This window comes from Scyliorhinus canicula, unplaced genomic scaffold, assembly GCF_902713615.1.
Source record: "Scyliorhinus canicula unplaced genomic scaffold, sScyCan1.1, whole genome shotgun sequence".
Taxonomy (NCBI): Eukaryota; Metazoa; Chordata; class Chondrichthyes; order Carcharhiniformes; family Scyliorhinidae; genus Scyliorhinus; species Scyliorhinus canicula.
The window spans coordinates 196,689-340,867 of record NW_024055733.1 but is presented as its reverse complement, the minus strand read 5'-3'; positions in this window follow the sequence as shown (position 1 = coordinate 340,867).

Sequence of the window (144,179 nt, the reverse complement as noted above, 5' to 3'; positions counted from 1 at the left end):
GCATCAGTGACCCGAGGAGTTCGACGGAAGGTGAGCATCCAGCAGAGGGCAGCAGAGCAGAGCTTCTGATTGGCTGTTCCGGGGAGATTTGCATACGTGCAGTGCGGTCAGCGTAAGTTGAAGGTGCACCTGCATCAGTGACCCGAGGAGTTCGACGGAAGGTGAGCATCCAGCAGAGGGCAGCAGAGCAGAGCTTCTGATTGGCTGTTCCGGGGAGATTTGCATACGTGCAGTGCGGTCAGCGTAAGTTGAAGGTGCACCTGCATCAGTGACCCGAGGAGTTCGACGGAAGGTGAGCATCCAGCAGAGGGCAGCAGAGCAGAGCTTCTGATTGGCTGTTCCGGGGAGATTTGCATACGTGCAGTGCGGTCAGCGTAAGTTGAAGGTGCACCTGCATCAGTGACCCGAGGAGTTCGACGGAAGGTGAGCATCCAGCAGAGGGCAGCAGAGCAGAGCTTCTGATTGGCTGTTCCGGGGAGATTTGCATACGTGCAGTGCGGTCAGCGTAAGTTGAAGGTGCACCTGCATCAGTGACCCGAGGAGTTCGACGGAAGGTGAGCATCCAGCAGAGGGCAGCAGAGCAGAGCTTCTGATTGGCTGTTCCGGGGAGATTTGCATACGTGCAGTGCGGTCAGCGTAAGTTGAAGGTGCACCTGCATCAGTGACCCGAGGAGTTCGACGGAAGGTGAGCATCCAGCAGAGGGCAGCAGAGCAGAGCTTCTGATTGGCTGTTCCGGGGAGATTTGCATACGTGCAGTGCGGTCAGCGTAAGTTGAAGGTGCACCTGCATCAGTGACCCGAGGAGTTCGACGGAAGGTGAGCATCCAGCAGAGGGCAGCAGAGCAGAGCTTCTGATTGGCTGTTCCGGGGAGATTTGCATACGTGCAGTGCGGTCAGCGTAAGTTGAAGGTGCACCTGCATCAGTGACCCGAGGAGTTCGACGGAAGGTGAGCATCCAGCAGAGGGCAGCAGAGCAGAGCTTCTGATTGGCTGTTCCGGGGAGATTTGCATACGTGCAGTGCGGTCAGCGTAAGTTGAAGGTGCACCTGCATCAGTGACCCGAGGAGTTCGACGGAAGGTGAGCATCCAGCAGAGGGCAGCAGAGCAGAGCTTCTGATTGGCTGTTCCGGGGAGATTTGCATACGTGCAGTGCGGTCAGCGTAAGTTGAAGGTGCACCTGCATCAGTGACCCGAGGAGTTCGACGGAAGGTGAGCATCCAGCAGAGGGCAGCAGAGCAGAGCTTCTGATTGGCTGTTCCGGGGAGATTTGCATACGTGCAGTGCGGTCAGCGTAAGTTGAAGGTGCACCTGCATCAGTGACCCGAGGAGTTCGACGGAAGGTGAGCATCCAGCAGAGGGCAGCAGAGCAGAGCTTCTGATTGGCTGTTCCGGGGAGATTTGCATACGTGCAGTGCGGTCAGCGTAAGTTGAAGGTGCACCTGCATCAGTGACCCGAGGAGTTCGACGGAAGGTGAGCATCCAGCAGAGGGCAGCAGAGCAGAGCTTCTGATTGGCTGTTCCGGGGAGATTTGCATACGTGCAGTGCGGTCAGCGTAAGTTGAAGGTGCACCTGCATCAGTGACCCGAGGAGTTCGACGGAAGGTGAGCATCCAGCAGAGGGCAGCAGAGCAGAGCTTCTGATTGGCTGTTCCGGGGAGATTTGCATACGTGCAGTGCGGTCAGCGTAAGTTGAAGGTGCACCTGCATCAGTGACCCGAGGAGTTCGACGGAAGGTGAGCATCCAGCAGAGGGCAGCAGAGCAGAGCTTCTGATTGGCTGTTCCGGGGAGATTTGCATACGTGCAGTGCGGTCAGCGTAAGTTGAAGGTGCACCTGCATCAGTGACCCGAGGAGTTCGACGGAAGGTGAGCATCCAGCAGAGGGCAGCAGAGCAGAGCTTCTGATTGGCTGTTCCGGGGAGATTTGCATACGTGCAGTGCGGTCAGCGTAAGTTGAAGGTGCACCTGCATCAGTGACCCGAGGAGTTCGACGGAAGGTGAGCATCCAGCAGAGGGCAGCAGAGCAGAGCTTCTGATTGGCTGTTCCGGGGAGATTTGCATACGTGCAGTGCGGTCAGCGTAAGTTGAAGGTGCACCTGCATCAGTGACCCGAGGAGTTCGACGGAAGGTGAGCATCCAGCAGAGGGCAGCAGAGCAGAGCTTCTGATTGGCTGTTCCGGGGAGATTTGCATACGTGCAGTGCGGTCAGCGTAAGTTGAAGGTGCACCTGCATCAGTGACCCGAGGAGTTCGACGGAAGGTGAGCATCCAGCAGAGGGCAGCAGAGCAGAGCTTCTGATTGGCTGTTCCGGGGAGATTTGCATACGTGCAGTGCGGTCAGCGTAAGTTGAAGGTGCACCTGCATCAGTGACCCGAGGAGTTCGACGGAAGGTGAGCATCCAGCAGAGGGCAGCAGAGCAGAGCTTCTGATTGGCTGTTCCGGGGAGATTTGCATACGTGCAGTGCGGTCAGCGTAAGTTGAAGGTGCACCTGCATCAGTGACCCGAGGAGTTCGACGGAAGGTGAGCATCCAGCAGAGGGCAGCAGAGCAGAGCTTCTGATTGGCTGTTCCGGGGAGATTTGCATACGTGCAGTGCGGTCAGCGTAAGTTGAAGGTGCACCTGCATCAGTGACCCGAGGAGTTCGACGGAAGGTGAGCATCCAGCAGAGGGCAGCAGAGCAGAGCTTCTGATTGGCTGTTCCGGGGAGATTTGCATACGTGCAGTGCGGTCAGCGTAAGTTGAAGGTGCACCTGCATCAGTGACCCGAGGAGTTCGACGGAAGGTGAGCATCCAGCAGAGGGCAGCAGAGCAGAGCTTCTGATTGGCTGTTCCGGGGAGATTTGCATACGTGCAGTGCGGTCAGCGTAAGTTGAAGGTGCACCTGCATCAGTGACCCGAGGAGTTCGACGGAAGGTGAGCATCCAGCAGAGGGCAGCAGAGCAGAGCTTCTGATTGGCTGTTCCGGGGAGATTTGCATACGTGCAGTGCGGTCAGCGTAAGTTGAAGGTGCACCTGCATCAGTGACCCGAGGAGTTCGACGGAAGGTGAGCATCCAGCAGAGGGCAGCAGAGCAGAGCTTCTGATTGGCTGTTCCGGGGAGATTTGCATACGTGCAGTGCGGTCAGCGTAAGTTGAAGGTGCACCTGCATCAGTGACCCGAGGAGTTCGACGGAAGGTGAGCATCCAGCAGAGGGCAGCAGAGCAGAGCTTCTGATTGGCTGTTCCGGGGAGATTTGCATACGTGCAGTGCGGTCAGCGTAAGTTGAAGGTGCACCTGCATCAGTGACCCGAGGAGTTCGACGGAAGGTGAGCATCCAGCAGAGGGCAGCAGAGCAGAGCTTCTGATTGGCTGTTCCGGGGAGATTTGCATACGTGCAGTGCGGTCAGCGTAAGTTGAAGGTGCACCTGCATCAGTGACCCGAGGAGTTCGACGGAAGGTGAGCATCCAGCAGAGGGCAGCAGAGCAGAGCTTCTGATTGGCTGTTCCGGGGAGATTTGCATACGTGCAGTGCGGTCAGCGTAAGTTGAAGGTGCACCTGCATCAGTGACCCGAGGAGTTCGACGGAAGGTGAGCATCCAGCAGAGGGCAGCAGAGCAGAGCTTCTGATTGGCTGTTCCGGGGAGATTTGCATACGTGCAGTGCGGTCAGCGTAAGTTGAAGGTGCACCTGCATCAGTGACCCGAGGAGTTCGACGGAAGGTGAGCATCCAGCAGAGGGCAGCAGAGCAGAGCTTCTGATTGGCTGTTCCGGGGAGATTTGCATACGTGCAGTGCGGTCAGCGTAAGTTGAAGGTGCACCTGCATCAGTGACCCGAGGAGTTCGACGGAAGGTGAGCATCCAGCAGAGGGCAGCAGAGCAGAGCTTCTGATTGGCTGTTCCGGGGAGATTTGCATACGTGCAGTGCGGTCAGCGTAAGTTGAAGGTGCACCTGCATCAGTGACCCGAGGAGTTCGACGGAAGGTGAGCATCCAGCAGAGGGCAGCAGAGCAGAGCTTCTGATTGGCTGTTCCGGGGAGATTTGCATACGTGCAGTGCGGTCAGCGTAAGTTGAAGGTGCACCTGCATCAGTGACCCGAGGAGTTCGACGGAAGGTGAGCATCCAGCAGAGGGCAGCAGAGCAGAGCTTCTGATTGGCTGTTCCGGGGAGATTTGCATACGTGCAGTGCGGTCAGCGTAAGTTGAAGGTGCACCTGCATCAGTGACCCGAGGAGTTCGACGGAAGGTGAGCATCCAGCAGAGGGCAGCAGAGCAGAGCTTCTGATTGGCTGTTCCGGGGAGATTTGCATACGTGCAGTGCGGTCAGCGTAAGTTGAAGGTGCACCTGCATCAGTGACCCGAGGAGTTCGACGGAAGGTGAGCATCCAGCAGAGGGCAGCAGAGCAGAGCTTCTGATTGGCTGTTCCGGGGAGATTTGCATACGTGCAGTGCGGTCAGCGTAAGTTGAAGGTGCACCTGCATCAGTGACCCGAGGAGTTCGACGGAAGGTGAGCATCCAGCAGAGGGCAGCAGAGCAGAGCTTCTGATTGGCTGTTCCGGGGAGATTTGCATACGTGCAGTGCGGTCAGCGTAAGTTGAAGGTGCACCTGCATCAGTGACCCGAGGAGTTCGACGGAAGGTGAGCATCCAGCAGAGGGCAGCAGAGCAGAGCTTCTGATTGGCTGTTCCGGGGAGATTTGCATACGTGCAGTGCGGTCAGCGTAAGTTGAAGGTGCACCTGCATCAGTGACCCGAGGAGTTCGACGGAAGGTGAGCATCCAGCAGAGGGCAGCAGAGCAGAGCTTCTGATTGGCTGTTCCGGGGAGATTTGCATACGTGCAGTGCGGTCAGCGTAAGTTGAAGGTGCACCTGCATCAGTGACCCGAGGAGTTCGACGGAAGGTGAGCATCCAGCAGAGGGCAGCAGAGCAGAGCTTCTGATTGGCTGTTCCGGGGAGATTTGCATACGTGCAGTGCGGTCAGCGTAAGTTGAAGGTGCACCTGCATCAGTGACCCGAGGAGTTCGACGGAAGGTGAGCATCCAGCAGAGGGCAGCAGAGCAGAGCTTCTGATTGGCTGTTCCGGGGAGATTTGCATACGTGCAGTGCGGTCAGCGTAAGTTGAAGGTGCACCTGCATCAGTGACCCGAGGAGTTCGACGGAAGGTGAGCATCCAGCAGAGGGCAGCAGAGCAGAGCTTCTGATTGGCTGTTCCGGGGAGATTTGCATACGTGCAGTGCGGTCAGCGTAAGTTGAAGGTGCACCTGCATCAGTGACCCGAGGAGTTCGACGGAAGGTGAGCATCCAGCAGAGGGCAGCAGAGCAGAGCTTCTGATTGGCTGTTCCGGGGAGATTTGCATACGTGCAGTGCGGTCAGCGTAAGTTGAAGGTGCACCTGCATCAGTGACCCGAGGAGTTCGACGGAAGGTGAGCATCCAGCAGAGGGCAGCAGAGCAGAGCTTCTGATTGGCTGTTCCGGGGAGATTTGCATACGTGCAGTGCGGTCAGCGTAAGTTGAAGGTGCACCTGCATCAGTGACCCGAGGAGTTCGACGGAAGGTGAGCATCCAGCAGAGGGCAGCGGAGCAGAGCTTCTGATTGGCTGTTCCGGGGAGATTTGCATACGTGCAGTGCGGTCAGCGTAAGTTGAAGGTGCACCTGCATCAGTGACCCGAGGAGTTCGACGGAAGGTGAGCATCCAGCAGAGGGCAGCAGAGCAGAGCTTCTGATTGGCTGTTCCGGGGAGATTTGCATACGTGCAGTGCGGTCAGCGTAAGTTGAAGGTGCACCTGCATCAGTGACCCGAGGAGTTCGACGGAAGGTGAGCATCCAGCAGAGGGCAGCAGAGCAGAGCTTCTGATTGGCTGTTCCGGGGAGATTTGCATACGTGCAGTGCGGTCAGCGTAAGTTGAAGGTGCACCTGCATCAGTGACCCGAGGAGTTCGACGGAAGGTGAGCATCCAGCAGAGGGCAGCGGAGCAGAGCTTCTGATTGGCTGTTCCGGGGAGATTTGCATACGTGCAGTGCGGTCAGCGTAAGTTGAAGGTGCACCTGCATCAGTGACCCGAGGAGTTCGACGGAAGGTGAGCATCCAGCAGAGGGCAGCGGAGCAGAGATTCTGATTGGCTGTTCCGGTGAGAATTGCATACGTGCAGTGCGGTCAGCGTAAGTTGGCGGTGCACCTGCATCAGTGACCCGAGGAGTTCGACGGAAGGTGAGCATCCAGCAGAGGGCAGCAGAGCAGAGCTTCTGATTGGCTGTTCCGGGGAGATTTGCATACGTGCAGTGCGGTCAGCGTAAGTTGAAGGTGCACCTGCATCAGTGACCCGAGGAGTTCGACGGAAGGTGAGCATCCAGCAGAGGGCAGCAGAGCAGAGCTTCTGATTGGCTGTTCCGGGGAGATTTGCATACGTGCAGTGCGGTCAGCGTAAGTTGAAGGTGCACCTGCATCAGTGACCCGAGGAGTTCGACGGAAGGTGAGCATCCAGCAGAGGGCAGCAGAGCAGAGCTTCTGATTGGCTGTTCCGGGGAGATTTGCATACGTGCAGTGCGGTCAGCGTAAGTTGAAGGTGCACCTGCATCAGTGACCCGAGGAGTTCGACGGAAGGTGAGCATCCAGCAGTGGGCAGCAGAGCAGAGCTTCTGATTGGCTGTTCCGGGGAGATTTGCATACGTGCAGTGCGGTCAGCGTAAGTTGAAGGTGCACCTGCATCAGTGACCCGAGGAGTTCGACGGAAGGTGAGCATCCAGCAGAGGGCAGCAGAGCAGAGCTTCTGATTGGCTGTTCCGGGGAGATTTGCATACGTGCAGTGCGGTCAGCGTAAGTTGAAGGGGCACCTGCATCAGTGACCCGAGGAGTTCGACGGAAGGTGAGCATCCAGCAGAGGGCAGCAGAGCAGAGCTTCTGATTGGCTGTTCCGGGGAGATTTGCATACGTGCAGTGCGGTCAGCGTAAGTTGAAGGTGGTTTGTGAAGGGGCTGTTCTCGAGTGACAGCTTTACCCGAAACACTACTTACGTAGTGTCTCCCACCCATCCTCCTCCTCTAACCAAAAAAAAAAGCTTTGTCCGTTGGATTGCTAAACTAACAAGTTTTTTATTTTTTTATTTTTCAGTAGTTGGGAAGTTAGTTCAGTGGGTATGGAGGCTAGGGCAGTTGAATGTTCCTCCTGCAGAATGTGGGAGGAAAGGGTCACCTCTAGTGTCCCTTCTGACTACATCTGCGGGAAGTGCACCCAACTCCAGCTCCTCGAGAGCCGCATTAGGGACCTGGAGCTGGAGCTGGATGAACTTCGGATCATTCGGGAGGCGGAGGAGGTTATTGAGAGGAGTTATAGGGAGGTAGTCACACCTCAGGTAAAAGAAGAAAGTAGATGGGTTACCGTCAGGGGAGGGGAGGGAGAGGGAACCGGCAGGCAGTGCAGGGATCCCCTGTGGTCGTTCCCCTCTATAACAAGTATACCGTTTTGGATACTGTTGCGGGGGACGACTTACCAGGGGTAAGCAATAGGGCGCAGGTCTCTGGCACAGAGTCTGTCCCTATTGCTCAGAAGGGAAGTTAGAAGAGGAACAGAGCACTTGTCATTGGGGACTCCATAGTTAGAGGAACAGACAGGAGGTTCTGTGGGAACGAAAGAGACTCACGGTTGGTGTGTTGCCTCCCAGGTGCCAGGGTTCGTGATGTCTCTGATCGTGTTTTTGGGATCCTTAAGGGGGAGGGGGAGCAGCCCCAAGTCGTGGTCCACATAGGTACCAACGACATAGGTAGGAAGAGAGATGGGGATTTGAGACAGAAATTCAGGGAGCTAGGGAGGAAGCTGAGAGCTAGAACAAACAGAGTTGTTATCTCTGGGTTGTTACCCGTGCCACGTGCTAGCAAAGTGAGAAATAAGGAGAGAGAGGAGTTGAACACGTGGCTACAGGGATGGTGCAGGAGGGAGGGTTTTGGTTTCCTGGATAATTGGGGCTCATTCTGGGGTAGGTGGGACCTCTATAAACAGGATGGTCTTCACCTGAACCAGAGGGGTACCAATATCCTGGGAGGGAGATTTGCTAGTGCTCTTCGGGGGGGTTTAAACTAATTCAGCAGGGGGATGGGAACCTAAATGGTAGTCCCAGTGTACAGGATGTTGAGAGTAGTGAGGTCAGGGATAGGGTTAAAAGTTCGAAAGAGGGCACCGGCAAGCAGGACGCTGGTTTGAAGTGTGTCTACTTCAACAGCCAGGAGCATCCGGAATAAGGTGGGTGAGCTTGCAGCATGGGTTGGTACCTGGGATCTCGATGTTGTGGCGATTTCGGAGACATGGGTAGAGCAGGGACAGGAATTGTTGTTGCAGGTTCCAGGATTTAGATGTTTCTGTAAGAACAGAGAAGATGGTAAAAGAGGGGGGGGGGGTGTGGCACTGTTAATCAAGGAAAGTATTACGGCGGTAGAAAGGACGCTTGAGGACTCGTCTACTGAGGCAGTATGGGCCGAGGTTAGGAACAGTAGAGGAGAGGTCACCCTGTTGGGAGTTGTCTATAGACCTCCGAATAGTCCCAGAGATGCAGAGGAAAGGATTGCAAAGATGATTCTTGACAGGAGCGAGAGTAACAGGGTAGTTGTTATGGGGGACTTTAACTTTCCAAATATTGACTGGAAATACTATAGTTCGAGTACTATAGATGAGTCAGTTTTTGTGCAGTGTGTGCAGGAGGGTTTTCTGACACAGTATGTAGACAGGCCAACAAGGGGCGAGGCCACATTGGATTTGGTACTGGGTAATGAACCCGGCCACGTGTTAGATTTAGATGTAGGTGAGCACTTTGGTGATAGTGATCACAGCTCGGTTATGTTTACTTTAGCAATGGGCAGGGATAGGTATATACCGCTAGGCAAGAATTATAGCTGGGGGAAAGGCAATTATGATGCTATTCCGCAAGATTTAGGAGGTATAGGATGGGGAAGGAAACTGCAGGGGATGGGTACAATCGAAATGTGGAGCTTTTTCAAGGAACAGCTACTGTGTGTTCTTGATAAGTATGTACCTGTCAGGCAGGGAGGAAGTTGTCTTGCAAGGGAGCCGTGGTTTACTAAGGAAGTTGAAGCACTTGTCAAGAGGAAGAAGAAGGCTTATGTTAGGATGAGACATGAAGGCTCAGTTAGGGCACTTGAGAGTTACAAGTTAGCCAGGAAGGACCTAAAGGGAGAGTTAAGAAGAGCGAGGAGAGGACACGAAAAGTCGTTGGCGGATAGGATCAAGGAAAACACTAAGGCTTTCTATAGGTATATCAGGAACAAAAGAATGACTCGAGTAAGATTAGGGCCAATCAAGAATAGTAGTGGAAAGTTGTGTGTGGAATCAGAGGAGATAGGGGAAGCATTAAATGGATATTTTTCGTCAGTGTTTACACTGGAGAAAGACAATGTTGTCGAGGAGAACACTCAGGTTCAGTCGACCAGGCTAGATGGAATTGAGGTTCAAAAGGAGGAGGTGTTAGCAATTTTAGAAAATGTCAAAATAGATAAGTCCCCTGGGCCAGATGGGATTTATCCTAGGATTCTCTGGGAAGCCAGGGAGGAGATTGCAGAGCCTTTGTCCTTGATCTTTATGTCGTCTTTGTCGACAGGAATAGTGCCGGAAGACTGGAGGATAGCAAATGTTGTCCCCTTGTTCAAGAAGGGGAGTAGAGACAGCCCTGGTAATTATAGACCTGTGAGCCTTACTTCGGTTGTGGGTAAAATGTTGGAAAAGGTTATAAGAGATAGGGTTTATAATCATCTTGAAAAGAACAAGTTGATTAGCGATACTCAACACGGTTTTGTGAAGGGTCGGTCATGTCTCACAAACCTTATTGAGTTTTTTGAGAAGGTGACCAAACAGGTGGATCAGGGTAAAGCTGTTGATGTGTTGCATATGGATTTTAGTAAGGCGTTTGATAAGGTTCCCCACGGTAGGCTATTGCAGAAAATAAGGAAGTATGGAATTGAAGGTGATTTAGCGGTTTGGATCAGTAATTGGCTAGCTGAAAGAAGACAGAGGGTGGTGGTTGATGGCAAATGTTCATCCTGGAGTTCAGTTACTAGTGGTGTACCGCAAGGATCTGTGTTGGTGCCACTGCTGTTTGTCATTTTTATAAATGACCTGGAAGAGGGTGTAGAAGGATGGGTTAGTAAATTTGCAGATGTAACGAAGGTCGGTGGAGTTGTGGATAGTGCTGAAGGATGTTATAGGATACAGAGGGACATAGATAAGCTGCAGAGCTGGGCTGAGAGGTGGCAGATGGAGTTTAATGCGGAAAAGTGTGAGGTGGTTCACTTTGGAGGGAGTAACAGGAATGCAGAGTACTGGGCTAATGGCAAGATTCTTGGTAGTGTAGATGAACAGAGAGATCTCGGCATCCAGGTACATAAATCCCTGAAAGTTGCCACCCAGGTTAATAGGGCTGTTAAGAAGGCATATGGTGTGCTAGCCTTTATAAGCAGGGGGATTGAGTTTCGGAACCACAAGGTCATGCTGCAGCTGTACATAACTCTGGTGCGGCCACACCTGGAGTACTGCGTGCAGTTCTGGTCACCACATTATAGGAAGGATGTGGAAGCTTTGGAAAGGGTTCAGAGGAGATTTACTAGGATGTTGCCTGGTATGGAGGGAAGGTCTTACGAGGAAAGGCTCAGGGAATTGAGGTTGTTTTCGTTAGAGAGGAGAAGGCTGAGAGGTGACTTAATAGAGACATATAAGATAGTCAGAGGGTTAGATAGGGTGGACAGTGAGAGTCTTTTTCCTCGGATGGTGATGACCAACACGAGGGGACATAGCTTTAAATTGAGGGTGAGAGATATAGGACAGATGTCAGAGGCAGTTTCTTTACTCAGAGAGTAGTAGGGGTGTGGAACGCCCTGCCTGCAATAGTAGTAGACTCGCCAACTTTAAGGGCATTTAAGTGGTCACTGGATAGACATATGGATGAAAATGGAATAGTGTAGATCAGATAGGCTTCAGATGGTTTCACAGGTCGGCGCAACATCGAGGGCCGAAGGGCCCGTACTGCGCTGTAGTGTTCTATGTTCTATGTTCTATGTTCTATTGTCAAAGTAATCACCGACTAAAACTTCAACTACCTGGCCGGGATCATTCCCAATACAAGCTCCAGTATGGCCCCTTCCTGAGTTGGACTGTTTACATAATGCTCTAAAAAAACTCTCCTGAATGCTTATTACAAATTCTGCTACACCTACACCTCCAACACTGCATGAGTCCCATTCAATGTTGGGGAAGTTAAAATCTCCCATCACGACCACCTTATTGCTCCTACATTATTTCTATAATCTGTCTACATAGTTGTACCTCTACTTCACGCTCGATTTTGGGAGGCATTTAATAATGTCCCAGCAATGTTACTGCACCGTTTCTATTTTAGCTCTACGAATATTGCCTCAGTCCTCGAATCCTCCATCGTGCCCTCCTCAATCACAGCTGTGATATCATTTGTGTCCAGTAATTCAACTTCTCTCATTTTACGTCCCTCTCTATCCCTCCTAAAGTATCTATACCCTGGGATATTTAGTTGCCAGTCCTGCCCTTCCCTCAAACAAGTCTGAGTAATACCAATAACATCACATTCCAAGGTACTAATCTAAGCCCTTACGTGCTACACCTCGCATTAAAGCAATGCACCTCAGAACATCCGTCCCTTTGCGCTCATCATCTCTCCCCTTCTACTCTTTCCCTTAGTCACATTGCGTTTACCATCTAGTATCTTACTGGATTTAGTCTCTGCCTTTTTCCTGACCTCTAACTTCCTAATCTGGTTCCCATCCGCCTGCCACATTAGTTTCAAACCTCCCCTACAGTGTTAACAAAAGCACCGCCGAGGACATTGGTTCGAGTCCAGCCCAGGTGTAGACAGGCTGATTAGTAATGGTGCCACCATCCCGAGAACCGTTTCCAATGCCCCAAAAATCTGAACCTCTACCTCCTGCAACCTCTCTCATGCCACGTATTAATTCTGACTATTCTTGAATTTCTACTGTTCCTGTATCGTGGCTCTGGTAGGAATTCTGAGATTACTATCTTTGATGTCCTACTTTTTAACTTATCTCCTAACTCGCAAAATTCTGATTGTAGGACCTCATTGCATTTTTTTTACCTACATCGCTGGTGCCGAAATGCACCACGTTAACTGGCTGTTCAGCCTCCCCCTTCAGTATGACCTGCAGCCGATCTGAGACATCCCTGACCCGTGCACACAGGAGACAACATACCAATCGGTTTTCAACCACAGGAACGCCTGTCTCCTCCGCTTACGATTGAATCCCCTATGAATATAGCACTACCACTTTTTTGCCGCCCTTCTGTGCAGCAGAGAATGGTGAACTATTACACCTGATTTCTTCCTAATTTGTCCACATTTTCGTCACCCTGACACACAGCACTCAAGAAGAACCAGAGGAGGTCTTGTAAATAGAATCAGAAAGATGGTTTTGAACAGGTAAAATGGTCAGGGCAGTGATCCAAGTCTCTTTTTTAATTTGACCAATCAAAACAGATAATATTTACTTGCGAACCCTCTCTTTCATGGAATAGGCGCTGTTTTGGCCCAGTAGGTGGAAGATGTTGCAGAAAGCCATATTATCGATTCCGCGAGGACATTGACCAGTGCTGAACAAACCTACTCCAAGGAGCTGGTCGTGCTATTCGGAGTGGAGAAGTTCGAACAATACTTCCCTGGACGACACTACATAGCTGTTACGGACCACAAACACCTGTTTGGAATTATTTAGGCAGGAAAACGTAATTCCCCCATTAATTCAGACAAGGTCCCACGCTAGGCTCCAATCAAAGGAGCATACGGATGTACATTCCAATATACGTCTGACACCGTCATTTCTAGTCTCAAATAACGGGAATATTTTTACACGTGAAAATTTCCAAAGTCATGAGTACCAACGGCATCCAACATGTCTTGACAGCTCTCATAACAGTCTGCAACAAATGGACCTGCTAATAGAGACGTCCTTACGTTCAAGTCCAATAAGTAACAACAATCATCAGCCACTTTGCAGCTCAGATTGCCCTGACCCTTAATAACCTATGCAGGGCCGTGTTCCGGCCACAACTTGAGTATTGTGTGTCGTTTTGGTCTCCTAGTTTGAGAAGGACATTCTTGCTTTGAGGTTGACGAGACAAATTCCCGCAGTGGCAGGACTGCCATATGAAGAAGGATGGGATTAACTCGGCTTGTACTCACTGTATTTTGAAAGAACCAGAGATGATCTCATCGAAACATATAAAATCCTGATGGCACCAGACAGGCTAGATGCGGAAAGAATGTTCCTGCTATTGGGGACGTCCAGAACTTCGGATGGCATACTAAGAATAAGGGATAAGCCATTCAGGACTGAAATTAGCACGAACTGCTGCTCCAAGAGAGTTATGAACGTGCAGGCTTGTAACTCGGTAGATTTAATCTAATTTACTGTCTATACTGTTTACTTAAAATACAACTTAATTCAATAATCCATCTGGTGATCGCCCGTCTATCAAGACACCGTAATAGACCAAGAAAGACCATTCTCCTTAACAATCCTCGAGATATTTGAAAACATAACTACATTATGAACACGATATGTGAATTTGCAAAAAGATAGCCCAGTTTCAGACCACTGATTACACGACTTCCTCTCTAAGAAACAATATTGCCACTGACCTCCACAAACGTCCGCACAACTAAACTTATACTGACTGTTCTGTAACTCCAGAGTGTTTCCCTGTCTCATTGTATAAGCAGGACGTGCCATTCATAATCCTCCAGTCACCTGGATATTACGGTCAGTGTTTGCACCATTCCCAACAATCCATCCCTCAGTCACTCTCATCCAGCTAATCTCCGACCAGTTAATCTTTTCCTTCATTGTTATATAAAAAGTGTCGGTTTGAAAAGTGGTTAACTGAACCTGTTTGTTCAGTGACTGTAATTAATGTCAGTCTCCGTGGAACCTTATTGTGTCACTGCAGTTTTCCGCTAATTTACTGATAAAGGATTCCTGTCAATGTGTTATCGCATACTGACAGTGGGAGCATCGATTCCAATACTAACCGAGATCAGCGGTTCCCATAAAGACCGAGAGAAAGGGATCATAATCCGCGGAACACATATTGGAACGTTACAACAGTGGAACAGAATCCGAGACAAGTCGACTGGAACGTTTCAACAATGGACAGGAGTTTATTACGCGGTCTTTACCATCTTCCTGTCAATCATTTACCACTTCGGATCCTCCGCGCACTGAAGGTTATTCAACTGGGTTACTTTCCCACCCTGGCTATAATTGGTGTCCCAGGTAAGCCTCCCTGTCCATTTATTTGTCGCATAATGTACGCTATGTGTATTATTGCTTTAAATGTTTAAATATTGGAAAGATTGTATCTATTTTCTTCAGTTTCAGTCACTGCAACCTATATCTATCTAATGGCTGCACTCCGCCTTCTGGTTGATATCAGTTGTTCACAAATTCCATACTACACTGGACACTGCAATGATTTATACCCCGACGTTTTCTCCATTTCGCAATCGTGCCCACTTGCCATTTCCACTTCTGCCTCATGACAGCTGCAGAATACACCGTCATATGTGTCTTTGTCAAATCCAGACTCGAATATGCCAGTGATAATTTAGACAAGAGTTCAAATAGGAAATTTACATTCAATTAAATACACGTAGAATTTTAAAAACAACAATGAATGTACTGTCATGATAGTGTCATGAGAGATAAAAGGATGAGACCTAGGATTGCGGAAGGTCAGTCATCTCCTGATCAGATGCCCAGAGAACAACATCACTAAACGGCGTGGTGCCTATTTTGAGACAGACAACAGTGAATGATACCCTGGGTGACTGCACGGTCAATTCTAGCCCCACACGTCCTGGGGTATCAGCATAATTGAATTATCCAATAATGCCTGTGTTTCACAGATATCTTCGACGCGCGACTGCTCCAAAGTTTTACAGGCACATTTGTCAGTCCAAAATAAAAAAAATATCTGTTTATTAGAAGAGATGAGAAGAGAAGAGTAGAGAGAAACATGCAATGTAAACAGCAGAATGATAGTCTACTGATCAAACGATTGGGAAACCCCGAAACTCCACACAGACGCACAGAAGACAGACAAACGGTGGGGAGGGGCTGGTGTAGGTAACGTTCAAAATAACAGGGATGAAAAATTTGGGAGTGAGAGTTCGATCGTTGCTGCTGAAGTTGTAGTCTTTGCTCGTGGCGATCTGCCATGAACGCAAAGATTTTCATTCATAGTTTGGTTTGGATACTCTAATGTTTGTCCTTAGTTTCAACTTATATACTGCAGACTTCTCCCTGGGGAGTCAGTTTCAATTAAATGACCTCCAAAAGACTCCCTCTAAGACTCAATTACATAATGTTAGATTCCTACACCTAATTATTTCAAACAGAGCCATATTTCTAGAGATGATGCAGGACTGGACCCCCTGAAATTTAACTGGCTGAAGAGACAAAGGCCTTTGAACATCGGCTGTCTGTTGAGAAAATCAGATTCAGCCCCCAGCCTTTTACTTAGAAGTAATCTTAACATGCTTGTCTGGACAGAGAGATAAGCTTGCAGTGGAACATTTCCATCAGTTCACCCATCGTACTCCGTCATTCTAATGAAAAGAGTCCGAATCTATTCAGCATCTCCGCATAGATAGCACCCTGCAGCCCAAGGAACATCCGGGTAAACCTCGTCTGCACCCTCTCCAAAGCCTCCACATGCTTCTGGTAGTTTGGTGACCAGAATTGTGCGCAATACTCCTAATGCGCTCTTACCAAGCTTCTATTCATCTGAAACATGAGTTGCCAGCTTTTATACTCCATGCTCCGTCCAATAAAGGCATGCATCCGTATGCTTTCGTGACTACCTTGACCATTGCTGTTGCAATTTCAAAGATCTGTGACCTGCACGCCCATATCTCTCTGACTTTCTATATACCTAAGTGTTTTGCAATTTACGTTATATTTCCCATCTATGTTAGACCTAGGAAAATGCATTACCTCGCATTTGTCTGCACTAAGCTCCATTTCCCGTGTCTCTGCCCACGTTAGCTTGAAGCACATATGTGCTCATATGGACTTGGGGGAATATTAAGTTGAATTTTCTTCCTTTCGCTGCAGTGATTAAATAATTTATCCCACAATCGCAAGCACAGCCTAATCTACTTCATCTGAAGGGACGCAGGGCATCACTGACCAATGCTTGCGAATGATGCGAATTTTACATAAAGCAATTCCAACTAATCCATGAGTTATGGATGGAGACCTTTGAGTAATTTTAGTCCTCCACTAATGGTGGCGCAGAGGACATATACCGTGATTAATCTTCTCAGATAATCTCGACTGAAACTTCTGAGAGTGACAAAAGCATAGATGAGTGGAATTTCAAAGATCCACATGTCAGGATGTTGAATAATCCATTTAACAATCTTTTCAGACGTTCGTAAAACGACTAAGCTCCAGAGTATTATGCTATGACATGTGGGGATGAGAAACCATACCTGATACCACAGCCTTTGGCAACAATAGTTACAGCTGTACTTTCTATTGTGGCTCAGGGCTCATCTAATGCAAGCCCAGATTAGCATCATGTATATAATGTGGATGATGTGGTGGACCAGAGAGATCTTGGGGTTCATGTCTACAGATCTGTGAAGGTTTCCACTCAATTGCATAGAGCCGTGAAGAAAACCTATAGATTGTTAGCGTTTTTTAACGGGGGGAGGGGAGAGGGGGGGGGGGGGGGCTTGAGTTTGAGCAGCAGTGTTATTCTGAAACTGTATATGACCCTGGTGGAACCACATTTGGAGTATTGTGTGCAGTTCTGGTCACCTCACTGTAGGAAGGATGTGGAAGCATTGGAAAGCATGTAAAGGAGATTTACAAGGATGCTGCCTCGTTTGCAGGATAGGTCTTAAGAGGGAAGGTTGAGGGAGCGAGGGCTTTCCGCTTTGGAGCGGAGGAGGATGAGGGACGACTCAATTGAGGTTTATAAGTAATGAGGGGATACATATAATGGATGTTCAGAGACTATTTCATGCGGTGGATGTAGCTGTTAGAAGGGGTCATCACTGTAAGGTTCAGGCTGGGAGATATAAAAGGTATGTCCGAGGTAGATTATTTTCTCAGAGAGTGATTAGGGTGTGGAATGGACTGCCTGCTGTGATAGTAGAGTCGGACACTTTAGGAACTTTCACGCGGTTTTTGGACAGGCACATGGAACACACCAGAATGACAGGGAATGGGATAGCTTGATCTTGGTTTTGGACAATGCTCGACACAACATTGAGGGACGAAGGGCCTTCTCTGTACTGTACTGTTCTATGTTCAATAACCAAATAACCTTCAGTCCTGTTCCAGTACCTGATAGAGTGCGCAGTTTTCACGTGAGATGACCCTACATGACGATCTGCCAACCTAAAAATCCTGTTCCTCCGATTAAAACCAGGATCCCCAGTTTCTGAATCATTACCAACAGTCTCACGTGCGGGGCAGCACGGTGGCACAGTGGTTAGCATTGCTGCCTACGGCGCTGAGGACGCGGGTTCGAATCCCGGCTCTGGGACACAGTCTGTGTCGAGTTTGCACATTCTCCCCGTGTCTGCGTGGGTTTCGCCCCCACAACCCAAAGATGTGCAGGTTAGGTGAATTGGCCATGCTAAAGAGGATTAATGGCCATGCTAAGGGGCTTAATTGGAAAAAATAATTGGGTACTCTAAATTTATTTTTTAAAAAATACATTGTCACGTGCACCTTCCAGAATATAATCTTTAGAACCTTAATTCGAACAAACTTGAAGTATAGTGTCCAATTCTGGTTGCCACACTGCCAGAAGAATGCAGAGGATTTAGAGAGGGTACAGAAGAGATTCACCAGGACGTTGCATCGTATGGAGGGCATTGGCTATGAGGAGCTATTTAATAAACTCGGTTTGTTCTCACTGGAAAGACGGAGGTTAAGGGGCGACCTGATAGAGGTCTACAAAATTATGAGGGTAATAGACAGAGTGGACAGTCAGAGGCTTTTCCCAAGGGTACAGGGGTCAATTCTTAGGGGGGGGCATAGGTTTAAAGTGAGAGGGGCACTGTTTAGAAGAGATGTACGAGGTAAGTTTATTTACACAGAGGATAGTTGGTGCCTGGAACTCGCGGCCGGAGGAGGTGGTTGACGCAGGGACGATGGTGACATTTAAACGGCATCTTGACAAATGCATAAATATGATGGAAATGGACGGATACGGACCACGGAAGTGCAGAAGAGTTTAGTTTAAACTGGAAGCATGTTCGGCACAGTCTTGGAGGGCCGAAGGGCATGTTCCTGTGCTGGACTTTTCTTTTTTCTTTGTTGTTGTTTACACTATTCGAATGGGTTGCCGCCGTTATGAGAAGCATTTCCGTATAAGTTATGTAAATGTAAATGTAAAATCTATTATGATTTTGCCAGTGGTCAGCAAATGCGAACATAATGTGATTTGAAATAATGAAGCTATTTAAGGAGAGCACGGTGGCGCAGTGGATTAGCACTGCTACATCACGGTGCCGAAGACCCAGGTTCGATCCCGGCTCTGGGCTACTGTCCATGTGGAGTTTGCACATTCTCCATGTGTTTGCGTGGTTTCGCCCCCATAACCCAAAGATGTGCAGGGTAGGTGGCGACATTAATATTCCCCATGATAGGCAAGCAAAAATGAATTGGGTTCTCTAAAAAATAAGCTATTTAAAAAATAGGGGTGACACGGTTAACACTGCTGCCTCAATCTGCAAGGACCCGGGTTCGATTCACACCTCGGTTAACTGGCAATGTAGTGTTCGTTCTTTCTCGCCTTGTCTGTGCAGGTTTCCTTCCCGTGTTACGCATTACTCCCACAGTCCGATGACTTGCTGGTTCAGTTGAAGCTATTCTAAATTGCAAGACTAGGACAGAGAAGTGGTCTTTTGAAGGATCGGTGCATACTCGATTGACCGAATGGTCTCCTTCGGCGCGGTGGGGATTCCATAATTCTATGAGCAGGCACGCAAAAAGCCGCACACACTTATTCAGAGAGGCCCATACACATATCCAGACGGAAACACACAGAGACCCAGGTACACATACACATACACAGGCGCACAAATAGGTCACCCATACACCCGTACACCAACTACACATGGGCATATGAAAGCACAAACACGGATACATCAACAAGGGTGTCCTTGCGTTTGCGTGCGCGTTTGTATACGCGTGTGGGGGCGTGTATATGAGCGTGCGTCTGTGGTTGTGTGTACGTTTCAGTGAGTGAGCGAGTGCATGTATGTCTGTAGTTGAAGGCCTGTGTTTGAGTATGATTGTGAATGTGTGTGTATGCGGAAGCGAGTCTGTGGTTCAGTCAAAGTGGGCGTGTGGGTATGTGTGTGTGAGAGTGTTTGTGTTAGTGTTTCGATGTCTTTCTGTGTGAGTGTGCGTGGAGCTCGGTGTTTGGGTCTGACTAGGTGTTTGGGTGTGTGTGGGTGTGAGCAAGTGTATGTGTGGGAGTGTGTGGCTGTGTGTGAGGGGGCATAAGACCATCAGACGCAGGAGCAGAATTTGGCGACTCTGCCCATCGATTCTGCTCCGACATACAATCATGGCTGATATCTTCCAATCCCCATGCACCTACCTTCTCACCATAACCCCTATCCCCTTATTAATCAAGAATCTGTCTGTTTGAGCTGAGTCCACGAAAGATCAGCCATGATCTCATAGAATGGTGGAGCAGGCTCGAAGGGCCAGATGGCCTACTCCTGCTCCAAGTTCTCATGTTCTTATCTCTGGATTAAAGACGCTCAGTGATTTTTCCCTCCACGGCCTTGTGCGGTGATGCATTCCACAGATTCACCACCCTCTGGCTGAATAAATTATTCTTCATCTCAGATTTGGAGGATCGTCCCTTCAGTCTGAGGCTGCTCCCTCAGGTTTTACTTTGTCCTGGTGGAAACATCCTCTCCATGTCCACCCAATTTCTGCCTGTCAGTATTCGATAATTTTCGATGAGTTTTCGTCCTTCTAATCTGCAACGGGTACAGACCCAGATGCTTCAACTGCTCCCCATACGACAAGCTGGTCACAACAGACATTATCCTTGTGAACCTCCTCTGGACCCTTCCCAAGATCAGCACATCATTCCTTAATTACGAGTCCCAAACCTGCTGGCTATATTCCAATTGGAAATGACCAGAAACTGATACAACCTCTGACAACACCCCTGCTCTTACATTCTCTCCGTCTATACATGAATAGTAGCGTTGTATTTGCGTGCCTCACTGCCTTATGTACGTGCACGTTAGCCTTCGGAGCATCTTAAACTCGCATTCCTAGTCAATTTGTGATTCTGATTCCCAAAGTCTTCTTCGATTTAGCCAATAGTCTATGCCTCCATTCTTCCTCCAAATGTAAACAACCTCACACTTATCGACATTGTATTCCATCTGCCACTTCTTTTCCCACTCTCCTAGCCTGTCCAAGTCCATCTCCAGCCTCCCTGCTCCCTTAATATTACTTATCCGTCATCGTATATTTGTGTCATCTGCAATCCTCGCAATCGTGTACTGAGTTGTTACTTCCAGATCGTTAATGTTCATTCTGAAAAGTTGCGGTCACGGCACCGAACACTAAGGCAGATCACTAGTCACCGGCTCCCATCCTAAGGATGACTCCTTTTATCCCAACTCTTTGCCTTCTGCCAGTCAGCCAATCCTGTACCATGCCAGGATCATACCCTTAACACCATGGCTCTTAAAGTATTTAACAATCCCATGTGCAACACCTTGATAAAGGCCTTTTGGAAATCTAAATAAAGCACGTCTACTGGTTCTCCTTGGTCTGTCTTCCTTGTTACCGCCTCAAAGAACTCTAACAGATTAGCCAGACATGATTTCTGTTTCAGCCGTCCTGACTCAGTCCTATTTTACCATGCACTTCGAAGTTTACCACAATCTAATTTTTAATAAAGGACTCTAAAATCTTACCAATGACCACAGTCAGGCTAACCAGCATTCAATTTCCCTCTTCTGACTTCGTAAACATTTGTGTTGCATTAGCCACGCCCCAGGGAACCTTCCTGTCTCCAGGGATTCCTGAAAGGTTACCAGCAATGGCGCCACAATCTCCTCAGCAATCCCTTTCCGAACCATGAGGCGTAGTCCATCCGGACAAGGTTATTTTCTTGACATTAAAACCGTTCAGTTTGTCCAGAACCTCCTCATTGAAGACGACGGCACGCACTACTGTGCGTTCATTCTGCTGAAGGTCTGTTTCCCCACTGGTGTCTTCCACCGTGAACACTCATGCAAACTAATGATTCAGTTCCCTGCCATTTCTTCGTTTTCCATGATTAGATCTTCAGCCTCGTTTTTCAGTGTTCAAATGAAATCATTGCCTCTAACTTACCTTTATAGTAATGAAACAAAATGCTTTGCTATGTTATTTTCTATTACTAGCTAGCCTACACTCCTATTTCATCTCCGCCTTATTGCTGTCTTCTGCTCCCATTTAAAGGCTTCCTAATCCTTTGGCTTTCCACTTATATCGCCACCTTATTGATTTCTAAGTTGTCTTCTGCTCGCATTTCAAGGCTTCCCAATCCTTTGGCTTGCCACTAATTATCGTGCCCTTGCATGCTTTTACTTTTGTATTTATGCAGGCCTTGACGCCCCTCGCAGCCATAGATGCCTTGCCTTCCCTTCGCATGTGCCCTCCTCCTTGGGGTGAATTTATGTCCTATGTCTGCCTGTGCCCATAAAAGTCCAAACCCCTGCCATTACTGCGCCGCAGTCTTCCGTGCTAGGTTCCCCCTCCAAACAACGCTGCCTCCTCCCTCTGACTGTCTGTAGTCAGTTTCGATCGATTGTATTACCGTTACATCAGATTCCAACTTCTCCGTTTGAAACTGCAGGGTCAATTCTATCATCTAGAGCTCACTCCCCCCCCCCCTTAGTGTTCATTCAACTTAAGTTCCCTGATTAAGTCTGCCTCATTACACATCAAATGCATTTGTGTGTCTGTGTGTAGCTGTGTGGGTGTGTGTGTGTTCGAGCGAGCGTTCGTGTGTAGTGCGTGACGGTGAGTATATCTCTGTATGTCTCGTCGGTGTGCTTGTATATGCTGGAGAGCGCCTGTGTGGGAGATTTGGCTGCGTTTTTGGGGATGTCATTGCATGGGTTTGTGCCTGAGTGCGTGTGCCGGTGTGCATGTAGGTGTGTGGGGATTTTGGTGGGTATGTGTTTGTATGTGTGCCTGTGCACGTTTGAGTGAATGTGATTGGGTGATGCTGCGTCTGTGTGTGGGTGAGTCAGCGTATCTGTGTGTGGATGTGATTGAGTGTGGCTGTGTGTGGTTCAGCGTGTTTGTTGGGGCTTGTGGGAATGTATATTTGGGTGAGTCTGTCAGTGTATGTTTGTATGTGTGTGGGCGGTGTAGGTGAGTGCGTGTGTGGGAGTGCATGTTTGGATGAGCGTGTGAGTGAGTATGTGTGTTGCAAGTGTGTGTGAGTATGTGTGCGCTGTGTGCGCTGTGTGACTGTGTTTACGAGTGCTTTGGCAGGTGTGTATGTGTGTGTATTTGGGTGTAAGTGTGGTCGTGTATCAGTTTGCATGTGCGGTCTGCGTGTGTATGCTGAGGGCAGCGGTGTGTGGGAGTATGTGCTTCTGCGACCGTGAATTTGTGTTTGCATGAGTCTGTGCGTGGGTGGGTGTGTGGGAATGTGTAGTCCGTGTTTGTGTGTGTGTTAAAGGGACTGTGTGTGGGGGTGTGTGTAAACACGCACACCCCACACACACATACAAAAACAAACTGAAAGACGCGCCCATGTATACGCTCCCACCAAACCAGACAAACACTGTCAAACACACACATCTACAGACAATCACCTCGAAACACTGATAAGCACACTCACCCAGACACACATAAGCAGCAAATTTCAATGACATGCAGTAAACATGTACGTGTGAGAGTGCATATTTGTCAATTTTGCGTGTGTCTTTGGGCATGTCTGACTGGGTTTGTCAGGGCTTTCAAGTGTGTGTGCATGTATGGGTGCATGTGAGTGTTCCTTTCTGTTTTTACTGTGTATGTCTGTGTTTGTATGTGTGTCTGTATGCGGTTGAGTGTATGTGTGCGTGGGCGGGCGGTTGGTGCGTGGGTGTTTGGATCATTATGTCTGTGTGTTTGTGTGTTGTTGTGAGTTTGTGTTTGAGCATGTGTATGTGAGAGTATTTGTCAGTGCGTGTGTGACTGTGTTTGAGTGGGTGTGGGTGAAGTACTTCTGGGGTGTGTGTTTGGATATGAGTACATGCGCATATGTGGGGCTGCATGTGTGTGAGTATGTAAGTGTGCGTGCGGCTGTGTAAGAGATCGCGTCTCACAGGGTGTGCATGTGTGTGGTGTTCGTTTCGCTGCATGCGAGTGTCTGTGTGTGTGTCTATTTTTGTGAATATGCTTTTGTGTGAGTGTGTATGAATGGTGGTCGTGTGTCTGTTTGCGTTCGGGTGCGCCTTTGATGTATTGGTGAGTATGTGGGGATGGGCCTGTGCGTGGATGTGCGTGTAGGCGTGTGTGGAGTGTGTGGGAAGTTTGAGCGTGTGAATGTACATGTGCGTGGTTTAAGTTTGTGTCTGTTTTGTGTGCGTCTGTGAGTGGGATTTAGTTTACATGTGAGTGAGTTTGTGACGGGTATGTGTGTGGAGAATGCCTGTGCGTGTGCGTGTGTGTGTGTGTGTGTGGGGGGGGGTGTATCTGCTGGTGTGAGTGCGTGTTTGTACCAGACTGTAAGTGTTTTTGTGTTGATGTGTGTGTGGTTGTGTGCGATTATTTGGCTGTGTATTTATTATTGTTTGTTGGTGTGTGTGTGTCTCTGTGTGTTTGATTTGAGTGTGTGTGTGGTTGTGTATGTGCGTGTGTGGGAGAGAGCCAGCGTGTGTGTGCATGTTTTGTGTGGTGTCTGTATATGTGTGGTGCTGCGTGTGAGTCTGAGAGAGGGAGTGCACGCGTGTGTGAAAAGGTGTATGCCTGTGTGGCTGTTTATGTGAAAAAGCGTGGATGTGTGTGGTACTTTGAATGTCTGGTAGTGTGAGAGTTTTCCTGGAATTCTGTGAGTGCGTGAGTCTGGTTTGAGATTTTGTGTGTGGAAGGGAGAGTGTGTGCATATGTGCGTCTGTGTGTAATATTTTGTTTTATGAACAATTCGACAGTTGCAGATCAAAAGCTGCCACAAGGCAAAGCCTCAACACAATTCAACAATTACACAGCAAAAACAGACGCAAGGCACAAGGCCTCAACCCACTGCAACGGTTAGGAAAAACATTCGAAAGGCAGCAGGCCTCGACACACTTCAACATTTACATATCAAAAATGTTCACAAGTTACAAAATCTTCAGTATGTGTGCGTGTCAGAGTGGATGTGTCTGTAGATGTGTCTGGGTATGACTCTGACTGATGTGCGTGTTTTTGGTGTGAGTGCCAGTTTGTGTGTGCGTATGACTATGTGTGTGCCGATATGTGTGTGTATCCATGCATGTGTGGAATGTGAATATGAGTATAAGTTTGTGTGTGCGTGTGCGTGTCCGCATATGTGTGGGTGAGTGGTTGTGAGAGAGATTGTGTGCATGTGTGTGAATTTATGTGAGTGTATTTGTGTGACTGCACGTATAAAAGATCGTGTGTGCGTTTTTGCACCTGGGCTTGCGTTGGTCTGTGTGACTGTGTGGATGTGGGTGAGTGTGTGTGCGTTCGAGAGATAGAGTTTATGGAAGAATATGAACATAGAACATAGAACATAGAACACTACAGCGCAGTACGGGCCCTTCGGCCCTCGATGTTGCGCCGACCTGTGAAACCATCTGAAGCCTATCTGACCTACACTATTCCATTTTCATCCATATGTCTATCCAGTGACCACTTAAATGCCCTTAAAGTTGGCGAGTCTACTACTGTTGCAGGCAGGGCGTTCCACACCCCTACTACTCTCTGAGTAAAGAAACTGCCTCTGACATCTGTCCTATATCTCTCACCCCTCAATTTAAAGCTATGTCCGCTCGTGTTGGTCATCACCATCCGAGGAAAAAGACTCTCACTGTCCACCCTATCTAACCCTCTGACTATCTTATATGTCTCTATTAAGTCACCTCTCAGCCTTCTCCTCTCTAACGAAAACAACCTCAATTCCCTGAGCCTTTCCTCGTAAGACCTTCCCTCCATACCAGGCAACATCCTAGTAAATCTCCTCTGAACCCTTTCCAAAGCTTCCACATCCTTCCTATAATGTGGTGACCAGAACTGCACACAGTACTCCAGGTGTGGCCGCACCAGAGTTATGTACAGCTGCAGCATGACCTTGTGGTTCCGAAACTCAATCCCCCTGCTTATAAAGGCTAGCACACCATATGCCTTCTTAACAGCCCTATTAACCTGGGTGGCAACTTTCAGGGATTTATGTGCCTGGATGCCGAGATCTCTCTGTTCATCTACACTACCAAGAATCTTGCCATTAGCCCAGTACTCTGCATTCCTGTTACTCCTTCCAAAGTGAACCACCTCACACTTTTCCGCATTAAACTCCATCTGCCACCTCTCAGCCCAGCTCTGCAGCTTATCTATGTCCCTCTGTATCCTATAACATCCTTCAGCACTATCCACAACTCCACCGACCTTCGTGTCATCTGCAAATTTACTAACCCATCCTTCTACACCCTCTTCCAGGTCATTTATAAAAATTACAAACAGCAGTGGCCCCAAAACAGATCCTTGCGGTACACCACTAGTAACTGAACTCCAGGATGAACATTTGCCATCAACCACCACCCTCTGTCTTCTTTCAGCTAGCCAATTACTGATCCAAACCGCTAAATCACCTTCAATTCCATACTTCCTTATTTTCTGCAATAGCCTACCGTGGGGAACCTTATCAAACGCCTTACTGAAATCCATATACACCACATCAACAGCTTTACCCTGATCCACCTGTTTGGTCACCTTCTCAAAAAACTCAATAAGGTTTGTGAGACATGACCTACCCTTCACAAAACCGTGTTGAGTATCGCTAATCAACTTGTTCTTTTCAAGATGATTATAAACCCTATCTCTTATAACCTTTTCCAACATTTTACCCACAACCGAAGTAAGGCTCACAGGTCTATAATTACCAGGGTTGTCTCTACTCCCCTTCTTGAACAAGGGGACAACATTTGCTATCCTCCAGTCTTCCGGCACTATTCCTGTCGACAAAGACGACATAAAGATCAAGGACAAAGGCTCAGCAATCTCCTCCCTGGCTTCCCAGAGAATCCTAGGATAAATCCCATCTGGCCCAGGGGACTTGTCTATTTTGACATTTTCTAAAATTGCTAACACCTCCTCCTTTTGAACCTCAATTCCATCTAGCCTGGTCGACTGAACCTGAGTGTTCTCCTCGACAACATTGTCTTTCTCCAGTGTAAACACTGACGAAAAATATCCATTTAACGCTTCCCCTATCTCCTCTGATTCCACACACAACTTTCCACTACTATCCTTGATTGGCCCTAATCTTACTCGAGTCATTCTTTTGTTCCTGATATACCTATAGAAAGCCTTAGGGTTTCCCTTGATCCTATCCGCCAACGACTTTTCGTGTCCCCTCCTCGCTCTTCTTAACTCTCCCTTTAGGTCCTTCCTGGCTGACTTGTAACTCTCAAGTGCCCTAACTGAGCCTTCATGTCTCATCCTAACATAAGCCTTCTTCTTCCTCTTGACAAGTGCTTCAACTTCCTTAGTAAACCACGGCTCCCTTGCTCGACAACTTCCTCCCTGCCTGACAGGTACATACTTATCAAGGACACGCAGTAGCTGTTCCTTGAAAAAGCTCCACATTTCGATTGTACCCATCCCCTGCAGTTTCCTTCCCCATCCTATACCTCCTAAATCTTGCCGAATAGCATCATAATTGCCTTTCCCCCAGCTATAATTCTTGCCTTGCGGTATATACCTATCCCTGCCCATTGCTAAAGTAAACATAACCGAGTTGTGATCACTATCACCAAAGTGCTCACCTACATCTAAATCGAACACCTGGCCGGGTTCATTACCCAGTACCAAATCCAATGTGGCCTCGCCCCTTGTTGGCCTGTCTACATACTGTGTCAGAAAACCCTCCTGCACACACTGCACAAAAACTGACTCATCTATAGTACTCGAACTATAGTATTTCCAGTCAATATTTGGAAAGTTAAAGTCCCCCATAACAACTACCCTGTTACTCTCGCTCCTGTCAAGAATCATCTTTGCAATCCTTTCCTCTACATCTCTGGGACTATTCGGAGGTCTATAGACAACTCCCAACAGGGTGACCTCTCCTCTACTGTTCCTAACCTCGGCCCATACTGCCTCAGTAGACGAGTCCTCAAGCGTCCTTTCTACCGCCGTAATACTTTCCTTGATTAACAATGCCACACCCCCCCCCTCTTTTACCATCTTCTCTGTTCTTACAGAAACATCTAAATCCTGGAACCTGCAACAACCATTCCTGTCCCTGCTCTACCCATGTCTCCGAAATCGCCACAACATCGAGATCCCAGGTACCAACCCATGCTGCAAGCTCACCCACCTTATTCCGGATGCTCCTGGCGTTGAAGTAGACACACTTCAAACCAGCGTCCTGCTTGCCGGTGCCCTCTTTCGAACTTTTAACCCTATCCCTGACCTCACTAATCTCAACATCCTGTACACTGGGTCTACAATTTAGGTTCCCATCCCCCTGCTGAATTAGTTTAAACCCCCCCGAAGAGCACTAGCAAATCTCCCTCCCAGGATATTGGTACCCCTCTGGTTCAGGTGAAGACCATCCTGTTTGTAGAGGTCCCACCTACCCTCCCTATAACTCCTCTCAATAACCTCCTCCGCCTCCCGAATGATCCGAAGTTCATCCAGCTCCAGCTCCAGGTCCCTAATGCGGCTCTCGAGGAGCTGGAGTTGGGTGCACTTCCCGCAGATGTAGTCAGAAGGGACACGAGAGGTGACCCTTTCCTCCCACATTCTGCAGGAGGAACATTCAACTGCCCTAGCCTCCATTCCCACTGAACTAACTTCCCAACTACTGAAAAAGAAAAAAAGAAAAAACTTGTTAGTTTAGCAATCCAACGGACAGAGCTTTTTTTTGGTTAGAGGAGGAGGATGGGTGGGAGACACTACGTAAGTAGTGTTTAGGGTAAAGCTGTCACTCGAGAACAGCCCCTTCACAAACCACCTTCAACTTACGCTGACCGCACTGCACGTATGCAAATCTCCCCGGAACAGCCAATCAGAAGCTCTGCTCTGCTGCCCTCTGCTGGATGCTCACCTCCCGTCGAACTCCTCGGGTCACTGATGCAGGTGCACCTTCAAATTACGCTGACCGCACTGCACGTATGCAAATCTCCCCGGAACAGCCAATCAGAAGCTCTGCTCTGCTGCCCTCTGCTGGATGGTAAGTGTGGGTGCGTTTCAGTGTGTGTCTGGGATTCTGTGCGTGCACATGTGTGTGAGTTGGTTTGTGTGATGTGTAATTGTGTGTGACTATGTGCGTGTGTGAGTGTGTGCGTGTTTGTGTGAGTGCCTGTGGTAGTTAGTGTGTGTTGAGAAAGAGTGTGAGTGGGGTGTGAGTGGGGGAGTGTTATTGGTATTGGGGCAGGATGTATCTGTACCATTGAGACGGTCTCCAACTGAACTTATCTGGGACTTGTGTTCCCGTGGATGGGACACATAGTGTGATTACAATGAGTTTAAACTAAAAAGGCGTGTGTGTGCTGTGAGGATATCTGAAGCTGCACGGTGTAATCTGGTTCATAGGAGCCAACACAACAGGCGAGCAGGTGCCGGGAACAGAGAGGTTAATAGGATGAACTGGCAGGGTCAGTCTAAAGATTATGGAGAGAAGAAATAAAATCCAAGGTGAATGTGGAATTGATAGTTGTGGATGAGGCTGAATGTCATCAGAGATTAACAGAGGAGAGCAGGATGTATGAAAAACTAAGTGCACAAGAAACTCCTGAAAGTGAAACACAAATCAGTAGGACATTTTTTTGAAAAACTTGCACCAAAATACATGCATTATTCAGAATAAGGTCAATGAGCTGACAGTAATAACAGAGGCAAGTCGGTATGAATTAGTGGAAATCGCTGAAACAAGGCCGCAGGAGGTCCAGAATGGGAGTTGAATATCCGAGAGTACACAGTATTCCGAAAGGACAGACCGCATGTGGTTGAATTGCTTTATTGGTTACAGATTACATGAAGTCAGTGAGAAGAAATTATACTGGCACTAAGGGCCAAAATGAGGTGTCGAACTGGGTGGAAATACATAAAAAGAGGCACAGAATCCTTGGTAGTAGTAATTTAAATGCTCCTAGTAATGCGCCCAATGTGGGGTACAGTATAAACCTAGAATTAATAACGGCTTGTGAGAAGGACAGTATGGTGATGACCGGTGATTTTAATCTGCATATAGACGGGATTAATAACATTGACAAGGGTAGTTTACAGGCAGATTTCATAGAGTATATAATTGGTTGTCACTTAGAGCAGTGCGTCACGGGGCCTATCAGCGACCAGGCAACTTTGTTTTTAGTATAATGTCGCGAAGAAGGGTTGATAAATAGTCTTGTCGTTATGGTCTTGGATGGAGAGATCATAACATGCTAGAAATTCAAATTCATGTTGCGTACCAAAAAAAAGGAAGGACGGTAGAAATTGGGAAAATCGACCGTGGATATCGAAGGAAAAAAGGGAGAGTATCAAATTGAAGGAAAAAGCATACAAAGTGGCAAAGATTGGTGGGAGACTAGACGACTGGGAAATCTTTAGGGGGCAACAGAAAGCTACTAAAAAGCTATAACGAAGACTAAAATAGAGTATGCGAGTAAACTTGCGCAGACAATAAACAATTTTACAAATATATAAAAGAAAAAAGATTGGCTCGGGTAAATATTGGTCCTTTAGAGGGTGAGAAGGGAGTTTTAATAATGGGAGATGAGGAAATAGCTGAGGAACTGAACAGGTTTTTTAGGTCAGTCTTCCCAGTGAGAAGACACAAATAACATGCCAGTGACTGATAGAAATGAGGCTATGACAGGTGAGGACCTTGAGAAGATTGTTATCACTAAGGAGGTAGTGATGGCCAGCTAATGGGGCTAATGGTAGACAAGTCTCCTGGCCCTCATGGAATGCATCCAAGAGTGCGAAAAGAGATGGGTAGGGAAATTGCAGATGCACTGGTGATGATTTACCAAATTTCAATAGACTCTGGGTGGTCTCGGTGGATTGGAAATTAGCAAACGTGACACCACTGTTTAAAAGAGGAGGTAGGCAGAGAGCACGAAATTATAGACAAGTGAACCTTGTTCTGTAGTAGGGACGGTGCTGGAATCTATCATCAAGGAAGAAATAGCGAGGCATCCGGATATAAATTGTCCCATTGGGCAGACACAGCATGAGTTCATAAAGGGCAGGTCGTGCGTAACTAATTTAGTGGAATTTTATGAGGACATTGCCAGTGCAGTAGATAATGGGGAGGAAATGGATGTGGTATATCTGGATTTCCAGAAACCCTTTGACACGGTTCCACACAAATGGTTGCTGCATGAGATAAAGATGCATGGCATTAAGGGTAAAGTAGTAGCATGGATAGAGGATTGGTTAATTAATAGAAAGCAAATATGGGAATTAATGGGTGTTTCTCTGCTTCGCAATCAGTAGCTAGAGGTGTCCCCCAGGGATCCGTGTTGGGCCCATAATTGTTCAGAATTTACATAGATGATTTGGAGTTGGGGACCAGGAGCAATGTGTCCAAGTTTGCAGATGACACTAAGAAGAGTGGTAAAGCGAAAAGTGCAGAGGATACTAGAAGTCTGCAGAGGGATTTGGATAAGTTAATTGAATCGGCTAGGGTCTGGCAGATGGAATACAATGTTGACAAATGTGAGGTTATCCATTTTGGTAGGAATAACAGCAAACGGGATTATTATTTAAACTATAAAATATTAAAGCATTCTGCTGTGCAGAGATACCTGGGTGTGCTAGTGCATGAGTCACAGAAAGTTGGTTTACAGGTGCAACAGGTGATTAAGAAGGCAAATGGAATTCTGTCCTTCATTGCTAGAGGGATGGAGTTTAAGACTAGGGAGGTTATGCTGCAATTGAATAAGGTGTTTGTGAGGCCACACCTGGAGTATTGTGTTCAGTTTTGATCTCTTTAGAGGACGAAACTGGTAAGTGAATAATGGGGAAAACAGAGATGCTGGTCGCACTGAACCAATATTGTGCAGCTGCCTTCATGGTCGAAGAAAATTTGAAACATTAAATATAACTGCAGTTTAAGCAGCGGGGTTTGGTGCAATGACCATCACTAGGGAGACCGTTTTTAATACACTGATGGGATTAAAGTCAGACAAGTCTCTGGGACCAGATGGCCGGAACACTGGGGATTTAAGGGATTTGGCAGAGGCGATAGTGGACTCATTGTTTACATTAGAACATTGCGAACAAGGAACAGAAGGAGACCGTCCGGCCCTTCGAGCCATCTCCGTCATTTTATAAGATCATGGCTGATCTTTTCGTGGTCTCAGAACAACTTACACGCATTCTCGCCATATCCCGTAATTCCTCTATTTTTCAAAACAAAATCTACTCTATCTTTAGATATATTCAATGAAGTAGCGTCTACTACTCCTTTCGGTAGGGAATTCCATACTTTAACCACCCTCTGTGAAGAAGGTCCTCCTTGATTCAGTCCAGAATCTTCTCCCACTAATCTTGAGGCTATGCCATCTTGTTCTACTTTCACCTACCAGTGGAAACATCCTTTCTACTTCGATCTTATCCATTCCCTTCAAAATGTTATGTGTTTCTATCAGATCCCCCTCAACCTTCTGAATTCCAGTGAATATAATCCCAATCTAATCAGCCTCTCCTCATACGATAACCCCCTCAGCTCCAGAATCAGCCTAGTGAACCTCCTCTGCACCCCCTCTAGTGCCAACACATCCTTTCTCAAGTGTGGAGACCAAAACTGCACACAGTACTCAGGTACTCACAGTACCAGCACCTGTACAAATGCAACATTAACTCTCTAGTTTTATGCATAACTTCTCGGATATTTCACCATTCCCTGCGTTCTGGACGGATCTAGGGTGATTGGAACACGCTAAGGTGATGCGCCGATTCAAAAGGGAGAGGCAAAAAGTTGGAAACTATAGGCCGGTTAGATTGACCTGTGTGCTGGCTAAGTTGTTGGAATCAATGGTTAAGGAGGGCATGAGAGAAAATTTCGAAAGTCAAAGTTCAATCCCATCATTGCCAGCATGGTTTTTTGGTGGGTAAGTCATGTTTGACAAACTTTCTTGAGTTCTTGGAGGACGTCACACTGAACATAGACATAGAACAGTACAGCACAGAACAGGCCCTTCGGCCCTCAATGTTGTGCCGAGCCATGATCACCCTACTCAAACACACGTATCCACCCTATACCCATAACCCAACAACCCCCACCCTTAACCTTACTTTTTTATTAGGACACTACGGGCAATTTAGCATGGCCAATCCACCTAACCCTCACATCTTTGGACTGTGGGAGGAAACCGGAGCACCCGGAGGAAACCCACGAACACAGGGGGAGGACGTGCAGACACAGACAGTGACCCAGCCGGGAATCGAACCTGGGACCCTGGAGCTGTGAAGCATTTATGCTAACCACCATGCTACCCTGCTGCCTCAAAGGCAGGTAAATAATGCAAGGTAAATAATGGAGAACTTGCTGACTTTGTTTTTCAAACTTCCAGAAGGTGTTTGACAAGGTTCTGTATGAACGATTGATCAATAATGTGGGATCGCTAGTGATTGTGGGTACAGTATTAGGTTGCATTTACGATTCACTGACTGACAGAATGTGGAGGGTCAGGATACATGGGTCCTTCTCTCGGTGGCCGTGGCGTGCCGTTGGGTTCAGACAAGGGATTTCACCAGTTTACAATCGATATAAGCGATCCGCTAGCAGAGACATGTTACAAAGCAAAATGTGCGAATGATACTGAAAGAAATTTGAAAGCGGGTGAAGTTGAGATAAAGAATTGACGGACAGTTATGCATAAGCCAGGATACTGTGCTAAAATTCGGCGAATTGAGTATACTCCAGATAAATGTGAGGTTATCTATTTTGGCCAAAAAAGTAGAAAGGAAAATTACTATCAAAATGGAAAGTAGATTCAAAATGCTTCTGGGCAGATGGTTCTCGGTGTCTCTGTTCATGAATCGCAGGAAGTCGGTTTGCAGGTACATCATGTAATTAAAAAGACAAATGGAATTCGAGCGGTCATTGAAAAGGAACTAGAGCAGCACGGTGGCTCAGTGGTTAGTACTGCTGCCTCACGGCGCCGAGGTCCGAGGTTCAATCCCTGACCTGGGTCACTGTCCATGTGGTGTTCGCATATTCTCCTTTGTTTGGGTGGGTTTCGCCCCGACAACACAGCGATGTGGAGAGTCCGTGGATTGGACCCACTAAACTGACTTCATTTGAAAAAAAAGGAATTGGGTACTACAGATGTATAAAGAAAGTGGATTAGAATATAAAAGTAGAGACATGTCCTGCAATTGTACAAGCTGTTGATGAGACCACATCTGGAGTTTTGAATTTAGTTTGGTCTCCTTCGTTGAGAAAGGATGTGATCCCATTGGAGGCAGTTCACTGGAGACACTTCCCTCAGAGGACGGTGAATTAGTGGAAATAGCAGTCCTGTAGAATCATAGTTATCAAACGGTTTCAAGAAGGAGATTTGTATATTTCTGATTTTAAGATCGAGTAAAATTGATCTGGGTAACTAATGGTGTGATGATTTCGAGACCAGATACAGATCTGATTGGATGGAAGAGCAGGTTTGAAGGGATGAATTGCCTCCATCTGTTCAGCCATCATCTGGCTGAATTGAAGAGTCTGCTCAAAGGGCTCAATCGTCTTCTTCTGCTCCAAATACTGTTATTCCTATGTGCGTGCGTGTTGTGTATGTCTGTGTGCATGTCGGTGTGTGTGACTGAGTGCGAATGTGTGCGCTTGCTTGTGGGTGACAAGGCATGTGCTTTTTGTCTCTGCGTGTGTCAGAGTGCATGTTTGTGTGTGTATGTATGCGTGTGTGAGGGAGTGTGTGTGATAGTGTATTGTCTTTGAGCGTCTGTATGAGTTTGTGTATTTACCGGTTTGTGTGAGTGTGAGTAGGAGTGTGTGTGGAGAGCCTAATGTATGTGAGTGTATTTGTGGGAGAGTATGTTTGTGGGTTGATATTTTTGCGTGCATGAATCTATGTGTGCAAGGTTGCTTGTCTGGTTTAGCGTTTGGGTGAGACTGCGTCGGTGTTGCTGAGTCTGTGCCAATGCCTCTGGAAGTGTTTTGGTATGTCTGTGCGTGTGGCTTCGAATGAGTGTGATGTTTTATAAGCTTGAGCATTGTATCTGTGGTTGTGTGTGTCTGTGTTCAAGTGTGTATGGATTCATGTGTAGTGTTGCTTTGTATGTCGTGTGTGTGAAGATATTTGGTTACGTGTGTAGGTGCGAGTGTGTTTGTCTGGGTATGTGTGATATGTGTGTGACTGTTTGTGTAGGTGTGCAGGTGGAGGTCTGTGGGTGGGTGTATGTGAGGGCAAGTGTGCGTTTGTATTAATGCCAATGCGTTTGTGTGAGTAGGTGTGGGTGACTGTGTGCGACTGTGGGAGTGTGTGTTTGTGAGTGTATGTGAGGGCCTCCCTGTGTGTTAGTACGTGCGAATATGTGTGTGCATGTGAGTGCATGTGGAGGTGTGTGAGTGCCAGAGCACATGTGGGGATGAGTATGTATGGGTTGTCTGTGTGTCCATGCGTGAGTGTCTGGGCATGGGTGTTGGAAATAGTGTGTGTGGTGATGAGTGCGTGAGTTAGTGTACATGTGCGAGTATGGCTGCGTGTGTCTTGGAGCGCGTGGGACTATTTATGGTGCTTATGTATGCGTCTGCTGTGTTTGGGTGTGTGATTATGTGTGCGTCTGCATGTCTGTGTGTGGGTGCATGTGTGGGTGCATATGTGGGTGCATGGTTGTGCGTTAGTTTGCTTGTGTGTGTATTTTTGAGTGTGGGTGAGTGTGTGGGAATATGTGTATAGACGTTTGTTTTTGTGCTTCTATGGTGAGGGGTTAGGTACGTTTTGGCACAGCCATTTGGGCGCGGCCGTTTTGGCGCGGCCGTTTTCGCGCCAACCGTTTTGGCGCCGGCTATTTTGGCGCCGGACGTTTTGGCGTCAACATGAGGGATGGGGGAGGTGTGTTCATCAAATTTAGTAGTTTGTTACTTTGTTACATTTTGTTTAAAAACCAGTGTTCTTACTCATACATGATATGTATTTAAGGGCTTGCTGGTTTTGACTGGATCATCAAGAATTGTAAACGCTATCTTTGATACCTTGCTAGTTAATAGTTACAAGTTATCATGTATTCTAATGTATGAAAATCAAATGTATTTCTAAATTTGCTTGCAAACGGTTTAAGTGAATGCTGGACATGGTAAAGTGAAAGTGTTGGGCTGAGGAAGCTAGTGGTCTACCTATTTCATTCTTGATGTGCTCAGGGCAATGCTGAGGCATTAGTAATCTCGTCAGCATTCACCAGTAAGGATTCATCAGGAATGCTGCAGAATGCCAATGAACTCCCACATCTGTTCTCATTCTGACAACTGAATATTACAATTTCAATTAGAGCTGAAACAAAGATCAGCAGAGTTCATTTTTTGCAGTCAGACATCGCCATCTTAACAGGAAAAAATTAAACGATGTGGAACAGTTTGTCGAAAGGTTCTTTGATGCTGCTCTGCCATTCCAGACCTCTTGTGATTAAGAGGAGGGGAAATAGTAGTTCCTGCTGATCTGACGTCTTGTGTTGCTCTGCTTCTCTCACATTCCTTGCTGCTCCTTTGACCATTCCTCTTCATTTGAAAGCGTGATGCCCTGCAGCTTCTGGGGAAGCAGGAAACCTTTGCCCTTGTAATTATAGAGAAATGCATCACAGATGCTTTGTCGGCAGCTTGAAACTGAAGAGATTTTATTGAGCTTAGAAAAGTAAAACTGCAACAGCCCAAATTACACATTATGAATCATTTTACTTAGGTCTTAATATAGATTTGTGGTAAAGATAGCATAAAGAAAATGAGTGCGAATAAATGTTCTGTGAATCGTAGCCACAATGATTACTCCTCCATCTTGTGCCTTTTCTGCCTTGCTTCAAAATAGTAAATTGAATGTTTCAACAACAAATACAATAGTTTTCTGAATACAAGAATTTCTGTCGTCTGCGCCCAAACGGCCGCGCCAAATTGGCTGCACCCAATTGTCCCATGGCGCCCAAACGGCTGCGTCCAAACGGCCGCGCCAAAACGGCCGCGCCCAATTGTTCCATACCGATGGTGAGTGTGTGCGTACCTGGGCTTGTGTATGTGTATAAGAATGACGGCGTAATTGTGTGTTTGTGCATTTCTCGGTGTGTGCGTGTTGTTGGTTTGTGTTCCTGTGTCTTTGTGTATTTTAGCGTTTGTATATGTGTTCCTATGCCTCTGTCTATATGTGTGTATGTGAGAGAGAGAGGTTTATGTCTCAGTGTCTCTGTGAGAGCACTTCTTTGGGTCCCTCTGTGTCTTTGAGTTTGTGAGCATGCGTGCATGCGAGTTCGTGTCCCGGTGGCTGTGAGTGTGCGCAATCATGTTTTTGTGTCTGTGTGAGCATGTGCATTATGTCTCTATCTCTGTCAGTGTGTGTATTTATATGTATGTGTTTGTCATTGCAACACCACCACACTCAACGTGGTAATGTCTTCAGCATCGTGATTTCATTATTTATTTCCTTCCTTTTAGTGAACATCGTCACAATTGTGATTTTGAAAAGAAACAACTGTGGATTGTCCAAATGTGTGACTTGCTACCTGGTGGCCATGGCAGTGGGGGATCTACTGGTCGTTATTCTCGACCTGATATTGAGACACATTCCCATTGTTTTCAAGGAACAGTTTAATTTCCTGCTGTTCATCTCCGTATGTAATATGCACGCAGTCCTGCTTTGTGCAGCCACTGACTGTTCTGTCTGGTTCACCGTCACTTTCACTTTTGACCGATTTGTGGCCATTTGTTGCCCGAAGCTGAAAAGTAAATATTGCAGCGAGAAACGGGCGGTTGTGGTTCTGGGAACAGTGACTGTGCTGAGTTGTTTGAAGAATATTTTCTGGGGTTTTATGTTCACAGGTAGGTATCTGCTCGGGAACGTCCCCTGGTTTTGTGAGGTCACAGCGGGTGTTCAGATCTCTCTGGTCTGGATAACAATCGAGTTCCTCCACCACATTCTAACTCCGTGTGTTCCATTTGCCCTGATTCTGCTGTTCAATATTTTCACCGTCAGACACATTGTCGTGAGCAGCAGGGCCCGCAGGAGGCTCCGGCCTCACTGCAATGGAGACAGTTCCAGAGATCCAGAGTGGGAGAGTCGAAGGAAATCCATAATTTTGCTGTTCATTATCTCTGCTAATTTCATTCTGCTATGGTCAATGTTAACAGTATATTCTGTTTGGTGGCGTATGTTTGTTCTGGGGAATAATGCAGGATTTCTAGATGATTATGTCGTGGAATTAGGATTCATGCAGCAGCTCTTGAGCTGTTGCACAAATACTGCGATTTACGCCTTGACACAGACACAGTTCAGACAGCAATTGAAGAATGTTCTGATATTTCCCTTTAGTCCAATTGTTAAATACATTAAGTCCTGAGTTAAACCAATCCACGTATCATCTATTTCCTCCCATTAGCCGTTCAAACTCCATAAACAGCAAGCCTCACCCTGACTGGCTATCTTTCGTTACCAGTGGAGAAGGTCGGTGGCCAACTTGTGTTGTTGGGGAGACGTAGTGAGTGATGCGTCGGCCCACAGGCTGCTCTCTGAGAGGACCCCCCCCCCACACACACACACACACATTCGCACAGGGAGCTTTTAATCTTTATTTTTTTAAATAATTATTATTTCTACTCACATCCTCTCACGTCAGATTTTAGGTCCCTTTCGGTTCTGCAGCTTGGATCCTCCTGTTATTTTGTTGATTTTTGTTTAAATAAAATGGACTTCTGTCTCAGACAAACGGTGGTGCATTCGCGATTCCGCCACCTTTTTATGAAAGAACATTCATCATTGTTGCTTTTATTTTTCAAATTCTCCTCCTGGCCGGAATTGCCTCCATTCAGAATATCAATCACTTTTGTTCCATTTCAGAAGATCCGCTTCTTCCCCTTCATTTAAAATTAGTGGTTGGTGGGAGGGGGAGTGGCTGTCAGTGACGTCACTGAAACATGTCGATCGGGCTCATTCGCAATATTTTACTCTGTGGCCTGTATATTCCTGCTAAAGAGCAGTGGCTGGGGAAATGTTGCGGGTCGAAATTGTGACACCCTGAGAATGATCTCCAGCAGTAACTGGCAGAAGGGAGGAGCATAACCAGGAACAGCATGAGCGACAATGGAATAAAGCCTGGGAAAGACCGAAAAATATATAAATCTGCTGACACAAAAATCATTTCAATGTTTTCAGGATGCGAAATTGATGAAATGGACTAATTTACCTTTCAGGCAAGGAGAAAAAAATAAAACAAAAACAGCACCAACTTTTGGAATGTGTGAAATGAATGAGAAGCAGGCCCCGGATTACTAAAAAAAATAATTAACTAATAATTCACATAACTTTTTTGAGATTTTGGTATTCTATGGCAACATTGACTTCTCGGCACCCGATTTGTAAGTAAACAATAGCGCATTGGTCTGCACTCCCTGTTTTATCTCCAACTCACTTTTTGATTTGCAGGGCTATATTAGTTTTGTGCAATTCCGGAGCAACCATTTCGAGTACAAGTAATTCTGGGTAATGAACAGCAATAAATAGGTTACATCCTGGTTGGATGATTGACACACACTCATCTTCATACAGACTCATACCAGACAAACTCACACAGCTATCACACTCATCTGCACAGGCAATAACGCACACACGCAATTCACACACAGTGCCACGTACATACGCACCCACACACACACCCAAACAATCCTCAACAGTGAAACCCACACGTATATCAACATACGCCCAGTCACACATTCTCAGTTGCACACACTGGAACACACATAAACACGATCGCTCACACACAATCAGCCAGGCACACACAGACGCCCATGTTCACAAACACGCCAACCCCTGAAAAACACAGATACTCACTGGCATCCACACACAGTTACACACCACCATATACATGCACAATCACACCCACGAACACCCAGAAACACTACCGCGTGCACATATCCACACGCACACACCCGCACAGCCACGCACAGTCAACCATAAACACATACAAAACCACTCCCAAACACACACAAGGACGGACACAATCGCAGCCAAACACTCACGCACACGCACACCAACACCGACACACACAGAAACTCGCAACCCCACACATGCAAACTCAGAGACAAGCAAGCTCACCCACAAACACAAAGCTAGACAGCCGCACACTCACCCACGCTCGAACCGATACACAACGCAACACAAACAATCACACACAACCACATACTTAACGACACACACTGGTACACATATAGCCACACACACATACACACACATCCTGATCCACACTCAGACACACCCAAGCACTTACAAACACTCACAAGCACTCACGGACAAAATCCCGCACACAAACGAATACATATCCCATACACACCCACGCACACCTTCGCACTCACACACATACATGCACACTCGCGCTCTGACTCACACACTCTCAAACACAGACGCATTCACAAACACATCACACACAAAATCACACACAGAAAGGCACATGTTCACACCCAGAAACGCACGCATTCATACTCTCACATACAACCTCAGAGCCACGCAGCACCCCCCCCCCCACCACACACACACCCACACACCAACACATACCCACCTCATACTCATACACAGTCACGCACACGCAGAAGCATTCGCGAACACACTCAAGTACACACTCTCACATGTACACATGCACTAATAGTATTGATTAGTGCCACATACAGACTTACCTTAATACTGCAATGAAGTTACTGTGAAAAGACCCCAGTCGCCACATTCCACCGCTTGGTCGGGAACAAAGAGGGAGAATTGAGAGTGTCCAAATTGTCTAATAGCACATCTTTCGGGACATGTGGGAATAAACCGAAGCGCCAGAAGGAATCCCACGCAGACACGGTGAGAATGTGCAGACTGCGCACAAACAGTTATCCAAGCTAGGAATCGAACCTGGGGACCAGGAGCTGTGAAGCAACAGTGCTACCCATCTATGCTACCGTACTGCCCACAGAAAGTACACTTTGACTTTTAAATGGACGCTACATGTTTGCAAACTCTGTGTCCCTTGCAGACAATATAGATACAGTCTTTACAATCAACGATTGCAAATATCATTCTGACGGGAATCTCTTGCGTTCCGGGTTATAAATGTCACTGTAAATCGGAGCAGTTCGCAGTTCAGAAACCACCGGCTGCCAGCATGGGTATGTCTCCGGAAAGGCTGGCTACTTCCCAGACTCTAAACGGCGCGTCCAGGGACAGCATTATGGTTGTGTTTTTCGGCAACATGTCGAGTGTTCGTTGCTCCTTAGGTTTCATCTTTGCCAGACTCTGTGGTGGTAGCCGGGAGGGAGGTGGCTTCGGCCGTTCATAATATTCGAGATCCCTGCAACCTCGTCTATACTTTTTTGGCATCTATGCGAGGCGTGTCTGTTCCTCCCAATCATGTAAGACCAGCGAGCTTTCCTGAGTGTCTGGTCAACGTTTACACAACGGTTTAGGGCTTTCTTCAACTACACTGCGAATAGGGTTGTCAACGCTGAATAAATTAATAGGTTCACTGTTAACCAATCGACTCTTCTCTACCCCCACCAGCATACAAGTCTCTCTTGGCCCTCACAGGACCACTCTTGCACCAAGAGCTGCTGAGGGGTCGGTCCTGGAAAACATGATTTACTCGACAGTGACTGGACTTAGGGCGGCAACGTTACCCCGCTGTAAGAATCACAGCATAGGCCATCGCTGACTCCGGTAACAGTTTCGGTCATCCTTTTCTCGGTGGTTGCAGAACTACCAGAGTATTCCCGAACCATTTTTCTCATTATTCCCAAAATATTTTAATGTTCACCGACCTCACGTCCTGGCTATCACCCTCCAATACTCCAAAAGACGCTAGACCCTTCAAAAGGATGTTGGTCGACTAGCCACTTGCTTGGTATCGCTTCCCAGTCTTTACTATACGTGTCCTTAGGAGGAACGTCTTCAAACAAAGGGTCGTTAATCTATGGAATTCCATGCCCAGTGAAGCAGTTGAGAGTCCTTCATTAAATGTTTTTAAGATAAAGATAGATAGCTTTTTGAAGAATAAAGGGATTAAGGGTTATGGTGTTCGGGCCGGAAAGTGGAGCTGAGTCCACAAAAGATCAGCCATGATCTCATTGAATGGCGGAGCATGCTCGAGGAGCCAGATGGCCTACTCCTGCTCCTCGTTCTTTTTTTCTTATGTTCTTATTGTCCTGACTATCTAAGGCGGTGTAGTTAGATATATGTTCCCTCAGAGCAAGCCTTCTCAGGGAACGTCCTTCATCTGGAGGTAAGGGCAAATGGTTTGTTGAAAGATGCAGTAACCTTTTGGCAAATCCAATTCACCTACTTCTTCCAGCTATCTAGCTCCCTCACGAGTATTGTACTCCAGTGGTCAAAGCTCAATTAGCGACGTCGATTGTGGTTCCAAAGTCTTTCATAGCATCATAGTCAGAAAGGAGAATACAGTCAAGAATGTAATCTGATTCTTCCTCTCTACTATCATTCTTGCAACAACTATTCACCATCACCTCGGAACAGCACATCGTTCGAACTCAAATATTTCGCCTCACTCATCCTGACCAACAGTCCTCATCCTTATGGTCGTCCTTGGTCTGAAAATGCTCTGATTCTTTATCATTACCATGGTTACTTCATATATTTTTTAAAAATAAATGTTAGAGTACCCAATTATTTTTTCCAATTAAGAGGCGATTTAGCGTGGCAAATCCACCTACCCTGCACATCTGTTGGGTTGTGGGGGTGAAACCCACGCAGACACGGGGAGAATGTGGCAAACTTCACACGAGCAGTGACCCAGGGCCGGGCCACCCAGCGCCGTAGGCGACAATGCTAACCACTGTGCCACCATGCTGCCCGTTACTTCATACATGCCCAACATCTATGAACACCTCTTCATAGAAGTCCGCTTGTGCCTCAAGGGGTTTCCTGTCTCCTGCATGTCATTTGATCCGCATTTCAGGTGCACACCAGTACTTCCGTCAGTTACTCAGTGATCGAAGTTGAAGCTACAATCTTCACTCCCGCTAAATTGCTTCCAACACTAAGTCTATCCCATGCTCTTTGAATTCCCTAACCATTCCAGGTTTGATAGAATCATACAATTTACAGTGCCGAAGAAGCCATTCGTCCCATCCAATCTAAACCGGCCCTTGAAAAAGACACCCAACCCACTCCCACGCCTCCATCCTATCCCTGTAACACAGCAATGGCATCTAACCTTTTGGACATTCTGGTAAATGTAGCATGGCTAATTCACTTATCCAGCACACCTTTGGACTGTGGAAGGAAACCAGAGCACATGGTAAAACACGCGCAGACACGAGGAGAACGTACAGACTCCTGAGAGACAGTGACTCAAATCAAGAGTCGAGCCTCGGACCATGGAGCTGTGATGTAACAGTGGTAACCACTGTACTACCGTACCGGAAGCACTGTACCTGCCACTGTCACACACCAACTGCACTTTCTACAATGGAACTGCTGTTCAGCTTCCACCCATCCCAATCACAAATGCCTCAGCTTTTACTCAGCTTACTGGAGCAAATACCAGATTTTTCTACAGCACAAGAGTTTGAGTAGCCGCTGTTTCTCTTAAAACCAATAGGGAAATTGAAATGACTTGCCCTTTAGACACGAAACCGGTATTTCTCTCATCTACTTTACTGTCCACACCTGCTTGCACAGCGATGTTTACCTTAGTTTCCCTAACCCATTAGCGCTACAGTTTGCAGCAAAACATTCTCCCCTTTTGATCCTTCTCAGAACCCCACAACTCCCATGGGCATCCCTTGCAACCTCCAACAGGATGTACGAACAAGCCCATATTGTTCAAACGGTAACAGCTAGGCTTCCTAGTATCACTTCCACCCCTTTTGTGCTCAGATTCAGAGAACTCGGTGCCCTCCGAGATATTCATTATTTACCTTGGATATCTCTCAGCCACTTACTCTACCACATCCTATCCATTTTAAATCAATGGGGTGATGGAGTTTAGCATTCGATTTCAGCATTCGCTCTTAATAATCTGCTAGAATTGTTTCTTGTCATTTTAACCTCACGCCTTCTACATGGGTCGGTATCATTGAAGGTAAGAATTTCTTAAACTCCTCGAAGAGAATGAGATCTCTCAGTGGTCATAGAACATAGAACATAGAACGATACAGCGCAATACAGGCCCTTCGGCCCTCGATGTTGCACCGACATGGAAAAAAAAAAACTAAAGGCCATCTAACCTACACTATGCCCTTATCATCCATATGCTTATCCAATAAACTTTTAAAGGCCCTCAATGTTGGCGAGTTCACTACTGTTGCAGGTAGGGCATTCCACGGCCTCACCACTCTTTGCGTAAAAAACCCACCTCTGACCTCTGTCCTATATCTATTACCCCTCAGTTTAAGGCTATGTCCCCTCGTGCTAGCCACCTCCATCCGCGGGAGAAGGCTCTCGCTGTCCACCCTATCTAACCCTCTGATCATTTTGTATGCCTCTATTAAGTCACCTCTTAACCTTCTTCTCTCTAACGAAAACAACCTCAAGTCCATCAGCCTTTCCTCATAAGATTTTCCCTCCATACCAGGCAACATCCTGGTAAATCTCCTCTGCACCCGTTCCAAAGCTTCCACGTCCTTCCTATAATGAGGCGACCAGAACTGTACGCAATGCTCCAAATGCGGCCGTGCTAGAGTTTTGTACAACTGCAACATGACCTCATGGCTCCGAACTCAATCCCTCTACCAATAAAGGCCAACACACCATAGGCCTTCTTCAGAACCCTATCAACCTGGGTGGCAACTTTCAGGGATCTATGTACATGGACACCGAGATCCCTCTGCTCATCCACACTACCAAGAATTTTACCATTAGCCAAATATTCCGCATTCCTGTTATTCTTTCCAAAGTGAATCACCTCACACTTCTCCACATTAAACTCCATTTGCCACCTCTCAGCCCAGCTCTGCAGCTTATCTATGTCCCTCTGTAACCTGCAACATCCTTCCGCACTGTCTACAACTCCACCGACTTTAGCGTCGTCTGCAAATTTACTCACCCATCCTTCTGCGCCCTCCTCTAGGTCATTTATAAAAATGACAAACAGCAACGGCCCCAGAACAGATCCTTGTGGTACGCCACTCGTAACTGAACTCCATTCTGAACATTTCCCATCAACTACCACTCTTTGTCTTCTTTCAACTAGCCAATTTCTGATCCACATCTCTAAATCACCTTCAATCACCAGCCTCCGTATTTTCTGCAATAGCCGACCGTGGGGAACCTTATCAAACGCTTTACTGAAATCCATATACACCACATCAACTGCTCTACCCTCGTCTACCTGTTCAGTCACCTTCTCAAAGAACTCGATAAGGTTTCTGAGGCATGACCTACCCTTCACAAAACCATGCTGACTATCCCTAATCATATTATTCCTATCTAGATGATTTTAAATCGTATCTTTTATAATCCTCTCCAAGACCTTACCCACCACAGACGTTAGGCTCACCGGCCTATAGTTACCGGGGTTATCTCTAGGTAGTTGGAATTCCTACTTCTCGTACCCACCTCTTAAGAGTCTTCTGCTTAACCCTTTCTATCTCTGCAAAGTCTGTCTATGCAGTCTTTTCAAATTGCGGAATTTTACCAATCTGCATCTGGAACCAATGCCTATGCATCTGGAATAGCCATTTGACGGGTCATAGTCTCGCGAGTCCTGCACGGAGAACTCTGTGTAAACGCACTATCCGTTTACTCTGCAGGGTTAATGCTCCCTTCTCTTTGTAGCCACTCCCTTTCTGAGGTGGTTTTCTCGAAAACTCTAAAGAATGTTTCTATCACTTTATCTTCAAATATATGGAGAGCCTACATAAACCTCCACAAATGTTCTTTTTAAGGGCGTGGATCTACACCACCTTGCAGCAGCGTTCTACTCTTTATGCCAAGCTGGAACTCTCACACCGTTTATCCCTCCTCTCGCTACCTTTCCTTTTGTCTTCTCTTCTTCTTGTTTTCTCTTTCTGCTCTCTACGTTTCCATTTACATTGCGTTCTGATTCATCTCGATTTCGATATGTTTCATTTCCATTTGTTTTAACTCCATTTCATGCTCAAACTGCAAACGTGTTCTCTCCAGATCCTCTCCCACCTGACAAAGTCGCTGATTGTGCACAATCATGTTGGCTTTCCTGCGCTCTGGGCAGATTCGTAAAATTTTAATGCCCAGCAATCGCATGAAGTACATCCGCTTTTTGGCTTTAGCTGGTACAACCAGATTAAATTCCCTTGTTAATCCGAAGAGCTGGTATTTGCGAAGCTCCCCAAAGAAAACAGAGATATGTCGTATACTTGGAGGAACTTTTTAGCAGCTTCCATAGCTATCTTGTCATATTACTTCAACCCTGGCGTCTCTTTTATAGCTTACACTGTACTGCAAATTCGGCTGCTAATATTTCCAATCCGGCCGCGTCCTCAATTTATGTCAGTACACCCAATTCCAGCCCCACGCAACCTGGCGCCCAATTTAACAGATTTGAGCAAACATTTGAGTTTTCCGAGGATCTTTAACCCGCACTGTACCACTGAGGAAACGCTACAGGCGCTGAATTTATAAATAAAACATTAGCGACCTGTTTATTATTAATAAGAAGAAATTATGAAAATATAAGGACAGAAGTAACAGGAAAATGGTCTCCCAGTCCACCAAACTCCAGAACGGCTCCCACTCTGCGTCCGGATGCACTCAAGACGGACACAGGGTAAGTGTTGGACGACAAATAAAACGGAGCTTAAAGGGACATTCTTGTGGTGAGGCTTCCACTTAATATTTGTGGCCTCTAGGAATTTATTTGCTTGTGCATTTTCAGGTCGGCGCACATCCGTGTTTGCGCCAACGGATGGAGCGACATCCAGGATGTGCAGGTCAGTGCAATCCAATCAGGGACCACCATCTAGTGCTTCACGTTCGGATACGCGCAATTCCGTTTTTCTGCCTCCAGCCGGAGCTTCCGTCTCCCCGGGAATTCTGCAGCACTTTCATCCATGTTTGTCCTTTAAATAAGAAAGTTTACACATATTCAGCTGGATTGCCTTTTTGATCGTCTGGCAAAGAAAGTTAAAGAGGGAGAGTCTTCAATGTCATTACTAGCTGGACAATTGCCTGGAGTCGGTTCACATTAACTGTAATGAAGTTACTGTGAAAATTCACGAGTCGCCATACTGGTGCGCCTGTTCATGTGTACTGAGGGAGAGTTCAGAATGCCCAGTTCTCATAACAGTACGTCTTTCAGGCCTCCGGGGAGAAAACTGGAGCAGCCCGATGAAACGGGTGCAGAAACCGGCATAACATGCAGACGCCGTGGAGACAGTGTCCCAAGGTGGGAATTGAACCTCCGATCCTGGCGCTGTGAAGCAACAGTGCTTGCTGGCTTCCTCCATAGTATTGAAAACAAAATTGAACGTTTCACAAGACGGGCTTCCTTTCCCGAAGATTCGGCCTTGCTCCGCCAGTCACAGAAAACGGGATACTGAAGCAGCCAAGTATCCCGATATGCTGACTGCCAAGTCTATCGATTTGACAACACGTTCCGCCATATAATCCAAAGGGACGCTGCCGATTAGTCCATCAGGATCGGGGTATTCAAAGGTCCAAAGTCTGTAATGAAAACAGGAATCGCAAAAGGCGCAGGAATGTTGTAGCAGCTAATGAAATGATTTTAGATCAAAACAGACAGAAGACCAGAGATAAAAAAGGAAACACAAAACAGACAAAAGGTTTATAATAATGTCCCAACACAGATATAATTTTACAATTATAATTGTTTTCATGACTCCTGAGGGGGGGGGGGGGGGGGGGAGTGGCGGCTCCATGACCTCAGGGTCTGTGGGTGGCGGTGGCATGGAGAGCACCCCTCCTTGCCGAAACTTCCGTCGACGGACGCCTCAATTACATCCCGGAGCTATTGTGTGAATAATACCTGTATTTCATTATACCGTGTGTCCGTGCCGTCGCCTTCCTTCAGCACATAAACCCCGACAGCAGTCCGCGAAGAACGCTTTTGTAGATTATTCGGGGATTGGGATCGAGGCAGACGGAGGGTTGACTTGTCGGTCCGTGCTATTCGCTACACTCAATGTGTTGGGGGATTCGGTTCGAGACTGCAAATGCAAATGGTGGAGGACGTCTGCACATTTGGAGGCAGGGAGGATAATTTTCAGTCCATCCGTTGTGAAATGGTGTACTCTCTCGTGCACGACAACGAGTTGCCCTGACACACCACAAGCTCACAAAGGTCTTCCTGTTCGGTTTGTGGCAGTACAGTCTTCACCACCTTAACGTCGTCCATTGTCCGGACTCACCGTGGTGGGCCTAATTCTCATCGGCGGCTGAGGTCCACATTGGAGGTGTCTCTGTAGCGCAGTCCTCCTCTCAATCTTGCGGACCTGGTGTGGAGGGTGGTGAATGCGGAAGTGCCGTGCAACCACCGACTGCACTAGTCCACTTACCCTCAAGAAACCGGCAACGTTTGAGACCTTGTGGAGTCCGTGGACCACGCCTGTTTACCTTTAATAGGCAACACTTCCTTTTTAGATTTTTGACAAATATTTTTTGACGTTTTGTTTGCATTCAGCCCTACGCATCTGATCTGCGGGCACCCGGTGCTGAAAGGGGAGTGGAAGGCGGAGAGCCCCCTTGTGAACCTGGTCCTGGGCTGGTGAAGCTCATTTCGGTACAGCCAGTGGTCGACCGAGTGAGTCATCTGACCAGACTGTCTACCCCTCTTCCACGGCTATATTTGCTGTCGGGTGTCCCGAATGAGGGTGCATTCGCTTACAAGGGACATCATCCAGACTTCGCCTGTCTAATGGCATCGCAGACATTGAAATGAATTATTAACTCATATTAATTATACTTTGGATTGATGCTTATAATTTGATGACATATGTTTTACGTTTTGGACGATGCGTTCATCAATATCCACCTGTTTTTATTTATCCCTAATTTTGTTTATTTTCTTACATTTGTTTAATATTTGTTTTACCTAACCTGCGCATACTTGAAGAATAAGTAACTGTGTAAGATGGCCAATTAACTTCCCCTGAACATCTTTGAACACAAAAGGTCAGTTTTATATCCCCATTCCATTTAACCTGCGTTCCACACCAAGGGACATTTTATCACAGCCAGCCAAACTAATCAGCACATTTTTTGATACTGAGGGACAATTGGAGAAGACCAATCCACCAAACTTGCACATCCTTGGGCACGAAGAGACATTGTAACATGGTTAATCCAGCTAATACGCATATCTTTCGACACATTATCAAATCAACATCCCGTAATGCTCACAGCAGAATAGGTAAATTGGTAGTGCCAAATTGTCTAACAGTCCGGCAACCTAAACCGCCAATTGGCCGCCAGCCAAGTTAATCAATAGGTTCAATCACTGATGTCTGACGAAACAGGACATACTGTTGGGATTTGCTGGTTATAGATTAAAGGGAATTCCATCGTAAAGCTAGAGGACGCATTAACTGTCGCATTAACTATAAAAGTACAAATATTATAAAAACCAACACGAAATAAATTAAATGGAATTTTCAAGACGCAAAGAGGTATTCAGAGGTTCAACTTAAAAATTAAACCAATACAACAAGTGACAGCAACATTTTGTATTGGTAGTCATTGAGAAATGTATTGCTTCAAAAAGAAATGGAGGCTCTTTACGTTCAGACACAGGGGAATTCATAACGTGGGGCAAATATATGGATACGTGACTAAATTGTTTCCGTTTTCCTATCTGCACAAAAGAAGACATCAAAAATGCACCACAAGGTCTCAATATCAGAAGCTTTAGTGAAGAGGTTAAGGAAACTAGTAATAGTAGATAAATTGTTTTGGGAAAGCAATGGGATGGAAGGCGGATACGTGTACAAGACATTAGAACGTCATCCCAGAGTACGGAAAGAAGAGGCAGTAGGAATAATAAATCAATTGGTGGTCATATTGACAAAATTTATTGGACTCAAATAGTGCTAGCACAACGGAGGATAGCTAATATAACCCCGCTATTCAGAATAGAAGGTTGAGGGATAACTGGGGATTGCACACCTGTCAGGCTAACGTCGGGAGCAGGGAGGGAGGGGGCGGTTCTCGAGTCAATTTTCGAGAGGGGAACCATGTAATCATGAAAACAAATACTAGTAGGAGGAGGGCGTTCGGCCCAACAACCCCACTCTGTCATTATTTGTGGTCATGGATGATCATGATGCTTACAAATGCAGCTCGATTTCTTTGAAGAAGTAACTCGAAGAGTAGAACGGCTGGATGCGGTTTAATTAAACTTGCAAATCGCTTTCAACAAAGTCTCACACAGCACATCACTCGGAAAAGGTAAGGCACGTGATAGGACGTGTAATGGCTGTACATGTCTCAACATGGGTCGAAAGGCGTTCGCAGACAGGAGGCAACATGTTGCAATAAATGGGTATTATTCGAATTGACAGGCAATGACTTGTGTTGTACCGCAGATATATCTGCCATTACCCAAATGTTCCTATAATATACTAATGATTTGACAGCGAGAACTAATTGTATCACCTCCAAATGTGCAGACAATGAAACGTCGGGGGAAGGGGCGTGAGCTATGAGGAGGATGCAGAGGTGCGTCAGTGGGATCCAGACAGGCTGAGTAAGTGGGCATCCGCATTAAGCATGTCGTACCCAAACATGGAATCAAAATCAAATATTTAAATCAAATCTCACAAAGAAATCCGTGACCCAATGCGTCAGGACCGATAGGGAGCCGAATATCTGACGAAACTGAAAATGTTGGAAAAATCTCAACAGGTCTTGCAGCATCACAGGATTGACAAAGGGCCATCTGGATTCGGAACGTGAGCTCTTTTCTACAGATGCTGCCAGACCTGCTGAGATTTTTCTGTATTTTCTCCTTCAGTTCAGGTTCCAGCATCCGCACTAAGTTTCTTTTAATTACGAATGTCTGACGAAGAGGATAAAAAAATAGACATAAAAAAAATAAAGATTGAAACACAATTGCCTGTGTGAATGTGCATGAGTCTCTCTCAGAATGTAGAGCCCGAGCCGTCGCCTCACTGGCTGCATCTCCCTGTCAACGGAAGCCGTCCGTCGACCGTCTCCCCTGAAAATGCAAGGTGGCCACCAACTATCTTCCCTGACACCGCATGAAGGCCACCCACCAGTGCCTTTGCAAGATATCATAGAATTTACAGTGCAGAAGCAGGACATTCAGCCCATTGAGTCTGCAGCGGCTCTTGGAAAGAGCACCCTACCCAAGGTCAACAACTCCACCCTATCACCATAAGCCAGTAACCCCACCGAACACTAAGAGCAGTTTTGGACACTAGGGGCAATTTATCATGGCCAATCCACCTAACCTGCACATCTTTGGACTGTGGGAGGAAATCGGAGCACCCAGAGGAAACACACGCACACACGGGGAGGATGTGCAGACTCCGCACAGACAGTGACCCAATACGGAATCGGACCTGTGACCCTGGAGCTGTGAAGCGGTTGTGCTATCCACAATGCTACCGTGCTGCCCAAAATGATAGCCGCCAATCTACCCTCCCCTGTTAATGTACTCTGGCCGTCAACCATCCATATGGTTATGCAAGACAGCCGCCGACTGTCTAACCTTGTAATACAGAATTGCCACAAAACATTAGGCTGGCTCGTAATGGTTGGCCACTGGGAAGCGAGGGCTGCAGACTGAGTGATGGTACCTTTCAGTATCTAGTGATTCGAAACATTGGAGTAAAGTTAAATTTCAACACATTCTTCAACTGCTGTCTGAATTGAGTCTGTGTCATTGCAAAAATTGCAGTGTTTGTGCAGACTCTCAGGAGCTGGAACATGGATGGTGAAGACTTCCAATTTATAGAGGCTGTTATTCTGTCGATGTGATATTCCAAAACACCTGACTGGCTTGTGATGCTTGGCCCAATGTCACAGCCAAATTTTGCACAGCAAGATCCCAAATTAGAACAGTCCACCTTTAATGTATCTCTCCGCTTCATGGACATTTATACGTTCATAAGATATAGGAGCAGAATGAGGTAATTTGGCCCATTGAGTCTGCTCTGCCATTAAATCATGGCTGATCCCATTCTGGCCTTAACTCCACGGTTATGCATGTTCTCTGTAACCTTTCAACCCATTACCAATTAAAAATCTGTTTAACTCTTCCAAATTGAATTAATTATTTTGAAGTGTATCTTGTTGTGTTGACAAATGTGACAGCCATTTTGGGCACAGCAATGTGTCTCTTTATGGAGGAATGTTGCCCAGGACTTGGGAGAACTTGGTGAATCCTCTTGAAAGGTTACAATTGGTTTAATGTCACATCCAAAGATAGAACAGCCTCAACTTTCAGCCAAGCTTGAACCAACCATCGTCTGAGGCAAGATTTCTAATAAGTCCACCCTGTGAAGATAGCTGTACAAACTGGATCAGATTGAATTTCCCTGCCCTCCTTGGTTCAATAAAAGACTAGATAGAAGGAAACCTCACCGGTAACCATTCTCTCTCCCGGTTAGGTGAAATGTATTTTTCTTTAACTGTGGTCTTTGTTCAAAAGACTTGTGGGTTGGCTGGGATTTTTTAGTTTAACTGTGTTGTGATACATTCCGAGTAACTATGGGCTTCGCAGCATGGGGCCTGAATAGGGTGAAGGCTATTTCTTCCCTTTCAGTAACAATAGCTTGCACAGTAAAACAACCCAAGGTACTTCATAGGAGTGTTATTGGACATAATTTGACACAACCACTTAAAGTGCAGTTAGGATTGATGACCAATAACTTGGATAAAGAGAAATGTTTTATAGTGTGTCATTAAGGAGGAGAGAGTTTTGCCGAGGGAATGCCAGAGTTTAGGATTTAGGCCAGGGGTGGGCAAACTACGGCCCGCGGCCCGCCAAAGGTCTTTATGCGGCCCACTAAGATCAAGTCATTAAAAAAAATTTTTTTAAGGTTAATTGGGGGGGGGGGGCTGTTGGGTTACTGGTATAGGGTGGATACGTTGACTTGAGTAGGGTGCTCATTGCTCGGCACAACATCGAGGGCCGAAGGGCCTGTTCTGTGCTGTACTCTTCTATGTTCCATGATGTTAATTCATTTGCAAATAGATCTAACCATACAGACGCAGACCACAATAAATAACATGCGGTTCCACATAGAATAAACCATTGATTTGGACCATAGCAGGATGAAAATGACCGAGATAATAAACAGTAAATTGATGGATTTCCTTCAACAATCTAACTTTGGGCATCTGCGACCTCCCACATCTGTGACCCCGGCGTTTCCTTCTGGCTCTGCTGCTCACGACAATGTGACTAACGGTTAAAACATTCAGCAGCAGAATCAGAACAAATGGAAGACACGGTGTTAGAATAATATGGAGGAGCTCGATTTATTGCCCAGAGAGGAGAGAACTGAACATCCATTGCAACATCACAAAACCAGGGCTCGTTTCCCAGCCGATACCGACCTGTGAACATAAATAGCAGTAAATGTTCTTCAAACAGCCCAGCACAATCACTGTTCCCAGATCCAAAACCGCCGATTCCTCGCTGCAATATTTACTTTTCAGCTTCACGCAACAAATAGCCGCAAATAGATCAAAGGTGAAAGTGACGGTGAACGAGACAGAACGGACAGTGGCTGCACAAAGCAGGACGGCGTGGATATTACAGACGAAGATGGACTGCTGCAAATAAACTTGTTCTCCAAAAATAATGCGAATGTGTCTCGATAATAGATCGAGAAAAACGACCAGTAGATCCCCCATTGCCATGGACACCAGTCATGGAAAGTCCACAGTATTTTACTCTTCACGATCACAATTGTGATTACGTTCACTGTGCTGAACGGAAATTAACAATGAAATTATACATCAGGCTGGGGAAGTCATTATTAGTTTCATTGAGTTAGTGTTGACAAAGGCAAATAAACATATAAAGTAATACTCACAGAAACAGAGACACAGAACACGCACACTCAAATGCACACCGAGAGGTATATATTCAGACTAAAGACGCACCAAGGAACATACACAGATACATAGAGGCGAATACACAAACATACGGAAACAGAGACACAGATTGACACACACATTCTTCAAATATTTCCACATCCGAACACATGAACCAAGCCACGGACACACAGACACACTGACATAAACAGACACACTTATGTAAACACACCAATACAGACACAGGGGTACACACAAACACTCACCCAGTCATGCACGCCCACGCACACACAGATACTCACCTGCACACCCCCTCGAACAAACACACCGACAAACTCAACTATAGACACGTAGATGCAGCCAAACCCATATGCAGTCCACGCATTATTACTTTCACACCTACACACTACAAGCACACATATACGCTAACTTTCTCACGCTGCCACACACCCACCTGCACATATACACCCACCCTCACACATATATTCCGCTTTCTGCCCCCCCCCCCTACACACACAATCAATGTCAAACACACACCTACACACAGGCACAGCCATACGCTCGCCCACACACCTAGATCCACACAGATACAACCAGATGCACACCCAAACTTGCACATAAGCAGCGAACAAAAAGCACAGCAACACACAACTCCAAACGTATCCACATTTACACACATCTAGAAGCATCTTCCCACAAATAAAACACCCAGGCAGAGAAACACACACACAACTTCACACACACTCACTTACCAACATCAGGACGCAGCTATCCATCCAGGCACACATACACAAACACCCATAACATAAACACACACACAGCCACACACACATGCACAACTACACATAGAGTCACACACTACACACACCCACTCGCAGACAACCCACATGCACAACTAAAGCGGCTCACACACACTGCCAACTGTTCAGCCACAAATACAGACACGCACACAAACTGAGTCACACACATATATACATGCCTCGAATCACACCACTCCCCACACCCACACATCCAGTCACCCACAGAAGCACACATATAGGCCCCGCCCACTTTCCAAACCATGCAGCATGCTCCCATACGCACACTCATACCAAAACGAGCAGAACAAGAGAAACATACGCACATAACCCCACATATGTACTCACGCACACACGAGCACATCCACTGCCACTTACCCACCCACGCAAACATATACTCACCCACTGATGCACGCTCCCGTCCACGCACAATCACACAAAACGGTGTGTGGGGAGGGTCTGGTCCGGGGTCAGTCGCAGGGCGGCCGGTTGCTCCTCGGTGGGAGGGGGCGGCACCGGTTCGGGGTCGGTCGCAGGGCGGGGCGTTACTGCTCTGTGGTGGGGCGGGTCTCTGGTCCGGGGTCGTTCGCAGGGCGGTGAGTTGCTGCTCTGTGGGGAGTGGAGGGGGGGGGGGGGTCGGCTCCGGTCCCGGCGTGGCTGGTAAGGCGGCCGGTTGCTGCTTGAGATGGTTCAGGTCGCAGGCCTATCGCCAGGTGGACGCTGGGGTCGGGCGGAGGCAACGCGTGTGGGATGCGGGCGGAGTCGTGTCAGATTATCGGTCCAAATTCTTCATCTTCGAATGATCCTGAAATCTGTAAGAATACCTAGAAGTACATTATCCGTATTCATATAAGAAGTGGAAAATAGTTTAAGTAGGAAAGAAAGGTGATAGGAGGTAAAATAGAAGGGATTGGGGGAGAGAGCTCGCTGTGAGATGACGTGCTCCGGCACCGTCTTGGTATTCTCTACCACAGAAAGGATTGACGCTGAAACATTGGAGATTTTCAAGGAGCAGTTAGGTATAGCATTTGGTGATAAAGGAACACAAGGATAGGGTTGAGAGTAGGAACGTAGGGCAGCACGGTGGCCTAGTGGTTAGCACAACCGCCTCACGGCGCTGAGGTCCCAGGTTCGATCCCGGCTCTGGGTCACTGTCTGTGTGGAGTTTTCACATTCTCGCCGTGTCTGCGTGGGTTTCGCCCCCACAACCCAAAAAATGTGCAGAGTAGGTGGATTGGCCATGCTAAATTGCCCCTTAATTGGAAAAAATAATTGGGTAATCTAAATTTATAAAAAAAAAAGAAAAAAAAAAAAAAAAGAGTAGGAACGTTACTGAATTGGATAATCATACATGTACCCAATTCATGGAATGAGGCTCAAAGGGCCTAATTCGCCGATTTTTCCTATTTCTTTTTTTTTTTTTTTTAAATTTAGTGTACCCAATCATTTTTCCAATTAAGGGGCAATTTAGAGTGGCCAATCCACCTAGCTTGCACATTTTTGGGTTGTGGGGGCGAAACATACGCAAACACGGGGAGAATGTGCAAACTCCACACAGACAGTGACCCAGAGCCGGGATCGAACCTGGGACCTCGGCGCCGTGAGGCAGCATTGCTACTCACTGCGCCACCGTGCTGCCCTAATTTTTCCTATTTCTGTGTTCCAGAATATAACAATCCTCTGTCAGAAATGTCATACCCCCAGAAGACACAGCGGTGGGGATGATTTTCTGTGCCATGTTCCTTGCTCCCTCTTAAAATTGGCGGGAGAACTCAGTCTATGTTGTCTATAAGGCCAGCATTGTTGGTCTGAGGAATCGGATGATGTCCTCTGGAAATTCTTAGAGTCAGTGGAGTGGTCAGCATTTAAAAACACTGCGACCAGTCTGAACGAGTACGCTGCTGACTTAGAACATAGAACATAGAACATAGAACGATACAGCGCAGTACAGGCCCTTCGGCCCACGATGTTGCACCGACATGGGAAGTCAAAAACTAAAGGCCATCTAACCTACACTATGCCATTATCATCCATATGCTTACCCAATAAACTTTTAAATGCCCTCAATGTTGGCGAGTTCACTACTGTTGCACGTAGGGCATTCCACGGCCTCACAACTCTTTGCGTAAAAAAACTACCTCTGACGTCTTTCCTATATCTATTCCCCCACAATTTAAGTCTATGTCCCCTCCGGCTAGCCACCTCCATCTGCGGGAGAAGGCTCTCGCTGTCCACCCGATCTAACCCTCTGATCATGTTGTATGCCTCTATTAAGTCACCTCTTAACCTTCTCTGTAACGAAAAGAACCTCAAGTCCATCAGCCTTTCCTCATAAGATTTTCCCCCATACCAGGCAACATCCTGGTAAATCCCCTCTGCGCCCGTTCCAAAGCTTCCACGTCGTTTCTATGATGAGGCGACCAGAACAGTACGCAATACTCCAAATGCGGCCGTACCAGAGTTTTGTACAGCTGCAACATGCCCTCATGGCTCCGGAACTCAATCCCTCTACCTATAAAGGCCAACACACCATAGGCCCTCTTCACAACCCTATCAACCTGGGTGGCAACTTTCAGGGATCTATGTACATGGACATCGAGATCCCTCTGCTCATCCGCACTGCCAAGAATTTTAACATTAGCCAAATATTCCGCATTCCTGTTTTTCTTTCCAAAGTGAATCACCTCACACTTCTCTACATTAAACTCCATTTGCCACCTCTCAGCCCAGCTCTGCAGCTTATCTATGTCCCTCTGTAACCTGCAGCATCCTTCCACACTGTCTACAACTCCACCGACTTTAGTGTCGTCTGCAAATTTACTCACCCAACCTTCTGTGTCCTCCTCTAGGTCATTTATAAAAATGACAAACAGCAACGGCCCCAGAACAGATCCTTGTGGTACGCCACTCGTAACTGAACTCCATTCTGAACATTTGCCATCAACCACCACCCTCTGTCTTCATTCAACTAGCCAATTTCTGATCCACATCTCTAAATCACCCTCAGTCCCCAGCCTCCGTATTTTCTGCAATAGCCGGCCGTGGGGAACATTATCAAACGCTTTACTGATATCCATATACACCACATCAACTGCTCTACCCTCGTCTACCTGTTCAGTCACCTTCTCAAAGAACTCGATAAGGTTTGTGAGGCATGACCTACCCTTCACAAAACCATGCTGACTATCCCTAATCATATTATTTCTATCTAGATGATTATAAATCGTATCTCTTATAATCCTCTCCAAGACTTTACCCACAACAGGCGTGAGGCTCACCGGCCTATAGTTACCGGGGTTATCTCTACTCCCCTTCTTGAAAAAAGGACCACATTTGCTACCCTCCAGTCCTATGGCACTATTCCTGTAGCCAATGATTACATAAAAATCAAAGCCAAAGGCTCGGCAATCTCTTCCCTGGCTTCCCAGAGAATCCTAAAATAAATCCCATCAGGCCCCGGGAACTTATCTCTTTTCAACTTGTCCAAAATTGCCAACACTTCTTCCCTACGCACCTCAATGCCATCTATTCTAATAGCCTGGGTCTCAGCATTCTCCTCCACAACATTATCTTTTTCCTGAGTGAATACTGACGAAAAGTATTCATTTAGTATCTCGCTTATCTCCTCAGTCTCCACACACAACTTCCTACCACTGTCCTTGACTGGCCCTACTCTTACCATAGTCATCCTTTTATTCCTGACATACCTGTAGAAAGCTTTTGGGTTTCCCTTGATCCTACCTGCCAAAGACTTCTCATGTCCCCTCCTTGCTCGTCTCAGCTCTCTCTTTAGATCCTTCCTCGCTTCCTTGTAACTATCAAGCGCCCCAACTGAAACTTCACGCCTCATCTTCACATAGGCCTCCTTCATCCTCTTAACAAGAGATTCCACATCTTTGGTAAACCACGGTTCCCTCGCTCTACCCCTTCCTCCCTACCTGACTGGTACGTACTTATCCAGAACACGCAATAGCTGTTCCTTGAACAAGCTCCACATATCCAGTGTGCCCAACCCCTGCAGCCTACTTTTCCAACGTACACATCCTAAGTCATTTGTAATGGCATCATAATTGCCATTCCCCCAGCTATAACTCTTACCCTGCGGGGTACACTTATCCCTTTCCATCACTAACGTAAAGGTCACCGAATTGTGGTCACTGTTTCCAAAGTGCTCACCTACCTCCAAATCTAACACCTGGCCTGGTTTATTACCCAAAACCAAATCCAATGTGGCCTCGCCTCTTGTTGGCCTGTCAACATATTGTGTCAGGAAACCCTCCTGCACACATTGTACAAAGAACGACCCATCTAATGTACTCGAACTATATCTTTTCCAGTCAATATTTGGAAAGTTAAAGTCTCCCATAACAACTACCCTGTTACTTTCGCTCTTATCCAGAATCATCTTCGCCATCCTTTCCTCTACATCCCTAGAACTATTAGGTGGCCTACAGAAAACTCCCAACAGGGTGACCTCTCCTTTCCTGTTTCTAACCTCAGCCCATACTACCTCGGAAGAAGAGTCCCCATCTAGCATCCTTCCCGCCACCATAATACTGTCCTTGACTAGCAGCGCCACACCTCCCCCTCTTTGGCCCCCATCTCTGAGCTTTCTAAAACACCTAAACCCCGGAACCTGCAACAACCATTCCTGTCCCTGCTCTATCCATGTCTCTGAAATGGCCACAACATCGAAGTCCCAGCTACCAACCCATGCTGCCAGTTCCGCTACCTTATTTCGTATACTTCATTAGTTAGCGTGTAGAAGACTGTGTGCCAAAGAAGCAAATCTACGTGTTCCCCAACCGAAAACCTTGGGTAATCAGGGATATCCACTGCTTGCGGAAGTCAGACTCATTGTAATATAATGAATACTTTTGAGCCCCATATTTGAGGAAGGATGAGTTAGCCTTGCTGATTATTCAGAGGAGTTTCACAATAATGGTCCCGGGAATGAAGGGTTTGCCCTATGAGGAGTTGTTGAGGACTCGAGGTCTTTACTCAAAGGAGTTTGCATTGATGAAGTGGATGTCTGAGCACTGTGAGGTCGACATAAAGTGGACGCGGGGCAGACGTTGCCCCGAGATGGCGAACTTAAATCCCAAGTTGCACAGCCTGAGACTGAAGGGTCCATCCGTTAGAACTGAGATGGGGAGGGAACTCTTCAGCCATAGGATGGTGAATCTGTGGCTCACTTTTCCGCAGAAGGATGCGGAGGCCAAATCACTGTCTTTAAGACAGCTATAGGTAGGTTCTTGTTTAATAAGGGGATTAGCGGTCATGTGAATAAGCCAGCAGTATCGGGATAAGAAAAAAATGCCCCTGAGATCGAATGGCAGAGCAGACCCAATGGGCTGAATAGCCTGATTATGCTACGTTATCTTTTGCTGTTATGAACTATTGAAGAGTGGAGGAAGGCTAAATTCATGAAACGAGAGGCCGTCATCTTGATGTCTGCCTTGTGGAGTTGATAGAATCGGTTACTCAGGCGGATAAAGCCTGAAATTGGCCAGGAACCAAGACAATTGGGACAAGTCAGCATGTTGTTTTGAAACGTGATCATGTTTCACCAATTGGCTGGAGGTATTTCCTCCAGTGGGTAAAATAGTGGGGAAAGGCTGCAATTTAAATTCCAGATGGCATTTAATAAGATGCTGCAGCAAACTTTATTGAAGGAAATAAAAGCTGACGGTTTAATGTGTAATATAATAACATGGATTAATGAATGGCTGGCTGATAGCAGGCACAATACAGAAATGTGTCTTTTCTGTCTGGATGGCGGAATATGACGAGTGTATCTGCAGGTACCATGCTGTAGCCTTAATATTTTACAATTAATATGGATCTGGATTTGGATTTTTGTTTATTGTCACGTGTACCAATTTACAGTGAAAACTATTTTCATGGGGGGAGCTCAGCAGATCATTAAGTTGATAAACAGTGAAGGAAATTAAAAAAACACATCATAAAAGAAAATACATAAGAGAGCAATACAAGGTACACAATATACCTACATAACACCCCATCAGGTGAAGCATACAGATGTGTCGTTTTAATGACATCAGTCTGTAAGAGGGCCGTTAATGACTCTGGTAACAATGGAGAACAAGTTGTTTTTGAGTCTGTTCGTGCGTGTTCTCAGACTATTGTATCTCCTGCCCGATGGAAGACTTTGGAAGAGTGAGTAAGCCTGTTGGGAGTGGTCTATGATTATGTTGCCCGCTTTCCCCGGGCAGCGGGGAATTAATATCCATGATCATAATGAAGTGATTGAAGGTATGGTACCTGCATTTACAGAATACACAAACTAAAGTAGGAATGTATGCTCAGAGGACCTTGACGTAGCACAGTGGTTAGCAAGGTTGCTTCAGGGTCCAGATTCGATTTCTGGCTTGGGCCAATGTCTGTGCGGAGTCTGCACTTTCTCCCTGTGTGTGTCTGCGTGTGTATCCGTCGTGTGCTCCGCTTTCCTCCCACTGTCCAAAGATGTGCAGGTTGGGTAGATTGGCAATGATAAATTGATCTTAGTGTCCAAAACCTTTGCGTGGGACTGGTTTGCGGGACAGGGTGGAGGTGTGGGCATATGTATGTTCTCTTGCCAAGAGCCGGCGCAGACTCTATGGGCCGAAAGGCCTCCTTCTGCACTGTAAATTATATGATTCTACGATGCTATGATTCTATGATTGTCCGATGAGCAGAGTTTGCCGATGAACATGGATCTGTTGAGTGACTGATCACAAATCCGCAAGATGATGCATTAAATTGGAAAATCTTAAGTGGATCCCTTTGTTGGGTGAGTCAAAAAGCAGAGTCGTCCTAAAATGGAGAATAACTACCATATTTTAATGAGGCAGGGATCTTGCTCACCTCGTCCATTCATCATAAATTGTTCATATGCAGGTGATACAAATAATTAAGTGGAGTGCCGGTTTGCTATTCTTTACTGGTAGATAAATTGAACAATGTTATAAGGATATAGAGAGATATGGTGAGAACACGTCCAGAATAATGTAGAAAGACTCGGTCTCATTCAAGTAAAGTTACAAATTAATCGGTGTGGTTCAGATGACGTTCACTTTACTGATACCTGCAATGAGCCTTATGAGGAAATGTGAGACTAAATTGGTTTGCTTTCACTGGAGCTCAGGTGTGAATTGACTGATGTATAAAACATCCGTATCAGACTGATTACTGGGATGGCAGCATGGACGTATGAGGAGAGATTGAAACAGATAGGATTATATTTGATGGAGTTTAGTACAATGAGCGGTGATCTCTGATAAACCTAGAAAATTCGACTAGGTCTGGATAGGGTAAATGCCGGAAAGATGTATCCGATGGTGGGTGTGTCCAGAACCAGGGGTCACAGTCTGAGGATACTGTGTGGACCATTGAAAACAGATATACGTCGAGATGTATTGCCACAGAGAGTGGCCGGTCTGTGGAATCCATTAGAAGAGGAATTGGTTCAGGTTGAAAGGAATTGTCTGTTTTTATGAAGCAGTAAGGTAAAGCATTTCATGCAAAGGTGAATCAACGGAAAGGGGGAGATAGCGGGATGAGTTTATTGAGTTGCATGATCAGCTATGCCATAATGAATTGCGAATCAGGCTCGAAGGGCCAAACTGCCTCGTCCAGCTCGCATGTTTTTATTCTCCATGTTTCAGATAATAACAAACCTCTGTGAGTATGTATTAAGTTTCCTTGCGAAAATCACTTTTTTATGCCATAAAAGACTGTTTGACAAAAAATAGTGAATTTTGATGCAAGCAGGTTGTCAAAATATTTTATTCGCCGAGATAATCACTCTTATGCCATAAAAGACTGTACGGCAAAAAATATTGAATTTTGATGCAAGCAGTTTATCAAAATGCTTAATTCGACGAGAAAATCCCTTTTCTACCATAAAAGTCTGTACAGCAAAAAATATTGAATTTTGATGCAAGCTGTTTGTCAAAATGCTAATTCGCCGAGAAAATCACTTTTCTGCCAAAAAGAAATGTTTGGCAAAACATCGTAAATTTTGAAGCAAGCAGTTTGTCAAAATGCTCAATTCGACGAGAAAATAACTTTTATGCCATTAAAGACTCTTTGGTTAAGAATAGTTAATTTTGAGGCAAGCAGTTTGTCAAAATGCTTAATTCGCCGAGAAAATCATTTTTATGCCATGAACGCCTTTTGCCAAAAAATAGATCATTTTGAGGCAAGCAGTTTGTCAAAATACTTTATTAGCCGAGAAAATCACTTTTATGTCACAAAAGACTGTTTAGCAAACGATAGGGAATTTTGATGCAAACAGTTTGTCAAAATGCTTAATTCGACGAGAAAATGACTTCGATGCCAGAAAACACTGTTTGGCAAAAATAGTGAATTTTTAGGCAAGAAGGTTGTCATAAGGCTTAATTCGCAGATAAAATCACTTTTATGCCACAAACGACAGTTTGCCAAAAAATAGTTAAATTTGAGGCAAGCAGTTTGTCAAAATGCTTAATTCGCAGATAAAATCACGTTGGTGCAATAAAAGAGTGTTTAGCGAAACATAGTGAATTTTGAGGCAAGCAGTTTGTCAAAATGCTTAATTCGCAGAGAAAATCACTTTTATGCCAGAAACGACTGTTTGCCAAAAAATAGTTAATTTTGAAGCAAGCAGTTTGTCAAAATGCTTAATTCGCACAGAAAATCACGTTGGTGCAATAAAAGACTGTTTAGCGAAACATAGTGTTTTGAGGCAAGCAGTTTGTCAAAATGCTTATTTCGCAGAGAAAATCACTTTTATGCCATAAAAGACATTTTGAAAAAAATAGTGAATTTTGATGCAAGCATTTTGTCAAAATGTTTAATGCGACGAGAAAATGACTTCTGCGCCACAAGAGACTGTTTGGAAAAAAAATAGTGAATTTTGAAGCAAGCAGTTTGTCACAATGCTTAATAAGTAGAGAAAATACATTTGATACAATAAATGACTGTTTAGCAAAATATAGTGAATTTTGATGCAAGCAGGTTGTCAAAATATAGATTGGCCGAGATAAGCACTCTTATGACATAAAAGACTGTACGGCAAAAAAAATTGAATTTTGATGCAAGCTGTTTGTCAAAATGCTTAACTCGCCGAGAAACTCACTTTTCTACCAAAAAGAAATGTTTGGCAAAACATAGTGAATTTTAATGCAAGCAGTTTGTCAAAATGTCTCATTTACTGAGAAAAACACTTTTCTCAAAATGCTTCATACGACGAGAAAATGACTTCTATGCCATAAAAGAATGTTTGCCGAAAAATAATTAATTTTGAGGCAAGCCGTTTGTCAAAATTCTGAATTCGCATAGAAAATGACTTCTACGCCATAAAAGACTGTCTAGCGAAACATCGTGAATTTTGAAGCAAGCATTTTGTCAAAATGCTTAATTCGCAGAGAAAATCACTTTTCTACCAAAAAAGAATGTTTGGCAAAACATTGTGAATTTTGAAGCAAGCAGTTTGTCAAAATGCTCAATTAGACAAGAAAATAATTTTATGCCATTAAAGACTGTTTGGTTCAGAATAGTTAATTTTGAGGCAAGCACTTTGTCAAAATACTTTATTCGCCGTGAAAATCACTTTTATGCCACAAAAGACTGTTTAGCAAACGATAGGGAATTTTGATGGAAACAATTTGTCAAAATATTTTATTCGCCGAGATAAGCACTCTTATGCCATAAAAGACTGTACGGCAAACAATATTGAATTTTGATGCAAGCAGTCTGTCAAAATGCTTAATTTACCGAGAAAATCACTTTTCTACCAAAAAGGAATGTTTGGCAAAACATAGTGAATAGTGAAGCAAGCAGTTTGTCAAAATGCTCAATTCGACGAGAAAATAACTTTTATGCCATTCAAGACTAGACGGAAAAAAATATTGAATTTTGATGCAGGCTGTTAGTCAAAATGCTTAACTCGCCGAGAAAATCACTTTTCTACCAAAAAGAAATGTTTGGCAAAACATAGTAAATTTTGAAGCAAGCAGTTTGTCAAAATGCTCAATTCGACGAGAAAATCATTTTTATGCCATAAACGACTTTTGCCAAAAAATAGTTAATTTTGAGGCAATAAAGTTTGTAAAAACGCTAAATTCGCAGAGAAAATCACTTTGATACATAAAAGACTGTACGGCAAAAAATATTGAATTTTGATGAAAGCAGTTTGTCAAAATGCTCCATTTACTGAGAAAATCACTTTTCTACCAAAAAAGAATGTTTGTCAAAAAATAGTTCATTTTGAGGCAAGCAGTTTGTCAAAATGCTTTATTCGCCGAGAAAATCACTTTTATGCCATTAAAGACTGTTTGGCTAAGAATAGTTAATTTTGAGGCAAGCAGTTTGTCAAAATACTTTAATCGCCGAGAAAATCACTTTTATGCCATAAAAGACTGTTTAGCAAAACACAGCAGGGTAGCATGGTTGTTATCATAAATGCTTCACCGCTCCAGGGTCCCAGGTTCGATTGCCGGCTGGGTCACTGTCTGTGTGGAGTCTACACGTCCTCCCCCTGTGTGCGTGGGTTTACACCGGGTGCTCCAGTTTCCTCCCACAGTCCAAAGATGTGCGGGTTAGGTGGATTGGCCATGCTAAATTGCCCGTAGTGTCCTAAAAAAAGTAAGGTTAAGGGGTGGGGGTTGTTAGGTTATGGGAATAGGGTGGATACGTGGGTTTGAGTAGGGTGATCATGGCTCGGCACAACATTGAGGGCCGAAGGGCCTGTTTTGTGCTGTACTGTTCTATGTTCTATGTTCTATAGGGAATTTTGATGCAAGCAGTTTGTCAAAATGCTTAATTCGACCAGAAAATGACTTCTATGCCATAAAAGACTGTTTGGCAAAAAATAGTGAATTTTGAAGCAAGCAGTTTGTCACAATGCTTAATAAGTAGAGAAAATAAATTTGATACAATAAAAGACTGTTGCGCAAAATATAGTGAATTTTGATGCAAGCAGGTTGTCAAAATATTTATTGGCCGAGATAAGCACTCTTATGACATAAAAGACTGTACGGCAAAAAATATTGAATTTTGATGCAAGCTGTGGGCCTCTGGGGCCTCACGGTAGCATGGTGGTTAGCATCAATGCTTCACAGCTCCAGGGTCCCAGGTTCGATTCCCGGCTGGGTCACTGTCTGTGTGGAGTCTGCACGTCCTCCCCGTGTGTGCGTGGGTTTCCCCCGGGTGCTCCGGTTTCCTCCCACAGTCCAAAGATGTGCGGGTTAGGTGGATTGGCCATGATAAATTGCCCATAGTGTAAGGTTAATGGGGGGAGGTTGTTGGGTTACGGGTATACGGGTTACGTGGGTTTAATTAGGGAGATCATTGCTCGGCACAACATCGAGGGCCGAAGGGCCTGTTCTGTGCTGTACTGTTCTATGTTCTATGTTCTGTTTGTCAAAAATGCTATACTCGCCGATAAACTCACTTTTCTACCAAAAAGAAATGTTTGGCAAAACATAGTGATTTTTAATGCAAGCAGTTTGTCAAAATGCCTCATTTACTGAGAAAATCACTTTTCTACCAAAAAAGAATGTTTGGCAAAACATTGTGAATTTTCAAGCAAGCAGTTTGTCAAAATGCTCAATTAGACAAGAAAATAATTTTATGCCATTAAGGACTGTTTGGTTAAGAATAGTTAATTTTGAGGCAAGCAGTTTGTCAAAATACTTTATTCGCAGAGAAAATCACTTTTATGCCACAAAAGACTGTTTAGCAAACGATAGGGAATTTTGATGGAAACAATTTGTCAAAATATTTTATTCGCCGAGATAAGCACTCTTATGCCATAAAAGACTGTACGGCAAACAATATTGAATTTTGATGCAAGCAATCTGTCAAAATGCTTAATTTACCGAGAAAATCACTTTTCTACCAAAAAGGGATGTTTGGCAAAACATAGTGAATTGTGAAGCAAGCAGTTTGTCAAAATGCTCAATTCGACGAGAAAATGACTTTTATGCCATTAAAGACTAGACGGAAAAAAATATTGAATTTTGATTCAGGCTGTTAGCCAAAATGCTTAACTCGCCGAGAAAATCACTTTTCTACCAAAAAGAAATGTTTGGCAAAACATAGAAAATTTTGAAGCAAGCAGTTTGTCAAAATGCTCAATTTGACGAGAAAATCATTTTTATGCCATAAACGACTTTTGCCAAAAAATAGTTAATTTTGAGGCAAGCAGTTTGTAAAAACGCTAAATTCGCAGAGAAAATCACTTTGATACATAAAAGACTGTACGGCAAAAAATATTGAATTTTGATTCAGGCTGTTAGCCAAAATGCTTAACTCGCCGAGAAAATCACTTTTCTACCAAAAAGAAATGTTTGGCAAAACATAGAAAATTTTGATGAAAGCAGTTTGTCAAAATGCTTCATTTACTGAGAAAATCACTTTTCTACCAAAAAAGAATGTTTGTCAAAAAATAGTTCATTTTGAGGCAAGCAGTTTGTCAAAATGTTTTATTCGCCGAGAAAATCACTTTTATGCCATAAAAGACTGTTTGGCTAAGAATAGTCAATTTTGAGGCAAGCAGTTTGTCAAAATACTTTAATCGCCGAGAAAATCACTTTTATGCCATAAAAGACTGTTTAGCAAAACACAGCAGGGTAGCATGGTGGTTAGCATAAATGCTTCACCGCTCCAGGGTCCCAGGTTCGATTGCCGGCTGGGTCACTGTCTGTGTGGAGTCTACACGTCCTCCCCCTGTGTGCGTGGGTTTCCACCGGGTGCTCCAGTTTCCTCCCACAGTCCAAAGATGTGCGGGTTAGGTGGATTGGCCATGCTAAATTGCCCGTAGTGTCCTAAAATGTAAGGTTAAGGGGTGGGGCTTGTTGGGTTCCGGGAATAGGGTGGATACGTGGGTTTGAGTAGGGTGATCATGGCTCGGCACAACATTGAGGGCCGAAGGGCCTGTTTTGTGCTGTTCTGTTCTATGTTCTATAGGGAATTTTGATGCAAGCAGTTTGTCAAAATGCTTAATTCGACCAGAAAATGACTTCTATGCCATAAAAGACTGTTTGGCAAAAAATAGTGAATTGTGAAGCAAGCAGTTTGTCAAAATGCTCAATTCGACGAGAAAATATATTTTATGCCATGAAGGACTCTTTGGTTAAGAATAGTTAATTTTGAGGCAAGCAGTTTGTCCAAATGCTGAATTCGCAGAGAAAAGCACTTTTTTATGCCATAAAAGACTGTTTGACAAAAAATAGTGAATTTTGAGGCAAGCAGTTAGTCAAAATGCTTAATTCGCCGAGAAAATCATTTTTATGCCATAAACGACTGTTTGCCAAAAAATAGTTAATTTTGAGGCAAGCAGTTTGTCAAAATGCTTAATTCGCAGAGAAAATCATTTTGATGCAATAAAAGACTGTTTAGCAAACGATAGAGAATTTTGATGCAAACAGTTTGTCAAAATGCTTAATTCGACGAGAAAATCACTTTTATGCCATAAAAGACTGTTTGGCAAAAATTGTGAATATTGAGGCAAGCTGTTTGTCAAAATGCGGAATTTGCCAGAAAATCACTTTGCTACCAAAAAGGAATGTTTGGCAAAACATAGTGAATTTTGATGCAAGCAGTTTGTCAAAAAGCTTAATTCGCCGAGAAAATCACTTTTTTACCAAAAAAGACTGTTTGGCAAAACATGCTGAATTATGATGCAAGCAGTTTGTCAAAATGCCTAATTCGACGAGTAAATACCTTTTCTACCATAAAAGACTGTTTGGCAAAAATAGTCAATTTTGATGCAAGCTAATTGTCAAAATGCTTCATTTGCTGAGAAAATCAATTTTCTACAAAAAATAATGTTTGTCAAAACATAGTGTCTGTCAAAATGTATAATTCGACGAGAAAATCACTTTTCTGCCATTAAAGACTACGTCAAAAATATTGAATTTTGATGCAAGCCTTTTGCTGAAATGCGTAATTCGCCGAGAAAATCACTTTTCTACCAAAAAAGGAATGTTTGCAAACACATAGTGAATTTTGATGAAAGCTGTTTGTCAAAATGCTTAATACGGCGAGAAAATGACTTCTATGCCATAAAAGAATGTTTGCCGAAAAATAATTAATTTTGAGGCAAGCCGTTTGCCAAAATGCTGAATTCGCATAGAAAATGACTTCTTTGCCATAAAAGACTGTCTAGCGAAACATCGTGAATTTTGAGGCAAGCATTTTGTCAAAATGCTTAATTCGCAGAGAAAATCACTTTTATGCCATAAAAGACTGTTTGACAAAAATAGTGAATTTTGAAGCAAGCAGTTTGACAAAATGCTTTATTCGCAGAGAAAATCACTTTTATGCCATTAAAGACAATTTGGAGAAGAAAAGTGAATTTTAATGCAAGCAGTTTGTCAAAATGCTTCATTTGCTGAGAAAATCACTTTTCTACCAAAAATGAATGTTTGGCAAAACAAAATGAATTTTGATGCAAGCAGTTAGTCAAAATGCTCAATTCGACGAGAAAATAACTTTTATGCTATTAAAGACAGTACTGCAAAAAATATTGAATTTTGATGCAAGCAGTTAGTCAAAATGCTCAATTCGTCGAGAAAATAACTGTTATGCTATTAAAGACAGTACCGCATAAAATATTGAATTTTGATGCAAGCTTTTTGTCAAAATGCGTAATTCGCCGAGAAAATCACTTTTCTACCAAAAAAGGAATGTTTGGCAAAAAATAGTCAATTTTGATGCAACCTCTTTGTCAAAATGCGTCATTTGCTGAGAAAATCACTTTTCTATCAAAAAAGAATGTTTGTCAAAACATCGTGAATTATGAAGCAAGCAGTTTGTCAAACTGCTTAATTCGACGAGAAAATAACTTTTCTGCCATTAAAGATTGTACGGCAAAAATATTGAATTTTGATGCAAGCTGTTTGTCAAAATGCGTTATTCGCCGAGAAAATCACTTTTCTACCAAAAATAAATGTTTGGCAAAACATAGTAAATTTTGAAGCAAGCAGTTTTTCAAAATGCTCAATTCGACTAGAAAATGACTGTTATGCCATGAAAGACTCTTTGGCAAAGAATAGTTAATTTTGAGGCAAGCAGTTTGTCAAAATGCTTAATTCGCCGAGAAAATCATTTTTATGCCATAAACGACTGTTTGCCAAAAATAGTTAATTTTGAGGCAAGCAGTTTGTCAAAATGCTTAATTCGCAGAGAAAATCATTTTGATGCAATAAAAGACTGTTTAGCAAACGATAGAGAATTTTGATGCAAACAGTTTGTCAAAATGCTTAATTCGACGAGAAAATCACTTTTATGCCATAAAAGACTGTTTGGCAAAAATTGTGAATTTTGATGCAAGCTGTTTGTCAAAATGCGTAATTTGCCAGAAAATCACTTTTCTATCAAAAGGAATGTTTGGCAAAACAAAATGAATTTTGATGCAAGCAGTTAGTCAAAATGCTCAATTCGACGAGAAAATAACTTTTATGCTATTAAAGACAGTACTGCAAAAAATATTGAATTTTGATGCAAGCAGTTAGTCAAAATGCTCAATTCGACGAGAAAATAACTTTTATGCTATTAAAGACAGTACCGCATAAAATATTGAATTTTGATGCAAGCTTTTTGTCAAAATGCGTAATTCGCCGAGAAAATCACTTTTCTACCAAAAAAGGAATGTTTGGCAAAAAATAGTCAATTTTGATGCAACCTCTTTGTCAAAATGCGTCATTTGCTGAGAAAATCACTTTTCTATCAAAAAAGAATGTTTGTCAAAACATCGTGAATTATGAAGCAAGCAGTTTGTCAAACTGCTTAATTCGACGAGAAAATAACTTTTCTGCCATTAAAGATTGTACGGCAAAAATATTGAATTTTGATGCAAGCTGTTTGTCAAAATGCGTTATTCGCCGAGAAAATCACTTTTCTACCAAAAATAAATGTTTGGCAAAACATAGTAAATTTTGAAGCAAGCAGTTTTTCAAAATGCTCGATTCGACTAGAAAATGACTGTTATGCCATGAAAGACTCTTTGGCAAAGAATAGTTAATTTTGAGGCAAGCAGTTTGTCAAAATGCTTAATTCGCCGAGAAAATCATTTTTATGCCATAAACGACTGTTTGCCAAAAATAGTTAATTTTGAGGCAAGCAGTTTGTCAAAATGCTTAATTCGCAGAGAAAATCATTTTGATGCAATAAAAGACTGTTTAGCAAACGATAGAGAATTTTGATGCAAACAGTTTGTCAAAATGCTTAATTCGACGAGAAAATCACTTTTATGCCATAAAAGACTGCTTGGCAAAAATTGTGAATTTTGATGCAAGCTGTTTGTCAAAATGCGTAATTTGCCAGAAAATCACTTTTCTATCGAAAGGAATGTTTGGCAAAACATTGTGAATTTTGATGCAAGCTGTTTGTCAAAATGCTTAATTCGCCGAGAAAATGACTTTTTTTTCCAAAAAAGACTGTTTGGCAAAACATGGTGAATTTTGATGCAAGCAGTTTGTCAAAATGCCTAATTCGATGAGAAAATACCTTTTCTACCATAAAAGACTGTTTGGCAAAAAATAGTCAATTTTGATGCAAGCTGATTGTCAAAATGCTTCATTTGCTGAGATAATCAATTTTCTACAAAAAATAATGTTTGTCAAAACATAGTGTTTGTCAAAATGTTTAATTCGACGAGAAAATCACTTTTCTACCATTAAAGACTACGTCAAAAATATTGAATTTTGATGCAAGCCTTTTGTTAAAATGCGTAATTCGCCGAGAAAATCACATTTCTACCAAAAAACATAGTGAATTTTGATGAAAGCTGTTTGTCAAAATGCGTAATACGACGAGAAAATGACTTCTATGCCATAAAAGAATGTTTGCCGAAAAATAATTAATTTTGAGGCAAGCCGTTTGTCAAAATGCTGAATTCGCAGAGAAAATCACTTTTCTACCAAAAAAGGAATGTTTGGCAAAACATAGTGAATTTTGATGAAAGCTGTTTGTCAAAATGCTTAATACGACGAGAAAATTACTTCAATGCCATAAAAGGAATGTTTGGCAAAACAGAGTGAATTTTGATGCAAGCAGCTTGTCAAAATGCTTAATTCGACGAGATAATCACTTCTATGCCATAAAAGATTGTTTGGCCAAAATAGTTCATTTTGAGGCAAGCAGTTTTTCAAAATACTTTATTCCCCGAGAAAATCAATTTTATGCCATAAAAGACGGTTTGGCAAAGATTAGTGAATTTTGATTCAAGCAGGTTGTCAAAATGCTTAATTCTACGAGAAAATTACTTCTATGACATAAAAGACTGTACCGCAAAAAATATTGAATTTTGATGCAAGCTTTTTGTCAAAATGCGTTATTCGCCGAGAAAATCACTTTTCTACCAAAAAAGAATGTTTGTCAAAAAATAGTTCATTTTGATGCAAACATAGAACATAGAACATAGAACAGTACAGCACAGAACAGGCCCTTCGGCCCTCGATGTTGTGCCGAACAATGATCACCCTACTTTAAACCCACGTAACCCGTATACCCGTAACCCAACAATCCCCCCATTAACCTTACACTACGGGCAATTTAGCATGGCCAATCCACCTAACCCGCACATCTTTGGACTGTGGGAGGAAACCGGAGCACCCGGAGGAAACCCACGCACACACAGGGAGGACGTGCAGACTCCACACAGACAGTGACCCAGCCGGGAATCGAACCTGGGACCCTGGAGCTGTGAAGCATTGATGCTAACCACCATGCTACCGTGAGGCCCCTAAAGTTTCTCAAAATGCTTTATTTGCCGAGAAAATAACTTTTCTACCAAAAAGGAATGTTTGAGAAAACATACTGAATTTTGGTGCAAGCAGTTTGTCAAAATGCTTAATTCGACGACAAAATAACTTCTATGCCATAAAAGAGTTTGGCAAAAAATAGTGAATTTTGATTCAAGCAGATTGTCAAAATGCTTAATTCGCTCAGAAAATCACTTTTCTGTCGCAATAGACCGTTCGGCAAAAAATAATATTTATTGATGCAGGCAGGTTGTCAAAATTCTTAATTCGCCGAGAAAATCACTTTTCCGACAAAAAAGACTGTTTGGCAAACAATTGTGAATCTTGAGGCAAGCACCTTGTCAAAATGTTTAATTCGTCGAGAAAATCACTTTTCTGTCAAAAAGAGCATTCTGCAAAAAATTAAACATAGACTATTTAAACCGAGAGAGATCATTTAAACAGTGTCCGACATTAAACAGAGACTATTTAAACTGAAAATATTTAATCAGTGCCCTACATTAAACAGTGACTATTTAAACTGTGTCCTGCATTCAACTGAAAATATTTAATCAGTGCCCTACATTAAACAGTGAATATTTTAAATAGTGTCCTGCATTCAGCAGAAAATATTTAATCAGTGCCCTACATTAAACAGAGGCTACTTTTCGGTGTCCCACATGAAACAGAGACTGTTAAAACTGCGTCCTACATAAAATAGGGACTTTTTAAACAGTGTCCGGCATTAAACAAAGACCATTTTTAAAAATCCTGCATGAAACAGAGGCCATTTAAACAGTGCTCTCCATTAAATAGAGACCATTTAAACAGTCTCCTACTTTATTCACAGGCTATTTAAACAGTGACTCACCTAAAAAAGTCACTATTAAGCTATGTCCTACATGAAATAGAGGGTAAATAACCAATGCCCTACATTAAACAAACTATTGACCAGTGTCCTACATTAAACCGAAACGATTTAAACAGTGTCCAACATTAACCAGAGACTATTTAAACAGTGTCCAACATTAAATTGAGACTATTTGATCACTGCCCTACATTAAACAGTGACCGTTGAAAAAGTGTCTTTCAGTAAACCAAGCCTATTTTAATAGTGAAAGAGATTATTTAAAAAGTGCCCTACATTAAACAGAGCCTATTTAAATGGTGACAGAGATTATTTAAAAAGTGCCCTACATTAAACAGAGGCTATTTAAACAGTGCCGTACATTAAAAAGAAACCATTGAAAAAGTGTCCTACATTAAACAGTGACGATTTAAACTGTGTCCTCCATTAAACATAAAATATTCAATAAGTGCCCTACATTAAACAGTGACTATTTAACCTGTGTCCTGCATTCAACAAAAAATATTTAATCTGTGCCCCCATGAAACAGTGACTATTTCACCTGTGCCCTGCATTCAACAGAAAATATTTAATCAGTGCCCTACATTAAACAGAGGCTATTTAAACAGTGTCCCACCTGAAACAGAGACTGTTAAAACTATGTCCTACATAATATAGGGACTTTTTAAACAGTGTCCGACATTAAACAGAGACCATTTAAACACTATCAGTATCCTACTTTAAACAGAGGCTATTTAAACAGTGTCCTACATTAAATAGAGACCATTTAAACAGTGTCCTACTTTAAACACACGCTATTTAAACAGTGAGCCACCGGAAAAAGTGACTGTCAAACTATGTCCTACATTACACAGAGCATTGAAACAGTGCCCTACATTAAAGAGTATGAAAACAGTGTCCTACATTAAAAAGAGACTATTTAAACAGTGTCCTACATTAAACAGAAACGATTTAAACAGTGTCCAACATTAACCAGAGACTATTTAAACAGTCTAACATTAAATTGAGACTATTTGATCACTGTCCTATATTAAACAGTGACCGTCGAAAAAGTGTGCTCCAGTAAACAAAGCCTATATAAATAGTGTCCTCTTTGAAATTTAGACTATTTAAGATAACTCATTCCTCGAGAGGGACCATTTACACAGTCTCCTGTATTAAACAGAGACCAATTAGTCAATGTCCTACATTAAACGGAGAGTATTTTGTGGGTCCCCTCCCCTCAATGGGGCAATTGAAACAGTATCCTGCATGAAACTTAGACTATTTTAACCGTGCGCACTCATAAAGAGAGACCACTTAAACAGTGCCCTACATTAAACAGATTATTTAAACAGTGCCCTACATTAAACAGACTATTTAAACAGTGCCCTTCATTGAACAGAGACTATTTAAACAGTGCCCTTCATCATACAGAGACCATTTAAACAGTGCCTACATTAAACAGGGGCCATTTAAACATTGTCCGACATTAAAAAGAGACAATTTAAAACGTCTCCTTCATTAATCAGAGACCATTTAAACCGTGCCATACATAAAACAGACTTCATGCAGGCAGGTTGTCAAAATGCTTAATTCCCCGAGAAAACCACTTTTCTGCTAAATAAAAGACTGTTAAAAACTGAGCATTTTGACCATCTGCTTCATCAAAATTAACTATTTTTTACCGAACAGTCTTTTTTCACAGAAAAATGATTTTATCGGCGAATTAAGCATTTTAACAACTTGCTTGCATCACAATTCACTATTTTTTGCCAAACAGTCTTTTTTCACAGAAAAGTGATTTTCTGAGCGAATTAAGCATTTTGACAATATGCTTGCATCAAAATTCACTATTTTTTGCCAAACATTCTTTTTTGGCAGAAAAGTGATTTTCTCAGCGAATTAAACATTGTGACCGTCTGCTTGCATCACAATTCACTATTTTTAAACAAGCAGTCTTTTTTTTCAGAAAAGTGATTTTCTCGGCGAATTAAGCAATTTGACCGTCTGCTAGCATCACAATTCACTATTTTTTAACAAACAGTCTTTTTTTCAGAAAAGTGATTTTCTCGGCTAATTAAGCAATTTGACCGTCTGCTAGCATCACAATTCACTATTTTTTAACAAACAGTCTTTTTTGGCAGAAAAGTGATTTTCTAGGCGAATTCAGCATTTTGACAACCTGCTTGCATCAAAATTAACTATTTTTTGCAAAACACTCTTTTTTGGCAGTAAAGTGATTTTTTCGAGAACTAAGCATTTTGAAAACCTGCCTGCATCAAAATTCACTATTTTTTGCCAAACAGTCTTTTTTCACAGAAAAGTGATTTTCTTGGCGAATTAAGCATTTTGACAAACTGCCTGCATCAACACTTACTATTTCTTCCCAAACAGTGTTTTGTGGCAGAAAAGTGATTTTCTAAGCGAATTAAACATTTTGACAACATGCTTGCATCAAAATTCACTATTTTTTGCCAAACATTCTTTTTCGGCAGAAAAGTGATTTTCTCAGCGAATTAAACATTTTGACCGTCTGCTTGCATCAAAATTAACTATTTTTTGCAGAACACTCTTTTTTGGCAGTAAAGTAATTTTTTTCGAGAATTAAGCATTTTGACAACCTGCCTGCATCAAAATTCACTATTTTTTGCCGAAAAGTCTTTTGTGGCAGAAAAGTGATTTTCTCGGCGAATTAAGCATTTTTACCATCTGCTTGCATCACAATTCACTATTATTTAACAGTCTTTTTTTAGCAGAAAAGTGATTTTCTCGGGGAATTAAGCATTTTGACCATCTGCTTCATCAAAATTAACTATTTTTTACAGAGCATTCTTTTTGGCAGAAAAGTAATTTTCTCGGCGAATTACGCATTTTGACAACCTGCTTGCCTCAACATTCATTAAGAATCAATTGTGTCAGGGCAACACGGTGGTTCATTGTGTAGCACCGCTGCATCACAGGTTCGATTCCAGCTCTGGGTCACCGTCCATGTGGACTTTTCACATTGTCCCCGTGTTTGGTTAGCTTTCGCTTCCATACCCCAAAGAACGCTAAATTTCCCCTTAACTGGAATAGAATAATTAGGTACACTATTATTTTTAAAAAGAAAACGAAATGTTTCAATTGTGTCCATCTGAGGTGTGCAGACAAACTATTTGAAACAGTTTAAATTATGATGATTCTCATTGTTCAGTGGAGCGCAATTTGTTTTGCCCTGTCACCTGTTCCCAGCCGATGGCGCAGATCTGCACGTGTGTAGACTGATTTTTTCGGACTCTTCAATGAAGTCTCGGCTCTATCTCCGCGCTATTTAATGTAGTCGCGCATCTCTCTATTTTTTAACGATTCCCTCCTCTCTCTGAGCGTTCTTACTGACTCTCATTCTTCTCTTTATAAAGTCCAACCATTCTCTCCGTTCATGAATGAAGTCTGTTTTATGTATGGCACGGTTTAAATGGTCTCTGATTAATGACGGAGACGTTTTAAATGGTCTCTTTTTAATGTCGGACAATGTTTAAATGACCCCTATTTAATGTAGGCACTGTTTAAATGGTCTCTGTTTGATGAAGGGCACTGTTTAAATAGTCTCTGTTTAATGAAGGGCACTGTTTAAATAGTCTGTTTAATGCAGGGCACTGTTTAAATAATCTCTGTTTAATGTAGGGCACTGTTTAAGTGGTCTCTCTTCATGAGTGCGCACGGTTAAAATAGTCAGTTTCATGCAGGATACTGTTTCAATGGTCCCATTGAGGGGAGGAGTCCCACAAAATACTCTCCGTTTAATGTAGGACATCGACTAATTGGTCTCTGTTTAATGCAGGAGACTATGTAAATGGTCCCTCTCGAGCGATGAGTTATCTTAAATAGTCTCAATTTCAAAGAGGACACTATTTATATAGGCTTTGTTTACTGGAGCACACTTTTTCGACGATCACTGTTTAATGTAGGGCAGTGATCAAATAGTCTCAATTTAATGTTGGACTGTTTAAATAGTCTCTGTTTAATGCAGGACACTGTTTAAATATTGTTTAATGTCGGGCACTGCTTCAATGGTCTCTGTTTAATATAGGGCATTGTTTAAATGGTCTCTGTGTAATGTAGGACATAGTTTAACAGTAACTTTTTTCGGAGGGTCACTGTTTAAATATCGTGTGTTTAAAGTAGGACACTGATTAAATGGTCTCTGTTTAATGTAGGACACTGTTTAAAGGTCTCTGTTTAATGTAGGACACTGTTTAAATGGTCTCTGTTTAATGCCAGACACTGTTTAAAAAGTCCCTATATTATGTAGGACATAGTTTTAACAGTCTCTGTTTCAGGTGGGACACTGTTTAAATAGCCACTGTTTAATGTAGGGCACTGATTAAATATGTTCTGTTAAATGCAGGGCACAGTTTAAATAGTCACTGTTTAATGTAGGACACTTTTTCAGTAGTTTCTTTTTAATGTCCGGCACTGTTTAAATAGTCTCTGTTTAATGTAGGACACTGTTTAAATAACCTCTGTTTATGCAGCATTCTTTTTAAATTGTCTCTGTTTAATGCCGGATACTGTTTAAAAAGTCCCGATTTGATGTAGGACACAGTTTTCACAGTCTCTGTTTCAGGTGGGACACTGTATAAGTAGCCTCTGTTTAATGTAGGGCACTGATTGAATATTTTCCGTTGAATGCTGGACACAGTTTAAATAATCACTGTATAATGTAGGACACTGTTTCAATGGTATCTTTTTAATGTACGGCACTGGGTAAATGGTCTCTGTTTAATGTAGGGCACTGTTTAAATAGTCTGTTTAATGTCGGGCACTGTTTAAATGGTCTCTCGTCATGGGTGCGCATGGTTTAAATCGTCTAAGTTTAATTTTTTGCAGAATGCTCTTTTTGACAGAAAAGTGATTTTCTCGGCGAATTAAACATTTTGACAAGGTGCTTGCCTCAAGGTTCACAATTGTTTGCCAAACAGTCTTTTTTGTCGGAAAAGTGATTTTCTCGGCGAATTAAGAATTTTGACAACCTGCCTGCATCAATATCCTTTTTTTTGCCGAACGGTCTTTTGTGACAGAAAAGTGATTTTCTGAGCGAATTAAGCATTTTGACAATCTGCTTGAATCAAAATTCACTATTTTTTGCCAAACACTCTTTTATGGCATAGAAGTCATTTTGTCGTCGAATTAAGCATTTTGACAAACTGCTTGCACCAGTATGTTTTCTCAAACATTCCTTTTTGGTAGAAAAGTTATTTGCTCGGCAAATAAAGCATTTTGAGAACCTGTTTGCATCAAAATTCAATATTTTTTGCCGTACAGTCTTTTATGGCATAAGAGTGATTATCTCGGCGAATAAAGTATTTTGACGAACAGCTTGCATCAAAATTCACTACTTTTTTTCAAACAGTATTTTATGGCATAAAATGATTTTCTCGGGGAATAAAGTATTTTGAAAAACTGCTTGCCTCAAAATGAACTATTTTGGCCAAACAGTCTTTTATGGCATAGAAGTAATTTTCTCGTAGAATTAAGCATTTTGACAACCTGCTTGAATCAAAATTCACTACTCTTTGCCAAACAGTCTTTTATGGCATAAAATTGATTTTCTCTAGGAATAAAGTATTTTGGAAAAACTGCTTGCCTCAAAATGAACTATTTTGGCCAAACAGTCTTTTATGGCATAGAAGTGATTATCTCGTCGAATTAAGCATTTTGACAAACTGCTTGCATCAAAATTCACTCTGTTTTTCCAAACATTCCTTTTATGGCATTGAAGTCATTTTCTCGTCGTATTAAGCATTTTGACAAACTGCTTGCATCAAAATTCACTATTTTTTGCCAAACAGTCTTTTTTCAGAGAAAAGTGGTTTTCTCAGCGAATTAAGCATTTTGACAACCTGCCTGCATCAACATTCATTATTTTTTGCCGAACAGTCTTTTGTGGCAGGAAAGTGATTTCCTGAGCGAATGAAGCATTTTGACAACGTGCTTGCATCAAAATTCACTATTTTTTGCCAGTCTTTTGTGGCAGAAAAGTTATTTTCTCGGCGAATTAAACATTTTGACAAGCTGCTTGCCTCAAGATTCATAATTGTTTGCCAAACGGTCTATTTTGTCGGAAACTGATTTTCTCGGCGAATTAAGAATTTTAACATTCTGCTTGCATCAAAATTCACTATATTTTGCCAAACAGTCTTTTTTGAAAGAAAAGTGATTTTCTCAGCGAATTACGCATTTTGACAACCTGCTTGCATCACAATTCATTATTTTTTGCCAAAAAGCCTTTTTTGACAGGAAAGTGATTTTCTCGGCGAATAAAGCATTTTGACAACCTGCTTGCATCAAAATTAATAATTTTTTGCAGAACACTGTTTTTTGGCAGTAGAGTGATGTCTTCGAGAATTAAGCATTTTTAACAACCCGCCTGCATCAAAATTCACTATTTTTTGCTAAACAGTCTTTTTTCACAGAAATGTCATTTACTCGTCGAATTAACCATTTTGACAAACTGCTTGCATCAAAATTCAATAATTTTTGCCGTACAGTCTTTTATGGCATAAGAGTGATTTTCTCGTCGAATTAAGCATTTTGACAAATTGCTTGCATCAAAATTCACTATGTTTTGCCAAACATTCCTTTTTGGTGGAAAAGTGATTTTCTCAGCAAATGAAGCATTTTGACAAACTGCTTGCATCAAAATTCACGATGTTTTGCCAAACATTCCATTTTGATGGAAAAGTGATTTTCTCGGCGAATTAAGCATTTTGACAAACTGCTTTTCATCAAAATTCACTATGTTTTGCCAAACATTCCTTTTTGGTAGAAAAGTGATTTTCTCAGCGTATTACGCATTTTGACAAACAGCTTGTATCAAAATTCAATATTTTTTGCTGGACAGCCTTTAATGGCATAAAAGTTATTTTCTCGTCGAATTTGCGTTTGATAAGGTTCCCCACGGTCGGGTATTGCAGAAAATACGGAGGCTGGGGATTGAGAGTGATTTAGAGATGTGGCTCAGAAATTGGCTAGTTGAAAGAAGACAGTGAGTGGCGGTTGATGGGAAATGTTCAGAATGGATTTCAGTTACGAGTGGCGTACCACAAGGATCTGGTCTGTGGCCGTTGTTGTTTGTCATTTTTATAAATGACCTAGTGGAGGGCGCAGAAGGATGGGTGAGTAAATTTGCAGACAACACTAGATTCGGTGGTGTTGTAGACAGTGCAGAATGATGTTGCAGGTTGCAGAGGGACATCGAAAAGCTGCAGAGCTGGGCTGAGAGGTGGCAAATGGAGTTTAATGTGGAGAAGTGAGAGGTGATTCACTTTGGAAAGAATAACAGGAATGCGGAATATTTGGCTCATGGTAAAATTCTTGGTAGTGTGGATGAGCAGAGGGATCTCGGTGTCCATGTACATAGATCCCTGAAAGTTGCCACCCAGGTTGATAGGGTTGTGAAGAAGGCCTATGGTGTTTTGGCCTTTATTGGTAGAGGTATTGAGTTCCGGAGCCATGAGGTCATGTTGCAGCTGTACAAAAATCTGGTACGGCCGCATTTGGAGTATTGCGTACAGTTCTGGTTGCCTCATTATAGGAAGGACGTGGAAGCTTTGGAGCGGGTGCAGAGGAGATTTACCAGGATGTTGCCTGGTATGGAGTGAAAATCTTATGAGGAAAGGCTGACGGACATGAGGTTGTTTTCGTTAGAGAGAAGAAGGTTAAGAGGTGACTTAATAGGGGCATACAAAATGAACAGAGGGTTAGATAGGGTGGACAGTGAGTACCTTCCCCGCGGATGGAGGTGGCTAGCACGAGGGGACATAGCCTTATATTGAGGGGTAATAGATATAGGACAGAGGTTAGAGGTGGGTTTTTAATGCAAAGAGTGGTGAGGCCGTGGAATGCCCGACCTATAACAGTAGTGAACTTGCCAACATTGAGGTCATTTAAACGTTTATTGGATAAGCAGATTGATGATAATGGGATAGTGTAGGTTAGATGGCCTTTAGTTTTTGGACTTCCCATGTCGGTGCAATATTGAGGGCCGAAGGGCCTGTACTGCGCTGTATCGTTCTATGTTCTATGTTCTAATTGAGCATTTTGACAAGCTGCTTGCATCAAAATTCACTATGTTATGCCAAACATTCTTTTTTGGTAGAATGTCATTAAAGACTGTTTGGCTATGTCTCCCAAAAAGAAAAGTTTGGCTAAACATAGTGAATTTTAATGCAAGCAGTTTGTCAAAATGCTTCATTTGCTGAGAAAATCACTTTTCTACCAAAAAGGAATGTTTGGCAAAACATAGTGAATTTTGATGCTATCAGTTTGTCAAAATGCGTAATTCGACGAGAACATCACTTTGATGTCATTAAAGACTGTACGGCAAAAGAATATTGAATTTTGAAGCAAGATGTTTTTCAAAATGCGTTCTTCGACGAGAAAATCACTTGAATACCAAAAAGGAATGTTTTGTAAAACAAAGTGAATTTTGATACAAGCAGTTTGTCAAAATGCTCAAATAGGCGAAGAAATGACTTCTGTGCCATAAAAGACTGTACGGCAAAATATATTGAATTTTGATGCAAGCAGTTTGTCAAAATGCTTAATTCGACGAGAAAATAACTTTTATGCCATTAAAGACTGTTTGGCTACGAAACGTTAATTTTGATGCAAGCTGTTTGTCAAAATGCTTATTTCGACGAGAAAATCTCTTTTCTACCATAAAAGACTTTGAAATCACTTTGATGCAATAAAAGGGGCCTCACGGTAGCATGGTGGTTAGCATCAATGCTTCACAGCTTCAGGGTCCCAGGTTCGATTCCCGGCTGGGTCACTGTCTGTGTGGAGTCTGCACGTCCTCCCCGTATGTGCGTGGGTTTCCTCCGGGTGCTCCGGTTTCCTCCCACAGTCCAAAGATGTGCGGGTTAGGTGGATTGGCCATGCTAAATTGCCCATAGTGTAAGGTTAATGGGGGGATTGTTGGGTTACGGGTATACGGGTTACGTGGGTTTAAGTAGGGTGATCATTGTTCGGCACAACATCGAGGGCCGAAGGGCCTGTTCTGTGCTGTACTGTTCTATGTTCTAAAAGACTGTTTAGCAAAACATAGTGAATTTTGAAGCAAGCAGTTTGTCAAAATGCTCAATTCGACGAGAAAATAACTTTTATGCCATTTTGAGGCAAGCAGTTTGCAAAATGCTTAATTCGCCGAGAAAATCACTTTGATGCAATAAAAGACTGTTTTGCGAAACATAGTGAATTTTGAGGCAAGCAGTTTGTCAAAATGCTTAATTCGCAGAGAAAATCACTTTTATGCCATAAAAGACTGTTTGACAAAAAATAGTGAATTTTGATGCAAGCAGTTTGACAAATGCTTTATTCGTCGAGAAAATCACTTCTCTCCCATTAAAGACTGTTTAGCTAAGAATTGTTAATTTTGAGGCAAGCAGTTTGTCAAAATACTTTATTCGCAGAGAAAATCACTTTTATGCCACAAAAGACTGTTTAGCAAACGATAGGGAATTTTGATGCAAACAGTTTGTCAAAATGCTTAATTAGACGAGAAAATGACTTATATGCCATAAAAGACTGGTTGGCAAAAATAGTGAATTTTTTGGCAAGCAGTTTGTCAAAATACTTAATTCGCCGAGAAAATCAATTTTATGTCACAAACGACTGTTTGCCAAAAAATAGTGAATTTTGAGGCAAGCAGTTTGTCAAAATGCTTAATTCGCAGAGAAAATCACTTTTATGCCATAAAAGACTGTTTGACAAAAAATAGTGAATTTTGATGCAAGCAGTTTGACAAATGCTTTATTCGTCGAGAAAATCACTTCTATGCCATTAAAGACTGTTTAGCAAAGAATTGTTAATTTTGAGGCAAGCAGTTTGTCAAAATACTTTATTCGCCGAGAAAATCACTTTTATGCCACCAAAGACTGTTTAGCAAACGATAGGTAATTTTGATGCAAACAGTTTGTCAAAATGCTTAATTAGACGAGAAAATGACTTATATACCATAAAAGACTGGTTGGCAAAAATAGTGAATTTTGAGGCAAGCAGTTTGTCAAAATACTTAATTCACGGAGAAAATCAATTTTATGTCACTTGTTTGCCAAAAAATAGTAAATTTTGAGCCAAGCAGTTTGTCAAAATGCTTAATTCGACGAGAAAATTACTTCTGTGCCACAAAAGACTGTTTGGAAAAAAATAGTGAATTTTGAGGGAAGCATTGTGTCACAATGCTTAATACGCAGAGAAAATAACTTTGATGCAATAAAAGACTGTTTAGCAAAACATAGTGAATTTCCATGCAAGCAGGTTGTCACTATATTTTATTCGCCAAGATAAGCACTCTTATGCCATAAAAGACAGTACGGCAAAAAATATTGAATTTTGATGCAAGCAGTTTGTCAAAATGCTCAATTCGACGAAAAAATAACTTTTATGCCATTAAAGTCTGTACGGCAACAAATATTGAATTTTGATGCAAGCTGTTTGTCAAAATGCTTAACTCGCCGAGAAAATCACTTTTCTACCAAAAAGAAATGTTTGGCAAAACATAGTGAATTTTAACGCAAGCAGTTTGTCAAAATGCTTCATTTACTGAGAAAATCACTTTTCTCCAAAAAAAAGAATATTTGGCAAAACGTTGTGAATTTTGAAGCAAGCAGATTGTCAAAATGCTCAATTCGACAAGAAAGTAACTTTTATGCCATTAAAGATTGTTTGGTTAATAGTTGTTAATTTTGAGGCAAGCAGTTTGTCAAAATACTTTATTCGCCGAAAAAATCACTCTAATGCCATGAAAGACTGTTCAGCAAAATATAGGGAATTGTGATGCAAGCAGTTTGTCAAAATGCTTAGTTTGCAGAGAAAATAACTTTGATTCAATAAAAGACTGTTTAGCGAAACATAGTGAATTTTGAGGCAAGCAGTTTGTCAAAATGCTCAATTCGACGAAAAAATAACTTTTATGCCATTAAAGTCTGTACGGCAACAAATATTGAATTTTGATGCAAGCTGTTTGTCAAAATGCTTAACTCGCCGAGAAAATCACTTTTCTACCAAAAAGAAATGTTTGGCAAAACATAGTGAATTTTAACGCAAGCAGTTTGTCAAAATGCTTCATTTACTGAGAAAATCACTTTTCTCCAAAAAAAGAATGTTTGGCAAAACGTTGTGAATTTTGAAGCAAGCAGATTGTCAAAATGCTCAATTCGACAAGAAAGTAACTTTTATGCCATTAAAGATTGTTTGGTTAAGAGTTGTTAATTTTGAGGCAAGCAGTTTGTCAAAATACTTTATTCGCCGAAAAAATCACTTTAATGCCATGAAAGACTGTTCAGCAAAATATAGGGAATTGTGATGCAAGCAGTTTGTCAAAATGCTTAGTTTGCAGAGAAAATAACTTTGATTCAATAAAAGACTGTTTAGCGAAACATAGTGAATTTTGAGGCAAGCAGTTTGTCAAAATGCTCAATTCGACGAAAAAATAACTTTTATGCCATTAAAGTCTGTACGGCAACAAATATTGAATTTTGATGCAAGCTGTTTGTCAAAATGCTTAACTCGCCGAGAAAATCACTTTTCTACCAAAAAGAAATGTTTGGCAAAACATAGTGAATTTTAACGCAAGCAGTTTGTCAAAATGCTTCATTTACTGAGAAAATCACTTTTCTCCAAAAAAAGAATGTTTGGCAAAACGTTGTGAATTTTGAAGCAAGCAGATTGTCAAAATGCTCAATTCGACCAGAAAGTAACTTTTATGCCATTAAAGATTGTTTGGTTAAGAGTTGTTAATTTTAAGGCAAGCAGTTTGTCAAAATACTTTATTCGCCTAAAAAATCACTTTAATGCCATGAAAGACTGTTCAGCAAAATATAGGGAATTGTGATGCAAGCAGTTTGTCAAAATGCTTAGTTTGCAGAGAAAATAACTTTGATTCAATAAAAGACTGTTTAGCGAAACATAGTGAATTTTGAGGCAAGCAGTTTGTCAAAATGCTTAATTCGCCGAGAAAATCACTTTAATGCCATAAAAGACTGTTTAGAATAACGTAGTGTATTTTGTTGCAAACAGGTTGACAAAATACTTTACTCGCCGAGATAATCACTCTTATGCCATAAAAGACTGTACGGCAAAAAATATTGAATTTTGATTTTGGGCAGCACGGTAGCATGGTGCTTAGCATGAATGCTTCTCGGCTCCAGGGTCCCAGGTTCGGTTCCCGGCTGTGTCACTGTCTGTGCGGAGTCTGCACGTCCTCCCCGTGTATGCGTGGGTTTCCTCCGGGTGCTCCGGTTTCCTCCCACAGTCCAAAGATGTGCGGGTTAGGTGGATTGGCCATGCTAAATTGTCCGTAGTTTCCTAAAAAGCAAGGTTAGTTGGGGGGGGGGGGTGTTGTTGGGTTACGGGTATAGGGTGGATAAGTGGGGTTGAGTAGGGTGATCATTGATTAGCTCAACATTGAGGGCCGAAGGGCCTGTTCTGTGCTGTACTATTCTATGTTCTATGTTCTATATGGAATTTTGATGCAAGCAGTTTGTAAAAATGTTTAATTCGACGAGAAAATGACTTCTATGCCATAAAAGACTTTTTGGAAAAAAATAATGAATTTTGAGGCCAGCAGTTTGTCACAATGCTTAATACGCAGAGAAAATAACTTTGATGCAATAATAGACTGTTTAGCAAAACATAGTGAATTTTGTTGCAAACAGGTTGTCAAAATTCTTTATTCGCCGAGGTAATCACACTTATGCCATAAAAGACTGTACGGCAAAATATATTGAATTTTGATCCAAACAGTTTGTCAAAATGCTTATTTTGCCGAGAAAATCACTTTTCTACCAAAAAGGAATGTTTGTCAAAACATAGTGAATTTTGATGCAAGCAGTTTGTCAAAATGCTTAATTCGCACAGAAAATAACTTTGATTCAATAAAAGACTGTTTAGAGAAACATAGTGAATTTTGAGGCAAGCATTTTGTCAAAATGCTTAATTCGCCTAGAAAATCACTTTTCTACCAAAAAGAAATGTTTGGCAAAACATAGTTAATTTTGAGGCAAGACTTTGTCAAAATGTTTAATTCGCAGAGAAAATCACTTTGATGCAATAAAAGACTGTTTGACAAAAACAGTGAATTTTGATACAAGCAGTTTGACAAAATGCTTTATTCGCCGAAAAAAATCACTTTTATGCCATTAAAGACAGTTTGGCTAAGAATTGTTAATTTTGAGGCAAGCAGTTTGTCAAAATACTTTATTCTCTGAGAAAATCACTTTTATGCCACAAGAGACTATTTAGCAAAACATAGGGAATTTTGATGCAAGCAGTCTGTCAAAATGCTTAATTCGACGACAAAATGACTTCTATACCATAAATCACTGTTTGGCAAAAAATATTGAATTTTGAGGCAAGAAGGTTGTCAAAATGCTTAATTCGCCGAGAAAATCACTTTTATGCCAGAAACGACTGTTTGCCAAAAAATAGTTAATTTTAGGCAAGCAATTTGTCAAAATGCTCAAATCGCAGAGAAAATCACTGTTCTGCCATAAAAGACTTTTTGACAAAAAATAGTGAATTTTGATGCAAGCAGTTTGTCAAAATGCTTAATTCGACGAGAAAATTACTTCTGTGCCATAAAAGACTGTTTGGAAAAAAATAGTGAATTTTAAGGCAAGCAGTTTGTCCCAATGCTTAATACGCAGAGAAGACTTCCGGTTGCGGCAATGACCAGCTGAGCCGTACGTTCGGAGGCTCCCGAAAATAAACGGACTTCGGGGCTATTTTAAAGGCCCCCAACGGAGCTTAAGAGGCATATCCCGACGTGGGACGAGGCCAGGAGTTTCCCCAGAGGTCCCATGGTGCAGACCAGGAGCGGAGCAGGCAGAGAATCGGGAGGAAAAACTTTTGAAAAACATCGGGACACGCAGGACAAAATCGCGGCCGGCGAAAGTTTTGAGGAACTGAAGAAGTGGGTCCAGACGACTCTGCTGAGCCTCTCCCAGTATCTGAAAGTGGAGCTGCTGGAGTCCATCAAGGTAACCAACAGGGAACTGATGGAGACCCAGACAGCCCAGGGGGCTGCTATCCGGGAGTTGCAGCAGGACGCCACCAAGAGGGAGGACGAGGTCGTGGCCGTGGTGGGGAAGGTGGAGGTGCACGAGGCGCTCCATAAATGATGCCAGGAGAGGTTCGAGGAGTTGGACAACCGGTCGAGGAGGAAGAATTTACGGATCCTGGGCCTCACGGAAGGGCTGGAGGGTCGGACGTAGCGGCTTATGTGGTGATGATGCTGAACACGCTGATGGGGGCTGGGTCCTTCCAGGGGCCCCTGGAGTTGGAGGAGGCCCACAGAATTCTGGCTAGGAGGCCCAAACCGAACGAGCCACCGCGGGCGGGAGCCGCCGGGGTCAGCAGAAAATCGCTGGCTCACGCGTGTGCTGTAGAGGGGGGCCGCAGCTAGGAGGGGTCCTATCCTGTATTGGGCGGGGAGGGGGGGTTACCGGGTTACTGTTGAAACGGTCAGGAAGGAGCTGGAGGACGCAGGGAGTGCTGGAGGGGGGGAGGTGCCACCGTGGGAAACTGGCAGAGTGTGGGACGCTGGCCAGGGGTGGGCAAGGGATGGGGTATGGCTAATCGGCAGGGGAAGGGGGCAGGGAGCCCTCGGATCCGGCTGATAACCTGGAATGTGAGGTTGCTGAATGGGCCGGTCAAAAGGGCCCGAGTAGTTGCGCACCTGAAGGGACTGAAGGCGGATGTGGCCCCGCTCCAGGAGACACACCTGAGAGTGGTGGACCAGGTCCAGCTGAGAAAGGGGTGGGTGGGCCACGTATTCCACTCAGGGCTGGACGAGAAGAGTAAAGGGGTGGCGATCCTGGTGGAGACGAAGGTGTCATTTGAGGCGTTGAAGGTGGTGGCTGACAGTGGCGGGAGGTATGTGATGGTGAGTGGCAAGCTGCAGGGGGAGCGGCTAGTGTTGGTGAATGTCTATGCCCCAATTTGGGACGATGCGGGGATCATGCAGCGTATGCTGGGCCACATTCCGGACCTGGAGGTGGGGGGCTAGATCATGGGGGTAGACTTTAACACTGTGCTGGATCCCCCATTGGATCGATCCAAGTCCCGGACGGGAAGGAGGTCGGCGGTGGCTACTGTGCTGAGGGGACTTATGGACCTGATGGGGGGGGGGGGGGGGGGGGTGGACCCTTGGAGGTTTGAGAGGCCTAGGGCCAGGGAATACTCGTTTTTCTCCCATGTACATAAGGCCTACTCGAGGATTGACTTTTTTTTGGCCTGAGCAAGGGGCTGGTGCCGAGGGTGGAGGAAGTGGAATTCTCCGCCATTGCCATTTCGGACCATGCCCCGCAATGGATGGACCTCGGACTGGGGGAAGAGAGGGACCAATGTCCGCTCTGGCCCATGGAGGTGGGGCTGCTGGCAGAGGAGGAGGTGGCCGGGAGGGTCCGGCGTGTATTGAGAGATACCTCGAGGCCAATGATAATGGGGAGGTTCGGGTGGGGACGGTCTGGGAGGCATTGAAGGTGGTGATGAGGGGGAATTGATTTCCATCCGAACCCATAGGGAGGGGGGGGAGCAGAGGGAAATTGAAAGACTGATAGGGGAGATGGTGCAGGTGGATAGGAGATATGCGGAGGCCCCGGAGGAGGGATTGCAGGGGGAGAGGCGTAGCCTACAGGCCAGATTTGACCTACTGACGACCAGAAAGGCGGAAGCCCAGTGGAGGAAAGCACAGGGTGCGGTGTATGAACATGGGGAGAAGGTGAGCAGGATGCTGGCACACCAGCTCCGGAAGCGAGACGCGGCCAGGGATATTGGGGGAGTGAGGGATAGTGCACGGAAGGTGGTGCGGAGTGGGGTAGAGGTCAATGGGGTCTTCAGGGACTTGTATGGGGAACTGTACTTCTCTGAGCCCCCGGTGGAGGAGGGTGGAATGGGGCACTTCCTGGACAGGTTGCGTTTCTCGAGGGTGGAAGAGGAACGGGTGGAGGAACTAGGGGCACCGATCGAGTTGAAGGAGATTGTCAAAGGGATAGGGAGCATGCAGTCGGGGAAGGCGCCGGGGCCGGACGGGTTTCCGGCGGAATTTTATAAAAAGTATTTGGACCTGTTAGGCCCCCTGGTGGTTCGGACCTTTAACGAGGCATTGGGGGGGGGGGGGGGGCTTTGCCCCCAACTATGTCGCGGGCGCTGATTTCCTTAATCCTGAAGCGGGACAAGGACCCTCTGCAGTGTAGATCATATATGCCGATTTCGTTGCTGAACGCCGATGCCAAGCTGCTGGCAAAGATCCTGGTCACTAGAATAGAGGATTGTGTGTCGGGGGTCATACATGAGGACAAGAAGCGGGTTGTGAAGGGAAGGCAGCAGAACACAAATGTGCGAAGACTCCTCAATGTCATTATGATGCTGGCGGTGGAAGCGGAGGAGGAGATAGTGCTGGCGTTGGACGCGGAGAAGGCCTTCTATAGGTTGGAGTGGGAGTACTTGTGGGAGGTGTTGGATAGGTTTGGGTTTGGGGAGGGGTTTATTCGGTGGGTGAGGCTGCTCTACGAGGCCCCAATCGCAAGTGTAGCCACGAAAAGGAGGAGGTCGGAGTACTTTCGGCTGCATAGGGGGACGAGACAGGGGTGCCCCCTGTCCCCTTGCTCTTCGCGTTGGCAATTGAGCCCCTGGACATGGCATTGAGGGAGTCAGGGAACTGGAGGGGCATGGTGCGGGGTGGGGAGGAGCATCGAGTGTCACTGTACGCGGACGACCTGCTGCTGTATGTGGCGGTCCCGGTGGGGGGATGCCGGAGGTGATGAGGATCCTTGGGGAATTCGGGGGTTTCTCGGGGTATAAGCTGAACCTGGGCAAGAGCGAAGTGTTTGGGGTGCATCCGGGGGATCAAGAGGAGGGGATTGGTAGGCTCCCACTGAAGCAGGCAGGGAAGAGCTTCAGGTACCTAGGGGTCCAGGTGGCTGCGAGTTGGGGGGCAGTGCACAAGCTCAACCTCACAAGGTTGGTGGAGCAGATGGAGGAGGAGCTTAAGAGGTGGGATATGTTACCGCTGTCACTGGCGGGGAGGGTGCAGTCTGTTAAGATGACGGTGCTCCCGAGGTTTTTGTTCTTGTTCCAGTGCCTCCCCATCTTTATCCCAAAAGCCTTTTTCAGGAGGGTCAACAGAAGTATCACGTGTTTTTGTGTGGGCGCATTGGACTCCAAGGGTTCGAAGAGTGTTCCTGGAACGAGGGAGGGAAGGGGGGGACTGGCGTTGCCCAACCTCTGTGGGTACTACTGGGCGGCCAACGCAGCGATGGTGCGTAAGTGGGTAATGGAGGAGGAGGGGGCAGCGTGGAGGAGGATGGAGGCGGCGTCTTGTGTGGGCACGAACCTGGAAGCGCTAGTAACGACGCCGTTGCCGCTCCCTCCAACGAGGTATACCACGAGCCCGGTGGTGGCGCCTACCCTCAAAATTTGGGGGCAATGGAGATGGCACAGGGGAGAAATGGGGGTGCGATGCAAGGCCCCGATACGGGGGAACCATTGGTTCGCCCCAGGGAGCATTGATGGCGGATTTCTGGGCTGGCACAGGGCAGGGGTCAGGAGGTTGAAGGACCTGTTTGTGGAGGGGAGGTTCGCGAGCTTGGGGGAGTTAGAGGGGAAGTTCGGGCTCCCCCCGGGAATATGTTTAGGTACACCCAGGTGAGGGCGTTTGCCAGGCGCAGGTGGAGGGGTTCCCCTTGCTGCCCCCACAAGGGGAGCTCTCGGGGGTGCGGGTCACAGGAGGGAGGATCTCGGACATATACCGGGTAATGCAGGAGGTAGACGAGGCCTCAGTGGAGGAACTGAAGGGGAAGTGCGAAGAGGAGCTAGGGAGGAGATTGAGGAGGGGACATGGGCGGATGCCCTGGAGAGAGTGAATTCCTCCTCTTCCTGTGCGAGGCTTAGCCTCATACAGTTCAAGGTGCTGCATAGGGCACACATGACTGGGACAAGGATGAGTAGGTTTTTCGGGGGCGAGGACAGGTGTGCTAGGTGCTCGGGGAGCCGCGCGAACCACGCCCATCTGTTTTGGGCGTGCCCAGCGTTGGGGGAGTTTTGGAAGGGGGTAGCAAAGACGGTGTTGAGGGTGGTCGGATCCAGGGTCGAGCCAGGCTGGGAACTCGCAATTTTTGGGGTTGCAGTGGAGCAGGGAGTGCAGGAGGCGATAGAGGCCGGGGTCCTGGCCTTTGCGTCCCTAGTAGCCCGGCGGAGGATCTTGCTCAAATGGAAGAATGCGAGGCCCCCAAGCGTGGAGGCCTGGACCTCGGATATGGCGGGGTTCATTAAATTGGAGAGGGTGGAATTTGCCCTGAGGGGATCAGTACATGGGTTTTTCAGGTGGTGGCTTCCCTTTCTGGAATTCCTGGCGGAACGGTAGGGAAACAGGCCGACAGCAGCAGCAAACAGGGGGGGAAGGGAGGGGGTGGGAGGGGGGGGGGGTAAGGATTGGGGGGAGGGAGAACTGTGCACAAGGGTTTGTGGAGGGTGCTATCTCTCTCCTTTGTTTTTTTTTCTTTTCCTCTTTTTCTTTGTTTTTGTTTCTTCCTTTTGTTTGAAGTTGCTCTTGAAGCTGGGGGGCATTGTTTATGGGGTGCTACCGCGGTTGTACGTTAATAGAGTTAAGATGTTTATATTTTGTATTTTGTAAAAATTTCAATAAAAATTATTTATTAAAAAAAAGTGATTTTCTCGGCGAATTAAGCATTTTGACAAACTGCCTTCATCAAAATTCACTATATTTTGCCAAACATTCATTTTTGGTAGAAAAGTGATTTTCTCAGCAAACAAAGCATTTTGACAAACTGCTTGCATCACAATTCTCTATGTTTTGCCAAACAGTCTTTTATGGTAGAAAAGGGAATTTCTCGGCGAATTAAGCATTTTGACAAACAGCTTGCATCAAAATTCACTATGTCTTGCCAAACATTCCTTTTTGGTAGAAAAGTGATTTTCTCGGCGAGTTAAGCATTTTGACAAACACCTTGCATCAACATTCACTATTTTTTGCCAAACAGTCTTTTATGCAATCAAAGTGATTTTCTCGGCGAATAAAGCATTTTGTCAAACTGCTTGCATCAAAACTCACTATTTTTTTCCAAACACGCTTTTATGGCTAAGACGTCATTTTCTCGTCGAATTAAGCATTTTGACAATCTGTTTGAATCAGAATTCACTGTTTTTTGCCAAACAGTCTTTTATGGCATAAAAGTGATTTTTTTCGCGAATAAAGTATTTTGACAAACTGCTTGCCTCAAAATTAACTATTCTTTGCCAAACATTCCTTTTTGATAGAAAAGTGATTTTCTCGGCGAATTAAGCATTTTGACAAACTGCCTTCATCAAAATTCACTATATTTTGCCAAACATTCATTTTTGGTAGAAAAGTGATTTTCTCAGCAAACAAAGCATTTTGACAAACTGCTTGCATCACAATTCTCTATGTTTTGCCAAACAGTCTTTTATGGTAGAAAAGGGAATTTCTCGGCGAATTAAGCATTTTGACAAACAGCTTGCATCAAAATTCACTATGTCTTGCCAAACATTCCTTTTTGGTAGAAAAGTGATTTTCTCGGCGAGTTAAGCATTTTGACAAACACCTTGCATCAACATTCACTATTTTTTGCCAAACAGTCTTTTATGCAATCAAAGTGATTTTCTCGGCGAATAAAGCATTTTGTCAAACTGCTTGCATCAAAACTCACTATTTTTTTCCAAACACGCTTTTATGGCTAAGACGTCATTTTCTCGTCGAATTAAGCATTTTGACAATCTGTTTGAATCAGAATTCACTGTTTTTTGCCAAACAGTCTTTTATGGCATAAAAGTGATTTTTTTCGCGAATAAAGTATTTTGACAAACTGCTTGCCTCAAAATTAACTATTCTTTGCCAAACATTCCTTTTTGATAGAAAAGTGATTTTCTCGGCGAATTAAGCATTTTGACAAACTGCTTGCATCAAACATCTATATTTTTTGCCCTCCAGTCATATATGGCATAAACGTGATTTTCTCTGCGAATTAAGCATTTTGACAAACTTCTTGCCTCAAAATTCACTATGTTTCGCTAAACAGACTTGTATTGCATCAAAGTGATTTTCTCTGCGAATTAATCATTTCGACAAACTGCTTGCCACCAACTTAACTATTTTTAGGCAAAGAGTCGTTTATGGCATTGATGTCATTTTCTCGTTGAAGCCTTTTGACAAACTGCTTTCATCAAAATTCACTATGTTTTGAATGTACGGCAAAAAAATAGTGAATAGTTTGTCAAAATGCGTTATTCGACGAGAAAATCACTTTAATACCAAAAAGGAATGTTTGGCAAAACAGAGTGAATTTTGACGCAAGCAGGTTGCCAAAATGCTTAATACGCAGAGAAAATCACTTTGATGCAATAAAAGACTGTTTAGCAAAACATAGTGAATTTCGATACAAGCAGGTTGGCAAAATACTTTATTTGCCGAGATAATCACTCTTATGCCACAAAAGACTGTACGGCAAAAAATATTGAATTTTGATGCAAGCAGTTTGTAAAAATGCTCAATTTGCCGAGAAAATCAATTTTCTACCAAAAAGAAATGTTTGTCAAAACATAGTGAATTTTGATGCAAGCAGTTTGTCAAAATGCTTAATTCGACGAGAAAATTACTTCTGTGCCATAAAAGACTGTTTGGAAAAAAATAGTGAATTTTGAAGCAAGCAGTTTGTCACAATACTTAATACGGAGAGGAAATTACTATGATGCAATAAAAGACTGTTTAGCAAAACATTGTGAATTTTGATGCAAGAAAGTTGTCAAAATACTTAATCGCCGAGATAATCAGCGAGATAATCAGCCACAAAAGACAATACGGCAAAAAATATTGAATTTTGATGCAAGCAATTTGTCAAAATGCTCAATTTGCCGAGAAAATCACTTTTCTACCAAAAAAGGAATGTTTGGCAAAACATAGTGAATTTTGATGCAAGCAGTTTGTCAAAATGCTTAATGGGACGAGAAAATCCCTTTTCTGCCATAAAAGACTGTACTGCAAAAAATATTAAATTTTGATGCAAGCTGTTTGTCAAAATGCGAATTCGCTGAGAAAATCACTTTTGTGCCATAAAATACTGTTCAGCAAAACATAGGGAATTTTGATGCAAGTAGTTTGTCAAAATGCTCAATTTGCCGAGAAAATCACTTTTCTACCAAAAAATATAGTGAATTTTGATACAAGCAGTTTGTCAAAATGCTTAAATAGGCGAAGAAATGACTTCTGTGCCATAAAAGACTGTACGGCAAAAAATATTAAATTTTGGTGCAAGCTGTTTGTCAAAATGCGTAATTCGCCGAGAAAATCACTTTTCTACAAGAAAGGAATGTTTGGCAAAACATAGTGAATTTTGATTCAAGCAGGTTGTCAAAATGCTTAATTCGACGAGAAAATGACTTCTATGCCATTAAAGACTGTTTGGCCAAAAATTGTGAATTTTGAGGCAACCAGGTTGTCAAAATGCTAAATTTGCCGAGAAGGCTTTTATGCCATCAACGACTGTTTGCCTAAAAATAGTTAATTTTGAGGCAAGCAGTTTGTCAAAATGCTTAAATAGACGAGAAAATGACTTCTATGCCATATAAGACTGTGCGGGAAAAAATATTGAATTTTGATGCAAGCAGTTAGTCAAAATGCTCAATTTGCCGAGAAAATCACTTTTCTACCAGAAAAGACTATTTGACAAAAAATAGTGAATTTTGATGCAAGCTGTTTGTCAAAATGCTTAATTCGACGAGAAAATCACTTTTCTACCAAAAAAGGAATGTTTGTCAAAACATAGTGAATTTTGATGCAAGCAGTTTGTCAAAATGCTAATAGGTATACAGTTTTCGATACAGTTGGGGGAGATCGCCTGTCAGTGGAAAACAGCAGCAGCCAGAACTGGCAGCATAACTGGCTCAGCAATGGGAGGGAAAAGTGCAGGAGAGCGATAGTTATAGACGTCACTAAAGTGTGAAACACAGTTTGACGCTTAGATGAACGTTCAGTAAATTCCAGGATGTATGCGGCCTTCCTTGTGTCAGGGTCAAGGATGTCTCTGAACGGTCAGCAAGCGGAGCGGTTCCAAGGTGAGGGGCTCCCGTAGCGGTGGAGAACAGGGAAGGGAAGGGAAAGGACGCGCACACCCCCCCCCCAAACAAACCGGTCATCGAAGGATCCTCGGCAGCGGCGGCAGCAGCAGGAGAGGCCCAAGCGGCGGCAGCAGCAGGAGAGGCCCAAGCGGCGGCGGCGGCAGCAGCAGGAGAGGCCCAGGCGGCGGCAGCAGCAGGAGAGGCCCAAGCGGCGGCAGCAGCAGGAGAGGCCCAAGCAGCGGCATCAGCAGGAGAGGCCCAAGCGGCGGCAGCAGCAGCAGGAGAGGCCCAAGCGGCGGCAGGTCCATACCCCACCCCAGGGCCAGAGCGGAGCGGCATCTACATCCCCTCCCCCCCCCAAGGAGCGGAACGGAGCGGCGTCCATACCCCCCCCCAAAAGGGCCGGAGCGGAGCGGCGTCCATACACCCCCCCAAGGGCCGGAGCGGCGCCTACCCCCCCCCACCCCCAAGGGCCGGAGCGGCGCCTACCCCCCCTCCAAGGGCCGGAGCGGAGCGGCGTCCATACCCCCCCCCCCAAGGGCCGAAGCGGAGTCCATACCCCCACCAGGGCCGGAATGGAGCGGCGTCCATACCCACCCCCCCAAGGGCCGGAGCGGAGCGGAGTCCATACCCCCCCCCAAGGGCCGGAGCGGCGTCTACACCTCCTCCCCCCAAAAGGGCCGGAGCGTCGTCAACCCCCCCCCCCCCCCCAAGGGAGCGGAGTCCATACCCCCCCCCCCAGGGCCGGAACGGAGCGGCGTCCATACCCACCCCCCCAAGGGCCGGAGCGGAGCGGAGTCCATACCCCCCCCCAAGGGCCGGAGCGGCGTCTACACCCCCTCCCCCCAAAAGGGCCGGATCGGCGTCAACCCCCCCCCCCCCCCCAAGGGCCGGAGCGGAGTCTCTCCCCCCCCCCCCAACCAGGCCCGGAGCGGCGTCTCCCCCCTCCCCCCCCCCAACAGGCCCGGAGCGGCGTCTCTCTCCCCACCCCCCCAACAGGCCCGGAGCGGCGTCTCTCTCCCCCCCCCAACAGGCCCGGAGCGGCGTCTCTCTCCCCCCCCCCCCCAACAGGCCCGGAGCGGCGTCTCTCTCTCCCCCCCCAACAGGCCTGGAGCGGAGTCTCCACATACACACACACCCCCCCCCCCCACCCAAAGAAAAAAACCGGCAGCAACCACCACGTGGCAAGAACAAAGGACTGGACAGACTACTCTCACTCTCTCTCTCTCTCCTGCGTGAGAGTGGTAGGGGAAAAGTGGGGGGGGGGGGCGGAAGAAGGACTTTTATTTTAAAAAAGAACACTGTTAAAGAGAAAGGGGGAGGGATATATATATTATTTTCTCTTTTTCTACACCCACTCCCATCAAAGCAAGCCCACCTGAGGGGAGTTGCATAAAAGGAGGTGGGAGAAAATAATTAATAAACAAATAAATAAAATAAAAATCGGGCATCGAAAAAGGGGGAACAGAAAAACAAGGGGAGAAGAAAAGATGAAAGGGAAGGGGAAGAAAAAAACGCCAGAAGGGAGCCAAGGGAAAGGGGGAACCAAAAGCAGACGGTACAAAAGGCAAGCCAGCTCACGCGAGCGGATTAGCACGCGAAGCGGCGGGACAGATGTACCGCCGCATCAAAAAGAGCCGGACAGACAGGTGCCCTCTCCCCTGGGGTTAGAGGGGGGCGTGAATTGGAAGGAAGCCTTTACTGAGGTGGTGAGGGAGCAGCTGCAGGCAATCAAGGCAGAGTTGAAAGCAGACGCAGAGGCCGCAGCACAGGCAGCAGTGGCCAGGGCCATGTCAGGGGTGCAGCAGGCTCTGACCAGATTGGAGGAGAAAGTGGATGCCTAAGGGAAGAAACTGGAAGCTCAAGGGAAGAAACTGGAAGCTCAAGGGGGAAACTGGAAGCTCATGAGGCAACCATTAAGGAGCAAGAGAAAGCAGCGACAGACATGAGCGACCGGGTCACGGCCCTAGAAAGGGAAGTGGCGAGACTGGGCGCAACACAGGGGAGCCTGAAGGGCAGGGTAGACGACCAAGAAAACAGCTCGAGAAGGCAAAATGTTAGGATAGTGGGCCTGCCAGAGGGGACCGAGGGTAGAAACCCCACAGAATACGTGGCTGCAATGCTGGGCAACTTAGTGGGCAGGAAAGCTTTCCTCACCCCACCGGATCTGGACAGAGCACATCCGTCGCTGCGCCCGAAGCCCAAGGAAGGGGATCAACCAAGAGCAGTCATAGCCAAACTGCACCGGTACCGGGATAGGGAGGCAATCCTGCGCTGGGCCAAGGAAAATAGAGCCAGCAAATGGGACGGGCACACCATCCGAATATATGAAGACCTTGGTGTGGATATATCTAAGAAACGGGCTGAGTTTAACAGAGCGAAAGCGGCTCTCTACAGGAACAAAGTGTGTTTTGTTATGCTGTACCCAGCGAAGCTCTGGGTCACATACCAAAACAAGGAATATTTCTTTACAGCCCCTGCTGAGGCGAATAGATTCGTCGAGGAGCACGGGCTGGAAGAACAGCAGGGGAGGTAGGGAAGAGGGGCCCCTGGCAAGAAGCAACGACACGCCAATGGGTAGGATGGGGGAAGAGCAGGCAGAAAACCGTAGAGGCCAGGTAGAGGAGAAGCGAGACAACAACCTCCGAGAGGGGAGCCACCGTAATAGCAGGAAAGCTAGCGCCGGGGGCACGCAACAAAGCAGTGCCGCTGCGCACCCCCAACAGGGGGGAAGGCGCCAGGCAGGGGAGGGGGGAGATCACCCACCAAAGTCGGGAGAGCAAACGGTGACAGGAATAGGGTATAGAGGAGCAAAGGAGGGGTATACAGGGGAGGAGGGTAGAGGGAGAGACCGGGGGGGGGGGGGCACACAGGGAGGGGAAAGGTGGGGTCAAAGGGACAAACGAGGCCAGAAAAGGAAAAGGGCTACAAAGTACCACAACCAAGGGCTCGGAACAAGGAACCGCTGCAAGCACCCACCCAGTACAGTCTGTGGGCAAAGGGGCCCCCCAGAGTGCAGGGGACTACCCGCGTGGCGGACACACAGTGGACGGGCATGGCGGGTGCCCCCAAGACGAGGGGAAACCCCGGAGCGCAGAGACCCAAACGCATGGGGAGAGCAGTGGTAGCGGCCATCCTGGACGGCCCCCTAACAAAGGGAAACCCCGGAGGGCAGGGGCTCGTCCACCAGACAAACATGGTTAATCCCACAGGAACGAGGGGGCAGAAGCCCCCCACCAGGATAATCACCTGGAACGTGGAAGGGGACTTAACGGCCCAGTGAAGAGATCCAGAATCCTCACCCACCTCAGAAATATGAGGGCCGACATAGTCTTCCTCCAAGAGACGCATCTGAGGGAGCAGGACCAACTGCAGGTAAGAAAGGGCTGGGTGGGACAAACCTACCATTCCTGCTATGGGACAAGGGCCAGGGGGGGTGGCGATACTGATCGGCAAGAGGACAATATTTAGGGCGACAAAGACGGTTACAGACCCAGGGGGCGATATGTCATGGTCAGCGGGGCCCTGGATGGGGCGCCGGTAGTCCTAGTCAACGTGGACGCGCCCAACTGGGACGACACGAGCTTCATCCAAAAGACCATGGCAGAAACCCGGACATAGCGACGCATCGACTAATCATGAGGGGGGACTTCAACTGTGTACAGGACCCAAAGACGGACAGATCAAACCCCAAAACGGGGAAAACCTCAAACATGGCAAGGGAACTCGGTCACTTTATGGAGCAGATGGGAGCTGTGGACCCCTGGAGGTTCGCCCACCCGGGGGAGAAAGAATTCTCCTTCTTCTCCCCAGTACACAACGTTTTCACCAAAATTGACTTCTTTGTGATGGGGAAAACGGTGCTTTGCAGGGACAGACAAGGTGGAATACTCCGCAATTGTGATATCAGACCACGCCCCACACTACATGGACGTGCGGCTGGAGACGGGAAGGGCCCAGCGCCCCACATGGAGGTTGGACGGTGCCTTACTAGCTGACAAGGCCTTCAGCGAAAGGATAGCACGGGCCACAGCGGAGTACACGGAGAACAACCAAAAAGGGGAGGTATCATCCTCCACGTTCTGGGAAGCGCTTAAGGCCGTACTAAGAGGGGAAATCATTGCCTTCAAAGCGCAAAGAGATAGGGAGGAAAGGGTGGCTGGGCAGAAGCTGATCGACTCCATACTCGAGGTAGACCGTAAATACTCCGAGGCCCCGACCGTAGAGCTCCTGGCGGAGAGAAAAGAACTACAAAGGAACTTTGACCTGCTCTCCACCAGGAAAGCAGTGCACCAACTCCGCCAGGCGCGCGGGACCCTGTACGAACACGGAGACAAAGCCAGCCGCCTGTTGGCACACCAACTGAGAAAGCAGGCAGCCACCAGAGAAATTGGGCAAATCAGGGATAACAGAGGCATGCTGGAAACAGAACCAGAGAGGATTAACAAAACCTTCAAGGCCTTCTACCAAGAGCTGTACACCTCAGAGCCACCAACGGGGAAGGCTGGGATGAACCCGTTCCTTGATGGACTGGTCATACCAGTCGTGGGAGAGGGCAGGAAACGGGACCTGGAAGCACCACTAGCACTGGGAGAGATCATGGACAGTATCAGCTCCATGCAGACGGGGAAGGCGCCGGGACCGGACGGATTCCCGGCGGACTTCTACAAAAAATTTGCGACAGCGCTGGCCCCGCACCTGCGGGAGATGTTCACAGACTCGCTAACTAGGGGCACACTGCCACCCACGTTAGCACAAGCCTCAATCTCGCTGATACCTAAGAAAGACAAAGACCCAACGGAATGTGGGTCATACAGACCCATATCTCTGCTGAACGCAGACGCCAAAATACTGGCCAAAATCCTAGCCAAAAGGCTAGAATACTGTGTACCTGAGGTGGTCACAGAGGACCAGACGGGCTTCGTCAAAGGTAGACAGCTCACCTCGAACATCAGGCGCCTGCTCAACGTGATAATGACCCCCTCCGGGGAGAGAACACAAGAGGTGATCGTCTCCCAGGACGCAGAAAAGGCCTTCGGCAGAGTCGAATGGAAATACCTCATAGCAGTACTGGAGCGTTTCGGGTTTGGAACAGGGTTCACCGCATGGGTAAAACTCCTATACAACGCCCCCATGGCGAGTGTACGGACCAACAATACCAACTCCCAATACTTCCAGCTGCACAGGGGCACCAGACAAGGATGCCCACTGTCCCCACTGCTGTTCGCACTAGCAATCGAACCGCTAGCAATTGCGCTCAGGGCAGCAAAAAATTGGAGGGGGATCCGAAGGGGAGGCAGAGAGTACAGAGTCTCACTCCATGCAGACGATCTGCTCCTCTACATCTCGGACCACAAAGCAGCATGGACAGAATCATCGCGCTCCTGAAAGAGTTTGGAGCCTTCTCGGGCTACAAACTCAACATGAGCAAAAGCGAGATCTTCCCAGTACACCAGCAAGGGGGGGGGGGGGGCAGCACTAAAGGGGTTGCCGTTCAAACAAGCCCGACATAAATTCCGCTACCTGGGGATCCAAATAGCCCATGACTGGAAAGGGATCCACAAATGGAACCTCACCAGCCTGGCGGAGGAAGTAAAAAAGGACCTGCAAAGATGGAACACACTCCCACTCTCCCTCGCAGGAAGAGTCCAGACGATCAAAATGAACGTATTGCCCAGGTTCCTCTTCCTGTTTAGATCCATTCCGATCTACATCCCCAAGGCCTTCTTCATAGCGCTGGACAAACTTATCATGGCGTTTGTATGCGGGGGGGGGGTGGGGGGGGGGTAAAAATGCTAGGATCCCAAAGAAGGTCCTACAGAAAACAAAATCCAGGGGGGGGGGGGCTAGCCCTCCCGAATCTACAATTCTACCACTGGGCGGCAACAGCCGAGCGAGTAAGGGGATGGATCCAGGAGCCAGAAGCCGAGTGGGTGCGTGCGGAGGAGGCCTCCTGCATGGGGACCTCCCTCCGGGCCCTCGCCACGGCAGCATTCCCATCCCCACCCAAGAAACACTCCAGCAGCCCACTGGTGACAGACACCCTCCAATCCTGGAACCAACTGCGGCAGCAATTTGGCCTCAACAAAATGTCGGACAAGGCTCCCATCTGCAACAACCATATGTTCAAACCAGCACTGACTGACACCACTTTCAAAAGGTGGAGGCAGGACGGGGGGCACTGACAGTCAGGGACCTATACACGGACGACAGGATCGCAACACTGGACGAACTGACAGAGAAATTTCGGCTAGCTGGGGGGAACGAGCTACGGTACCTGCAGCTCAAAAACTTCCTACGAAAGGAGCCAAGGACGTACCCACAACCGCCACGAAATACACTACTGGAAGACCTACTGGGCGCAAGTATCCGAGAGAAAGGGAACTGTAGCGACATGTATGACAGACTGGTAGAAAGGGACGACACCGTACTGGACGCAACAAGAAGGAAATGGGACGACGACTTGGGGATGGAGATAGGGTGGGGACTCTGGAGCGAGGCACTGCATAGGGTCAACTCAACCTCCACGTGCGCAAGGCTCAGCCTGACGCAACTAAAAGTGGTACATAGAGCCCACTTAACGAGAAACCATATGAGTAGGTTCTTCCCGGAGGTGGAGGACAGATGTGAACGGTGCCAAAGAGGCCCGGCCAACCACGCCCACATGTTCTGGTCTTGCCCCAGACTTGTGGAGTACTGGACAGCCTTCTTCGAGGCTATGTCCAAAGTGGTGGGGGTGAAGGTGGAGCCATGTCCGATAGTGGTGGTCTTCGGGGTTTCAGTACAGCCAGATATATCCCTGGGGAGGAGGGCGGACGCCCTTGCCTTTGCCTCCCTGATCGCCCGCCGTAGAATCCTGTTTGGCTGGCGGTCAGCAGCACCACCCAGAGCTGCAGACTGGCTGTCCGACCTCTCGGATTCTCTCCAAATGGAGAAAATCAAATTCACCATCCGAGGGTCGGACGACGGCTTCCACAGAACGTGGGAGCCATTCATGCAACTGTTCCGGGACCTGTTTGTGGCCAATGTACAAGAGGAAGAATAGTCGGGGGAAGGTAGCCGGCGGGGGGGGGGGGGGGGGGGGGGGGGGGGGTGGGTGGGGGCGGTAGGGGGGCCGCGGGTTTGATGACTAGCTAAGGCCCAAAACCAAACTGAATAAATGCCAATAAACATGTTGGGGAATGTAAAATATGTATGCCGGCGAAAAGGGGGAGGCCACAGTTATCACCACGAAGATGCTCACCTGTAAATATATATGTTAATTTTTGCGTGTTCTTTTATTTTTCTCTCTCTCTAACAATTTGTAATTTGTTCAATATAAAACATGAAAACTGAATAAAAAACATTTATAAAAAAAAGGATGTCTCTGAACGAATAGAGGACATCCTGAAGGGGAGGGAGAACAGCCAGAAGCCGTCGTACACAATGGTACTAATGACGTAGGCAGGAAGTGATGACATCATGCAGAAGATTTTCACGGAATTATGCAGTAAGGTAAAAAACAGGACCTCAAGGGATGTAATCTCAGGATTATTTCCTGTGCCACGTGCCAGTGAGGCTTGAAATAGGAGGATAGTGCAGCTAAACGCGTGGCTAAACCAGTGGCGTAGGAGGAACTGTTTCAGATTTCAGGACCATTGGGGTCTCTTCCGGACAGGTGGGACCTGTACAAAAAGGACGGGTTGCATCGAAAATCGAGGGGCTTCACTATTTTGGCAGGGAGGTTTGCTAATGTCACTCGGGAGGGTGGGAACCAGAATGTTAGCTTCGAAGGGGTCATAACTGAAGGGTAAATAGAGAAGACAAATAAGAGAACAAAATCACCCTCAGGCAGATCAAAAGAGCTGACAAGTTTTAGAAGGGTGATGGTGAATGCAGGACTGAGGGTGTTGTTCCTTAATACGCACAGTATACAGACCAAAGTAAATGAGCTTGTTTCTCACATTGAAATTGCCAGGCACGATGTTGTGGGCATCACAGAAACGAGGCGACAAGGGGACCAGGGCTGGAATCTAAATATACTAGGATATGTGACCTATCGAAATGACAAGCTGATGGTCAAAGTGGGAGGGGTTGCACTGTTAGTAAGGAAAGAAGTTATATCGATAGCAAGGAGCGATATAGGATCAGAAAGCATAGAATTTCTGTGGGTAGAATGAGGGATCGCAAATGTAAAAAAGGCCCTGATGGTAGTTATGTACAGACCTCCCAGCAGTAGTGAGGATGTGGAGCAGAAAATAAATCAGGAGATAGAAAAGGTATATAAAAAAGGCAATATTACAATAATCAGCGGAATACTATCCCACCAGTGTCACGAATAGCGGTTAAAAATTCTGCACCGGAGACGCCAATAATATTGCCCTTCTGAATATTGGTTGGATTGCTTTTCTGAGTCGCCAGGTATCAGATGACACCACCACAAGGTTCAACCAGATATTGATCAATGATCCAACAACCAGTCAGTTAGTTCAATTTAATAATGGATTATTTGCACACACGATTAACTCACAGTTGCAACACCAAATCACAACAAGCTAAATTACACTACAACAACCTGTACTTAACTTTCAGGTACCTGGCTTGTTTGACAAGAGGAGCAAGGCATTTGTTCGGATCTGGAATGGCTGGGACTAGAGAGTTGACTTCGGTTCTACTGGACCTTTCCGTCTGGTAGCAATCGTTGATCTTGAACTTGCTTCTGGTTGTGGTGCTGCAGTTGGCTTCAGGTATAGGCCGACCGAAGAGTGCCGGTGTGTCAGGGCCGAAAGAGATCCAACACATGGCAGTGTCTCTCATCATCCTTTGGAGTTTCACGCTCTTTTCGAAGGTTCTCAGCTTTGGACCTAATAAGTTGGCAGGCTTTGATTACTGCCTTCGATTTGAGCCAATAACGGGGCGGGTGCCTTGATGGCTGGGCATGTGATGAGCGGTCATTGACATTGGCTGTTTGGGCATCCTGGGTGCAAGGAGTGGCACCGATGTGTCACGAATTGTATCTGGTACCTGAATCTCCTTTGTACTTGTGAAATGGGTCATTAGAATTCAAATCGGCTAGTGGTGTCGATACTGTCTGATTATTTGATAGCAAATATACATTTAGGCTCTGAGTTTGCCTCAATCCTGGATTGGCTATGTTTCCCTTGAGTCTTTGCAAGTATCTATGATTACTTTGTAAGTGTCCATCCCAGATGGCTATACTGTGTACTTTGCCTCGGCCGCAGAAAAATACATTTCAGTCTACTTAGGCCCATGTGACAATTAATCAAATTAAATCAAATCAAATATTTCTGTGTGCCAATATTATCCTCCATCATTTTGGAAAAACTGAGACGCCCAATGTGGACTTATATTATATTGAGTATCGATTTTCCCCTAAGACAGCATCCATAGATCCCATACATTGCGGAAGCAGGCCATTCAACCCACCATGTCTGCACTGGTCCACGGAATGAACACTTCCAATAACCACAGCGCCACCTTATGCCCGTAACCAAGTAACATGATCTAACGTATTGGACACTAAGGGGCAATACAGCTTGACCAATGAACCTACATTTGCATACCTTTGCTCTGTGGGAGCACACGGAGGAAACGCACACCAGTCACGTCGAGAAAGTGCAAAGTCCACACACACGGCGATGAAGCAGTGGTGCACTACGTATCGCCGATCTCATACTGTGGGTCTTTAGCAATCAACACAATTACCGGAAATTATCGTCCTTCCTATTATTGTTCAGTTCACAGAATACAGGAGGCGCTTCGGCCCATCGAGGCTGAACGGAATCATGAAAGGCCCTGACCTGTCCACCCAATCCAACTTGCCAGCGCTTGGCACATAGCCTTGAATGTTATGGCGTGCGAAATATCATCCAGATTCCTTGCAAAGAATGTGAGGCATCTTTCCTCTATCACAGGCCAAGGCCAAACCGTCACCACACTCTGTGTTCAAAAACCCGAAAGCTTCAACCATTCACATTGAACTGGCGTCCTGTCGCAACCGGCCCTTCGCATAAGGGGAACAGCTGTGCCCCGTCGCTCCTGTCCATGCCCCGCAAAATCTTGCACACATCGATCAGGTCACTCCTCAGCCTTCTCTTTTCCAGAGAAAACAACATTAGCCTATCTAACCTCAGCTTCTAACCAATGTTCCATCTCAGGTAACATTCTGGCGAATCTTATCGGCATCCACTTGAGTCCAATTTCATTCTTCCTTTAATGTGGTAAGCAGAATGCTACACAGTGCTCTAGATCTCTTATTAACAACGTCAATTCCTCTCCAATGCAACGTGAACGTTACCTATGAACGTTCCCCATTTAACCCCCTTGCACCGTTATTGAGTAATTGCACTGCAACCGAATATATGAAGATCCATTCATTTATCTTGCTTCCATTTCTACGACAGATGAGCTCACACGGCCCACAATATCTCCTGATGGAGAAAGTCGGGTGGGTATTTAAAGGAGGAGACGGTCTCTATTGCTTGTACGGTGAGCAGAGAGAATCAAGATTAACTTTTACAAAGTTAATCAACAGCTGTGCTCTGAACAAATCATCATGAAGTTAAATATTTGAACATCCGGTGTGAATAACACACCGAGCAGGATGGTAGCAATGTTATTAGATAATCACTTATAAAAGGGCGTTGTTAGAATCCTGACCACCGAGCCTGTAATTATCACTATACCATGTGAGTGAATGCAACATATAATCTGTATTTGTCTACAAAACTGGTTTGGAATTACCAAAAGTACTTTTTCAATGCGGCAATGTGTATTATTCAAAGTGAGGGTCTCTGACTGCCAAAACTAGTCCTACGTACACACACTTCCCGCTTGCCGTTTCTGTCAACATCAATTCAAAAGCCGGACAATGACACAACATAGAATCAACCGAACATTCCGAAGGTGGCTGCACCAGTATTTTAAATCACCATTAATTCCCCCGCCCCCCCCCCCCCCATGTACTTATCATGAAATCATTGTTGTGTTTTCTCCTGCAAGCGTTTCTCAAAAACCTTGAGATGAGTTTGCTTCCGCTTTCCTGTGTGGAAATGCATTTTTCATCATGGCCATTTTATCTCTCAACAATTCCACGAAATCAAACCCTAACTCTTAATTTGTGAAAGCAATATTGAACTGCAGCAGCACCCGGGACATTCTTGGAGTCACATTACTTATTGAGAAAAGGGGACGGTAATTATTCAGATGTCCAGTCGTCTGCTCCTGACGCCAAAACTGTAACTTTTACCATCGATTACAGAGAAGGTGGAAATTATACCTGCCGGTAAGAATCGGACGTGGACAGAAGGAAACTGTCCTCGGATCTGACTGACCTTGTACACATCGCTCCATGATTTAAGTGAGATTATGATAGTTATTCTGCACTTCCACCATTATTGAAGATTATCCTCGGTTTAATTTCAATCTGTCTCCAATTCAGGATGCTCCAATGATCAAGTATGGACTAAAAATGAGATGCAAATGCAAATAATACCCCGTTTAATTCTTATATGCAGTCTGAAGGTCTGAAGGACGATAACAAAGAACTTGCATTAACTATTCTTTCAATTAACAATTTACAGGCCGGAACCACTAATCCCGTGCTTGCAAATTTTAAGACACAGCGTTTAGCATTAGATGCAAACCTCCTCTGGAGTACATTTCCTAAATAATCCTCAGAGCGCTAAGAATTGCGCTTCCAACCAAATAAACGTTGTCAAGTGTTCTCAGAGTATGACACCTTTTCAGACACTGCAAGCTACATATATGAATGCACACGGCCCTGTTTTGTGCAGACAGAAAGAGCAGCATTGTCATTGCGCCTGATTCAGCTAAACAATAATCTGACATCTGTTTAGCGACTAATTATTTCGAGAGGTGCCTTTCCCAATCAATGGCACGCTACTTGGACCAATTTTCAATAACCTCTGTTTGTCAAATGGCCACAGACATCAAATGGTGCATTCTATGGCAACTTATCACAGTCAGCAAATAAAAGCAAATTACTGCGGATCCTGGCATCTGAAAGGAAAGAGAAAATGCTGGAAAATCTCAACAGTTCTCGCAGCGTCTGCAGTGGAAGAAATGAGCTAACGTTTCGAGTCCAATAACTCTTTGTCAAAGCTATCATAGTCCATTAGCCAAGCAGACAGCGCCCACTTTTCATGCTGTGCAAATTGTTGCCTCTCCATTTGAATAGTATGTCAGACCAATCTGAATACTTAAGCATTCAGCGAAGGAACGAATTCACTATGAATCGATGAGAGCTGTGTGTTCTCTCCAGCCCTATGCAGTTTCCATTCAATTACCGGAGATAATAAACAAGTGATGAATCTGACTCTTGTATCTCCAATTAATTGGAGGCCACGGAATTTTTATTTGCTGCCCACGTTAAGATCGGATGAACAAATCAAATAAGTAATTATGTAACGAATAAATTCACAAATTATATATTTACATTTTTCAGTGTCTAGAGCCTCAAGTAAGCCAGACTCGGAAACGGCGGAATGCAACCTACGCTACATTAAAGATCTGGGTGGCAATTTACCAGATTCGTTCATTGTTTCATATCCACCATTACTGACAAACTATTAACTAAAAACTTTGGCAAAACTCATTTATTAATGCATTGCACTTAATTTGAACCAACTGCTGTATTGTGGCATGGTTCTGTATCTTCATCTATGAACTGTTATTTTCCCTATCGCCAAATGGCGGATGTGAGATTGTGTCCCAGCATATTTGAGTAATCATTTATACACTGCGGTGGTGCTCAAGAGGAAATTGTTTTGAAATTCTTATAGAACTTGTTTTCATTGTGTCCACTGGAACTATTTCAGCCCAAACTGTGTAAATGGAGGCCGGTGTTGGTTCTGCTGTTGGTCCGATCCACATTCTTGTTACATTGGGTGTATGTCAAACAGAGGACACGACGTCCTCAAACATTGCACTATTAAGTCTGCTGTTGCATCTTCCAAGGAACAAACATTAAGTTTCGCGACCCTCTTCCCTTTTGTGCACTGAGAGAAGGTTTTGCTCCTCAGTTTTATTTTGCAATTCACTTTTGCTATTTTGATTACTTTTTAGTTTCCCTTTGCCTATGTTTGCAAATTTCCGAATCTTCCAGCCTGCCACTGAAATTAGCAATATGATGCATCTTAGTTTTTGTCTTTATATTGTATTGACCTCCTTGTTTATCCATGGATGTTTTTAAACCTTTTACAATATTTCTTCCTCTCTGGAATTACGTGCTAGTTGTAAAGTAATTAAGTATCTCCTAAATAACTGCCACTGCCCATCAGTTATCCTCAAAAATAGCTTTCCTGCCCACTGTACTCAGGCCGAAACTGTGCCTAAGAAATTTCCTTTCTTTAATTCCGGAACGCTAGTGTGGGACTCCATTTTCTCATCCCAAACCGAATATCGAATTTTCCCATACTATGGTCACTACTCCTTTGAGGATCCTTAAATACGAGTGGTCCTTAAAAAAAAAACTGCCTTAAACCTGAATATCGTGATATTCAGATTTTGATTTCAATTCAGCGTAATTGAAATTCAATTACTTTTTTCAAGTTTATTCAACTTCAAAGTGCACTATTGGAAACGAGTTCACCAATATTGATGAATGATGACAACACTACAATGACGCACAGAAAACTGACAACTAGCTATTCGGGTTCTCAATAATCAGACAACATTGACATGAAAAAAAAGCTTTCTGAAATATTTATAATTTTTTCAGATGCCAACTATGTAATCGTGATGTGCGCATGTCGTCCCAACCAGATGACATGTCATTGCAGTCAGTTCGTGAGGAAAGGTTACTCCAATAATGTAACTCGGGCGCAATGGCAACCAATTTCCTCCCTTTGTTTGTCCGTCCATAGTGTTGCTGACACACACACATCTCAAAGCTCAGCAGCAGGAAAATTGCAGGACGATCAGCAGAACATGTTCAAACAATTTGACTGCATGGATACATCACGCACACATACACGCACAGGGGTTTCCTGTCCAGGTGTGTGCTCGCTCAAAGTAGGCTCTGACATAATCTGACTCTTGAATCTGCTGAGCTTGGCTTTGAGTTCTCTATTACAGGACGTGATGTGCAGATGCCGGCGTTGGACTGGGGTAAGCACAGTAAGATGCCTTACGACACCAGGTTAAGGTGCAACATGTTTATTTCAAACACGAGCTTTCGGAGCACTGCTCCTTCCTCAGGTGAATCTCCTGAGGAACGAACAGTGCTCCGAAAGCTCGTGTTTGAAACAAACATGTTGGACTTTTACCTGGTGTTTTAAGACTTCTTACTATTTCAGGATAACCTCGTTCTTCTGCAGGATTGCCTCCAAGCTGAATCGATGACCATGTTGAGGTCGAGCACCGGACACGTGTTATGCATCAAGGCTCAACACTTGGGCTCCACATCCAGGGGAGTGGAAGTGCAAATGGCTGCGTCGTGCCATATCTTGGGCCTCATCATTGGCTATGAAAGATCGATGAATTCGCCAAACATTTTGCGGCACAAGATCTTCAAGCTGAACCGCCGCTAGGAAGAGGTTGGTTGTTGTGGTATGGGGGAACCACATGGCTTACAGGAAATATATCAAATACCTGCTCCCTATGGATGACTGAATTGCCAGTTTCGGCATCACTTTCCATGTTCGCTTCTGAATGGTGACTTCTGAGAAAATATGTTAGATGCTGATGGATTCAGTGCACCACAGCCCTGAACTTAGTAACGCTTCTGACACCGCCCGTGACCCAGCATTGGGTCGCAACCTAGAGTTTCTAATATGCTGTTTTATTGTCCAAAGAACTCCTTGTTAGGTCCATTGGCTCTGTCAAATTACACTTCGTGTCCTTAATGCCAATGGATGTGCAGCTCAGGTTGTGTGATCATGTTCAATGTTCTCTTAGTGTCCAAAGATGTGCAGAGTACGTAGGTTAGCCATGTTAAATTGTCCATTAGTGTCCAATTAGTGGATTGGCCATGTTCAAGCTTCAGTTTGTGTACAAAAATGTACACGATTGTTTGATTCCCCATGTTAAATTGCATTGTTTATTGGGGAACTGTGGGTTTAGTTTCTCCCACTTTGTTCCCCACGCCACGCCCCAACCCCTCAATTGTTTATCAGGCGACACTGGGTGAAATATATCCCTCTTTCCTTTCACCCCCCCCCTGGTTTACCGGGGTTATTGCCAGTGAATTATGCCCGTCATTAACACGCCCCCACGGCGCCTCCGCCCCCAGGTCGATATGGGACATTCTCGATTAATTCTGTCCTTCATTCCTTTCATCCCAGTTCATCAGAGGACGCTGTCTGAATCATAACCCCCATTCCCTTCCCAACCCTTACCTGTTTAAAGGGGGACTCTGATGGTTAAATCTGTCCCTCACCCCCCCCCCCCCACATACACACACACACTGTTTATCGGGCGACACTGTCGGTGAACTCTGTCATCCAGTCCCCTCCCCAGCCACCATTATCAGGAATAGTGTCGGCTAAAGCTGTCCCTCATTCCGCTCTCCACATGCCGTTTCTCAGGGAAAAGAACAAACAACAATTCAGCACAGGACTAGGCCCTCCATCCCTCCGAACCTGTACCGCTCATGATACCAACCCAAGCCAAACCCTCAGCACTTGCCTGTGCCGTATCCCTCTCAACCCATCCTGCTTGTCAGGATGCCTTTTGAACGCTGTTAATGTATCCGCTTCCACATACTTCCCTGGCAACGTATTGTCGGCACTCACCGCCCTCAGCTAAAAGGAACTGCCTCGCATACCGCCTCTAAACGTTGCTCCACGTACCTTAAAACTATGGCCCCTGGTGACTGAATTCGCCTCCCTGAGAAAGAGTGCCTGCCATGCACACTATCCGTACACCTCTTAATCTTGTACACCTCGATCAGGTCACCCCTCAACCTCCATCTTTCTAATCCAAGCAGTCCGACTCCACTCAGCCTCTCCACACTAGGCAACGTCCCGGTAAACCTCCGCTGCACCCTCTGCAAAGCCTCCACTTCCATCTGGCCGTGAGCCAATCAGAATTGTGCACAATATTCCAAGTGCCGTCTTACCAAGGTTAGATACCTGTGCGGAGTCTGCACGTACTTCCCGTCTCTGCGTGGAGTTCCTCCGCGTGCTCCTGTTTCCTCCCGCATAATTATGCACAGTGCATTATGAGGTCGTTCGGCCCATCTAGTCTGCACCGGCCCTTGGAAAGAGCATCCCATGTAAGCCCCACTCTTCCACCCTATCCTTTTAACCCAGTAACGCAAGCAAACCTTTATTTTTGAAATCGGAACGGAAATTATGGAATGGCCAATCCGCCTAACCTGCACATCTTTGGACTGCAGGGGGAAACCGGAGCATGCGGAGTAAATCCACGCAGAGACGGGAAGAAGGTGCAGACTCCGCACAGGCAGCGATCCAAGCCTGGAATCGAACCTCGGACCCTGGGGCTGTGAAGCAATTGTGCTACCCAATGTGCTCCCGCGCCGCCGGACGATGTTACCGTGTTCGTCTGCTTCATCCTTCTACTGATCAACTATTTGTTTAGCCATGGTGGAGGGAGCGATTAGCAGTTTAAATCACCTTGTCACATGGTGCTTGTTCTGCGGCCGAATTGCGGTACAAATCCATTGGCCCGGGATTCTTTTCATGCCTAACCTAACCGCTGAACATACCGGACCCCCGCTACGGCCCCAATAAGATCCACACTCCGCCCAAACCCGCGCACACTAAATATCCTGTACAAAAAGATCTGTCCACATCTCTGCAATGATGACTCTGGGGGAAACATTAGCAGTGCTGGCTGTGTTGGGGAGACTGGCAGTGCTGCCTCTAGGGTGGAGCATGACAGTGCTGGCTGTTGGGGAAGCACTAGCAGTGCTGGATGTTGGGGAAGCACTAGCAGTGCTGGCTGTGAAGGGAGCAATGGCAGTGCTGCCAGTAGGGGGAGCACTGGCAGTGCTGTCTGTGGGGGATACACTAGCAGTGCTGGTTGTGGGGGGGGGGAGCAGTGGTAGTGCTGGCTGTGTTGGGGAACACTCGCAGTGCTGCCTGTGGGGGAGGGGGGCACTGACAGTGCTGGCTGTGGGGGAAGCACAAGCAGTGCGGGCTGTGTTGGGGAGCACTGGCAGTGCTGCCTGTAGGGGGAGCACTGACTGCCCTGGCTGTGGGGGAAGCACTAGCAAAGCTGGCTGTTGGGGAGCACAGTCAGTGCTGCCTGTAGGAGGGAGCACTGACCTTGCTGGCTGTGGCGGAGGCACTAGCAGTTCTGGTGTGTTGGGGAGCACTGGCAGTGCTGCCTTTAGGGTTGAGCACTGGCACTGCTGTCTGTGGGGGCAGCACTGGCGGTGCTGCCTGTGGGGGAAGCACTGGCAGTGCTGCCTTTTTGATGGAGCACTGACAGTACTGGCTGCGGTGGAAGCACTATCAGTGCTGGCTGTGTTGGAAAGCACTGGCAGTGCTGGCTGTGGAGAAGGGGAGCACTGGCAGTGCTGGCTGTGTTGGGGAGCACTGTAAGTACTACCTGTGGGGAAGGGGAGCACTGACAGTGCTGGCTGTGGGGGAAGCATTAGCAGTGATGGCTGTGTTGGGGAGTACTGGCAGTGCTGGCTGTGTTGGGGAGCACTGACAGTGCTGGCTGTGTTGGGAGCTCTGGCAGTGCTGCCTGTAGGGGGTCACTGCCAGTGCAGGCTGTGTTGGGGAGCTCTGACAGTGCTGGCTGTGTTGGGGAGCACTGTCAGTGCGGTCTGTGGGGAATGGGAGCAGTGACAGTGCTGGCTGTGGGGGAAGCACTAGCAGTGCTGGCTGTTGGGGAAGCACCAGCAATGCTGGCTGTGAGGGGAGCACTGGCAGTGCTGCCAGTAGGGGGAGCACTGGCAGTGCTGTCTGTGGGGGATACACTAGCAGTGCTGGTTGTGGGGGGAGCAGTGGCAGTGCTGGCTGTGTTGGGGAACACTGGCAGTGCTGCCTGTGGGGTAGGGGAGCACTGACATTGCTGGCTGTGGGGGAAGCACAAGCAGTGCGGGCTGTGTTGGGGAGCACTGGCAGTACTCCAGTAGGGGGAGCACTGACTGCCCTGGCTGTGGGGGAAGCACTAGCAAAGCTGGCTGTTGGGGAGAACAGTCAGTGCTGCCTATAGGAGGGAGCACTGACAGTGCTGGCTGTGGCGGAAGCACTAGCAGTTCTGGTGTGTTGGGGAGCACTGGCAGTGCTGCCTTTAGGGTTGAGCACTGGCAGTGCTGTCTGTGGGGGCAGCACTAGCGGTGCTGCCTGTGGGGGAAGCACTGGCAGTGCTGCCTTTTTGATGGAGCACTGACAGCACTGGCTGCGGGGGAAGCACTATCAGTGCTGTCTGTGTTGGAAAGCACTGGCAGTGCTGGCTGTGGAGAAGGGGAGCACTGGCAGTGCTGGCTGTGTTGGGGAGCACTGTAAGTACTACCTGTGGGGAAGGGGAGCACTGACAGTGCTGGCTGTGGGGGAAGCATTAGCAGTGATTGCTGTGTTGGGGAGCACTGATAGTGCTGGCTGTGTTGGGGAGCACTGACAGTGCTGGCTGTGTTGGGAGCTCTGGCAGTGCTGCCTGTAGGGGGTCACTGCCAGCGCTGGCTGTGTCGGGGAGCTCTGACAGTGCTTGCTGTGTTGGGGAGCACTGTCATTGCGTTCTGTGGGGGATGGGAGCAGTGACAGTGCTGGCTGTGGGGGAAGCACTAGCAGTGCTGGCTGTTGGGGAAGCACCAGCAGTGCTGGCTGTGAGGGGAGCACTGGCAGTGCTGCCAGTAGAGGGAGCACTGGCAGTGCTGTCTGTGGGGGATACACTAGCAGTGCTGGTTGTGGGGGTGAGCAATGGCAGTGCTGGCTGTGTTGGGGAACACTGTCAGTGCTGCCAGTGGGGGAGGGGAGCACTGACAGCGCTGGCTGTGGGGGAAGCACAAGCAGTGCGGGCTGTGTTGGGGAGCACTGGCAGTGCTGGCTGTGGAGAAGGGGAGCACTGGCAGTGTTGGCTGTGTTGGCGAACACTGTAAGTTCTACATGTGGGGAAGGGGAGCACTGACAGTGCTGCTGTGTTGGGGAGCACTGACAGTGATGGCTGTGTTGGGAGCTCTGGCAGTGCTGCCTGTAGGGGGTCACTGCCATTGCTGGCTGTGTTGGGGAGCTCCGACAGTGCTGGCTATGTTGGGGAGCACTGGCAGCGCGGTCTCTGGGGGATGGGAGCAGTGACAGTGCTGGCTGTGGGGGAAGCACTAGCAGTGTTGGCTGTGTTGGGGAACACTGGCAGTGCAGCTGTGGGGGAGGGGCGCTCAGACAGTGCTGTCTGTGGGGGAAGCACTAGCAGTGCTGGCTGTGTTGGGGAGCACTGACAGAGCAGGCTGTGTTGGGGAGCTCTGGCAGTGCTGGCTGTGTTCGGCAGCACTGTCAGTGCTTCTTGTGGTGGAGGGGAGCACTGACAGTGCTGGCTGTGTGGGAAACATTAGCAGTGCTGGCTGTGTGGAGAGCACCTGCAGTGCTGCCTGTAGGGGGAGCATTGACAGTGCTGGCTGAGTTGGGGAGCACTAGCAGTGCTGGCTGTGTTGGGGAGCACTGACAGTGCTGGCTGTGTTGGGGAGCACTGGCAGTGTTGGCTGTGTTGGGAGCACTGGAAGTGCTGCCTGTAGGGGGAGCACTGACAATGCTGGCTGCGTTGGGGAGCACTGACTGTGTTGGCTGTGTTGGGGTGCACTGACAGTGCTGGCTGTGTTGGGAGCACTAGCAGTGCTGCCTGTAGGGGGAGCACTGACAGTGCTGGCTGTGTTGAAGAGCACTGAGAGTGCTGGCTGTGTTGGGGAGCACTGGCACTGCTGGCTTTGTTGGGAGCACTGGCAGTGCTGCCTGTGTTGGGGAGCACTGAAATTGCTGGCTGTGTTAGGGAGCACTAGCAGTGCTGGCTGCGTTGGGAAGCACTGGCAGTGCGTTCTGTGGGGGATGGGAGCAGTGACAGTGCTGGCTGTGGGGAAAGCACTAGCAGTGCTGGCTGTTGGGGAAGCACCAGCAGTGCTGGCTGTGAGGGGAGCACTGCCAGTGCTGCCAGTAAAGGGAGCACTGGCAGTGCTGTCTGTGGGGGATACACTAGCAGTGCTGGTTGTGGGGGTGAGCAGTGGCAGTGCTGGCTGTGTTGGGGAACACTGGCAGTGCTGCCTGTGGGGGAGGGGAGCACTGACAGTGCTGGCTGTGGGGGAAGCACAAGCAGTGCGGGCTGTGTTGGGGAGCACTGGCAGTTCTGCCAGTAGGGGGAGCACTGACTGCCCTGGCTGTGGGGGAAGCACTAGCAAAACTGGCTGTTGGGGAGCACAGTCAGTGCTGCCTGTAGGAGGGTGCACTGACAGTGCTGGCTGTGGCGGAAGCACTAGCAGTTCTGGTGTGTAGGGGAGCACTGGCAGCGCTGCCTTTAGGGGAGAGCACTGTCAGTGCTGTCTGTGGGGGCACCACTAGCGGTGCTGCCTGTGGGGGAAGCACTGGCAGTGCTGCCTTTTTGATGGAACACTGACAGTACTGGCTGCGGTGGAAGCACTATCAGTGCTGGCTGTGTTGGGAAGCACTGGCAGTGCTGGCTGTGGAGAAGGGGAGCACTGGCAGTGCTGGCTGTGTTGGGGAACACTGTAAGTACTACATGTGGGGAAGGGGAGCACTGACAGTGCTGCTGTGTTGGGGAGCACTGACAGTGATGGCTGTGTTGGGAGCTCTGGCAGTGCTGCCTGTAGGGAGTCACTGCCATTGATGGCTGTGTTGGGGAGCTCTGACAGTGCTGGCTATGTTGGGGAGCACTGGCAGCGCGGTCTCTGGGGGATGGGAGCAGTGACAGTGCTGGCTGTGGGGGAAGCACTAGCAGTGTTGGCTGTGTTGGGGAACACTGGCAGTGCAGCTGTGGGGGAGGGGCGCTCAGACAGTGCTGTCTGTGGGGGAAGCACTAGCAGTGCTGGCTGTGTTGGGGAGCACTGACAGAGCAGGCTGTGTTGGGGAGCTCTGGCAGTGCTGGCTGTGTTCGGCAGCACTGTCAGTGCTTCGTGTGGTGGAGGGGAGCACTGACAGTGCTGGCTGTGTGGGAAACATTAGCAGTGCTGGCTGTGTGGAGAGCACCTGCAGTGCTGCCTGTAGGGGGAGCATTGACAGTGCTGGCTGAGTTGGGGAGCACTAGCAGTGCTGGCTGTGTTGGGGAGCACTGACAGTGCTGGCTGTGTTGGGGAGCACTGACAGTGCTGGCTGTGTTGGGGAGCACTGGCAGTGTTGGCTGTGTTGGGAGCACTGGAAGTGCTGCCTGTAGGGGGAGCACTGACAGTGCTGGCTGCGTTGGGGAGCACTGACTGTGTTGGCTGTGTTAGGGTGCACTGACAGTGCTGGCTGTGTTGGGAGCACTAGCAGTGCTGCCTGTAGGGGGAGCACTGACAGTGCTGGCTGTGTTGAAGAGCACTGAGAGTGCTGGCTGTGTTGGGGAGCACTGGCACTGCTGGCTTTGTTGGGAGCACTGGCAGTGCTGCCTGTGTTGGGGAGCACTGAAATTGCTGGCTGTGTTAGGGAGCACTAGCAGTGCTGGCTGCGTTGGGAAGCACTGGCAGTGCGTTCTGTGGGGGATGGGAGCAGTGACAGTGCTGGCTGTGGGGAAAGCTCTCGCAGTGTTGGCAGGGCCGGCTTAAGGTACCGGCAACTCTGGCAGTCGCCCGGGGCGCCATGTGTTCGGGGGCGCCAATCCCATCACAAGACAAAATCCCATCACGAGACAAAATAAAACTAACTTGTTTGAAGGAGAGAAAAGGAACCAGACGAAGGAATGAGAGAGAGAGAGAGACTAAACAAACTGTGAGTTAAACCCTCACAATTTTAGTTTGGGCTACAATAAGCTGAACAGCCTCAAGTGGGCTGAAAGCAAACTTTAGGAGAATAATGCCTCAGACTCTGAGACTGGCTCGGAATTTTTCCTCCTCGGAGCGCTGCAGTTTCTGAGCTGCTATGCCTATTTAGCCCTCTTGGTGGAAATTGGAATGCGCACCTTAGGTCAGCGAGAGTCAGGTATTGTAGATTAACTGGGTCTAATTAGCTTCCCGAAATTTCATTATACTTCTGGTGCTCTCTCGAAGTGTTGTTTAAAAAAACACACACACAAGGCAGATTTTGCCGCCGTAAATAGCATTTGGAGGGAGTTTCTTGTTTCTGGGTACTCCTTGCCGAGTTAACCTTATCTGTTAAGTTTATTTGCAGGGCTGAATTTTGAAACCGAAGCGTCGTGCTTATTGCGTGATTCAGAGTTCGCCCAGACACACTAGGTTTTCAAAATTCATCAGTTACAATACACTTAAGCAACTGACTGTAGTGTATTGTAACTGATGAATTTTGAAAACCTAGTGTGTCTGGGCGAACTCTGAATCACGCAATAAGCATCGTTGTTTATAGCAGTGTGTCTCTCTGTCTCTCTGTCCGTTACTCTCTCCGCGTCTGTCTGAGTCTCAGTCTGTACCTCTGTCTGTGTCTGTCTCTGTCTATGTCTGTGTCTGTCTGTTTTTCTGCCCTTTTCTCTGTGCGTGTCTGTCTATGTCTCTGTTTGTGTAACTGCCTGCGTCTTTGTGTTTGTATGTGGCCCTGTCTGATTCTCTGTCCGTGTCTCTGTCCGTGTCTGTCTGAGTCTCTGTCTGGGTCTCTGTCTGTGTCTCTGTCTGAGACTCTGTCTGTGTCTCTGTTCGTGTCTCTGAGTCTCTGTTCGTGTCTCTGTCTGAGTCTCTGCCCGTGTCTCTGCATGAGACTCTGATTCTCTGTCTGTGTCTGTGGCACATTCTGCTGCACAGACTGCATTTAACTGTGATGCACACCCACCTGATCCAACATATGGGGAGGCGCACACACCGATGTAATCGAGCAAGCTACTGAGTTGGACTGAACCGCTCCAAAAACGCAAAAAGAAATGAAACCTTACGGAGCGCCCGGCATCGAACCACACACCGGAATCAACAACATCAAACCCAGCCGTGCCAACTCGAACTGTCCTGCTAACTAATATCTAGCGGTTTCTGCCAAGGTTTGGAGAGCTGTCTCACAGACTAGTTGAGCAATAACCTGACATAGTCACACCTAAAGAATTAGACATTTCGGACAATATATACCAGACAACACGATTGCCATTCCTGGGCATGTCCTCTCTCACCGGCAGGACAGACACAGCAGTGGGATGCAGTGGGCAGGGGGTTGCCCTGGGAGTCTTCAACGTCGACTCTGGACCTCATGAAGTCTCATGGCTTCAGGTTAAATATAGGCATGGAAACATTTTGCGAATTACCATGTACTGGCCGTCATCAACTGATGTATAAGCACTGCTTCATCTTCAGCACCACTTGTAGGAAGCACTTAGGATGTTAAGGGCACAGAATGTGCTGTGGGGAGGGGGGGGGGGGGACTTCACCGTCCATCGTCAATTGGCTCGGTTGTACCACCACAGTCCGAGCTGGCCGGGAGCTAAAGATCATAGCTGCTGGACTGGGACTGCAGCAGCTGATAAGGGAGCCAGCAAGAGGAAAAAATAAACTTGACTTCATCCTCACCAATTTGGCTGCAGTGAATTGACGTGTCCATGAAAATAATCGGTAGAAGTGAACACTGGGGCAGCATGGCGGTGCAGTGGTTAGCACTGCTGCCTTGCGGCGCCGAGGTCGCAGGTTCGATCTCGGCTCTGGGTCACTGTCCATGTGGAGTTTGACCATTTTACTCGTGTTTGCTCGGGTTTCGCTCCCACAACCCAATGATATACAGGGTAAGTGGATTCGCCACTCTAAATTGTCCCTCAATTGGAAAAAAATGGATACTCTAATTTATTTTTTAACAAATTGACGACTGCGCAGTCATTGAGGAGACAAATTCATATTGAGGATACCCTCCATCGTGTGGTGTGGTATTCCAGCCTTGCTAAATGGGATAGACTTCTATAATATCCCACAGCACAAGGCTGGGCATCCATGAGGTGCTGTGGGGCATCAGCAGCTGCAAAACTGTATTCAACCACAATCTGAAAATCTCCTGGCCCTGCATAAGAGCCGCGGGGTTATGCTGCAACTATCCATGATCCTGGTTAAACCACATTTGGAGTATTGTGTGCATTTCTGCTCACCTCATTATAGGAAGGATGTGGAAGCATTGGAAAGTGTGCAGAGGACATTTACCAGGATGCTGCCTGGTTTGCAGGATAGGTCTTATGAGGAAAGGTTGAGGGAGCTAGGGCTTTTCTCTTTGTGGCCAATGAGGATGAGAGGCGATTTAACAGAGGTTTATAAGATGATGAGGGGGATAGATAGAGTGGGCGCTGAGAGACTACTTCCTCGGGTGGATGCAACTGTTACAAGGGGGCATAACTATAATATTCAAGGTGGGAGCTACAGGAGAGATATCCGAGGTACGTTCTTTACTCAGAGAGTGCTTAGGGTTTGGAATGGACTGCCTGCTGTGATAGTGGAGTCGGACACTTTTGGAACTTTCAAGCGGTTATTGGATAGGCACGTGGAGAGCACCAGAATGACAGGGAGCGGGATAGATTCATCTTGGATTCGGAGAATGCTCGGCACAACATCGAAGGCCGAAGGGCCTCTTATGTCCTGTACTGTTCTATGTTCTATATCTCCAACTCCCCCATTACCACAGAGCCAGGGGACCAACACTGGTTCAATGAAGAGTACAGGACAGCATGTAAGGAGCAACACCAGGCATACAGAAAAATGAGTTGTCAGCCGAGTAAAGCTTCAACACAGGACTACTTCTGTGCCAAACAGCATAAGCAGCAAATAAAATGCAGAGCTAAACGATTCCACAACAATCGCATCAGATCTCAGTTCTGCAGTCTTGTCGCATCCAGCCGTGAACAGTGATGCACAAGAAAACAACTCACTGGTGTAGGAGGCTCCACAAATATCCCCATCCTCAATGATGGAGGGACCCAGAACATCTTTGCAAAATACAAGGCTGAGGCATTCGCAACAATCCTCCAGAATTGCCGAGTGTATGATCCATCTCTTTCTCCTCCAGAAGTCTCCATCATCACAGATTTCAGTCTTCAGCAAAGACGATTTACTCCACGTGATATCAAGTAACGGCCGAAGGCACTGGATACTGCAAAGACAATGGGTCCTGATAGTATCCCGGCAATGGTACTGAAGACGTGCTCAAGAACCTTCCGCACTCCTAGTCAAGCTGTCCCATTACTGCTACAGCACTGGCATCTACAAGTCAATATGGAACAACAGCCGTGTGTCCTGCACACAAGAAATAGGGCAAATCCAACCCAACCAATTACCGCTCTGTCAGCAAAGTGATGGAAGGGTCCATCAGTAGTATTATTAGCCGGCACTTACACGGCACTAACCTGTTGCTAACACTCAGTCTGGGTTCCGCCAGGGTCACTTGGCTGATATTATAACAACCTTAGTTTAAAGCATGGAGCAAAACGCAGAATACCAGAGGTGAGTTGAGAATGACTGCTCTTGACATCAAGGCAGCATGTGACCGAGTATGGCACCAAGGAGCACTCGATAAACTGGATTCAGTGGGAAACAAGGAGAAAACTTTCCGCTGGTTGGAGTCATACCCGGCACACAGAAAGATGGTTGTGGTAATTGGAGGTCAATCATCTAAGCTCCAGGCCATCATCGCAGGATTTCCTCAGGGTAGGGTCGTCGGCCCAAACATCTTCAGTTGCTTCATAAACCACCTTCCTTCCATCATCAGGTCAGAAGTGGGGATCTTAGCTGATAACTGCACAATGTTCAGCACCGTTCGCGTCTCCTCGGATAATGAAGCAGTCCAGGTCCAAATGCAGCAAGACCTGAACAATTTCCAGGCGTGCGGCTGTCAAGTGGCAACTTACATTCGCGTCACACAAGTGCCAGGCTGTGGACATCCTACACCTGAGAATGTAACCATCTCCCCTTGACATTCAATGGCATTACCATCGCTGAATACCCACAGTCAACAGCGGAGCCCCGCAAGGTTGTCTGCTCAGTCCTCTACTGAACTACGTATACATTCACGACTGTGGGCAAGATTTAAGTCCAACTCAATCAATAAGTTTACGCATGATATGACTGTGGTGGGCCGTATCTTAAACAACGACTAATCAGTCTACTGGAATGAGATAAATCACTTGGTTGCATGGTATCCCGAAAGCGACCTCTCTCTAAATTTTGGACAGCCCAAGGAACTGATCATCGATTTCGGGAGGCACAGCATGACACACACTCCCTTCTGCATCTATGGCTTCAGTGGAGATCATCGATATCTTTAAGTTCCTGGAGGCCACAATCCCCAACAGTTTGTCCTGGTCCCCTCACACTGATGCAAAAGTCAAATAAGCCCAACAACGTATCTTCTACCTGCAGAAGCTAAATAAATTCATAATGGCTGTATCGATTCACAGACACAGCACCAGATGTGCCATATTGAGCATCCGATCCGGCTGCATCACAGCTTGGTGTGGCAACTGATGACCAAAGGTCGCAAGAAACTGCAGACTGTGGTAACCTCAGCCAAAAGCACCACACAAACTTGTCACACCCACATTCATTCTGTATACATCTCCCGCTGCCTCAGGAAGGCAGGCCATTATCAGAAGTCCCTTATCCAGGCATTGCCTTCTTCCAGACACTTCCATCAGGCAGAATTACAGAAGTCTGAATACGAACATCCACACCTAGGAACAGTTTCTTCCCCACAGCTTCACGAACTCCTAATGACTCCCCCTCGGACTGATCTGTTCCCTGTAAGAACACTATTCTTGACGTCCTTTCCTGTTCTTGCTCTCATGTGTTTGTTTTGTTTGCTTTGTTTGGCCCCTTGTTCAGCACTGTAACCAATCACTGTTGTGTCTATGTACCATTTGTCAATGTTCCATATGATTATTCTTGTTTGCACTATGTAAGTACTGTGTACGTTCCTCGGCCGCAGAAAAATGCTTTTCACTGTACTTCGGTACATGTGACAATAAATCAAATTAAATCAACATCCTGGGGGATCAGAAACTGAACTGGACTTGCCACATTAATCCTGTGTCTACCAGGGGGGTCAAAGGCTAGGACGCCTACCGCGAATAACTCACCTCTTGAGGCCCCCAAATCCTGTGAACCACCTCCAAAGGCACAAGTCAGAATTGTGATGGAATACTCTACACTTGGCTGGAGGAGTTCAGCTCCAAGAACACTCAAGAAGCTCAACACCTTCCAGCAAAGAACAGCCCCACTTAATTGACACCCCATGCACAAATATTCACTCCCTCAAAAACCCACACACAGTGGCAGCCGTGTTCACCATCTACAGGATGCACTGCAGTGCCTTCCAAACCCATGGCGACTGCCATCTCGTAGGACAAGAGCAGCAAATACCAGGGAACCCCACTATCTGTAGGTTCTCCTCCAAGTCACCCAACACCCTGAATTGGGAATATATTGCCGTGCCTCCAGAGTCGCTAGGACAACATCCTGGAACACCCTCCCTAATAGCACAGTGGGTATACATGCACTTGAAGGACAGCAGCGGCTCAAGCCGGAAACTCCCCACGAACTTCTGAAGGTCAACGTGGGATGTGCAATAAATGCTAACCGATCCAACGAAGACCACATCCTTTAAATTAATAAAACAAAGTCTCTCAGACTAAGTTGATGGGCGTTAGGAGGTTTATTGGAGGTTAGGTGGGGGCGGGTGCTGTTACAGGAATGGGGCAGAGGAGTGCGCCAAGAACATGCAGCCCTATCATTCTGAATGTGGGTGCTTAGGTTTTTAAATTTTATTATTAAATAATTGAAAATGAGAGTTTGTCCATTTCATTAACGTGGCAGTTTGAATATTTTTGAAAACATTAGAATAATGTTTGAGATGTTATCCAGTCTTGTTCCTCATTGTGGCTGCTGCTGTACTTCCTGGTAGAAGTTTCATTAGGGGAGCATTTCGGGAAAAGTGACCACAGTTCAGTAAGTTTTAAAGTGCTGGTGGACAAAGATAAGAGTGGTCCAAGGGTGATTATGCTAAATTGGGGGAAGGCTCTATATAACAATATTAGGCGAGAACGACGAACATAGATTGGGGGCGGATGTTTGAGGGTAAATCAACATCTGACATGTGGGAGGCTTTCAAATGTCAGATGAAAGGAATTCAGGACCGGCGTGTTCCTGTGAGGCAGTAGGAGACATATGACAGATTTCGAGATCATTTGATAACGAGGGATAGTGTTGGCCTCGTCAAAAAGGAAAAGGGAGCATTTGTCAGGGCTACCAGGCTGGGAACAGATGAAGCATTTGTGGAATATAAGGAAAGTCGGAAGGAACTTAAGAAAGGAGTCAGGAGAGCTTAAAGGGGTCACGAACAGTCATTGGCAAATAGGGTTATGGAAAACCCCAAGGTTTTTTTACACATGCATAAAAAGCAAAAAGTGAGTGTCCAGGCAAAGGTTTGGCCCGCTGAAGGACAGGGGAGGGAATCTATGTGTGGAGCCAGAGGAAATGTGCCAGAGACTAATTGAATATTTTGCCTCAGTATGCACAAAAGTCCATGGCTGTTTTAATATTGAGTCTGGAGGAGGGTGTGGAGATAGTTTTGGTCTCATAGCGATCCAAAAAGACGAGGTGTTGGGCGTCTTGAAAATATTAAGGTAGTTAAGTTCCCAGGACCTGATGGGATCTACCCCAGAAAACTGAAGGAGGCAGGAAATTGCTGAGGCCTTGACATAAATCTTTCGATCTTCACTGTCTTCAGATAATGCCCCGGGGGACTGGAGAATAGCCAATATTGTTCCTTTGTTTAAGAAGGATTGCAAGGATATTGCAGCGAACTACAGGCCGGTGAGCTTTACATCAGTGGGAGTGAAAATACCGGAGAGCATTCTTCGAGACAGGATCTAGACCTTTTTGGAAGCAAGGGGTCGTATTAGCGAGAGACGGCACGGTTTTGTGAAGGGTATGTCGTGTCTCACTAACTTGATCGAATTTTTCGAGGAGATCACGAAGATGATTGATGCAAGTAGGGCAGTGGAATTTGTCTATCTGAACTTCAGTAAGGCCTTTGACAAGGTCCCTCTTGGCAGACTGACACAAAAGGTGAAGTCACACGGGATTAGAGGTGAGGTGGCAAGATGGATAGAGAGCTGCTAGCTCATAGAAGGTAGAGAGTAGCAATGGAATGGTGCTTTACAGATTAGAGCTGGGAAGAGTGGTGTTCCGCAGGGATCAGTGTTGGGACCTTTATTTTTCGTCCCATGTACAAATGATTTGGAAGAAAATGTAACTGGTCTGATGAGTAAGTTTGCAAACGACAAAAATGTTGCTGGAATTTCGGATAGCGATAAGGAAACAGCAGGATTTTGATAGTTTGGAGACTTGGGCGGAGAGACGGCAGACGGGTTTCATCTGGACAAATGTGAGGTAATGCATTTTGGAATGTCGAATACAGGAAGGGAATATACAGTGAATGGTAGAACCCTCGAGTGTATTGACAGTCAGAAAGATCTTGGTGTACCGATCCACAGGTCACTGAAAGTGGCAATACAGGTGTAGAAAGTAGTCAAGAAGGCATGCGGCATGCTTGCCTTCTTTGGCCAGGGCATTGAGTATAACGTTTGACAAGTCATGTTGCAACTGTATCGAACTTTAGTTCGGCCACAGTTGAAGTTTCGTGTTCAACTATGGTCCCCACAGGACCAGAAGAATGTGGAGGCTTCAGGGAGAGCGCAGAATTGATTTACCAGGATGTTGCCTGGTATGGAGGGCATTTATTATGACGTGAAGTTGAATAAACTTGTTTTTTCTTTGACTGGAACGAAGACATATGAAGGGAGACCTGAGATAGGTCGACACAATTTTAAGGGGCATAGACAGTGGATAGTAAAAGACATTTTCCAGGAGTCGGGAGGTCAATTACTCGGGGGCATAGAGTTAAGGTGCGAGGGGAAAGGTTTATAGATGTAGGAGGCAAGTTTTTTTACACAGAGGTTGGTGTGCCTGGAACGCGCGGCCGGAAGAGGATGTGGAAACAGGGACGATCGTGACGTTTAAGGGGATCTTGGCAAATACATGAACAGGATGGGAACTGAGGGCTACGGACCCCGGAAGTGGCGAAGATTTTAGTTTTGACGGGCAGCATGTTCGGCGCAGGGTTGCAGGGTCTAAGTGCATGTTCCTGTGCTGTACTTTTCTTTGTTATTTGTTCTTTGTTTCTCCTGCACCCGGCAGCCACGGCCGCTACAGTTCTTCCTGCCGTTTCCTCTGCTCCTCCCGGTGTCACCTCTTGGTGCCGCATCCCCGGCACTGCATAAACGAAATGCAAGTTGACCACACCTTCTCTCCGGCAGTACAAGATGGCCGCCGACAGTTCGCTCCTGGTAATGCAAAATGGCAAATCAACATGAGACTGGTTGGTGGTCGGCAGTTTCACCGGCAGTGGGAGGAGATGGCATGTGGTTGGGTTTGCCTCTCAGGATTTGATGAATTGAAGACTTGAATTAAAGGGAACTTTCAGCGCATTCTTCAACTCTAGTCTGAGCTAAGTCTGTGTCACGGCGCAAATTGCAGTGTTTGTGCAGCAACTCAGGAGCTGCACGATGAAGGCCAATTCCATAACATTTAACAATCTAAACATGCAGACGGATGCCCCCCATCGGGCTCCATACAGAATAAACCATCGAAGTTGACCATAAAAGGATGTAATTGGCAGGGATAATAAACTGTGAAATGATTGATTTCCTCCCACTCTCCATCTCTGGGACTCTCCTCATTGCTGTGAGCCCGGAGTCTCCTGCGGGCCCTGCTGATCACGGCAATGTGTCTGACCGTGAGAACATTGAGCAGCAGAATCAGGGCAAATAGAACACACGGGGTTAGAATGTTGTGGACGAACGTGATTGAACTCCAGTCCCGAGAGTCATAAGCATCATGTGCGGCACCACAAAACCAGCGCTGGCCGTGGGGGAATAACACAGACCCATTTGATCATGCATGAGAAGAGTCAGACACACACCCACTCACATGCACACAGCAGATCTGCCATAGGGGAATAAAACAGGCGCAGTTGATCAGCCATGAGGGGAATCACACACGCACAGCTGATCGACATTGGGGGGGGGGGAACTAACGCAGACCCAGTCGATCGCCCATGAGGGGAATCACACGCACTCACAGCTGATCGGCGATTGAGGAATAAGACAGACGCAGTTGATTAGCCATGAGGGGAATCACACACACACACACACAGAGCTAATCCACCATGGGGAAATAACACAGACCCAGAATAAAAAATACAACAACCCAGTTGCTCGCACATGAGGGAATCACACCCACACCCACATAGCTGATGAGCCATGGGGGAATAACACGACGCAATTGATTAGCCATGAGGGGAATCACACACACACATATAGCTAATCCTCCATGGGGGGAATAACACAGACCAAGTTGATCGCCCATGTGGGGAATGACACACGCACACACAGCTGATCGGCCTTCGGGGAATACTACAGACCCAGTTGATCGCACATGGGGGATTCAGACACACACACAGCTGATCGGCCATGAGGGAATAAAACGACGCAGTTGATTAGCCATGAGTGTAATCACACACACACACACACACACACAGCTGATCGGCCATCGGGGAATACTACAGACCCAGTTGATCACGCATGGGGGAATTCACACACACACAGCTAATCCCCAATTGGGGAATAACATACACCCAGATGATCTGCCATGAGGGCAATCAAACACACGCAAATCTGATGTGCCATTTGTGTGTTTGGCAGCTCAAAGGCTTTTTTTCAGAAATATTTTTAACGCTAAAAATTCATTGTCCCAAAATAAATCCTTCCAGACCATCAGGTAGAGGGGCTGAAAGTCCCTTCAGTAAGGACAATGAGACTCCACACCGTAACTTAGATATATTTACAATACGGTGTAGACAGTACCGGGTTGGTACCTTCCGAGTTCCTCCGCAGTCTGTGCCTTACAGGCCGACCATTTATACAGTGGCTGATACCCCCTCAGCGGGGGTAAGGGCGGATTCGGAGGGTCATTGGAGGTCAGTTGGGGGGTTACTGGGATGTGGCCAAGACAATGCCGGTCTCTTATTCTGAACGTTGTTGATCGTTTTTAATTATTTTGATGTCTGAAAAGAAAAAAAAATCTCCACTTCACAATCATGGGTTTTTGAATATTTTTGAAAAATTAAAATTATGTTTGTGTTCGAGGATTTATATGTTTTACGATCCTGTCCAATCTTTTCTCCAATGTGCTTGCTGCTGTTCCTCCTCTTTTTACCGGCCGCCAGGGTACGCTTCAGTTCGCTGTGCAGTGGCTGCTGCTCCCCCTGGAGTCATCACTTAGATCAATACCCCGAAACCTGCCTCCCACCAACACATAAACTGCAAGGTGGACACCACCCATCCCCAGTGGTAACGCAAGATGGCCTTCGACAGTCCGTCTTGGAAATGCAGAAATGTAAATCAGGGTGAGATTGATGGGGATGGTCAGTTTCACTGGCAGTGCGGAAGGCGAGATGTCGTCTGGATGTGTATTCCTCTCAGGGTTTAATGAATTGTAGAATTGAACTAAAGGGAACTTTCAGCACATTCTTCAAGTGCTGTCTGAACAGAGTCTGTGTCACGGCGTAAATCGCAGTGTTTGTGCAGCTACTCAGGAGCTGCATCATGAAGCCCAATTCCATAACATATTGATCTAACCATATAGCCGTATACCCCAGAAAGTCCATCCGGCTCCATATAGAATAAACCATTAACGTTGACCATAACAGGATGAAATTGGCCGAGATAATAAAGAGTAAAATTATGGATTTCCTCCTACTCTCCAACTCTGGGTCTCTAGCACTCTCCCCACTGTTTTGAGCCCCAAGTCTCCTGCGGGCCCTGCTGCTCACGCCAATGTGCCTGACGGTGAGAACATTGAACAGCAGAATGAGGATAAATGGAACACATGGGGTTAGAATGTGGTGGAGGAACTCAATTGTTCCCCAGACCCGAGAATACATAACATCATCTGTGACTTCACAAAACCAGGGGAGGTTTATCAGCCAATATTGACGTGTGAACATAAAATACCAGAAAATGTTCTTCAAACAGCTCAGCACAGTCACTGTTCCCAGAACCACAGCCGCCGTTTTCACGCTGCAATATTTACTTTTTAGTTTCGAGCAACAAATGGCCACAAATCGATCAAAGGTGAAAATGACGGTGAACCAGACCGAACAGTCAGTGGCTGCAAAAAGCAGGACGGCGTGGATATTACACACGGGGAGGGAGTACTGCAGGAAATAAAACTGTTCCTTAAAAACAATGGGAATGTGTCTCAACATCAGGTCAATAATCACGACCAGTAGATCCCCCACTGACATGGTCACCAGGTAACAAGTGACACATTTGGAGAGCCCACAGTGTTTTCTCTTCAGGATCACAATTGTGACGAGGTTAACTACGTGTAAGGGAAATAGACAATGAAATTATACATCAGCCTGGGAAAGACATTACACGGATGTTCGACGTGATGTTGAAGAAGTCAAATAAGTATATACTAATAGACACTCGTACACATACAGAGACAGTATTACACTCACACAATCACAAACACACATACACACACAAATGCAATAATACACAAACCCAAATGCACTAAGGGACTCACAGACACAGACACATACACTAATACAAACACTAACAGAAACTAATGGACACACTCACAGCCCTATACAGTGACATAAATACATACACTCACACACAAAGAAAGACGTGCACATACTCACGCACACAGATGCACTAATACACACACACTCACAGACCTACAGAAACACTAATACACACTCACTCACACACACAGAAGCTAATACACACATTTACACACAAATACACGAATATACACACACAGGCACACAGACAGTAATACAGACACACAGAGGGACACTAATGCACACTCTCATACACGCAGAGGCACGAATACACAAACTTGCACAAACACAGGCACTAATACATACCCTCACTCACGCACACAAAGGCACAAATACATACACACTGAAACACACAGATGCACTAAAGCACACACACTCACAGACCTACACAGAGACACTGATATACCCACTCACAGGCACACACAGAGACACAACTACACATACTCACAGACACATGCAGACACAAAGACACACACTCACTCACACACACAAAAACACAAATACGCACACTCACACACAGATACACTAAAACACGGACACTCACAGACCTACAGAGAAACACTAATACACACACTCACTCACACAAACCGACACTAATGCACAAACTCACAGTCAAAGAGACAGTAAAACGCACACGAGTACACACACGCACGCTCGCACAGACACGAATAAACACACTCACACAGAAACACTAATATACACACTCACACAAACATACACTAATACATACACTCACTGACACAGATACACAAATACAAACACTCACAGAAACAGAGACACTAATACACACACTCACATACACGCAGGCGTTAAAACACAGACGCACCTGCATACACAGGGACACTAATACAAACACACAGACACACAGAGTCAGGAATGCACACACTCACGCACACACAGACACGAAAACACACACTCACACATAGGCAGTAATATACGTACCGACGGCCACACACAGGGACACTAATAGACACACTCACAGACACACAAATATACACACTCACACAGACAGTAACACACGCACACACACTCACAGAAACACACAGGGACACTAATACACACTCACAGACACACAGAGACCAGAATACACACTCACTCACACAGAGACAGTAAAACCACACTCAGAGACACACACAAATGCAATAGTACACTCACTCAGACACACACAGAGACAGTAAGCCACACACTCACTTACACAGAGACAGTAATACAGGCTTTCTCTCACACACGGACACTAATAGACAGTCACACGCACACAAATACAAATACTCAGAGGCACAGGCAGTGACACGAATACACAAACTCTGAGCACATACAGCCACACAAAGATGCACTAATTCACGAACACACATACATGCACACACACGAATATGCACACACACGCACAAACATGGACAGTAATCTGGGCAGCACGATTGCATTGTGGATAGCACAATCGCTTCACAGCTCCAGGGTCCCAGGTTCGATTCCGGCTTGGGTCACTGTCTGTGCGGAGTCTGCACTTCCTCCTCGTGTGTGCGTGGGTTTCCTCCGGGTGCGCCGGTTTCCTCCGACAGTCCAAAGATGTGCAGGTTAGGTGGATTGTCCTTGATAAATTGCCCTTAGTGTCCAAAATTGCCCTTAGTGATGATGGGTGGGGTTACTGGGTTATGGGGATAGAGTGGAGGTGTTGAACTTGGGTAGTGTGCTCTTTCCAAGAGCCGGTGCAGACTCGATGGGCCGAGTGGCCTCCTTCTGCACTGTAAATTCTATGATCTATGATCTATGTAATACACACACTCACAGAGATACAGGCACTAATACTTACACTCAAAGACACACAGACACACTAATACACACACACCCTCACACACATGCACTAATACACACTCACTGCCACAGAGACAATAATACACACACTCACACACAGAGATAGACAGTGATACACACAAACACACTAATACACACACTCACAGACATACAGTAATGCACATTCACAGACACACAGATATGCTCACACACACACTCACAGACACGCACAGACACAAATACACACACTCACACAGACGGAGGTGCTAATGCACACGCTCACAGGCACATACAGATAATAAAACACACCACGTACAGAGATAATAATACACAATCACAGACACATAGATACACTAAAAGACTCATTCACACTCAGTGGGATACTCGTACACGCATTCACACACACAGGGACACGCATACACACTTAGAGACATGAATACACAGTCACTCAAACGGAAACAGATAAACACATACACGCAGACACTCATAGGGACACTAATACACACGCACGGATACGCAGAGACCCGAACACACACTCACTCAAACCGAAACATTAATACACACTCGCAGACAAACACAGAGACACTGATACACACACTCACTCACACAGAGACAGTCATGCACACACTCACACAAAAACACACGGACATTAATAAACACTCACTCGCACAGACACTAATACAAATAGTGAAAGTCACAGACAGATACATGAATATACAAACTCACGAACACACACAGATCCGCTAATGCACACACGGACATACACAGACACTAGCGTGCACACACGCACTTACAGAGACACTAAGACACACACACACTGAGTCACAGATACTAATAGACACACTCAACGACACAGAGAGATACGAATAGACACACTCAATACAACGCAAATATTTGAATACAAACTCAAAGACACACACTGATGCACACACTTTCACACACAGACACTAACAAACACACTCACAGACACACAAATACTAATACAGACACACAAACACAAATAATAATACACAGCCTCACAGACACACAGATACTAATACACGCACACAGACGAATACACATACTCACACAAACACACAGACACGAATAAACACTCACAGACACGCAGATGCACTAATACACACAATCACACAGAGACAGAGACAGTAATTTACCCACACACTCAGACACTAGTGCACACACTGTTGCACGTTTTACTTGAATGTATTACGCGTTTATTGGAGTGTATTAACACGCCTCCGTTTAAAGGGCGTGTGCTTAACACTACTACAGCTCTGTGTGTGTATTTTCAGCTCGGAGTCGCCAGGTGCCGTATTTAGACACCTCACAAGTATTTCAAGGTCAGGTTCAAAGTAATAAAACTATACACCGATTAGTAAGGTCAAACGATTGATATTTATTAAACAAATATAATAAATACGCATGCATACGCTAAAGACTAATACCTATTTCTACTATTAAACGACTAAATACTTATCTAAGTAGTAACCAGCAAGGTCAGGGGACAAAGCCTTTGTTCCTTTCTGGGCTGCACCTTCTGTTCACTAATAGTCGAATACTGTATAAGTAATGCCGGGTTCACGTAGCGAGCGTCGTTTTGGCACTTACTGAACTTACTGAACGATGGCTGGTGCTCAACGGCTGGCGATGGGAGACAGGATCAACGGCTGGAGTCGGAGTCAGGATACAACAGCAGATCTGGGCCGGAGTCAAAGCAGCAGTCCAAGCCGGAGCACAAAAACAGACAGAACCATGTGCGGGGTCTACCTTTATAGGTCCTCCAATGTCCGTGCCTTTTCGGGCGGGCCTTTACCTGCCATGTATCGATTGGGTCAGTTCCCAATCGATGTCTTACAAATCCCCCAACCTGAGGGTCTCTTATCGATGGGTGGGGCGGTCTCTAGGGTCTTTTGTGATGGATAGTTCTGGTGCCGTTTCGTCTGGGCGTCCACTCAAATTATCCATTCAAACCCAAATGTTGCTATTGTGTGTGCTCAGATCTGGATTGCCTCATTACTATGCAAAGCGTTTTGCTATTTACACCTCTGGTTGAGATCTTTCACCTGGCCATAAACTAGTTTCGATCCGTGCAGAATGCTAATTAGCCTTTGAAAACTGCTTGTCCTGGCTAAGACTGTTTTCTCCCTACAGTCTCAGCAGTTCTCCATTTTGTTAGCCCAGTGTCCATCTTAGGTGGCTACAACACTCACACACAGACCCTAACACACACAGACAGAGAGACTAAAACGCACTCACACACAGAGACACAGATGCACAAATTCACTCACTCACACACACAAATAAACTAGCACGCAACCCCACACTCAGATACACCAATAAACACTCACAGACAGAGTGACACTCAGATACTCTAAAACACACACTGACAGACATACATAGAGGCACAACTGAACATACTCACAAACACTAATACACACACTCACAGACTCACAGAGGCACTAATACACACACTAACTGACATACAGATACACCAAAACACACATTAACGCACACAGATACACGAATACACACATTCGCACACAGACCCTAATTACTACACTCATGCACACACATGAACTAATACAGATTCACAGCACACACGGACGCTAATACACAGTCACACGCACACAAATACAAACACTCAGAGGCACAGGCAGTGACATGAATACACAAACCTACAGCGCATACAGCCACACAACGATGCACTAATGCACGAAAACACAGACATGCACACACACGAATATGCACACACACGCACAAACATGGACAGTAATTTGGGCAGCACGGTAGCATTGTGGATAGCACAATCGCTTCACAGCTCCAGGGTCCCAGGTTCGATTCCGGCTTGGGTCACTGTCTGTGCGGAGTCTGCACTTCCTCCTCGTGTGTGCGTGGGTTTCCTCCGGGTTCTCCGGTTTCCTCCCACAGTCCAAAGATGTGCAGGTTAGGTAGATTGGCCTTGATAAATTGCCATTAGTGTCTAAAGTTGCCCTTAGTGATGGGTGGGGTTACTGGGTTATGGGGATAGGGTGGAGGTGTTGACCTTGGGTAGGGTGCTCTTTCCAAGAGCCGGTGCAGACTCGATGGGCCGAATGGCCTCCTTCTGCACTGTAAATTCTATAACCTATGATCTATGATCTATGTAATACACACTCACAGAGACATAGGCACTAATACTTATACTCAAAGACACACAGACACACTAATACACACACTCCCTCACACATACACTAATACACACTCACTGCCACAGAGACAATAATACACACACTAACACACAGAGATAGACAGTAATACCCACACAAACACACTAATACACACTCTCACAGTCATACAGTAATGATTGTGCATTCACAGACACACAGATACGCTCACACACACATACTCACAGACACGCACAGACACAAATACACACACTCACACACACGGAGGTACTAATGCACACGCTCACAGGCACATACAGATAATAAAACACACTGCGTACAGAGATAATAATACACAATCACAATCACAGACAGATAGATACACATAGATACACCAATAGACACATTCACACTCACTGGGATACTCCTACACATATTCACACAGGGACACGCATACACACTTACAGACACGAGGAGACACGAATACACACTCACTCAAACGGAAACAGTAAAACACATACACGCAGACACACATAGGGACACTAATACACACGGACGGAACGCAGAGACCAGAACACACTCTCGCTCAATCAGAAAAATTAACACACCCTCACAGACACACGTAGATACTAATACACGCACACAGACGAATACACATACACAAACACACATACACGAATACACACTCACAGACACGCATATGCACTAATACACACACTCACACAGAGAGAGACAGTAATTTACCCACACACTGAGACACTAATGAACACACTCACACACAGACCCTAACACACACAGACAGAGACTAAAACACACTCACAGAGACACAGATGCACAAATTCACTCACTCACACACAGATATAAACTAGTACGCAAACCCACACACAGATACATTAATAAACACTCACAGACAGAGATACACTCACAGACTGTAAAACACACACTGACAGACATACATAGAGGCACTAATGAACATACTCACATACACTAATACACACACTCACGCAGATAAACTAATACACAACTCACACACAGACAGTAATACACACACTACATACATACACAAATACACACACACAGACTCACAGAGGCACTAATACACACACTCAGTGACATACAGATACACCAATACGCACACTGACGCACACAGATACACGAATGCACACATTCGCACACAGACCCTAATTACTACACTCAGCACACACATGAACTAATACAGATTCACAGCACACAAAGACACTAATAAACAGTCACAAAAAGCGACAATAATACACACACTCACACACAGACACCAATGCACACATTCAAAGGCACGTTAACAGGCATGAATACACACACTCACAAACACACACACACACATACGCTAAAATTCACACACACTCATACACACAGATAAAGACATACAGATACACTAATACACACATTGGCACACAGAAAGAGACACTAATTTGCGCAAAACACAGACACTAATACACACTCACACACGAAGACGATAATATACACAGACACAGAGACTAAAGCACACACTAACACGCAGAGACACTAATACACATTCACAGACACACTTATACACTAAGTCACACACTCACACACACAGACACTAATACATATACTCACACACAGATACACTGATAATCACTCACAGACAGACACACACAGCCAGTAATACACACACTTACACACATGCACTAACACACACACACTCACAGCAGTACAGAAAAACGAATCCTTACACTCACTGACACACAGAGACACCAATACACATACTGACACACACATAGATATTAATACATACATTCACACACAGAGGGACCATAATAAAAACACTCACACATTAAAAAAACAATACAGATTCACAGCATACAGAGACACTAATACACACACTCATACAGACACACACCAATGCACTCATTCAAACACACGTGCAGAGACATGAATACATACATTCACAAACACACGCGCACATACACTAATATACAGTCAAACACAGACACTAATACACACACTCAAAACACACACAGAGACACGAATACATACACTCACAAACAAAGCACATACACTAATACACACACGCATACACACAACCAATAATGCACACACACACGAAGACACATTCAGAGACACGAATACGCTCGCTCACAAACACACACACACATACACGGACACACGCAAGCACTGATACACGCACTCAAACATACACACAGAGATACTAATACACAGACGCAGATACACAAATACGCACTCACACATCACACATATGCACGAATGCACACACTCACACACACGGAGACACGAATGCACGCACAGCTACGAATACAGTCACTCAGAGACACACAGAGACTCCAATACAGAAACACACACAACCACACGCGGAGACAGCAATGCTCACACTGATACACACACTCACGCACACATAGCCACGAATACACACACTAACACGCAGATACACTAGTCCGCAATGACACACACACAGATGCGCTCATGCACACACTTACACACACTAAGATACTACTACACGCAATCTCAGAAACAAACAGACACGAATACATACACAAACAGTCACACAGAGACACAAATCACACACAGCCACAAAAACACCCACACCAGACACACATAGACTCCAGTGCACACACTTACAAACACAGCGACACTATTACACATACTCCCAGACACACACGGACAATAACACACACACTCACAGACACACACAGACACTAATACAGACACACACACACAGACATTGATACACACTCTCACAGACACACACACAGACACAAATACGCACACTCACTGACGCACAGAGACATTAGTACACACACTCACAGACAGACAGAGACCAAATGTACATATTCTCTCACACACATAGATAATCACTTATACACTAATACATTCAGATACACAGGCAATAACAAACACACACCGAGACACCAATACACACACTCATACACAGAGATACACTAATACCACACACAGACACAGAGAGACACTAATGCACACTGACGCACACACAGATGCACTAATACACAGACTCTCACACACATACACAAATGGACGCAATCACAGACACAAAAAGGCACTAATACAGACACAAACAGACACACAGAGACACTAAAACACACACAACCTCGAAGAAACACACTCACAGACGCTCTGAGACTCTCGTGCACACACGTACACACATAGCGACACTATTACACCCACTCAGAGACACACACAGACAATAGTACATGCACTCAGGGTCACACACAGACACTAATGCACACACTCACAGGAACTAATGCACAACCACACCCAATCACTATAACACACACTCACACACAACTACACAAATGCAGACTCAAAGACACACAGGTACACCAATCTACACTTTCACAAACAGAGACACTGGTTCACACACTCACACACAGTTAAACTAATACACACACATACAGACACTAATACACAGACTCACAGACGGAGTCACAAATACACACACTCACAGATAAATATCCTCACTGACATCCACCAAAACATAGAATGACTCAAACCTACTTTCTCCCACACACCCACAGACAGGCACACACAAATCAACTCACTCACACTTACACACACACACATATACATGGCGATGGACACACACACATGCATTCCCACGCAAACCCCCACAAACATTTATAACTGCCGTACACCAACACACTCACTCGTACAGACGCACTCAAGCATAAATACACACGCATCCACATATGCTCCCCCACAACCTCAGACACTCATCTACACACATAGCCATGCACATACAAGCATAAACGCACGTGCTCACACACGTAATTATCTACAAAAAGTAGACATTCACACACCTTCTCACATCGCACCTTCACACATACTCACCAAACCACACGCTGGAACCCACTCTCGTACACACAAACACACCCACAGTTACACGCACACCCAGACTTATACCAACATACATCGTCACATATACACTTAACACCGGCACACACACTCACAACCTACATACAGACACCACACACAGCCCCGCCCTCAAATATAACCACACTGACAAGTATACACCCACCTTACACATTCCCATGCATTCACACAATGCCTGCACACAGAAACTTCCACTCACATACGCCCACAGACAGTCAGACACATACCCATACACAGACACACTCTCGTCTCCACACATAAAGACAATAATACAGGCACACACCAACGCACAAACATGCATTCACACAAACGCACACACATTAACTGGCACGTGCGCGCACACACAATCATACACCTACATCCATAAATACACCTAACATACACATCCACAGACACACAAGCCAACAAACACACCGGCATAGACACACGCAACGAGTTACACAGATGCACATTCACTCACACACCAACACCCGCACCCAAACACTCACAAACGCACATACTCACACTCACACATGCACTCACACACATACACAAATGCGCGCACACACCCACACATGCATCCACACACGCAAGCCCACACACTCTGCTACATACGTACTGACACTCACATCAACACACTTATGCACACTAACACACAGTACACACGCAAACAAAAAATACACAGAGGGTCAAACTATCTTACACACACGCACACCAACATACATCGACACATGCAAATACACACACTCATACGCAGACAGACACTAACACACATGCACACAATCCTTCCACACACACAGGTACCCATGCAGACACAGAACAACGAATGCACTCAGACGCACCCAACCAGGTACCAACAACATCCCGCTCACAACTACACACAATCTCACAGGTCCACATACATTCACGCCCACACATAGCCATCTTCAGGCTCTTCCAACACACACAATCTCTCCCATACCGATACCAACCTATACACACATAAACACACACAAACAGACACAACACAGCGCCACACACGCAAACCAACCAGTACACATGTTCGCCCACACCCACAAACACACCTAAACACGCACCCTTGCACACAACTGCGCACACACCCTCACAGACTCACTGCCACTCAGAGAAACATCTCTCACCGCACCACCACTAAGACATATATACACATACACACATTTAACAATCATTAAACACCCAAACACACATACGCAGCCACACACCAAACATGCCAATACACACACCAACTGCAACACACACAGCCAAAACACCAAACATTACCACATTCAAATAACGTCACCACCACACACCCAATCATACATTCAAACACACACCCACAATCATACATGCAACCAAACGAAACAATACATTCTCCCACACACAAATGTACCTCACAACAACATACACACACACCCTCAGTCGCACACACACCCTCTCACACACAGACACAGACCCTCAGACACACCCTCACACACATCTTCACACAAGGAGACACAAGCAAACACAAAGTCACACACTCACACAAACACACTTTCAAACAATATATAGCCACACGCTCACTCACACGCCCACCCACTTTCCCTCAGGGACCTACACACAACCACACACACTCACGCAAAAGCACACTCTGACACACACAAAAGCCCACGCACATACTCTGACCCAACCTGAAAGAGACACAAGGACCCACCAAAAGACATACTCACAAACGGACACACACAATTTCACAGACAAACACACATACAACCCTCCCGCCACGCACACAAATACCCCCATGCACACTACCCTATGCCCCCACACAAACTAGACCTCACCTCATACATACAATAACCCAGCCCACACACAATAACAACCCCACACATACTAAAGCCCACCACCTACACATTAACATTCCCCCCCACGCGCACTAATCCCCCCACACACACTAACACCCCACGCACACAACCCCCCCCCCCGCCCACACACACACAAACTAACACCCCCAGAGACACACTAACCAACCCCCACTGCCGGCACACACACTAACACTTCCCACAAAACCAGCCCCCATCAACACCCACACTAACGCCCCTACACCCACACACTAACCGACCAAGACACACCCAACCACACCACACACTACCCACACACACTAAGCGCGCTCACACACACTAACCCCCGCCCACACACACTAGCCCCGAACACACACTGCCCCCACACACATAACCTCCCCTACATAACTTAAATCTTCCCACACACACTCACTCGGACCGCACAACCACTAGCCGCCCCCCACACACTAACATTCGCTCCAAAAAACTAACCCCCACCCACACTAAATACCCCCATACACACTAACCCCCGCACAACACTAAACCTCCCACACACACCAACCCCCCAACACACACACAGACTAACCCACACACACTAACATCGCCCACACACTATCCCCGACACACACTAACCTCCCTGCACACACGAACCCACACGCATACTAACCCCCCACACACACTTACCGCCCCACGCACACCAATCCCACCACACCCACACAATTCCGACACGCACACATTAACCGCACACAAACACCCGACGCACACACTATCCCTGCACACATTAACCCCCACACTAAAACCCCTAAACACACTAACACCTCCCACACAAACATTAACCCCACACACACTTACCCCCCATACACACACTAACCCCCTCCACAAACACATTCTAAACCCCAACGCACTAATCCCACCCACACAAAGACAGTAACCAAGACCCCAGGCACACTAACCCTCTCCGCACACAGACACTAACCACCCCCACACCCACACATACTAACCTCCCCACATACACACACTAACTGACAGACATACATTAACATTCCCACAGACGGCCTCACCCCACAAACACACACTCACAGCCCCATCACACATTGATACCCCCAAACACATTAAACATCCCGCACACACACTAACCCACCCCTCCACACACACACTAACCCCTCCCCGACTCACACACGCCATCACCCCCACACAGACACTCACCCCCAGACACACACACGAACACCCAAATACACAGATACGCTAACCCGCCCCTGACACAGACACTAACACCCAAACAAACATGCAAACCTACCCCCAATCAAACACACACACTAACACCCCCAAACACACTAATTCCCCCCACACACGCTAACATCCAGCACACACTAACCATCCGCACACACACACAACGACCCCCACACACACACAATTTCCCCACACACAAACTCCACCCACACACATTAACCTCACCACAAACGCCCACTAAACATCCCACACACACATTGCACCCCACACACATACACTAATCCCGCTCCCACACACACTATCCCCCACACATACACCAAACCCATCCAAATACGCACATTAACTCCAGCCACACACATAATAACCCCGAAAACACACACTAGCCTTCCCACACACTAGCCTCCCCAACACACACTAAACGTACCCCACACACTCACGTTCCCCCCACACACACTAACTCCCCACACGCACACTAAACCCCCAGACATACACTAACCCCCTCTCCACACACACTAACCCTCTCCTCACACATACAATAACCCTAACCGCCCTCACACACACAAACCCCCACACAAATACTAACCCCCATTCACTCTCACTATCATCCACCCACAGTAACTCCCCCAAAATGCACACTAACCCCGACACACACTAATCCCACAACTCACACACTAAACTCGCAGACAATAACCACCCAAACACTCCCCCACACACACTAAACGTCCACATGAATACCCCCACATACACACACACTACCCCACCACACACAATCTAACCCACCCCACACACACTAAAACCCCCACTCTAACTCACTACACACAAATCCCCCCACATACACATAACTAACCCCACACAGACTAAAACGCCCACACACAAACTGACACCCCAACACACACTAAACTCCCACACACACCAACACGCCCACATATACTAACCACCCCCACACACAATCTAACCACCCCCGCACACATAGTCTAACCACCCACATATACGCTTACCCTCCCACACTCACACACACTAATCTCCCCACAGAGACACTACCCCCACACAGACTAAGCTCCCCACACACACTAACCCCCCATATACACTATGCACCACACACGCGCACTTACCCAAACACACTAACCCCTCCCTCCACACACATCCTAACCTTCCCGCCCAAACAAAATAACCCACCTCGCACACACAGACTAACCTCCCCACATACGTAACCCCACCACACACATACACACTTACCCTCATACACACAAACACTAATCTGCCCCACACACAAACTAACTCCACCCACCCACCCTTCACACACACTAACAGCCACACGCACACACAGAATAACCCTCCCACACACATACTTACCCTCCCAAACACACAAACTAACCCCACCCACCCTTCACACACACACTAACAGCCACCCACACACACAGAATAACCCTCCCACACACGCTTACCCTCCCAAACACACTTATCTCCCCACAGCCATACTGAAGCCCACCACACACACTACCCCCTGCACACACAGTAACAGCGATGTGGGTGTACATTCACTACATGGACAGACTGATGTCCAATTACAATTCTTATAGCTGTGGGAGAGGCCATTCGGCAAGATTTAGGATGTATAGGATGGGGAAGGAAACTGCAGGGGATGGGTACAATCGAAATGTGGATCTTATTCAAGGAACAGCTACTTCGTGTCCTTGATAAGTATGTACCTGTCAGGCAGGGAGGAAGTGGTCGAGCAAGGGAACCGTGGTTCACTAAGGAAGTTGAAGCACTTGTCAAGAGGAAGAAGAAGGCTTATGTTATGGTGAGACATGAAGGCTCAGTTAGGGCACTTGAAAGTTACACGTTAGCCTTGAAGGACCTAAAGGGAGAGTTAAGAAGAGCGAGGAGAGGACACGAAAAGTCGTTGGCGGATAGGATCAAGGAAAACCCTAAGGCTTTCTATAGTTATATCAGGAACAAAAGAATGACTAGAGTAATATTAGGGCCAATCAAGGATAGTAGTGGAAATTTTTCGTCAGTGTTTACACTGGAGAAAGACAATGTTGTCGAGGAGAATTCTCAGGTACAGTCAACCAGTCTAGATGGGATTGAGGTTCACAAGGAGGAGGTGTTAGCAATTTTGGAAAGTGTAAAAATAGATAATTCCCCTGGGCCAGATGGGATTTATCCTAGGATTCTCTGGGAAGCCAGGGAGGAGATTGCAGAGCCTTTGTCCTTGATCATTATGTCGTCTTTGTCGACAGGAATAGTGCCGGAAGACTGGAGGATAACCAATGTTGTACCCTTGTTCAAGAGGGGAGTAGAGACAACACTGGTAATTATAGACCTGTGAGCATTACTTCGTTGTGGGTAAAATGTTGGAAAAGGTTATGAGAGAAAGGGTTCATAATCATCTTGAAAATAACAAGTTGATTAGCGATATTCAACACGGTTTTGTGAAGGGTAGGTTATGCTTCACAAACCTTATTGAGTTTTTTGATAAGGTGACCACACAGGTGGATGAGGGTAAAGTGATTGATGTGCTGTATATGGATTTCAGTAAGGTGTTTGATAAGGTTCCCCACGGCAGGCTATTGCAGAAAATACTGAAGTATGGGATTGAAGGTGATTTAGCGGTTTGGATCAGTAATTCGCTATCTGAAAGAAAACAGAGGGTGGTGGTTGATGGCAAATGTTCATCCTGGAGTTCAGTTACTAGTGGTGTACCGCAAGGATCTGTTTCGGCTCTACTGCTTTTTGTCATTTTTATAAATGACCTGGAAGAGGGTGTAGAAGGATGGGTTAGTAAATTTGCAGACGACACGAAGGTCGGTGGAGTTGTGGAGAGTGCTGAAGGATGTTATAGGTTACAGAGGGACATAGATAAGGTGCAGAGCTGGGCTGAGAGGTGGCAGATGGAGTTTAATGCGGAAAAGTGTGAGGTGGTTCAATTTGGGAGGAGTAACAGGAATGCAGAGTACTGGGTTAATGGCAAGATTCTTGGTAGTGTTGATGAACAGAGGGATCACGGCATCCAGGTACATAAATCCCTGAAAGTTGCCACCCAGGTTAATAGGGATATTAAGGCATATGGTGTGCTCGCCTTTATCAGTGGGGGATTTAGTTTCGGAGCCACGAGGTCATGCTGCAGCTGAACATAACTCTGGTACGGCCGCTTCTTGAGTACTGCGTGCAGTTCTGTTCACCACATTATAGAATGGATGTGGAAGCTTTGGAAAGGGTCCAGAGGAGATTTGCTAGGACATTGCCTGGGTTGGAGGGGAGGTCTTACGAGGAAAGGCTCAGGGACTTGAAGTTGTTTTTGCTGGAGAGGAGAAGGCTGAGAGGTGACTTAATAGAGACATATAAGATAGTCAGAGGGTTAGAGAGGGTGGAGAGTGAGAGTCTTTTTCCTCGGATGGTGATGACCAACACGAGGGGACACCGCTTTAAATTAACGGGAGAAAGATATAGGATAGATGTCAGAGGCAGGTTCATTACTCAGAGAGTAATAAGGGCGTGGAATGCCCTGCCTGTAACAGTAGTAGACTCGCCAAATTTAAGAGCATTTAATTGGTCACTGGTTAGACATATGGATGAAAATGAAGAGTGTAGGTCAGATAGGGATCAGATGGTTTCACAGGTCGGCGCAACATCGAGGGCC